The 142995-nt window shown below is 42.5% G+C and overlaps 3 protein-coding genes and 1 non-coding gene across 8 annotated transcripts; all 4 read left to right on the top strand.

The window, feature by feature from the left end:
• The first annotated feature begins 33753 nt into the window (after positions 1 to 33753).
• On the top strand, positions 33754 to 92242 carry PARD6G (par-6 family cell polarity regulator gamma). Its single transcript, XM_085220643.1, has 3 exons — positions 33754 to 34076; positions 44564 to 44786; positions 89451 to 92242. The coding sequence occupies exons 1-3, from the start codon at positions 34005 to 34007 to the stop codon at positions 90308 to 90310; spliced, it is 1155 nt and encodes a 384-aa protein (XP_085076769.1). The 5' UTR covers positions 33754 to 34004; the 3' UTR covers positions 90311 to 92242.
• A 758-nt stretch (positions 92243 to 93000) lies between these two features.
• On the top strand, positions 93001 to 98997 carry BLOC1S4 (biogenesis of lysosomal organelles complex 1 subunit 4). Its single transcript, XM_010708687.2, has 5 exons — positions 93001 to 93268; positions 93378 to 93449; positions 93659 to 93760; positions 94647 to 94781; positions 98033 to 98997. Exons 1-5 carry the CDS (start codon positions 93029 to 93031, stop codon positions 98126 to 98128), a joined length of 645 nt encoding a protein of 214 aa, XP_010706989.2. The 5' UTR covers positions 93001 to 93028; the 3' UTR covers positions 98129 to 98997.
• A 129-nt stretch (positions 98998 to 99126) lies between these two features.
• Positions 99127 to 131951, top strand: GLIPR2 (GLI pathogenesis related 2). 5 transcript variants are annotated; one of them, XM_085220645.1, is made up of 5 exons: positions 99127 to 99220; positions 117409 to 117517; positions 121227 to 121330; positions 128961 to 129038; positions 130095 to 131951. In XM_085220645.1, the coding sequence occupies exons 1-5, from the start codon at positions 99142 to 99144 to the stop codon at positions 130253 to 130255; spliced, it is 531 nt and encodes a 176-aa protein (XP_085076771.1). In that variant the 5' UTR covers positions 99127 to 99141; the 3' UTR covers positions 130256 to 131951. The 5 variants fall into 5 exon arrangements, with proteins under 5 accessions (XP_085076771.1, XP_010706977.1, XP_085076773.1 ...); XM_010708675.4 differs by lacking the exon at positions 99127 to 99220 and adding an exon at positions 106573 to 106856; XM_085220647.1 differs by lacking the exon at positions 99127 to 99220 and adding an exon at positions 110055 to 110510.
• Positions 131952 to 137531: 5580 nt separating this feature from the next.
• On the top strand, positions 137532 to 137604 carry TRNAV-AAC (transfer RNA valine (anticodon AAC)). The gene has a single exon. It is a non-coding gene; the product is annotated as a tRNA-Val (tRNA).
• The last annotated feature ends 5391 nt before the right edge of the window (positions 137605 to 142995 follow it).

Here is a 142995-nt window from a genome sequence, read left to right as displayed (position 1 = left end):
CTTTTTCTAGTATCCTCTATGCGTATGTGTAATCTTCCACTGGATAATGACATACTAGTATGATTAAAGTATAGCAGGAGCTCATTTTCTTCGGGAGATTATCTAGTTTCCCTTCTTTTAAATCAAAGGCCAGTGGCTTCCTACCATACTGTTTATTTCTTCTGAGCTTTGGTAGGGAAGGACCACACAGCAGCCATCAGCTCCAAGCCTACGGAGGCTCCTCCACCTGCACTTTTGGTGCATCATCATTGCAAACTCATCATTTGTAGAAAAATAATAGGAATGTCTGCTTATTTTAATAGGCATAGATAGGCTTCTCAATCTCCAGGACATAAAAGACTTCTTACAAATAATTGGTGGTGAATAATTTATGAGATTAAAATAGATACTTTTTCCACCCATGGGAGCAGATCATTTGTTCTGATTGCTTCAGTATTTCCCTTGGGATCTTTGGTCAGCTTTGTAAAGCATATTGTACATTTCCATTTTCTGCTTCAGATAAGGTATGTCATTGGGCAGAGGGCTTACAGAATTAATTTAGCCCATGGGCCTGTCAAGGTTAGATTTCAGTTTAGGAAGAAATGGAAATTTTTAAAATGTCAAAAGCCTTTCCTCCAGGGGCTGTGCAAGCCATGGGCACCCACATTTAGAAAAATGTGTGTGATATAAAATGCAGTGCATGGGAGCAGAGCTAACATTTCATTACCTCCTGTCAAATTCATATAGCTACCAAAGACCACCATGGATATCACTGCACCATTCATTAGTTCCTTCTCAGCTAAATGCTCTTCTTTGAGACTTTTGAACCCAATCACTAAATAAAAAGTGTTGCATACATGTGTTCTTAGGAAGGATTGTTACAGTAAATCGAGTTCTTTGAAAGAAGGAAATTTGTGACTTGTCTTAAATTACTGCACCTTTCATTTTACAGTTGTGTTAAGGGTACTTGAAGCATCCAGATCTCAGTTCTGCTGACATTGTAAATGACAACATTACATGCATTTCCAATGTATAGTACCAGTTTTGAAAAACCTGACTGCATCTTTACATGATTTGAGTCCTTTGGGCAGTTTTCCAGGGTGGACTATTTCACAGTCTCAACACTCACCTCAAGCAAGTGTTAAAAGTAGACTTCAGTCAGCTGTAACTGTAACATGAAAAGAAACAGCTGAGACCCCTGGCTGAAGCCCTTCTGTATTTCAGCCAGGACTCGTGGAAATATTTTCACATCTTCATTTCTGCATAAAATTGTACATGGGCCAATGTTAGAGGAAATTACAGCTTTGCCTGATATATGTAGACACCATTTCCTTTCCTTCTTGTCAGCAGAGAACCTACATGTCTTGCAACTGTACATTGAGCCACAGTGCAAACGTCTGCTACAGCTCATCCCCTCACCAAGCCCTTCTCCTGGGAACAATTAGCTCTGCTGTGGTGTGGGGTGATGGAGTTTGGTAATTGAGATAATTGACTGCCAGGAAAAGCAGCTAAAGTTCACAGGTTATATTTCTGCAACAGATGGGAGCTAATTAAAATTAACATTAAATGAAATGATCTACGTTATATCTGAGAATCAACAAAATTAAATGACTCCCTATTTCCTTCCCTTTACGCTTTCTACCAGTTGTGCTATCACTTAATGATCATGCTGTTTCTCTCAAGCTTCATGTTCTCTCAGAATGCTTTGTGTAGTTGTTGCTTTCCCAATGCCTTCCAGTTCTGGGTCCCACAGCAGCCTCTGCGTGCTTGTCTGAGCTCCCTTGCCCCCACAGTTCTTCATGCAGGCAAGTGTTAGAAACCACAGATCAGGAAACTGGATGTGATTGCCTCACAGCGGTCAAGGAAATATTCATTTCATGCACAAATGGGAGATTTTGCACAGGTGCCAAATTAAGCTTTTGTTAGCCTCTGCCTCACCAGTAATGCACTTGCTGCTAAGAGCAGACTGGGAAGATTTCTCTGCAATGTGGCATTGCCAGGAGTGAAGTTTGCATGAGTCTGACTACAGTACAATCTGCCAGCTGTGCTTTCACCTACAGCATGGAGCAGAAGAGTGACACCTCATGTGGGTCAGCCTGACACGCAGGTGGGGATTGACACACGCTCTCCTAAGCCTCATTTGGCCAAAGGTGACTGGTTCCTGTGCATCCATCTTGTTTTTGCTTTGTGTTCCTCTCCTGTAAGAACAGGCAGTTAGGTTCCTTTCTTATTTGTAAATTATGCTGAGGGGTAATGAAGCACAGCTTGTATTTGTGACAGCTCTACTGGGCAGCCGTAAAAAAGAAGCTGCTTTTGTTGTAAGTGGAGATACAGGAGCAGTGAAAGCCAGAAGACTAGTTTGGGCAATTACAATGGATGAGGAAGGCGTTTGGTTCTCAATAAACAGCATGTTCATTGCTTGCCTCTCACCTCGCAGGGGCACTGTGAACTGGTGCTGAGCTGCAGGAGAGCTTGTGTAGAGCTAGTAAGGCTTATCTGGGTACTCAGATGTCCAGCCTTTCTCCAAGCGCTCCCAAATGCTGATGGCAGAGCAGGGAACACAGGAGGTGGTGAGTGACAAGGATGCAGCTCAGCACTATGGCACTGTTTCTGCTGCTTGGACACCGTTTGGCAGAACAGAAGTAATAATCCTTTTAATACTGCAGGCCAGGGAGCACAGCTCAGTGGCACTGGCTTGAAATTATTTTATTGGCTGGGAGCTATGTTCACTTAATGATACAGATGTCGCACTAATAACTTCCAGTTTTTCAGAACTAATCAAACTAGAGCAACTGTTTTGCTGAAAACATTTGAGGGTGACGGCAAGTGAGGTGTAGTCTAGAATCGTACCTGCAGAAGTCAGGACAGAGATACTTAAAGACCGATGGTTAGGAGGAATGAAAGATATACTTTACTCCCACCCTGACACCAAAATAAATTGTATTCCTGATTTTCTTCTGTTTTTTGATCTATCTTAGTTAGCCCGTTTTGCTAATACATATTCATCCTCCTGCTTACATTTGCATGAGGAGGAAGCCATAGTCTGCAGGCCTGCAGTGAGTGCAGTCTAGGCTACAAGACCTGCCTCTGGCCCTTGAAGTCCCACATATGAGTGAGCCAATAGAGATGCTCACTCTATTGGTGTGCAGCAGGGCTTCATGGGTAGGAATCAAAAGTTCAGCCTTAACGTGAAGTAGGTAGCTCCAGGGGCTACTTTACTTTAGCCCCACGTTGCTGCATATATGCACTTAGTGTGTCTGTGGCTATGCCACTATATATATCCATAGCATGTGGATATTAACACATGCACAGGTTAAAAACCAAAATTTGTGTGTGTGTACTGTATCTAAGCATGTGCATATTTAATTTATTTTGAGGTTGCGTGTACCCTTCAATTAAACTGAAAACAAGAGGGATGGGGAGAACTATTACAGCTGCATGCCCGGGATGCCAGAGACACAGTAAAATTACTCCTTAAGCAATTCAAGTCCCACAGAGGTTTGTTCTACACTGTAATTTAGCATTCCTGGTGTAAGCAGCTCAGTCAGACCAACACTTAATACCAATGGTTTGGAGCTGCTGTGGGGTTGGGAAAAGCTGGCTGCCAGCATGTCTGGCCAGCCCGGCTCTCTGACATTGCTTCCCCAGCTGTAGGATGGGCAGCACACAGATGTCCACGTGGCTGGGAGCTTTCAGCTGGATTTTGGAAGAAGGGAAGAGTCCTCTGGCAAACAGTGCCTGGCATTCACTGCGTCTTTTGGGCTGGACGGCAGTTGAAGTTATTGCACTTATTAGTGCACAGGTGATAAATATTAGTAGCAAGTAATTATGAAATTAGGCTTGAGAACCTCATTGTTCTATCTCCTGAGCAAACACAGAGGAGGAAGGGTGTGTCCTTGCTCCAGGTTCCTTGACTGCTCACAAAGTGCAGTGTAGCTCCCATAGGTGAGCTAGTGGAGGGGGAAATGAGCAAAAAGCTTTGTGAACAGATTCAGGGAGAGCACTGTGCCCAGAGGACTTCATTTTATCCCAGCTCTGGGCTGCTGCTTGCTCTCGCCAGCCAGCAGGTTGCATTACTGTCCTTGCAGAAGAATGAGCACATCCAGTGTTTTGAAACAAAGCAATAAATAATGGCAAAACACAATGAGGATATGTGGTGATGTATAAGTGAAAAACATCCTCTTCGGACAGTCTGGAATCCTTTCTGAGAAAGTGGATTAAGGACAGATCCTTAGAATACGGACCTACGGCACCTTTTCTGGATTTCATAGCATGGTGGTCCCAGGGGACTTCTTGCTCAAAGCTATCTCCTCATAGTCATCAAGTGTTCACAGTAAAACAAACAAGCAAACAAACAAAAAAAACAATTGCAATCTGCTTCTGCCTAGAAATGCTTTCTAATTGCAGAAACCACAATTAGAACTGGTGCTCAGGAGACAGCCCTGACCTTAACAGGTCCTCTCCATGGCTGGCACAAGGGACATCAGCAGAGGCCCCTCCCCTTGGAGATCAGCATCTGCTTTGGCTTTGAGTCCCGTATCTCCTTGTAGCTGCTTTTTGTGGATATCACAAAAAGGAAGATCCTCATCATGTGTGTGTTTGATGGTCAACTGTGACAGCCCTCCTGAGCAGAAGCCAACCAGATGTGTGGCATCCCCACGCGAATCCTAGAAATGTGTCACTGTAGGGTCGTTTTTCAGGGCTACTTGGAAGAAAATCCATTTACTCTCTGCTCTGACCCTGACCCTCTGGTTGGAACAGTTGTGTCTGCCTTGTTTCTTTAAAGCTTGGGCTTATGAACCCTATTGTGTGATTTCACCTGGGATTATTTGTCCATTAAACATCAGCATCATTATTCTCATAGTAACGGCGTTTAAAAGGCATTGCTATAGGGATGCCAAATTAGATTGTGATGACTGCAGTTTCAAGCACTGTATATGCACAGAAACATCTGCCTGTTGGGGGTGATTTCAGGCTCTTTTTCCCTTAACCTCTTTCTACCACACCTCCAGACTGTTGGTGGAGTGGCTGTGGTAGGTATTATCAGCAAGTGCACACAGGGGGAAAAATCATAAGCAGCTGTGAGGAGGTAGAAGCTCCTTCACAGCCATGGACAGCCCTTTATATGCTGTTTTAACACCCACCCTCAGCCAGACCAGACAGCAGCTGAGATCAAGCAAGCTAGGGCAAAAATGCAGAGGTTTCTCAAACACTATGAGGTAAGGGGACAGTGCTGGGGTAAAACGCTAAAGCTGTGTTTTCCAGCTGCTCCAGATATAGCATAAACACAGAGGAAACAATGGGTGGAAATGCCGTGCCTGGAAGGCAGCAGGGTGGGCCTGTATGACTGTGCTGCGCAGAATGAAACACCAGATGCTGGAGCAGGCCCAGCCTAGATGTATCACACCACTGCCCACGAGGTTCAGATGGCATATGCTTCTTGTACTTCTCATTTCTCAAGTCGTGGCATTTGTCTGAAATCTGACTCGCTCGGATACAGCTGTGCTGTGTAAAATATCAGAGAGACGTAACCAGCAAGGAACACAAAAGCCAACATGCAAATTGTGTCACTTTGTCTGGGACCTCCTTATGCTTAGAGGTTTCCCAAGACCACAGACTGACCACCAGCTTTGCATATCCTTCGGCTCCTATTAGGGTAGCAGTAGGGAATCATCACTGATGGCACACAGCTGTGAAGTTAAATCCCCACAGAGGGAGGTTTGGAGGAGCAGCCACAATGCCCCACCTCCTGCAGACCATAAAGAGCCAGGCTAGCAAAGCTGCTGTACCTCAGTATGGTTCCTAAAAGTCGTCTCAGGCTGAGATGTATTACAGGAAGTGAGTTAGAGCTCTGAAGGATGAAGTTTAATTGACAAAATATGTTTTATCCCTTCAAATAAATGGTACTGAGCAGAAAGCTCAGAGGAGGAATGTGTGTCAGATGTTAATGGTAATTACAGTTTTTCCAGTTTACAGTGCTTGCTTTTCCCCTGATCCTAAGCCAGGCTTTTTTTAGATGATGTGAGCTAGTCTTGCATAGCATTTGATTATACTAGTACCTTATCTTAAATACCAAATTTTGGTAATTCTATGGAGTAATTAATTACTTGTTTCTGTTCTGTTACTTTTAATTAATTTAGAGATTTGTGAATGTATATTTTCTACACCCTTAAGAGAAGCTGAAGTATTCTTGCTGATACGTGGTGTTGGCTAAGATCTACATATCTCTGTGTTGTGAAATTGTTGTGCTGTTGATAACTTCAGGTGCACAAAAGCAGAGATGAAGGTGTATGGAGAAACTTGAGCTCCCTCAAATTCCTTGGCTGTTGCCTTTCGCAGCTTGGTCAGTATCAGGTGCCCTGCTATAGCTAAGGGAGAGCTAAGCTGTGCAGAGGTCTGCTCTCTGACTACTATGCCAAGGCTACTTCTAGTGTTGACAGCAAGAAGTTGGCATGCTGATAAGATGAGAACCTGAGTAGAGGGTGTTAGTACTGCCTGTAGCTTCACACTGAAGTGCTCACATTTACATGGACCTCAGCAGGGCAGAGCATAAAGTCACTGAACATTCATTAGCTCTGAATGCATACTAGGCTAGGCAAGCACTGTTATTCTAGTTGTGCTCTTCACCTCGGCAAAAAGACACTTAAGGCAAATGTCTCTTAGCTACATTATCACAAACCGAATGTGCTAGTTCAGTTAGTTGAGAACTCTTAAGGCAGGGCAACAAGAATGACCTTTAAATGCCATGATTTGCCTTTGGAGCTGTTTAGGTGCTTCTCCACCAGATAGACATCAAGAACAGCATTCACACAGCTAAGATCACTCAGCAAAGGAGGAAAGATTATTATAGCAAATGATGTAGATGTGTTATGCAAGGCCTTTGCTTCCCCTGAGCTGTTTTTTTTGGCACTTAAGCAGAAGTAAGTGCATATTTGCTGGTAATGTAGGCTTGCTGTGTAACCTAGTTACCCTGCCCAGACTCAGTGTGGTTTCTAGACACCTCCTGTCCCTGTTCCATGTGAGCTCTAGCTGGTGGCATTAGTAATCTTCTATGTAAATAACAGCAGTATGCTCTTGGAAATAATTATTTGTTCACTTTTAATGAAGCATACCAATGAATAAGCAGATTCTATCTAGTGTTGTTGTTAATAAAATGTTGATGTGAATGTTTAACTAATACTCTTAAGTGTAATTAACTGGTGACAGCTGGGTGAAGGAACTTCCAGAACCCCTTTCAGAGACCCAGTTATGGGAACTAAAGGCAGAAATAATCTAGACTTGCTTGGCTGATTACCCATGCACAATTCGGTCATCTTCCCATTGCATGTCTGAGAGCAGCCAAAGCAAAATAGCAGTCCAGATCAGGCTACCTCTGCCACTATGATTTGGGTGTGATGGTCCTGACAGCAACTTATGTGTGCCAGAGAAGTGAAAGATGAGGTTCCTCCTGTAACAAATGCATATGAAACATGTAATTAGGCTTCAAATGGCACGTGACTTGGCTGACTGAACTCAGCTTTGCTACCTAGTATCTTAAGCTTGGGTTATCCTTTTATTGTGTCTTAGATGTCCTATTCTAACTTCAGCCTGTGTCTTTATGCTATTTTATTCTGATGTTGTGCATGCTAAATGAAGGCATTTTGCACCTGAAACTGCACTTGATATCAGTAAGAAAATCCAGTTGCTACCAGGAGACAGTAAAACAATGCACAGTAAAACAGAAGCACCTGGAGAACAGAATAAAGCCAAACTATCAAAAATGGATAACAGGATCCATGCACAAGCATAAAGAACTTGAGGAACCAGAAAATGCTCCATAAATTGGAAAAAAATGGTTACAGATGAGAGCTTATTCTACAAAAGCAGGGTTTCTAATGCCCTAGAAGGAATGTATTCAAATTGGATTGGCTAGACAACACAGACCCCTCAGGAAGTTAGGAGATCTGCTATCAGAACAAGTCTAGATGCAGCTGATTATGATTAAAGGCTGATGAACTTCAAAGTAGCAGGAGGCCATCAGGTGCTCTGAGCTATATAGCATGAAAAGTTTAGGAAGTGTTAGTGGCTATCCTCACTTGAAGCATTGATTAGATGGCAAAGTTGGGGTCGATGCCATTTGTGAGTATTCTTTTCTGTTCCTGACTTGCTGCCATCTGGAGAGCAACAATTCTACTTCTTGATTATAGCAAAAGTGCTCGTGTTCTGTTGTCTTGTGAAAGGTGTTTCTCAATTTTAGCAGACCTCTCTCAAGGTTTGATGAAGGTACTGAGGAACAAAGCTGGAAATTGTGCTGTTCATCTTTGTTTGAATTTGTTTGCCATTGTTTGAAGAGCCTGTCCTTAATTTCTGACATCACCTACTTAGCATTACCTGTATTCACTGCAGTGCTGAGAAAAAATAATTTTGTTGCAGACTACTTCCCTTTCCTTGGCTGTTAATCTTCACTCATTCAATTGAGGTGCCTGATATGCTTCTATAATCTTAAATACTTATGCACTGCTTAATAAAGTACTTAAAAAATCATTAGACCACAGTTCTAGAGCAGGAAAAAAACACCTTCTAAAAGGAAAGGTGTAGTAGTTTATAGCACTAGCTGCAGAAACTGTATTTGCACCAGAGCCTGTGCCAATCTGACAAATCCCAAATACAGGAAATGTCCCTATGCAAAGTGAATCTATTTTATTTTTTTCCCCTGTAAGTTTTCTCATGGTCCTTCTGCCTATCTTTTAGGTTGTTTATACTGGGAAAGTGTCCTGATCAAACAGTGCTTGGGACGATTCCTTCTGCCCTCACATGCAATACTTTCTGCAGGGACTGGGACAGATACAGGCAGTGGAGCAGGAGTATATGGAGGTCAGAATAAATCCAAATCACAATGAAAGATCTAACAGGGACCTCTGCACCTGACACACAGAAAATGATCCAAAAGGGAAAGAATGATTTCCACTTTTTTGAAGGAAAATGTCTTCACTTTATCAATATTCTCTTGTTTGCACAGACACCTTCACTCTAATTGAGCTGTCAATGTGCTTGCTGTACAAGGTGACTGGAAATGCAGTTGATCCCAATCTGATAAGATCACTGTGGTCTTTACTGTTTTCCTAGTTGGTTCTGTGTGATAATGGCTTGTCTCACTGTGCAAAAACTTCATCTTGTATTGAACTGTTGCTCAATTCTGTCTGGCTTGCACCTCCCTTCCTCCAGGTGCACAGTTGTGAACTACTGATGACTTTACCTTTACACCTGCAGCATCATGGGGCACACAGGTGCTTCAGTCCCAGCTGCTGGTAGGAGAAGGATCAAGATCTTGCTTCTGGCTTAGAGCCTTTCAGAATGATTGTCTGCAGAAGAGCAAGGAAGCAAAGGCCACCAAAATGACTTTCGGCATGATTTCAGTGGGGGTGAACAGAAGGCTATTGACAGTTGGGGTGTCCCTATGCATATCTGAATTGAATTGTGAAGGACATGACCTGGCCCTGGTATCTACAGTGTTGGAGGTTAAGGTTCTGGGATAAACCTGGAGTCAGCTTTAATTCCTCAAGGGAGGCTGGCAGGTTCCTTTGGGAAAACACCCAGCCAGAATATGGGCTCCCAGGTCATAAGGATCCTTCATAAAAGACAGAAGTTTCTTCAAGAAACTTAATCCCCAACGTAACCGACCTTAATATATTTTTTTAACCATTTAAAGAGCAGCTAGTCCATAATCTTAGCTTTTTTAAAAAATAAGTTGTTGCTTTGTAACGGAGACATTAATGAAACATTTTCTATTATAGCGTATTTTAAGCAAGTTACTTACACATAGCTCTCTGCCACAGTCTATTAGATTTCATTTTGTCTTCGTTAGAGCAAAGATGGAATTAGGAGGTGGAATGACAAACTAATTTACGAGGTTTTGTGACAATGGCCTGACAGACCCAAACTCTACACTTCTAATTTCATTTGCAATAGCTGTTTTTTTCTGGTCATTTAAAGAGATGCTTTAAATCTCTAGAATGCTACTAGAACAGTATAGGAGAATCTGGTACCAAACGTGTGTGCAAATAAAAAAATGGACCCGAGAGCTCAATAAAAATTATTGGCACAGCGCATCTATTTGGTTTGGCCTTTCTGTGCAGGTTTACTCCACTTCTTCCAACGGTGTTGTTGTATCATCAGAATCCAAATACCGTGGCAGTAAACTACCTTGAGAGGAACATGGACTTGGGACAAAGTCCCAGGATGCTACAGCAAGGGCATGGTGGGCACTACCAGCTGATGTAAATGCAAAAGCATGGTGTGCCTGAGGAGCTCCTATCTGACCTTGCATCCAGAGCTGTGAGGGGAGAGCAACCAGCTGCTGAGCTCCAAGGTGAGTGCAGGGTCTGGCTTCAGAAATTTTCTCCTGCACTTCAGCTCACTTTTATCTCTTTAATCTTTTACTCTTCTGCCTGTTGAGAAGGAATGAAACCCCAGAGAACAAAGCATTTCTTATTTTTGTGAGGAGCTGATAAGGAATGGTCTTAATTACAAACATCCTCCTGAGAGGGAGACAGCTCACCTACTTAGCCTCACCTTGGCAATGATGTACCAGCTCTCCTCCAATCATCTTGCTCCCAACATAACTGCGTTCAGCTGTGTTGTCTTCTGTTTTCCTTTTAAGGTGAAGAAGACACAAAAATATTCATTTCAATGCTGAGAGAGTTGAGGCTGTTTCTTCTGGAGAAGAGAAGGCTCTGGAGAGGCTTCATAGTAGAGCACCTTGGTACCTCCATAGACTTGAGACTGGGCTCTGCTATTAGCTTCTTAAAGGGGGAGATGTGTACAATTGTAGGCATTGTGGGCCATCAGATCCAAGTCTCTGCCATAACAGGTTAAAGTGCAATGCTGTTGTGGGTTTTTTTGTTTTTGTTTTTTAGTTTTAAAAAATTAGATTGACGTAAGAAGAAAATTCAAATTTTGAAGTAAAATTAAATAGGACAAAATATTTCTAGTGCTAAATCTTTTAAAAGACAACTTTTTAAGGCTCCTAGCTCACCTTCTTGTTTATTTTAAGACTATATCTAAAGGTGAGTGACAGGCGGCGGCCCCATGCTGGTGGTTCAGTAAGCCCACTCTTTGTATCCTATCATATTTAATTAAGATCTGAAAAGCTTGTGGCCAACGACACTTGTCATGGCATGTTCATTTGTAATTAGCATGTCAATCCTTTCTCCTTAACTGGCTGCCAGTCCGAAGGTCTACAGAAAACCACCATCCAAAACATAGATTTTGGATGCTGTTGGCTGTTGAGTCTTTTATGCCTCTGCTGAAAGAACAGGTGCCCTTCCCAGTGTTCTCCATAAATGTTTCTGACTCTTTGTGCCTCTGCTATTGTGTCTTGCTTGAGGAGGATTTGTTTACTCCTTTCTGAAAGCAATTTTAAAACATCTGGATGCAATTACCTTACTTTCAGGGCTCTTTATACCTAATTTTTTCTTTTTCTTTTTTTTTTTTTTTTGCATTTCAATTTCATTCAGACACTGGCACCTGAAGGACTCTTCACTGCATATACTCCAAATGATTGAAATAAAACACTGGACTTGCCACCATAAAGCAGGCTTTATTTCAGCTCAAACTGAGCTCTGCAGTTGTAGCCCTTCTCATAACTCCTTGCTATCGACTGTGTCCTTCTTCAATCTTTCTCTTGTGTGAGCCCAGATTGGCCACAAGGGATGGCCTGGAAGGGATGGTCCTTTGCAATTCCTTGAAATACCAGGACTGGAGAGGTAGCAGTACATTATGCTTGAGCCCCAAGTGCTGCAGGGAGCATTTTGGACACCTGTATGTGCCCTTGGTAACTACTCTCATTCTTATGTTTCTTTGTCTTTATTTAATCAACTTATTAAATGAATTAATATTAAAAAAAATGCAGATAGGCAAGAGGTTAATACTGAAGAATGTCCTTTCTTCATATTGAACAGACCAGGCCACAGAAATGGAGAAGTTTTTTCATTTAAAATACTGCGAATATTTCTAAATTTCAACCATACAAATGGTAGAAAATGACCGTACAGTACACAGTTTATTCTCTGAAAGATCCAGAATGGCAGCCTACATTTCTGCACGGACTTAATGGCAATGCTGACATCACAGGCTTTCCAATGTGGGTTTGGATCCAGTGCTGGTACCAAGCAATCTGTACCACCCTGTCCCTTTTTGAATGCTTCCCTGATTTAATGGCTTGGAAGGATCATCTCTGTTATTAGAAATAAATATTTGAACAAATACTGTTAACTGACACTGCTGGTGTCTTTGTCTTGCATTTACTACCATTGCGGTGTATCAAAAATAGATAACTTTCTCATTTGCTTGTCATGTTAATTGGACACTCTCATACAACGTATTAAATATCTCTAGGCAGCAGAGCAAAAATCCCCAGACTGAGGGTAACATGGGGTGCTTTAGGAAATGTGTGAGTTCAGAAGTAATGTGGAAAAGTAATACTGTGTACCCAAGAGTATAACTGTAGCTCTGGCTGCTTTTTTCTCCTTTCTTAGATGGAAAAAGTTTTGGAGGGGGCTGTTTGAAATGTTTTTGCTACACATCTTAACTCCTGAGAGGGTTCTGTGTGAAAGCTAATGGGATACAGGAGAGTTTTCCTTCCTCGCTGTTTTTTGAGAGGCTTCAGCATCGTGCCTGTGGAATGCAGGGTACATCTGCTCCACATCAAAGCTGATTAGGCATTTCTCTACCCTTTGTTATTCCATATTTTCAGTACATTCCCTGCTCTTTCCATAATTTTCCTTTCCTTTCTTCCCATTCTTGGCAAGCTTCAAGGACACTGAAAAATTCACCACTGCATGCAAAAACAAAGAAGTATAACGCTTTGTTCTTTGCGCATCATCAGAATGATTACTGGTGAATTCTCAGCACTCCTGCATGTGGCCTGTTTTACTAATACTGTTATTGGTATAATTTCCAATATAAATTCTCTTCATCTACTGTTTATTTTATTAGCTTTTGGTGAGCTTTGCTGCAGATCTCCAGATGGATAGCAGTTTAGATTATGAAGGTACCTTTAACCCTGTGACAGCAAACTTTGGCCTGAAAAAAGCAATTTTTTCTTTTGTTTACAGTGTAGAAGATGCCAAAATCCACAAAAAAGTGTGATAATCCTCAACAAAAGTTGACTCATCAGCATACCACAAGGTTACTAAAATGGCACACTGTTGAGTTCTCCTCTAACACGGCATCTTGGAAGTGTATAGGCTGATTTCTACTGTTTTTCCTTCAAGGATGGAGCCAAAGGGTTACTCAGACTCTAGGCTAACTGGCCTATGAAGCAGCAAGTACACATTACACTTAAAATGTTGGATACATTTATCTCCTGATCTGCTCCTGGGTGGCAGCCCTCTGACCATCTGCCCTCTGTGCCTCTCTGTCTGGGCATCAAGGATGGGATCCTGCTGTAGGTGATGCTGGGGATGTGCACAGGTCTACTTAGGAAAGCTGAAAACTGTCCCACCAGAAATGCCAACCAGCATTAGTTCTTCCTATGGCACAGAAAAATACATAACAGCTTTGGGCATTGATTTTGCTGAGCTCAGAGTGATTTCTGGCTTCTGCATCTGGCACATAAGCAATCAGAAAAGCTGTGAGCATACTCCCTTATATGTTATCCTTGCTGAAGGCTGCAGTGTGTTGGCTTATTTTGTTCCTTGTGTTTTTCCATGAGCCTTTCAGTACCAGAATGCAGCACTGAAGCTTCAGCAGATTGGTCTGCTTATAAACTGTTCTGAGAGCATAAGGTCATCTTCATGCAAACTAGTTTGCTCATTCTTAAAGTCTTAAAGGACTTTGCTACTTGTCCCCAGATCCCTTACCTTAGATTCTGACTTTCCATGCTGGTTTATGCAGTTGTGAATAGTTTCTATTGATCAAGGGCCAGATCTTGCATGCATTGTTATTTTGCTGTGCTCAGAAGATGAGAGTGGAAGGTGATGACATCAGCAAATATCTGGAAGAAGCGGAAGAGGAAAATACAAGTTTAGTTTTTTGCAACATCTTGGATTGGACTTCGTCATAGGAGGACAAAATGCCCAGAAGGCTTTGTCTCTCCTATCCAGGCCTCCTGACTGCTACTTTTTCATGAAACAGACTTAAACCCTTCCTGTCTATTGCCTTTCTTGTATGGGGAGGCCACTCACCAGCATAACAGTGGATCAGCCTTCAAAAGCTGAACCATCGTGTGTACGATTGCAGCACTGTACAGCTACCATGGAAGAGTATTTTGTGTTTCTTCCAGGATTCATCTGCAGTGTGCTTTTTGGTAATTCTCATCTGTATTATATTTTGTTTCATTTTCCAGACTGCTTTTGTTTTCAAGAAAATATAAACACTCTGTGCCATCACATCTCCTTTCTCAGCAGTACTGGTGGGATTCCACCATGGGCATCTGCCACGTCTCTTCTGTACTCCTCACTGCTGTCCTCTGACCTTGGAGAAAGTAAGCCCTCCTGGTATTCTTTGCCAATGAAAAAAAATAATTTCAGTTTTAATTTGCCTTTTAAGCTGTTCTGCTCTCCATCCCAGTGCTGGTTTTACAGAGCACAAATTGTTAGAATGTGCCATCTATGGGCCTGAGAAAGGCTTGCAAGCTTTAATGATTGATAATATAAGGTAGTTCTGCTATTTAAAGAGGGAGTCGAGCTATATATTTCATTAAAGGAGTAATGGTAACTATTTGAAGGCAACTCCCAGCCCTCATCTCAAAACACTCCCATACCAAACTGCATCACCCCACAACTGCTTCCTGATAAGAAGCAGGTATTGATTGTGTCCTATTCAATAGCACTTTATAGGAGGAAAAGAATGATTGAACCGGAGGAATAAGGAAATAAAGCTCACCTGAAGCTTTTCTTTTTTCTTTTTTTCTTGGATGAACCTCAGTGTATCATCCATAGGGATTAGTAGCTGACTTCACACAGCTGCCTCTGATGTCCTGGCTGGTAGGCAGGCCTAGGTTAATCTCAGACCAGAGATTAACCTAGGCTGTCCTCCCTGTTACTCTTCTCAGTGTCATGTTCAGAAATAAATAAGGCTCATTTCGCTGGTAGAACCTCTTTAAGCTGAAGAACAATTTGGTAATAGGGAACTGGAAGAAGTTAGATTCAGCTAGAAGCTGGTCTGCACAAGCAGAACTTTTCCCAAAAGTGCCCTGCAGAATGAGCAGTGAGAAATCTCAGTAACAATATATATCCAAATCTGGGTGGCAGTGAAAGATCTAGGGGGGGATGTGACTAGATTCATGGTGTTTCATGCTAATGATTCCCAAGAATCAGGAGAGCAGGATCCAGCCTGGAGTCAAGACACACACTAGGCGAAAGGCAATCTGTGAGCCAGCGAAGTGCGGTGGCTTCCGGGCATGTCAGCAAATCAGTGCTCCACGTGGTTCATGGTTTGCTATCCATATGTGTGCTCTTAGCCCAAGGGACTGGAGTTAGTCCTCCATGAGGAATGGTTAGCTCATCAACTCAAATTACTTGAAATTTGTCTTGGGCTTCAACAGGCAGGGGAAGGCTGGCTCTGCAGGAGCAGGAGCTGTGGTGAGCTGGCGTTGCCCTCAGGCTGGCCATTTCCCACACGGCCTGGTGGCAAAGCCCTGCTCTCAGCCACAAGCGTCCGTCAGCAGGGACGTCACATGGATCAACAGAAAGTGGATTGTGTCCCTGTTTGTGTAATGACCACCAGGAACGGACCCAGTGAGACAGCAATTCTATCAGCCAAAATGGAGCTCTTGGTGTCACATGTGATTTATATTTAGCGTCTTCTGATAAACAAAGGGACATTTTCTGTCCAGCACCTCTCAGAGGAAACAACTTACTTAGATTTTTGAGCATCCTAGGCATTTAAATCAAAGGGAACAACTGTTGTGGCCTCCTCAGAGGTTGTCTATCAACAGCATGTCAAACAAAGCGTTTCCAAGAACAGGCACATTTCTTTGCTTTACAGCTTGCCCTAAGCCTTGCAGTTTTGTTCACCAATGCCAGAAAAGTCATTCCCGGAATAAAAACAGGCATAGAAGTCTCCAGATCCTCGTGTGGAGCGATAATGCTGAAAATATATATCCTAAAAAGTTTTACACCGCCACACAGTAGAAAATGCAACCAAGTCATGAAATAACCACTGGCGGGCACCTCATAGTGGATACAAGACACCCAGAATAAGCAAGAGAATAGGCAACAGACCGGAGACACTCAACCTGTCCATTCCACAGGCATGAGTGTCCTCTGAATTAAATCTGCTGTGACCACCTTGACTAAGGCTCATTCTCTGTGACCTGCTGGTGTGGCTCACTGGGTGCTTTCTCACAGCAGAAGCAGTGCAAAGCCCAGATGTCCTTCAAAAGGTTCTCAGTGATCCTTCTTAGTCACACTCTCTTTGGGTTAGTGGCCCAGAGAAATACTAAGTCAGTTACAGACACTAAGGAGAAGAACAAGGCTGAAAGGAGGATGTTTTAATGTATGCAAGAGGTTTCTATAAAGAACGAGCTAGTCTGCAGGGTGCAACCACTCTATACTCTCATTTAATCATTTCTGAATAAATATGTTCCTCAGCAAAGCGTGATACTGATTCTCCTGAAGTCACGCTTGGTACTTGCTCCCTAGTTTACTATGGATGCAGATGTCATTCAGCTCATCCCGTATGCTTATATTTTATCCATCACCTTTTGACCTGCTGTTCCCTTTCTTCACATCCCCAGATGCTGGCTGTGTCTAAATCGTACTGCCTTTTTGCACCACCTTTCACTCAGCTCATATGCATACCAAATAGTCAGCTTGCTTTAATCTCCTGGACAACTAGAAGTTCTCCTCTTGGCTCATACTACTCTCACTGCATCCCTACCAGGGCTTCTACTTCTCAATGGTGTCAAATACATACATTTTCAAAGCCCTTTCATAAATAAATGAAGGAGCTAATCTCCCTCTCTGGATCTTGAAGATCCTCAGTGCTGGGCTCTGCAGCCTTTTGCAGAGCCACTGAGAGGAATACAGGCATCCACTGCTTGCAAATAAAAAAGACTAAAATGATAGTATCCATACTAAAATCAGCACCAGCGCTGGCCCACCAGCCTACTCCTTACAGCACTGCTGCAAAGGCTACTAGCATCACACCAAAGTGTGTGCACTTTGAGCACACTACAGCACCTTGAAGAGTTGCAGGGGTAACCACAGGAGCTGTACATGTTCTGCCCTCTTCTCCTTCCCCAGTGATAACTTACAAAAGGAGGAAAGATGATCCAAGGAAGATCTCAGGACTTATCACAGCAGTTGCTTGTGACTGTTTTCTAAGACCTGTGACTAACAAGCCATGCATTTGGCTTGAAACAATACTGAAACTCCCTAAGCAGAAGAACTGTGAGGGATGTATATCATGCTGATGCTGTGCTATTTGATTTGTGCTCCAGCTTAGAACCAGCCTGTGCTCCCGCAGATGTCAGAAGCTAACTAGCTAAAAGGGTTCCCCACATGCTAGCTCCAACTTCTTGGTTTTTGTTTCACATTTGTTAGGTTGGGTAGTTTGGGTAGTTTGCTGCAGAGTTCTGCTTTTTAAATCTGTGCAGTTGCATGAAGCGATGGCTACAATATTCCTGTTCTTTTCTATTATTCCAGGTGCACAGCGGCACAGAATCATAGAATCTTCTGAGTTGGAATGAATATTTAAAGGTCATCTAGTCTAACTCCCCTGCAAATGTTAGTACTTGGATTTTATTCACAGAGAAACTTATTTCTGGCACACACATCTGAAATAACCATCCCAGAATTAAGGTTTCATTATGCTTAATTCCAGTATTTTTTCTATGGGTTATTTTAAGAACACCAAGGAGATCAGGGTGATAGTTAACTAGTAACTGTAATCTTTGCAGAGGCAGAAATTAGATATGATGCTACGCATGTGCTTTTAAATAGGGCACAGAAAGGGAAAAAAAAAAAAAAAAAAGCTAAGGTTTGAGACACTAAAGATTTTTTTTCCAGTGGTCCACCTGTATTCATTCTGTATGCATCCTCCCTGACGTATGCCCTAAGTCTGATATGTGTAAAACATAAATCGAAACCATATGCTGCAAGCCGTTGGACTTGACAGCCTAAAATATCCAAGAGACCACAGGATAGAAATCTCATTACAGCCTCACGGCTGTTGTGCAAATGTTTCAAGTTCATATTTTATCCTGACTCTAATGATCAGGGACGTCAGACTGGGAGCAGAGTGCTCGTGTTTCATCCACTTGGCAAAAGATGGCTGTGCATAGCAGCGCATTCAGTGCTCACGTGTTTTGCTGCTTGATTTGTAGCTCACTCTGTTCTCCCATTGCACTGTGGCAAATGCAAGAGGATTCCAGCATTTCCAGCTGGCCAAGCACACAGCTGATAAAACTGCAGTTGATTAAAAGAGCAGTCCTTGGGTGTGCAAAGCAATTAGCGCATTTGTGAGAGCGATGGAAGGAATAACAGTGACTGAGATGGAGTCCCCAAGGTGATGGCTGGGCAGGGCAATACTGCCCATGACTCCTTCCCTCCTGCACTGGCTCTGTCTGGGACATGGAAAGGAAAATGGGGGCTTAGGGACACTATTGCAAATGATGATTTATTTTAATCTGAACATGTGACCTGTCTTAGTTTACAGTTAAGAAATGTGGTCAGATGGTACTTGCCACCTAACTCCAGGCAACCTCTGACGCCTTTTGTTATTTCTAAATGAATACAACAGTGGAAATACTGGCATATGTGAAGGTATTATGCATAACTTGAGACTTCAAAAGAGCTATGTCTTCATCCATTCTTTAATGAGGAGAAAATTTGCCGTTGTGGAACCCTTAGGATATGTTTTTCTCAAGAATCAGTGGATACAGGTGGTACTCAGGGTCTCCCTCCATCTCTGTGCTGGATTCTCCATCTGCTAAGTAAGTTTTACCAGGTGCCACAAGCTCCAAAACTATCATGTACTCTTACTCATGAGGCAGGCATTGCCTACAGCAAATGCACCTCCTCCCGAATAGAAAACACTCAGTTTTGCCAGGTTTCTGCCCCCCCCTTTCTTCCTCTGCTGCCCAGCAGAGCCCATTTTAAGAGCTTACACTGCACTCAGTGATGGACACCTGGAAGCTCCTTCAACATATTGCTTCAAGTCCATCTTAGAGCAAAGGATGAAGGTATGCAATTAAAGCTCTGCTTAGCAGAGGCTGTATGTCCTAACGAAGTCAAGGGGAGACACTAAGAGTTATTTAGGTACTTGCATTTGTTTACAGAGGAAAACACCAGTCTTAACCAACAGGTAACAAAGCGCAGTAGGTATTTCACAGACAAGGCTTCAATGAGAACATGTATAGAAAGTACCAGAGTGAGTAAAATAGTGTAATGTCAGTCCCAGAGGAAAAATACTATGCTAAGTGCTTACTTGAAATTAATAATATTGGACAAAAAGTCTCTTTAAGTCTCCTGAAGTCAGCAGAAAAGAGGGTCTGGCATTGAAATGTCTGCCAGATCAGATTTCACCTCTGAATAAGAAGATTGTTTGGGATTTAAAAGGATGGCCCATACCAAAACAGGGCAACTCAAATATGCTTTTGAAACATACAACTATTTTTGCCTTTGCTCCGACTCTTGTCAAGACTGGCAGCTGGGGAAAATTGTGCAACACATGCCTGGTGCTCTCTTCCCTCAGGCATGGATGCGCAGGGTTGGTGGAGGCAGGAATTCCTCTGGCACATCTGCTGACGTGAGGCTCCTGGAATCTGCATCCTCCCTGAGCCTGCTTTAGCTCACTGTCCTGGTGTCTCAGCACCCGCCTCTTGTTCAGGAGATAAGAGTGCCTTCACAGAACCAGTTTTGCAATTACCCACCTTCTAGGTTTTCTTTCCCTGACCTTTAAAGGGATGAACTGCTTACATGCTTTTGTGCAAGAGCCAGGCTTTTGGAGAGGTGGCTGTTTCAAAGGAATAAGTACAGTCTTTTCGTAAATACCATGTCAGGCCCACGTAACTCACATCTTATTTATAGCAGTCTTAATGCACACCGTGGAGACCAGGGCTGCTGTTGCACGAGAATATTAATCTGAAGCATTTCAGAACTGTGAGTGAGGTAGATAGCTGCATTTTTTGAGCAAGCTGCATAGCAGTTGTTGACTTTAGCTTTGTCTCAAGTTTCATGAAGCACTTTAAACTATTCGGTGCTCTGAAGAAAATGATAAACTATTACAGATGAGCATCCAGCCTGTGAATTATTTGTTAAGTGTTTGGTTTTGGCACTCAAAACCCAAACTGGATACCTAAGCATGAGGACAGAAAACTGTTTTGTGATGTTAAGTATATAATTTTGTCTCTGTATGCACTTAGGTAAATATTTGAAGCCTCTTTCAAAGCCTCTTCAGCTCACATGTCCCCACAGGACTCACCTGGACTGAACAGAAAACAATTTCTGTAAGGAAACCTGAGGACATAGCTTGCATTAATAAATTAGGGCTGTATATTTTGTGCTTGGTAAAAGCAAAGAAAACAGCTGAACTTTTTTCAACCTCATGGGCATTTTTACAGGCTTGAATGCTTCTTGAAAATCTGGACCTAAGACTCTTGATGAAAGCAACAGATATTCCTGCTTTATGTGCTTATGACAAGAAAATGATCAGGGTCCTTTTGTCTGCAGTAGACTGAACATAAAATTGATAATATTTGCTATATCCTGAGGCAAAAGCTGGTATACTGATACCAAATGCAGGAGGAAAAAACAGCATACTGCGTAGTACTTGCTTCACTCTGCACTTTCTGGAAAAGTGCACATAGCCAGGTTTTAGTCCAAAAAGCTCTGATGTAGTACACATTGCTCTTAGAAACATAGAACATCACAGCTTGGAAGGGATGCATAAAGTTGGACCAAGTCCAACTCCTGGCTCCACACAGGACCACCCAAAAATCAGATCACATGATTGAGGGCATTATCCAGATGCTCCATGAACTCTGGCACTCAGGGCCGTGCCCACAGCCCTGTGCAGCCCGTTCCATGCCCACCGCCCTGTGGTGCAGACCTTTTCCCTGACCCCCAGCTGCCCCTCCCCTCACACAGCTCCATGCCGTTCCCTCGGGCCCTGTCGCTGTCACACAGAGCAGAGCTCAGCGCTGCCCCTCCGCTCCCTGTGAGGAGCTGCAGCCGCCATCAGGCCTCCCCTCAGCTCCTCTGCTCTGCGCTGCCAACACAGGGACCTCCGCTGCTGCAGTGCTGTATCGACCCTCCCGCTGATTATCCAGAAAGCTTCACTATCTGCTGAGCCTGGGGGTAGATTCATTAGTACTCACCACATCTTATTTGAATTACGCATACGGCTGGGTGTGTAAATTGCAGGAAGACTCCGTGTTTAAGAGTTTCCGCATCATGCTGAGGCTTGGGAAAAAAAAAGTAAGGTTTGACACATAATAAGGATTGATGTGCTACTTCAAATGGTAGTGTTACTGGAAAGGAAGGAACTTCCACAGGAAGAGCAAGGGAAATTATACAGGAATCAATAAAGGTTGCTAAAAATAGTATTTGACTTATCTTCCGTACGAGTTAAAATGGCCTGTGTAAGGCATGCACATGCTATATCTTGGCTGGCTCCTACTGGTGTACAGGTTGTCAGGATTTCCTCAAAGGTCACTGGGTAGAGGGAAGCACCTCTAGAGGATGAGTGAGGTTCATCCCACCTACCTAAGGAACTGCCAACAAAGAAAAGGAGAGTGCTGTAAAGCCTACTGTTTTCCTAATTACCATTAGCTTCACATGCTTAAAGTCAAACATGTGCTTAATTACTTTCCTGGAGAGAGCATAGAGAGCTGAGCACCCAGGGAGACTGAACTACTAGCTGGGAGGAAAGCAAAGAACTGAGCAAATATTCTGGATGAACCTGGCAAGCAAAACAAGGAATAGGGAGAGCTTGCCTGCAAGGATGACTAAGTTGTAAGCTCGGAAACGTAATAGGTCCAAGGTGAGAGAACATGATTAGTCAGTCAATTTACAGGTAATATGCTTTCATCATTTTCTAGTTAGCATTAATTTTCTAAAACATTGGGCAGGAGCTTGCTCAGAGGGGAGGAAAAAGGCAGCAGATGGAGCTGAGGCAACATGGAGCAGGGAGCTGTGACCCCCAGCTCCCTCTTGCTCCAGCATCATTACTGTTAGTGAAGGCACTAACAAGTGGAGCGAATGTCAGGGACAGAGATGGGTGTATGGCTGCTGTCTGATGGGGAAGGCTGTCATTCTGCTTTCTTCATGTTTGGGAGGTACTTAGAATTTCAGCACCGTGGCTGCTGTTCATGTTCTTTGTTCTATGCGAACTCCAGCTATCATTTAGTTCTGATTTAAGCCTCTATTTACATGAACACTATTAAAGAACAATAAATGATATGGTTGGGGAATACATTAGTACCAAAGATTGTTCTGCAAAATGTGAGAAAAGATTGTTTGGGCAAAATTAAATAGGTTTTTATTTCTAAGACATTTTTTAAGCCTATTACACAAACTCTCCTCAAGGCTTTCTGTGCTCCTTAGTGGGGCTTGTGTGGATAGATTGAGAGCAGTACAAGGCCCTAAATTTGAAGATTATAGCCTGTAACAAGTCACAGAAAGTTTTTAGCATTGCCCTTGTTAATCGGCATCAGAAAAACATGTGCAAGAAATAATACCCTCCCTGCATGCCCCCACCTCCAGCCTCCCCATCTTACAAACAAAAAACTACAAGAGCCAACAGATCTGTTCTGGCTTGCTTTATTTCACTTTATGTTTATTAAAATGCTGTGTTTGCAGTTTATATTTCTTGGCACATTTATTTCAATGACATTTAAACAAGAACAGCAGATTGGCTGACAGGGTAGATGGTTTCACTTGAAGTTTTGGAATGAGCCTCTGTCTTATAATCATCGACTGCATTATCTATACTCTTCATTTGCTTTTGTTTAAGGTTGGACAGTGAGAACATGCTCAGCTGTTTCCCTTTGTTCTCTACTTGTTTCCGCTTTCAGTTTCTCAAGTACCAGAGGGAGAAATGCAGCAACATCCAAATCAGTCTACCAGAAGCAAATGTTTACAACCCAAAAGAATCGTCAATGTAGATGTTTTTACTGAACAGCAAAAAAATCTTTATTTTTATTGAGAACAGTGCTTGTGATGTGTGATTTTACTTGCTTCTTTGCCCAAAAAACAGCACTCAGTATCAAAATTCCCTGGCGCTGATGAGCAACCCTTTGGAGGCTGGCCAGCTCCTGAGCGATCAGCTGCTCTCCTGCTCCCAAAGGTTTTTGAAGGGCAGCAGGGGGTAACACCTGGAGTCGTTTATAGTTTGGGATCATCTGGAGCATTGCTGAAGGCAATTGTTTTGGCTTGGTAAAGCCCCCTGTTAAAGTCACTGCTAGTTTCCAACCAGGTTGCTCAGGAGCAAAGAATCAAGCTCTGATATCTTTTCCCCTGTGCAAGTTTTAGCGGCTTGTTTGAGTAAATTCATTGTGCCCAGAGCCATTTCTGGTGCTAAGCACCCTTATTCTATATAATTAACCTCTCCCACTCACAAAGAGTGTGCTCCATACCCAAACCACCTTCTGGGACTGGTCCCTCTAGGACCTCTCAGGAAGATTCTCTTTGGCCCCAACAAAACTATGCCAAAGGCAATGTGAATAGTTTAGTAATGCTTTGCAATCTGAACAAGATTGTTTAACAATAGAACAATCAAGCTCTGTCTACCAAGAATTGTCCCTGGCATCATTAACTGTTGTGTGCCTATATTAGCAAATTAGCATCCACATGTGACTCTTCTTCCTATAGCTTGATGAAGCTTAGTCTGTGTGTCCTGTCCAGAGACTGGCCTCATGCTCTTTGGCCCTGGAACTGGATTTTCACAGCCAGACAGCACAGATTTGATGTTGTCCATGAATGGCATAAGCTTCATCCTCATGCTCTGTCTTTCAAATAATCTGACCAAAACACTGACTACCATCAGCCCACTATGGGCCTCCACTAACTTTGGGCATTCTTAATGAAAGAGCCCTTTTTCAGGAAGAGCTGAGCATACATAATTCCCGAGTTGTTTCTAAAACCTTGTTCTGAACTCAGGAACCAAAGCTCAATTGACTTCAGTGGTGCACAGCTGGGATCACAGCTCTGTGGCTGCTCTGCATCCCTGAATACAGGGATGCCTTCCTCTGGTCGTGAAGGCTCCAGTTAGAAAATATCAGGTTTAGCACAGGCAAATTCATTCTCTGTAAGCCAAGCAAGGCAGCTTCAGCTCTATCTACTGAAAGCAAGCTAAGACAAGAAGGCAGGAAGTTTCCCATAGTTCAGCAGTGATAACATTTCATATCGGGTTCTTTTAGGAAAACTACACCATTCTTTCCAGAATTTTTTCAGACTTCTTTCTTTACTTGTCAGCTTGTCTCTCTTTTTTTTTTTTTTTTTTAATAAGGTCTGAGAAATGAAGAGTTCTTCCTTCTTTATCATCAGAAAGAGATGTTTCACATGATCTTGTGTTTCATGAAGCAAAACTAAATCAAACTTTCCCTACACACTGAATATTGAATATTGGATATCCTGAATGCAGCAGTGCTTCTTCTCTTCTGTCAAGGGTGGAACCAGCAGTCAAATATCTGAAAAATGTCAATGAAATTTTTAATCCTGTTCTATGTTCACAGGCTTGCTCTGAAATTTGAGGAGGTGAGTACTATCTGGGCTGATATCCTAGCACTGATGCTGAGTGTGACGTGAAAGAGCTGAACAACAGGCTGCAGTTAGTCACAAACAAAATATCAGCACAGATATGCTACTAGGAACAGAAAAGTTAAATTCAAAACTCGAAGTCAGATGCCATTGATCCAAAAGTAGTGAGCACATATCATGAATGAAAAGGGGAAGTATCTGTGGGTTCCTTTCCTAGGAGGCAGTGTGCTCATACCACAAAGTCAGTGGGTTATTTCCAGCAAGGGAAAGAATGAGGTGAGTTGAAATTGGCCATACTGACTGTGGAGAAGAGTGATGCTGGGGAATGCCAAGGAAAACAAGATACTGTGCTAGTGCTGTGCCAGACGGTACCTGCCCATGAAGGGCATCTGAGTGCCATCAGCAACCTTGAAAAGCGATAGTGGCTGACAAAGGAGTCGGAATGTGGAGCTCCTGGAAGTTGCAGCTGTGGAAACCTTTCATCCTCACTTGGAACAAACCTGAAGTGCTTTCAAGGTTGGGCTGATATTGGGCGAAATCTGGAAATGTCAGGAAGGAAAGTACAAAGTAGCTTCAGACAAATTCCTACAAGAAAAAAAGAACACCAAACCAACAAAACAAAAACCGAGAAGGACTTTTGGCCTGAATTTGATGTTCATTCTACATACAGGTTCATTAGCAGCCATAATTGTCCTGCAGGCAGTGGAGGCTCTTCTGCTTCACAATACTTTTCCAGCTTCTCTGACAGGAGATAATGACTCAACAGTTGTGTTAGGCTTGTTAGCAGTGTAATTTCATGCATTTTAACTTTGCTGTTACTGTGTCTGAGGCCCAAATCCTGGCTTACCAGCCTATGTGAACTAACTCTTCCTTTTCTAAGTAAACCCTTGACAGGATATTAAAGGGAAGAGGTACCTTTGGAGATTTTTTTACTTGTGTGTGATTTTTTTTTTTTTTTTTCCAGGAACATTCTTCAGTCATCTGCCTGGAAGCTGACTTAAGCTGGGAGACCTATTCCCACAGTTTGGTGGCTGGCTTAAGAATGAATAGGTTGTAAGGCACTGCTTGTTTTTTCAGGAGTGTTCAAGACACACATGACAAACTCACTGACACAGAGTTCATTGTTCTTGTTTTATGTTTATGCCTCTCACCTACTTCTTCATTTAATCTATTTCCAGAACACCTACAATTGGTAGGACATTTTCTGAAAATAATTTGAAATTGCAAAACCAGACATTTCCCACAAGGTTCCCAAAGGAGAAAAATGTAGGTTTTATCATTATTAATTCTTAGCTGGCACATTTTTCTGAGAATTACTGGTCACCTAATAAATGGTTTTGAGGCAACTTTATAGTATAACTCAAAATATGCTGCACATTACTCCAAATTTTATACTTTTTATGAAAAGAGAAAACTAGCATCCAACCAAAGCATATTTTGTACTTGCATTATTTATGGCTATTTTATAGACTGCAAACTTTCTTAAGTACAATCAATTACAGACTGCAGCTTTTCTTAGGAAGCACAATCAACCAAACCTATCTGGGAAGGACTGGCAATCCAAGCAGTTTTACACAATAGAAAACAAACAGTAAAAATGGATCCCTGCTGTAGCTCTTCTCCAGCCCAGAGAACCTTGTTTCAGCCTTGTTTCTTTCTGATTTTGCTCAAATGATGGACGATTCATTTCTACTGTTATTGTACTGTAAGTAGAACAGCCATACCTGAAATGTCACACAGCCTGTCATCTTTGTAACAGGTTAGGAATAAATGACAAAATATCCCGGATTACTATAGTGCTAGTCTTTCTGGTATGCTCTTTTGATTTCTAGCAGTTGGCAGCACAGGGGTTTCTTGAACCCAGAAATGTATCTGCTGCTTTGTGTTTACCAGCCCTAACATCCTTTCCTCCATGAATGTAAGTACTTTTGAATTACAGTCTTTTGCCTTCACAGCATCATGTGGCATCCCACTGTTAAATTGTGTATTATAGGAGAAAAATACTTTCTCTTCTTTCTTTAAACAAATATGCGTGATAATTCCACCTGATGCTTTCCATTCTTGTGTTATAGTAAAGTGACAGTAATTACTTCTTGTTCACCTTCTTGATTCACTTAACAAGTTTATAACTTCTCCAGCTTCTCATCTCAGCCCTCTTTTTTTTTTTCCCTCCCAAATTGCAGTACAGAAGCTATAACATATCTCCAGCCATCTTTGAAGCCCCTTTCTGCATCATTTATTCTGCCATGCCTTCTATGAGAGATGAGACTAGAATCATGCACCAGATATTCCAGATAGAATATGGAACATTATATAAACTGTGGGTTTGTATAATGGCATTGATAAAGCTTCTCTTCTTCCCTTCCTAATAAACCCGTGAGTCAGTTTGTCTTCTCAGCTCCTACTGAGTGCTGAAACAGTGTCTCAAGAGATGACTTAGAAATCAGGCATTATGTCTCTGTGGAGTGATTAACCAAATTGTCTTATGTAGTTCTTAGATCTTCACGTATTTCTCATTGTGTTGCTTTAAAAATGAAAAAAAAAAAAAAGTGTTTTTATTGTTAAATTGCAAACTTGCCAACAGGAACTCCTAATAGGAATCACCTGCTAGACACAACCAATGAACCCAGAATAGGGCAGAGACCAGGGTGGCTGTAATGGGCAGCCTGCCTTGCGTTCAGGTTTCTGGCCCTTCCAGATCTTGTCTTCACTTTCTTATGGCATTGCCAAAAGTGTTCAAGCTGAAATATTCCCCGGCTGCCTACCTCAGGCTAGTTTAGTCTTGCTGGGAGTTTATTTCATTTGTGGATTTTTGTGGTTTGGAGGGAGTTATTTGGTAATTTTTTTTCTTTTTCATTGTTTGTCTCAGGCAAAACAGCTTTACCATTGCCAAGTAGGAGGCTAGGGAATTTTCCTCCTATGCATATTTGATGGAAATAAATTGTGTCCTTTCAGTTGGAAATTACTAATGACAGTGGGACTGGAGAAAAAGATTGTACTTGGGCAGAATATATTTGTCCATTATTTTGTCGAGAAGGAGACTTCTGGCATCCCCACTGGCATGCATCTGATTTTTTTTCCAAACCCTTATCCTGTGAGGAGTCCCAGTTTGTATGAGGAGAGATAACAAGCTGATGAGGGGAGCTGTTACTTACAGGATCCTATTTCAATTCTATTCTTCAGTATGACCTGAGCTTATCAATATCTGGTTTCAGCTAAGTGAGCTTCCAGCCTTCACAGAGTGCACCCAGCTCCGGCTCTCTGCTGCCTTCTTGCCTTACCCCCTGCATCTCCTCGGATGCTAATAAACTGCTTCCTTGTTCTGCAGATAGTTGTTTTCCTGGTCACTTACAAATCTGAAATATAGAGTGGGCCAAAACTATACACCATCACTCCCCCCACCAACACAATAACGAAAACCAACAACCTAAACCAGTTGGCATTTTGCTGACTCTTCACAACCACCCTGTCTCCAGAGACTGTTTTGTTTTGGCACTCAACATCAAGAATAACGTCAGATCCTAGCCAGTCATGTGGCGCCAGTGCGAAGTGAACAAAAGCCAAGGAAGGGAGTTATGGGAAAAAAGGCCACTGTTCCAAAAAAATGTAAATGATATCACTTTTCTCCTTAACAGCCCCAGTAAACTATCCCTCCCAATGGCAAGTGCTTCTTTCTGCAGTTGCCTGCAGTAAGGGCACAAGTATGGATCGGATTAGTGTGCTTCGCAGAGGCTAGATATTTATCATAAAACAGCATGTTTCAGTAAAAATTCCTTCCCCTTCAATACCGAGCTGAGCAGCGCTGTCCCTTGAAGTTAGCACGAGATGTGAGGGCATATGGATAGCCACGAGAACTGGAGCATGCATTATCTGGAAGGAAGAGCCAGTCATGCGCCTCGTTACTGCACTTGCACTTTTCAGGAGTCATCATTTGCATTATGACATCTGCTAGAGATCTTAATTATGGGTTGTGGCCCCACTGGAGTAGGCCTGAACAGATGTAAGTGTTATGTTTCTAATTATCTTCACACCTTTCTGGCAGGGTGTCATAAATACAAGTTAATTAAGCCCTATGATGCAGAGATACAAATGTTTGGGTTTTTTTTTCATTCTGGTTTATAAATGAAAAAGCTGAGTGACTAGCTCATGCCTATTACTCATTTCTTAAATCCAAACCCTCTCCGGGTCCTTTTTCTCAACCACTAGGTGCCTCCCACCTTGTAGAAAATCAGCACATTTTTGCCTGTTGCTGATAAAATTAACAAAGCACATCCCATTCTCCTGCCAAATCCTAGGAAACTTTTCTTACAAAGATAAAAAACATGAGGCATTTCAACTTCATGGAAGACCTCCCTTCCAGCCCTCTTGCAACCCACCCATAGACTGGGTCCTTCAAGAGACATAAATATTCCCTGGCTGCTCTAACTGCAGAGAAAAGACTGGAAAGGAGCTGGGGCAAAACAGGTTGGGTGGGCACTTCCTCCCTGCCTGCAGGTACAGCATGTGCACCAGCAAGGCCAGCAAAACATACATCCACTTTCCAGTCGAATAATGATCTCTTTGCACTGGAAAGCATCCGCTGAAATCACATTTTGTTTTGCAGATCAGTTTCTGAAGGGAAAAGCACAAGAATTAAACTTTAGATTTTCCAGAGCTATTGAGGGAAGCTTGAGCAGTCAGGTGGAGAGATCATTAAAAGGTCTTGAACATGACCCAAGACAGACACTTAGAAGTTTAGATAAGCAGAATTAAGCAATTAGAATGCCCTCAACTTGAGTTTCCAGAAGTCTTTTATAACACTTGGTATGTGAAACTTGCTGATGTTCATAGTTATGACAAAAATCCCAGGCACCAGACCTCAGCTGGAATAATCTCATAAATTATATTATCTTTCATTTATTTCATAGTTGTTTTGTTGCAAAATCTCTGTGGTAGACTGCCCTATACCTGGAGTGCTGAATTCAAGCACTCTTTGTTTTAAAGTCTTCAAGCTGTCAGGGAAAAAATAAAAACTAGGAAGTCCAGTTTTCATCTTTTGAATTTAAGGTTAATATTTTTATTGTTTATTCATTTATTGTTTATTTAGGAGAACTGGCAAAAGTGATCTGAAAGATGCCTAAATTTAGGAGGAATTGCTGTTGTACCATACTGCTCTGCAGGGCTCATACCAGTCAAAATAGTACATAAGAAGATACTCCTTGACAAATATGTGAATTATTATGAAGCTGTCCTTAGTGGTGTCTTGTATTTTGAAGAAAAACGTGTCATTGAAAACGGAGGCTGCTTTGTTGAACTGCCCAGACTCGTGAGCGAGAGGCAGCCCTGTACTTAGGGGGATTGCTGTTGAACAGATGGGATCACTGTTTTGCACATGATCGTGGAATGCAATAAAATTGTTTGGTTCTGGGAAAGAGTTTTCCTCCCATGATATTATCAAAATGGCCAGAAGGCCTGGTTCTGAAATCCACAGTCCCGCATGTAATCCTCACACATGCTTGAGGAAGACATGAATTACGAAGGAAACAAAGCATAGAAACACCAATTTTGCAGAGAAATATTCTTATTTCTTGACATTAAGAAGGTGCAAAGGGAAGAAAACAGATATACAAGGAGCTTTTTTCTGCTAACAGCAGAAACGGGGGAGGACACCGTGTTACTGCCTCATAGCTGACAGCCTGCAGTGTCTTCAGCACACTGGGATGCAGAAATACTTTCAGGAGTGTTTGTCAAAATGTCTCTCCAGCACCTTGACACAGCAGTCCTTAATGTCTCACTTCCCATTTCAAGTCACCAAGGACGGCAGCACGGGATGGAGGCTAGGCCAGAGGTTACAAATGTAGGCTCCTCATCCATAGAGGCCAGGGAATTCACTCCGCTGACAGGCTTAGGGCCCCCAAAGAGCTGCAGCGAGGCTCTGTTGCTTTGCACCCGCTGAGCATCTGGCCCTGAGCCTGTGGGAAGGAGGATTTAATGTGTCTCATGCTCCGTGCAGTTCTGAGCAGCTGCTTTGAAGGACTCTGGGAACGTGTGCCCTAGCTGAAAGCTCTGGAAAGGATCGATTGTGCACAAGCATTCCAAAACTTCAGTGTTTTACAGGGCGTGAATGCAGGCTGGAAGAAATATGTAATGTAGTAAGCAGCTTCTTGGCAAATCTCTTTGCAGATCAGGTGGGTGAGGAAGAGATTATGTTCATTCCTACTGATTAAGAGCTGCATGGTGCCTGTCCATGGACTAGCTCTGATGGGATCAGGTGACCCCCGCCTGGTACAGCTATGTGCAGTGGCCTGGCTAACATGGGAGGGATTTTGCTGCATGAGTAAGTGTGAGCTCTCCCTCTGACTGGTTTTTATCATTATTATTAATCAGGAGCTACATCTTTCAGTCTATCTTTATCTTAATACGGTAACTGCTTTAGAAGGTCTGCCAAAGAAATCCTGCAAAGAACAGACTTAAAAAGTCATCTGATAACTTTTTTTTTTTTTTTTTGCTAAGAAGCTTTCAGCTTCTGTGTGTTACATTTTTTGAGATTCTGAACAGTAAGTCAAGATTTATATTCTGTAGGATTGATTACCTTTGCTACAGCAGTTCCTTGTTACTTTTCCTTAATAGAAGGTGATGCCCCTAACCATCTCTGAGAGGGCTTGAGAGGGCTCTGAGAGGGCTAGATAGGGGGTTCAGCCTTTTATCCCTGGGAATACTGATAGGATGAGAGGGAATGGCCTCTGGTTGTACCAGTAGAGATTCTGGTTGGATATTAGGAAAAATTTCTTCTCAGAAACTGTGGCGAGGCAGTGGCACAGGCTGGGCACAGGCTGCCCAGGATGGTGGTTGTATCACCATCCCTGGAGGAGTTCAAGAACCGTGTGGATGTGGCACTGAGGGACATGGATTAGTGGGCAATATTGTTGGTAGGAGGATGACTGGACTGGATGATAGTGACCTTTCCAACCTTAATGATTCTATGATTCTATACAGTACATTACAAACTCCTTAAATTCAGGAATATTGAGGTAATTTATTTATTTGTTGCTTTACCTTTCCAAATAGAAGTTTTCAATAACTCACACTTTCATTAAGATTTTGTAGTTCATTCCAGTTAACTGCATCCCATGCCAGGCTGAAAACCTCTTGAGTGTTTATATGAGAAAATGATACCAAGCAAAAGTTGTACTATTTTATCTTGTTACCAAAATCCATGTTTCAGCTTCCAGCTCTTCTTGCTGTGTGTTAAATGGTTACCCAAGAGAGAACAGACACAACTTGTGATTGAGAAGAATTGCAGAAGGTTGTTGTAGAACAGTTCTTCTATTCACTAAGCAAGTCAGGTAAGTACTTGGACCATAAACAGAAGGAATTACATCTGTAGTGGCTTTCTCATATTGACATTATGTATTAAAATTAGCAGTATTACTTTTCATAGAATCATAAAATTACAGGATGGCTTGGGTTGGAAGGGACCTCAACAATCACCTAGTGTCAAACCCCTTGCTATGGCGAGTTTTGCAAACCACTAAATTAGGTATTTTTCTTTCAATTTCTTTAATTTAATGGAGATCTGATCATCTTAAACTCTTTAGAGAAATTGATAATTACCATAGAGAAGTTACTCTCCTACCATGGTGTGTGTTTTTACAGCCCATTCTAACTTAAATCACAGTTTCACATGGCAAAGATGCCTGGGAAGATAATGTCAACTATACAAATTATTTGATATTACAGGGATAATTAGAAGATGTATCCTGAACTTGCCAACTTACAACTATGCTTCAATTTACTCAGCAATAGGACCAACTAAAATGAGACACGGGGAAGAGAGGCAGGCAGACGCCTCTGCACACTGGAACTATGAGCAGTAGTATCTTTAAATTTCAACTGTATTTTTAAAGTGTTTACAGTCATCATCCTAACTTCCTAAGTAGCTGTTCTCTGTACAGCAACTTCCATCTAGAGACCTAAAGAGCTTTCTGAAAATCTACTCAGTGTTTCTTGTATAGGATGGCCTGAACCCATACAACTATTAGTGAAACCCCATCTCCTTTCCTCTGCTTTCACTGTTTCTCTTCTTTTCACTATTTCTCTTGTTGAAGCTTTCTTCTTTTTCACTATTTCTCTTCTTCTTTTCTTCCTTTTCTTTTTTTTTTTTTTTAAAGTCAATCTATTACTCTTAGTATCAAGCCATAAATCATACAATGGCAAGGGAAACTCTGCTCTACTATTTGAGGTATAGGAACTTGAAAGTTGTGTTAATTTCAGTGGTCTGCGGCAGTGAATCAGGCAAGACCTAAGAGCAGCCTTTTACTATCTAAGGGAGGGCAGTGAGAAAGAAGGGGACAGATTCTCTGGCAGGGTGTATTGTGATAGGACAGGGGAAATGGTTCCAAACTAAGAGAGGGGAGATATAGATTGCATGTATGGAAGAATATCCAACTTTACAAGGTGATGAAGCACTGGAACAGGTTGCCTGGAGTGTGGTTGGACTTAATGATCTTGAAGGTCTTTTCCAACCTGAGCAATTCTATGATTCTAGGATTCTATGTGTGGTGGAGGATGCTGCATCCTTGGAGGCACTCAAGGTCAGGCTGGACAGGGCTCTGAGCCACCTGATGTAGCTGTAGGTGTCCCTGCTCATTGCAGGGGAGATGGACTAGGTGACATTTAGGGGTCCCTTCTGACTCAAATGATTCTATGATTCTATGAATCACAGTGCAAACACAATTTTTATCGCACGTGGAGGTAGAAGACGCTTCTTCTGAACAGACGGTGGAGAGCGAGTTCTGTTTTTCTGCTGAAATGAAGGACACTGGGAGACATTGTTACTAGCTTTTCCCTTTAGTCAAGAATGGAAAACCAACAATCAAAGCAATAACAAGAGAGAAAGGGATTAAAAAAAAAAAGAGAGTGAATATTCTGCACTCTCAAAAGCACAAAATTAAAAATCCTATCACTGCAGTAGGTACCAATATTATCAACCAGTGGAGGCCCATCAGCTTACGCCAGACTCGGGGCAGGAACCGCGGGGCTGCGGACACCCGCAGGGTTCGGGGCGGAGGCAGAACGAGCGGGCGTGGTTAAGCGCGTAGGGGCGTGGCTACGCGGTTCGGGGGCGTGGGCCGCCGTCCCCCCGCGGCGGAGCGGGGGCGCGCGGCTGTCGGCTGCTGGAGCGCGAGCGCGGTGGAGCGGCCGCTCTCATTGGCGCGCTGGGACAAAGTGGCCGGAGCGGCGGGGAGCTGAGCGGAGCTGGGCGCCGCGTGCCGCCGGCCGCGCGCGGGGCGGCGGGGGGAGGAGGAGGAGGAGAAGGAGGAGGGGAAGAGTGGGGGGGGCGGCAGTGGCGCCGAGAAGATGAACCGGAGCTTCAACAAATCTCAGACTCTGCGGTATCTGGAATGCAGCGCAGTGGAAGTGAAGAGTAAGGTGAGCGCGGCCTCGCCGCCGGCCGTACGGCCCGGGGCGCTGAGGGCGGGCAGGCGAGGTCTCCGCTCCCGGCGGTGCGGGCGGGCGCGAGGGGCCCCGTGCCCGTCACCGCCGCTCGATCTTTTGTTTCGCCGCCGGCGCTCGCTCGGCGGGGCAGCGCGGGGAGCGCCGCCGGCCCGATACCGTTCCGTCTCGCTTCGCCACCGGCCGGCTGGCCGGCCGCGTCTCGGTGTCCCCGGCCGCTCACTGGGTGCTGCGGCTACCGAGGCTTCAGCCGGTACGCCTCCGCTTGGGGAAGCGCGCGTGGAAGTGCAGGAAAGCTGCCCGGCTCTCGTCACCTGCCCGACGGCGGGATGGCTGCTGCCCGAGGGGCGCCCGACTGCCTCGGTCCTCGCTGCCACCGAAATGCTGCGGGGTTACGGGTGTCTGTCGTGCTCCCACGGTCGGGCAGTTTGTAATGCTCCCGAGGTGGGACGTGGCCTCTGCACTCATGGCGAGTTGTGGTCCCGTTCTGTGAGTGCTGAGTGGTGCCCTAAACACATAAACTCCAGTCTGAAGCACTGGCCGTAGGTGCGAATTGACGTCTGCATTCTCTTCCTTTAGCTTAACGTATCCATAGCGTGAGCTCGTTCCCTTAATAACAGCTTTAAGAGAGTCCTATAACAAAGGCTCAGAGCCCTGGTTACAGCCGCAGCGGTCCCATAAGCGAGCCCTGCGTAGGTGCAGGGTGGTAGGGGGCTGTGAGCACACACTGTTGTGGATGGTGAGAAGGAGCTACTTGGTACTCATTGAGTGGTGTCCTGCTCTGCATAAAGCCCACGGGGTCCCTCTTACGGCATTGTCCTGTGGTAAGGATGGAGCCAGCAAAAAGCTCTGGTCGGTAGTGCCACACGAGGGGCTGTGCAGGACTGGATAAAGCTGCTGTTGGTAGCTCCTAAGCGCTCAGTTGCCTCTGTTTTGCAAGCACGAGGCCTGCCCCAGCCTGCCAGAAAACCAGAAAGTTGAGTCTGTGTGCTGTTGGTTGGTGCCTGACGGGCAGCAGCACTGGGTCCTGGCTGGGTGCTCCTGGGCACCGTGTTGCAGCCACAAGCTGGGAGGCTTGAGTGGCTTCGAAGGGCTGGGGTGGGCTCTGTGGTGAAGGGGCCCAGTGGGAGCGTTGCCTTGGCACGTGGCACGGGGCATTCCTCCCCTTGTGGGTTGAGTCAGACCTGGAGGAGCTGTGGGGAGTCATATAGGCTGCAAACTTGACTTCTAAATTTTATTTATTTATTTATTTAGCCTATGGTGTGATAGCCAGGTAATTTCCTGCCTACGCCCAGCTGGTGTGTTGTGTTAGGCCGCTGCGTGGAAATGGCTCCTGTGAAAACGAACAGAACGCTTTCTGGATTAGTTGAGAATTGTCTATACCTGAATGTTATTTCTGTTCTCCAAAAGAAAGACCCTGGAAATTAGTTTGTGCCTGTACTTATTGGAATGGGAGAGTTTATCAGATCCTTGGTACTGTGCTGGATGAAAGAGTTGTTTAGCAGTCACCAATTACCTGTAAATTTTAAGATTTCTGATGTGTGTCAGAGGATTATTTAAAAAAAAAATCGTTAAAAAAGGAAAGGAGCATCATGGTGGCTAAGCTCACTCTGATTCATAAATGCCTTTCTTACATACAGTAAGTATGTGAGCTCTGTGGTGAGGGGATTGTAGCTGTTCTGAACCTGGACCGAGCCAGACCTGCAGCCATAGCTGCGGACATGGCTGTGTCCACGGTTATTCTGATGCCTTGCAGTTTTTGCAGGAGGAGATTTGGGAGTGATGTACACTCTGCCTACTGGTCTTTAACCCTAGCTTTGTGGCACAGCGTAACGTGTCCTGGTGTACATCAGGCCAGCTTTTTTCTCTGGGCAAATGGAAGGTGCTTTAGAAGTCTCCTGGTCACTGACTTGCAGTAGGTTCCGAAGGGGAAGAGGGAGTATGAGCCCTCTGCGTGCATCTGTTCACAAACATGGCAGTTACAGTAATTGCAATTGCAGAGTCTTGTGCTTTAGGGAGCCGTCTTCCTTCAGGCCCTGTCCTGCCCCCATCTCCGCCCCTGAAGCCAGCCTTATAATCAAAGCACTTATGAGCTTATGCTGGATGGGAGAGGAAGGAGAAGGAGAAACCTGCTTAGAAATTGGCACATGTCAAAGGAAAATAATAATTGAATTGTAATTATATCTTCTCCCTTTTCTCTACTTCAGTGTTTCTCAACAGAGTAAATTAGAAGCTCAGTTGTTATCTAGGTGTTGTCCCTGCTGCTCAAAATAAATGTTTCAGCCCTTTTAGACGGGATCTGAAGCCACTTTATCTTGCAGGCCTGAAAGAGCTGTGTATTCTCCTGTGTCTCGTACTCGCCCAGTCTGGTGACAAGTGGTGTAGCTGCTCCCTTTGAAGAAATTACCTCTAATCTCTAAAAAAAGGTTTCCAGATGACTCTTTCTTTCCCGTTTACCAAGATTTCCAGAGCAAACAACGTGTGGGGATTCTTGTTTTATTAAGAATCCTTCCTGTTGGCACTCGATCACAAACCTATTCTTCATTTCTCTCTCTCCCTAGCTTTACCAAGAGGTTGAAGGCCCCTCTCTTTGTGAATGTAAGCCTACAGAAGTACCAGAACTTATAAAATAGGAATTCCTGCATTAATACTGAGACTGCCTCTTTAATTATAGCTCTGTATAGTCCATCTTCTTTTACTCTCCTTCAACTGAGTGAAAAACTGCATTTTCTGTAAGCTGTATATATCTGTAAGAATTCTTTTTCAGGTTTTCAAAATAGTTGCCTGAAAAAAATAATCCTTTCCAAAAGCCACCTTGTTTAGCTGCTGTTGAAGAGTGAAAACTGGAGCAATAATTGAGGACTATGAAAGTACAGCTGCCTGACTCAGGTGCTGTTTTAGATGCTTGGTGGTAGACCTTGACTCTGCAGCCATGTTAATAGTGTCAATACTACAAACTGATATACAAATTAACAATGTGACTATCATCCTTCTACTGTAAACAAGCCCATTAAGATAAATATACCAGTTAGCCATAACTGTATTTCCTTTGCTCTCTCCTCTCACCTACTTTCTGCTTTGTTCCACTGAATGTTGATGTTTGTCTGAATGCCACAACTGGATTTTTAATAAACTTTCAGCTATATTCTGTTGCATCCACAGTATGAGCGTGAGATTGATGTGGGCCTTGAGGACAGGACATGCTTGTGGTCAACTGTGCTCTGGGTTTTTACCTAGTAACTAGCAGGGAGAATAGTGGCTTCAAGTCTTGGGCATGTGCATGAGCTTGATAGTGCTTCAGCAACTCTCCTCCCAGTTGCTGTTTGGGTGTAACAGCCTAACGCCTCTGGGGTGCCTCGTCCTGCCTACGTGTCATCTCCTTTTGTGGGAAATGTACATGTACCCGTTATATAAAAATATCTGGTTTAACCTTCAGCATCCTTTCTTTTTCCTTTGAAAGTTGCTGGTACAGTTCAGGTACCTTAGCAATCTGTATCAATACAGATAAGAACAAACTTATGCCATTTCTCTGCAAAGAGATTGTTAAGTTCTGCTGCTTATCTCTCAAGTTAGCTTAGTGAGAGAGATCTACAGATTGTGTTTCCCAGCCTTGTGCACTTTTACTGATCTCATGCTAACTCTGAAAGTTGTACAGGCCTTTTGGAGTTCAAAGGATGTTTTCTATGTGTTGCATGCTTCTAAAATGATGAAAAAGCTGAAAATCCTGTAGGTTTAAAAAGTCTTCAAGCCTGCTTTGTGTTTTTAAGTAGTACTTTAGTTTCTTCCAAGTTAGGATTATATTTATCATACCTAGAACTCAATGAAAATAAGAGCAGTGAAAAACCCTATGAACAGATGTTTGAACTGCTGGTTTTGAGCTTCAAAATATTTGCTTACATGCAAAACAAATGTGGCATGGTCTCAGAAAACCACGGAGCTTCCCCTTTCAAATGAAGACATTATGCCACAGCAACATCAGCTCAAGTCAGTCTGGATTTTTATAAAATGTATCAAAAGTAGGTTCTTATCCTTTGAACATCAGTCTTTTAAGAGGTCTTTCCCTTGTTCCTTTCCCTCCCAGCTTGCAGGGCTTTTGACTGTAGGTACAGTGGTTATTGCAATGTACTAAGCAGCATTTGCTAACCTGCTGGTTCCTCTGTTATTACAACTCCTCGTTTTCCATAGCAGGATAATTCTCTGAAGTGGTCATACTTGATAAACTGAGGTCTGTCTTTGAATGTTAGGTCATTTGAGAGAAAGTGACTGCAGCTTAACAAGCTACCATCCATCAGCTGAGCCCTGTGCTTGCTCAGTGCCTTTCACAGGTGAGAAGCCAAACTTCCCAGCTGCAAAGAGAACTGTTCTGCAGTGGTTCTGCTACCTTGTGTACTGGCATTTCCCATACTCTCCTGTGCTTGATCCACCTCCAGGTTCTCAACCTTGCTTTTGTGGTCACTTTTATGCTAGTGACTTGGGAATTCCTGATCTGCTTGAAATTCCATCTAACAAGTCTGTCTTATGGAGTCTTCTAGATTTCCGTCTCGCCACACTGAAACTGTCCTGAAGGCCACAGAACAACGGACCTTTAATTTGCTGGAGTGCTCTTTAAAGTTGAAAAGCTGTTTACAGCTGGAGTCAGAAAGGAATGTCTTCTGTTGCAGGCTAAAATACCTGTGGAGGCTCTGTCTGGCAGCCTGCAGGACCAGCCACCTCTGAGGAGTTCTTCAGGGCTGCAATTAATAGCGCTTTCCTCAGTAGTGCCTTATCATGCCTTTGTGTGTGCTTTTACTAACCGAGAAACACTCTCCCAAAGACTGATTGCTTGCCCCTAATTACATTTACAATGCAGCCAGAAGTTAAGGATGAAATGTACCTTCTGAGACATTCCCTCCCTGGAAGTGAAGGCAAGGTCTCCCAGCACAGTTAGTGCTGTTCCCATTGGAAATTCCTGCAGTTAATTGAGGCAGGGATGTCTGGGGCAGGCTGCGTTGTACCAGCCCCAGGCCACCCAGCCTGGGGCCATCCTCCTGCTTCCCTGTCAGGTCTGGTAAGGTGTGCCTGTGCGTCAAGTTGCTTCTCTGCAGCTGCTGGTGGCTGTGGAGAGCTCTGGCAGAAACTAAAAGGGTCTTAAATGAGTTTGCTACCAGCCAGAGCCCTTACTGGTTACGTCACTTAGAAAATGGTGGGAAAGTGGTTTGCTCTGGCTGGAGACCTGTACTAGTGCAGGGCTGCCTGTCTGCCCGCAGGCTTGTGTGCTGCTGGCAGTGTGTAATACCAGGTCTCCTGACTCAGTGCTGCTTTGTCCTATGGGTGGCAAGGGGCCAGCTGCTTCTTTTTGCCTTGTGCTGATGGTGGCATGCCATGGATGCTTGCTTCCTGCACTGTAATTGTGCTAAGGCTTGGTGGTGCATGGGGTGCATGTTGAGCAGTATCTTGAAAATACAGGACCAGTTTGCTCCACATCCTTTGCAAGCAGGCTTTGGTTCTTCCCTGAAATTAGGAGAGGGAGAACAGCCATGTAAGGCAAATATTTCTTTCTTTTAAAGGCTTTGTTGTGAACAACAGCTGCATGAAGCAGGACAGCACTGTGGATTTGAAGATGTTTATCATGAGCTGAAGCAGAGAGGGCAGTTATGCTGGTGACCCTAATTGAGAAAGTTACTGGGGGGGGAAGGAGTGACAAAGAGGGTGTCTTCAAAGGAACAGGCTGGAAAAAAGTATCTTTTGTTAGATGGTGGTGTGGCAAAATGGTGCTTAGGAAGGCCACTGAAAAGCGCAGACCAGTAGTCAAGCAGGAGTTTGATGGTGTGTGAGTGTTTGTGGGTTTCAGACACTGGGCAGAAAAGGTCTGAAGGTAGCTAATGTAGATCTGTGGTTCCTCCATGAAGGGGGGTACAGAAGTTGCAGGTGCTAGGGGAAGCTGTGTAAGGTTCTTGTGTTGAAGAATTTAGGTGAGGAAGGGAAAAGAGTGCGCAAAATGTGGCTCAATTTACCCTTGTGCTGATGGTTGAGATTCTCTGAAGAGGAAATCTGTAAGAGATGGCAAGGGTGGCACATCTCATGGAGAGGTGTTGGTCTGAGAGATGTGGTCAGGCAGGAGGTAAACTTGTCTTCCAAGCTATGGAGGGAGAAAGATCGTCAGGGACTGGAGAGGGTTGGAGGGGTGAATACTGCCTTGCAAATGAAAGTCAGAGAGGCAGAAATTGTTGTGTTGAAGTACTGTGAAAGTGAAGGGGAACCATTGGGGATGGGGGAGGATAACAACTGAAGATAGTAGAGCATGGCTGTGATTTATTGGGGAGTGACAGGGGAGGCTATAAGGGAGAGAAGAGTAACAGCATAATGCCTACCAGGAAAAAACTTTGAGGTTGAAGTAGTAAAAAATGTCTGTAATGGAGTTCACGGGAGGATCAAATACAAGGGGCAGTTTTGTTCTCCTGGCCACCTCTGTGAAGAAATAGTAAATGGTGAGCAGGGGACTGAGCGGGATGCAAAATGCCCAGTTTCCCACCAGCTTGATGGTTGGAATGGAGCAGAGCTGCTTTGGGGCAGGTGGCAGAAGGCAAGACGAGAACTTGTTGCAGAGAGCATCTGCTTGGTTGGTGACATCTTGCTGTTAGAGATGACCGTGGTGAGATTGGAGAGCAGTGTGAAAGAGTGCTGAGTGAGTCGGGGAAGACATGTCATGAGAAACGGGAAGGCAGAAGGATGACAGCTGAGCTCAAGCCCCAGTTGAAACCACCTGGTACAAAATCATTTACCTTTTGTCTTCCCTCCTTCTTACTGATAAAGTTACCCTGGTCAGGTAGTCTTCATTTTGGAAATCTCATGGGTAAGCCAAAAATACAGTCTGTGCATGGATGGGAGTGTTTGTTTTTCTTTCTGTCCCTGATACTTTGTGGGAGAAGTAAGTGGTTAATGTAATTCATGTTTATTGCTAAATGTTCTCTGTTGTTCTCTTATTACAATAGCTTAAACTCAAAGCTAGCAATAAGCCAGAGGGAGAGCATCTCATAAACATAGCACTTTTTCTTAAAACCCCATAAATTTCTTGAAATTACCTTTTCTAAAAAACGAAAAGGTCACTTTGGCTTGCAGAAAACTCCTCTGTTTTGTTTCACAAAATAGCGGCACTCTGAGGAAACAGACCTCAAAATCCTGCTCCTTTCTGCCCTCGCTGCTGCACCCCACCATTTTTTAGAAAAGTTTTTTAAAAAGAACTTGATTGCTGTCGTGGAGCCCATGTAAGTTTTTTGGTCAGCTGGCTGTGACTTTCTTCTTTTTCGTAACTTTCATCAGAACACTTTTTTTCCTTTTCTTGTAATTATTTTTCTTGGCCTCTGGTTTTGCTCAGGGCTCCTGCATACTGCATGGCATTTGTTTTGGATGCTTTTGGTCGTGTAGTTGCAGACAGCAAGTACAGTGGCTGGCAGATACTTCGGAGGAACTTGGGACAGAGCGTATTCTTTGTGAAGCCAAATTGACAATTCTTTCTAGTTTTTTCTTCTCCCTTCCCCCCCCTCCACAACATAATTAGCTCTGTTAGACTAAATTCATTTAAGTTCCCTTGGGCTTTCCTGCCCTCTGACTTTTGCAATAGTAGATGCAGTATTTGCATTAGATAAAAAGGTCAGAATCATTTACTTCACTATAGAAAACTAATCTGCTTGTTAAAACTGTTAGTTTGTCAAGCAGTGTAATACAGTATTGTTCTGGCAGAGACTGTGCTAGCAAACACCAGTCCTTGTGTCTCTTTCATTGGAGTGGTAGACTAAAGATGAACTTTGTAGCTTAGAAAAGCAGATAGCCATTGTGAGTCTTTGAAAAGCCCTCAGAATTTGAAGTTTCTGGAAGATACACGGTGGGTGTTATCTTGAAATCCTGGCTGAATACAATGCGGAGCACCCGGTCTCCAAGCTGTGTGGTACTGCAAAACCTATTATTACTGCGATACTCTCTATCAGCCTCATTAGGGATGATGAATGAGCGGTCACTGCTGAAGCATTTTTTACCCTCCTCTGAAAGGACCCGCTGACAATGGTTGCTGCCTGTGCATGTGCCTAGGGTATATTAATCAGCTAAGCTACAACTACAGCAGTGCTAGACTTTAAACAACAAAACGTCATCTGCATTTCCGCTTAAATCCCTTTTGAAGGGACTTCCTTCCCCTCTGTGGAGTCGCCTTCCAGCTCCCTTGCCTTGAAGGGCTGCTTCATGCAGGGACATGTGAAATCTCATATGCTAGTTTATTGCTGTCATTCTCCTACACAAAAGAGGTTGACTCTTGTCTCTCCCAAGGCTGAACAAGTTGATCTGGCTATGCAGTGTTATTATCAGCCCTCAGTACCCCAGTCTGCAGTAGGATCCCTATGGTGTGCCAATACTCCGTGCTGCCTTCCACAGATACCTGATGTGCCTCAGAACATGCTTCCTGCAGGGCCTAGGCTAGGAGGCCTGGTCTCCTCATTGATGCCCACCACTTCTGTAGCAGCCTCAGCTCAGCCTGGGGTTGTAATAGTTGTCCTTGCTTCTTTTCTCCTCTCCTTTCCCATATCACTTTTCCCCTGACCACGATGTTCCTAGCGCTGGGCGCATCAGGACCCAGAGGCTCACCAAGGCAGACATCAAGGTGTTTTGTAGGCTGGGGTAAATGAGCGCCATGCTTGTTTGTGGGGCTAAGCAAGTGGCCTGCCCAATAACTGAGTGTTTGCTGGGACTGGTACCCAAGGGATGTTGCTTTGGTTAAAGGGGTGCTGTGTTCAGATGTGCTGAGGAGTGTAGCTGTGACAAGACCTACAAGAGATCTCATTGCTGCCTCTTGAGCTTGCTCCATAAGTGCTCAACTTGTCAGGTGAACGTGACTTCTTTTCTTTCGTACCTAAAGAAAAACTTTTAGATACTGTTCAAACGAAGATGTCGACTTTCCTATTGACATATTTTAAACTGAAAGAGTAAGTTGTCACTTGGATATTTCTTTGAAGAGGAGTGGGGGTTGAGGACAAAGACTTTTTTCTTCCATTGGAACCAGCTGTGGTTTGTTTGGCTTTTGTGCATTATGATGGGCACTCTGAATTGAAATCCAAACTGGAACTAACAGTTAATATTACAAACAAGCAGCTTAATTTGACTAAATGAGCTTTCAGATGATCACAACTAGGCTTTGATGCTGAAGAGTGGGATTTTCATAGCTGTGGAAGTAATTTGAGAACATGCTTGCACCCAAAAGCTAGCAGGGCTTTTTTTTTTCCCTTTGAATAAATATGATTCTGGTGATGATTCATACTTTTGTTAGCCTCAGCAGAAGAGTGGCTTGCATGTATAAGTTGATTTAACAACTGAGAGCCTCTGCTTTGAGAAAGAAGTTACAAAAAGTTCTCAATTTTCTTTGATCTTTTTGTTTGGATGTTTTTGTTTTTTTTTTCTTTTGCCTGTGGTCTCTTGCCTGGCATTGACTGACTTTGCAAATGAGAACTTCCATGAGATGCCAGTCACTGCCTTATTCCTGGATTTATACTTAAGTGTTTTCAGAAATGAGTGTGATGAAGAGGTTCAGTTGATAAACAGTAGTACTAAATGACCTAAGTTAGGGAAAGAAACATACCAGCCAGTTGTCGTATTGGTTTAGCTAGATGCCTGATTTTTCACGCCATTCATTTCTAAGATTGGAGAATCTGATAGTTTCCTCCTGTTCTTAATAGCATACTTGCTTTCTGATATCAGAAGTAAGGCTAATTAAAGTCTTTAATACAATCACTTTTTGACTTATTTAACTTCATGTATTTAAAACACATTAAATTGTTCTGTGCCAAACCATCTCTCCTGGATTTTTAATTTTTTTTTAAGTCACTTGTGAAGCTTCAAAACTAGAAACTGATGGAGTGACAGAAAAATTAAACCTGTAGAAACACACTTGAAGGACTTTGCTCATTCTGTATGGATGCCAGGAAATTTTGGGGGCATGTAGAGTGAGTGTAACTTCCTAATAGCAGGCTGTGCGCTTGCATACCACGCTAAGAAGTATCGTGGTTGGGATCCCAGTGGTATTGATGGAAAGCATGTAAAGAATTTTTATTAAGGTTGTTTGAATAGCTGAGGAACTTCTTTTGAAAGCAGTGGAGTGAGCACTTCTGCTTCAGAGAAGACTAGTTCTGTGGACGTCTGAGATCATGATGATAATGATGGCACTTCAGAATTGAATCCTACCAATGTAATCCTCTGGATGAAAACTTAGTGTGTATTTTCAGATACTAAGGTGGCATGTGAAAGCATACCTATTGTCAAGTAGGGTGGTGTCTTGGTAGCTGTGGTTATATTCTAATAGGGGGCTTACTAGGGTGTTTGTAGACCTGACAGCACTGATACGTATAGAAAGGAGAAGTGGTGGACACCGTGTTTAAGTGCCAAGCTAAAACGTTGTGCTTTGGTGATGTCTGAAAGCAGATATTCTTTGTTTTCTCTTGCAGTTTGGGGCAGAGTTCAGAAGATTCTCCCTGGACCGCTACAAACCAGGAAAGTTTGAAGACTTCTATAAACTAATTCTTCATATTCATCACATAGCCAACCTGGAAGTGATGATTGGATATGCTGATGTGCATGGAGACCTTCTCCCTATTAATAACGATGACAACTTTTTCAAGGCTGTTTCAAGTGCTCATCCGCTGCTCAGGGTTTTTATACAAAGACAAGGTAAGATGTGATTCTCATTTCAGTGTATTGAAAAGTGCTGGTACAAGGTGACCCTCATTTAAAGGCCAGGGTGATGTAAGAGGAGCTTAGGTTCTCCTCACAGGGTCGCAGGCTGTTCCTTCAAGCACTTCTTTATTATGTGCAGAAGTGGTGTGGTGTCAGGGGAAGTAGAAGTATGGTATCTGGGTATCACCGCAAGACCCTTCTTTTCCCAGGGGAATGTGCCTCGTGCTGCCTGCGCTCTATTATCACTGCAGCATGCCAACAGTGCTGCTCTGCCTGATTGTGGGAGGGGATTATGGTACTGTACTACTGCAATGCATTTAGAAATCCCTGGTCTAGTGGTTACCGACCCTGCACATTGCAGGGGGTTTGAAAATAGATTATCGTTACGGTCCTTTTCATCCCAGACCATTCTATGATCCATCATGATAGTAACATCATACTCAAGTATTCATGCCTGTATAGTGTATAAACTGAAAGATATATAGGTATTTAAGAGGGGAAAAAAAAAGTTATGTTGCAAATGAAGTCTTGTTTGACTCTGATCTGCAGACAAACAGATGATCTTCCCTCTGTCCTTATGTAAATGACTGTTGATTTTTTTTTTCCTTATTTTTAAGTCAAGTGTTGGGCAGAATAGCCCGAATGTCAAAGTGACTTCAAGTTTAAGCGGCTGTGTGTTATTCTTGTAAAGCTTTTATTGCAGATAACTGAAACTATTCCCTACCTTCCCCCCAGAGACTGTGTTGACAGTTGCTTCAGACAAGGTGTCTTCCCACAGAACTCATTAAATCCCACAGGAACCTGATGCCATGTTAACATTGCTTCCACAGTGTTTTCAGACACGTAGTGATTTCTAGCGCAGGATTAGGAATTAAACTCACATCAGTAGCAGAGTCAGAAATGGGACCTCATCTGTGACTTGGAACACTCTTTCTGGAGCTGGACTCTGCTGCTTGGGTTTTGTACCGATTAGGATTTGGCAAGAGGCTCCAGCCTGCTCACTGGTAGGAGCTAATTTAGTGTGTGGTTTAATTTGGTGTCGTCAGATACAGAGATCTCTGTGGCCCTCCCCATTCAGAGTGTGTTATCTGCCTTTTTTTTTTTTTTTTTTTTTTAGATCTAAACCTAGACAAGTTTTGTTTGTGTGTCTGTTGTATGAGTGGGAATGTTTATGAGAGAGGACTTGAGTTGCTGTCTCTCCTTTCTCATGCAGGAAATACCAAGTCAGATGATAAACCCTCCTTCCTGCAATGCCTGTTAGGGCTTGAATGTTCATGGTGGGTCAGGTCATAAGAAGTTGCTTGCATGATTTTGTCATGCCTGCTTCAGTTCAAGTTTATTCATGTGTCTGGATCAATCCCGTTCAAAATGTGGCTGTTCTCTCTCTGTGCAGACCACTGGAAGTTGAGTATCCGTAGCTGTGCTGAGAGAGGAGTTGAAACAGAACTGCTGGTCACACAAGGAGGCAAAGGAAAGAAAACTTAGCTAGGTGTGGGAAAAGTGCTCTCTCCCGTTATTCAGTGAGAGATAGTATGCTATTGGTAAAGGTTTTTAACTTTTAACCTTGGTGGAAAAATGCAGCGTTTCTTTTTTTTTTTTTTTTTTAATTTTTTAAAACTTGTTATTCTGTGGAAAGAATTACGCTGACTCAAAAAGGAAGCTTATATAAGAGGAAAGACAAGTCAGTGCCTCTCTGCATGCGGCAGTGCCTGAAAGCCTTCCCAAGTGCGCATTCTCCTGTGCTCCCTCTAAAGCCAGAATGAATTCTGGTCTGTCCCTTTGATTAATGGCACCTTTTAATATGGGACTCCTGCGGTTAACACTTGAGATGCATACTTGTCCAAGGTGGTGTGGAAGCGTCCGTGTTTTCTTATGTGGGAAACAACCTTGAGAAATCGTTCCCTTCAAAATTAGCATGGATTCCTGGAATCTTGTTTCTCTTCCTCCTTTTCTCCATCAGACCTCTTGCCCCCTGCTTTCCCCAAAGCAGTGCTGGTCCTGCTGGAGAGCTGTGCTGGGGAACAATGTGCTAGGCACCTTTCCCAGAGAGCAGGAAACCATTGTGCCATCCAGGGGAATGTGGTGTGTCTGCAGTGCTTCAGCTCACACCCTAAACTCTGGCTGCGGAGGTGGGAAATTAAGTTGACAAGGATGCCAGTAAAATATGAAGCCAGTCCTCTTCTGTGACTTTGAAGGAAACTGCAGAGCACACTCTTAAGCCTGTTGGGTCATGGATTGCTGTCCACCGATGGGAGAAATCCCAGGAGGTGGTTGCCAAAGGTTGTTCCTGCAGTGTTACAGAGTGGAGGGGTTTGGGGCACAGAAGTACGTAGACATGGAACGAGTGAATAGTTGAGCTTCAGACCTTTCTGTAGTAGAGTGGACTGTTTATCAACTACTTGATGAGTCATTCTATCTATTTTCCCAGATGATAGCTGGGTTATTCTTTCTCTTGTCAAGTAGGTTAAGTAATCACATTAAATGAGTTTAACTGTTTGTTAGCAGAGTGACAGAGCAGATGGCTTACTCTTTGCATAAAAATAATTTGCTAGGTTTTTTTTGTTTGCCTTGTTGTTTGTTTTTCTTTTAAATCTGAGCTTTGTCTTGCACTCCTTTAATTCAAAAGTACTTTCCCAACCTGTCCCCAGAGGCGAGCCACATAGATTGATTCTCACATGCCAGATTGATGTCTAGGTGTGAGATAGCTGTTTTATTCTGTCCTCATTCTTGTTCGTGTCTCCAGAGCCTCAGAATTTTCAGGATCATAGCAACTGTTCCCTTTTCTAGGCAGCGGATGTCAGTGCTTATTAGCCAGCCTTTTTATTGAGAACTGGATTGCTACTCCCAGTGTGCCTGCAACAATTACTCTGGATGCTTTTGGGGGTCTTTAAGCCGTGAGGACATCTGCTGGTTAGATCTGAGTGAACTCAGCTCAGAGTGATCCATCTGCTGAAAGTATGTGTTGCTCTTCCCTCCAAATTGCAGTGCAGATAAAAATCCTAATTAGACAACCAGACTATAAAAAGAAAAGCCAGTTTTTCTTTGACTTGCTTTCCCAGGCTACAGTATGGGCTGTGTCCTCAGTTGCTGTAAGCTGATGTGCTCTTGACTTCATTAGCACAATAGCAGTTGATATCAGCTGATGCTTCCAGCCCAAGAATTTATTTACTTGGCTGTGATTGATATCAGACATATCCAGAACTCCATGGAAGATGCCTGCTGTTGGGGGAAAGGATGGATATACCAAGGACTCTAGAACAGTGCAAAGAATTATGGATCTGTTTGACTTAGTCCACAATAACTGAACTCTTGTACTCTAGCTGAAACCTGTGTGAATGAAGAGCTTTTCTGAAGACACAGTTGTTCACTGTTTTTTCAAGAGTTCATTTGTTCTGTGTCTGATTTAAACTACAGCTCTGGAGAGGTGCAGTCTTCTGAATACAGCAAAAATGTTTAAGCTGTGAGTTCAAACAGAAACAAAGACCTGAAAAACTGAAAGGGATCAGTATTACATACTGCAAATGCATTTCATTTCTCCTTGCATGATTAAATGGAATGACATGACTGTCAAATCTTGTTTGTAATACCTGTCTCCCAGAGTCAGTGTGTGTGCAAACTAGGCTGTTTTGGAGGCTTTTAAATAGGATGGAATAATCAGAAATACAGTGACTCTCATTATAAACCTGCCTTGAAGCAGCTCCTTGAATTCTGTGAGTGAGACACAAGGATATTAGTGAAGGTCTGTGAGATAAGAGACTCCAGGATTTGCCCTATTTTGCTTGGATATATCAATGTGGCATGCTTAACATAGTAAGATTAGAAACAGGTGAGAAGTATTGCAGGATGAAGATGCTGATCACCCTGCAAGTACTCTGCAGCATTTTTTTCCCCAAGCAATGGAGGTAGGTCCCAGTTTGTGATGAAGAACAACAGGCATAGTGAATGGAGAGAGGGTTCTAATTCTGGTTGGGCATGCTGTTGTAAATCCAGGCTGGGTTGTGGGAGAAGTGAGCGAGACTGATGATGATCAGACTTTCACTTCCTACTAGTCTGTAGGATTGCATGGGCAGTAACATAAGAACTGCTGCAGTTAAAGTAGCAAAGCAGATGAGAAAGCTTGTGAGCAGCTTGTCCTCATCTTGATCCCAGGCTGAGGTCACTTTAACTATTCCTTATTGGGATTGTTTGGTTTGTCCCTATCACTGATGGAAGTGCATCCTGACGATGGTTTGAGGTTTTAGACCTCTGCTTTCTTTGCTAAGTTTCTGTTAGCATCACTGTTTTTCTGAGTTGGTAGTACAGGTGTAGAAGTATCTCTCTTGGCAGAGCAGTTCTGAAAGAATACCTGAAGGAGTTGGGGTTTGGAGAAAAAAAACTTGTTTAAATATTCAGGCAGTCTAGAGGAGATGTGTAGAGTGTCAGCAGGAACTGAAATTGTGGCTGTTGTGTGAGTACAGCTGTTGATTGTATGAGTCAGCAAGTGTATTGCTACAGCTCTTAAGCAACTTCCATAAAAATAACAGCGAACTAATGAATGTTGGGAACCTTTATCAAGCCTAAAGCACGCTACAGATCAAATTTACAGTCTTTCCATTCATGGAGTTAATTTTAAGACTTTCCAAAGGTTTGAATGGTTTCCTACAGATTGAAGACAGCTGAAATTCTGACCTGTCAGATGCTGGTTCGGCATTTCTGTATGTTATACCAAGTATAAGACTTCCTACAGGCACATAAAACAAACAGCAAAAACCTTAAGAAGCTGAAGAACTTTCTAACAGAGCAGCTAACCCTAAGACACTATAAAGCTGACCAGAACAGAGCATAATATAATAGTTAATGCCACAAATAAACTGCAGCTGTTAATTGAGGTGGCCTGAAGCTAGTGAAGGCTGATGTCTTGTAGTACCTTTGTTTTGTACTTTGCAGTTACCAAAACTGCAAAAAGCTGTTAAGTATCACCTTCAGAAACTCACAGTTCAGAGTATGTTCTTCTGTACTTGTATTTAATAGTCTGTTATGGTAACAGTAAACCAGTACATTGAACACCAGACCTTGATTTTTCTATAAGAATGGCTAGCGCTGCAGTCTACCCCCAGTTCTCACTTAATCCAAAATCAGCAGCAAGAAATGTGCATTTACCAGGCAGGCTTTTGGATCTGGTGTTGAACATGGCTTGTTTTAACCAATTTGGAAGATGCTATTTTTCCTCAGCAGTGTGCAGTGACTAATGTGTTTGAACTGCTGTGCCAGGCAGTGCGAAGTCTCTTTTTTATGTGCAGATGCAGTTCATAGCTCTACAGTTTATTTACCTGGCGAAGTTCTGCTTTGCTTAAAGTACCAACATGTGTGTTTAGCTTTCTTGTTTCATAAAATCATAGCAATCACAGTTCTAAAATAAAAAATGTGCTAATGGGAATCATGCCCAGGTCTGGCTGAAAAACTGATGGTGAGTTGTTTTATTGTCTTTCATACTCTAAGCAGATAATCCTCAGGAATGGTGGTTGGCTGTCTAACCACATGTGTTAAACATGAGAACTGGCTTTGAGGCAGCAACTAAAACCTATTTTCAGCTAAAACATTCAACCCTCTGCTGAGACTTCTAGAGGAAAAGTTCAAGAGTTAAAGTCTTAAGCAAATTTTGGTTCTTTAGTAACCTTCCTGTTTATTTTACAATGCAGGCGTTGACTTTATCATCTCAAAATGTTGTCCTTTGGAAAAAGAGTGATACGATTTTTCTACTCTTGTTAAAGGCATCTGGTATATTAAATATTAAAGCAGGTGGCAGTGCATGTTGAGGCCCTGAACTGCTTCTGGTCTTGGTTGAGCTGTGCAGATTTTCAGATAACCTTTCTATGAGTCTGAGGCATTAGAATTAAAGTTTGGGTTGCAGAGATGACAACTTGAGGGTTGTATGCTCTTGTAGAAGATGAGAGAGGAGAAGCAACTGTTCTGGCACAGGCTCTAGTTGGTTCAGCAGGAGATGGCACCCCTTCTGCTATCCACGCCATTCCAGGGCTGCTACTGGGTCTCTTCTGCCTTGGTACTGGTGTGACTCAGTGGCTGAGCCCTCCCAGACAGTTCTTTGGCAGAAAACTAGTTGCTCTTCTGAGGCACTAGTGTGGACCGGGCAGGACCATGGCAGTTTTCACTATGACTTATGTTGCTGTGAAACATCTTCATAGGAGGAAGCATTAGTCTGCTTGTAGCCTTTGGAAATGGACAACACTGCTGTATTGAAAAAGGAGGAAAAGCATCTTGCTTGAGCTTTTGACAAGATTAGGGGATGGTGGTAGTTCATGCTAATATAATAGGAATTGCTGCTAGGCTTAAATTAAGTCCTTTCAAGATTTTCTTTAGAAACATCTCTCTGTTTGAGCTGGAGGGGTCTTTGAATGCTTGTCAAACCAAGTGATCTTTGTCCCACTCAAGTTCTTTGATATCTGAAGATAAGTAAAAATGCAGCTGTTTGTTCCAGTGAAGTCTGGCAACGAATTACTGTAGCTTTTTTGCTCCACCTTTCATGTGCAAATGATGAGACTGGGTAATCTTTCAGCTGCTTTATTAAGCACCCTTGAAAACATTGTTTTATCTGGCTCATCAGACATAAACACAAAACAGCCTTGGATTTTGTTGTTAGCATGGTTAATGATACCTGTTGGCTAAGCAGAGTGAGCAAGGCTGCTTTTCTCCTTGGAAACTCCGCATTTAGAATATGAAGGTATTTTTTCATCTCCAGTTAATTAAATTGCAGCTAGAATAGCTGGTAAGCAAGAATTTCAAGTGTTAGGAAAGTGCCTGGAAATAGTACTACTACTAGTAGTGCCTACAAATTGGGTTTCTGGAGTAAATCTGAAACTGGTGTTTCTACAACACTGTGTGCTGCATAAATATTAGTGTTCTACTGTATGCTAGGGATGGAGCAAAAGCCTTGTGAAAATGCTGCTGCTTTATAATTGGCCAAAAAAACTTGTGCTTTTGTGTTAAAGCTATGTACAATTTGCTTTTGGTTTCAAAGTACAGAAACTTTTGAAGAAAATTATTAACAACTGAAGTTTAACTGATTAAATTTTTAAACTGAAGCTTAACTGCTACAGGTAATGCTTCTTAAACTACTTCTAGCTGACACTGGCACCACTGGTTCAGCTGAATTTAGATTAAAGGAGCTTATTTGCAGTGGAAGCTCATGCAACCTTTAGTGGGAACCTCTCTTGAGCTCCTTGCTTGGCTTTCACTGATGAGCCATATGTCACAAAGTAAAGTAACTGTAATCCTTTTATATTCCACACTCATGTTCGTTGTCTTAGAATTGCAATTTGCTGCTGTGATGTTACTTTTAAAGAAAAAAAAAAACTCCCCCAGTTATGCCAAATCATGTCCACAAAAAGACGGTCTCTGTTGAAAATTATTTCTTGTTTTCTTCCTTGATCTGACCACCATAACAGGTGGCCCAACTGTATTAATAAAGCTGGAGAGGAAGGCTTGTCAGATGATGTTGAAGTCTGTATGAGGGAATTTTCCACTATTTATATTTCCTTACCTTAGCAGTCAAAACATGAGATTCTGTTTCCTGTGCATGGCTCAGGTTTTTTCCTGTTCTGCAGAGCTGTCATTTCCTTTCTTGATGGAAAGAAATACAATGTGCAGATAATGAAATGCACCTGATGATCTCTTCTTGACACATGTTCTGGATTTTTACCTCAAGAGACCTTGCAAGCTCAAAGCGGCTTTCATGTGGTGAGGGAGGATAGGTACCCAATACAAATGCACACATTAACTCAGTGTTCAGGCCTTTGGGAATAGACTTTCTTCTGATTCTCTTAAGTACTTTAAAGGGCTTATGACAACTTAATGAGTGCACTCATGCATGAAAGCAAGTGAGCGTTGCTTGATGCTTCTGCTAGCTGGAGTAGGCACTGAAAAAGTAGCTCAAATGACTGAAGATATAACTCAAACAGCCAGAACACAGGCAATATTTGTTTTTCAAAGTGAAAGCTCCTCCTTTGTCTTAGGATTGCCTGCATTGTTGGGATTGCACATTCCAAATTTAAATGTGAGCTTCAGCTATAATAATGCATAAGCACTCATATTTTCCAATTCCAAGAGTGAAAGTGGTCTGGGGGCAACTGAAAGCCGCCTTCTTGATCCTGCCCCTAATGATGATCTGCTCAAGTCTTGTTTTTTCCTCTGTGCTATGTTTAGAGTAACCAAGAACCCTCTGGGAATATTAAGGAAACTATTAACCTAGAAAAATTCACTGTTTTTGCTCTTCAGTCCCCTGAGATATACTGACACTAAATAACTTCTAGAAACTTCATATGAAGAACTTTCAGACCACTCACCTCCTTCCTTCTCTTCCCTTTATTTTCCCATATTTTTCTGTCTTGCTGAGTTCTCCCGTATATGGCTTTTTATTTCTTTTGGCTTGCTGCTCCTTCTGATAGATTTTGAATTGTTCTGCAAGGCTGTTACTGGGAGAGAGTTTGTAAAGTACACAGGTGCTGGTGCCTACTTGATTCCAAGTGTTGGAAGGAAGCTTAGGGAGCATTAAATAGAGGTGAAGTAGCAGTGACAGTGCAGGTAAGGAAATAATTAGTGAGGGAAAAAATACAAGTAATTAATATAATCACAGAGTCATTAGAGTTGGAAAGGACCACTACGATCATGCAGTCCAGTCAACCATCAGCCCACCCCCAACCATGCCCACTGACTGCGTCCCTCAGTGCCACATCAGCACAGTTCCTGAACACCTCAAGGAACAGTGACTCCACCCTTCCCTCAGCAGCTTGTTCCAGGGATCCAGTTAACTTTATTCTCTGCTTACGTCTGCAAGTTTGAAGGAGAACAATTGCTTAAGTTGATTTTACCAATGAGTAAGAAATTCTGTAGTGCCTGGCTTCTGTGGTAGCTGGGGAGCTACTATCTTGCTGAGCTGGTGGAACACAGTGCCTGGGCAGGGAGCAACACAGGTGTGTCCCGGCCTCTGGCAGCAGTGGGCTCAGTGCCTCAGCCACTGCAGATGACCACTGCTGATTCTTTTAAAGATGAGGTACCAGCTGAAGATTTGAAAAGCTTTTAAGCTCTTTTACTCATCCATGGATCCCACAGGCCTATCAGTTCTGACACCTTACCGATGACAGCTGGTTTGTTCACTTTGTTAGCCTGGTTGGTGTCTTACTGCTTTGTTTTTGTTCTGTCAGGCAATTTACTATGAGCAGATGCAGTGGCTTTATTTACAAAATGATGCCATCTTCAAGTCTTTGTTTTTGTGACTGCAGTCAAATTTTAAGTGCAGCTGGCATGAGTAAAGGGACAAAAACATAATGTGTTAAACTAGAAATCCGTAAGGTTTCAGAAAGAGAAACTCTAAGAGTCTGAATAGGTGCTTTAGAATAGATCCCACAAGTGAGTCCAGAGTAGTGTCTTTGTCACTAGCAACAAAGGAAAAACTGAGTTGTCAAAGCTGCTTCTTCATCTGTTGGGTTGCTTCATGTAGGAGTTACTTTTCCATGTGGATAACCACGTCTTCTTTCACCAGGCTGCCGTACCTGAAAGGTTGTGTCCTAAGGGTTCCCCCTGAGCCACAAACAGCACTGATGATCTGCTAGTGAGCTTTATGTTTGCAAAGGCAATTGAGCTAATTCTGATCTTGGTTTCTGCTAGGTCTGGCTAACACCTCTACTTGGGCAAATAGGCCAAGCCCACAGCCACGTCAGATTTTATTTTAGTTGAAGGTATCTTTGTGACCTCTTCATGGTATATGACCCTGTGCTGGGCAATGGCTATCAAAACCAGGAAACGTTCACGTCTCTTGCCTTCTGCTGGTGAAAGCAAAGGTGCAGGTGAAGTGTTGCAGAATCTTCCCTTCCTGATTTTTGCAGATTTCAGAAAACAAAGAGGGTTTCAAAGGCTGTGTGGCAGCATTACCCTGCAGCTCTCGTTACACTGTGGAGCTTGGAGCCTTAACTCTTTTTGTATAAGTACTATCTTTGGGTTGTCCTGAGGGTTGCCAGCCTGCCCCCTTTAAAAAAAAGTGCTGGCCTATGCTGTAATTTGCTCTACTCAGGATTTACTTTCTCCTTCTCTGATCTATTTGCCTACTTTCCACTGGCTATAGGGAACATATAGACAACTTGCTAGCTTAGGCAAAAAAAACCCCAACAACACAAACCACCCCAAACTTGCCCTCTTGTTCTTTCCTACTGTGCCATAGCATGCTTCCCCTTCTGCACACTTGTTTTTCACTTTATGGGGGATGTACAATGTAATGAAGAAGTGTGATAACAGGGGCTTAATACAGATTGTGTTTTGGAGGCTAAAGCCATGCATTACTTACAGTGATCTGTTGTATGTGTGCTGTTGAGCACTCAGAGGTGAGAAAGCTGCTGTGGGCATGGTGTTCAAGCTTATCTCAAGCATGCCATGTCCAGAGGGGGCAGAGTGGAGATGGGAAGCTCTGAGAGAAGCTGCTGGATGGATATCCGTTGTGGCTTTACATCTGCTGCTGTGGGCAGACTGGTTTGGCAGCACCTCAAAACCCACCTCCCCTCCCTGAATTATTCCCAGAAGCATCTGGCTAAGGAGCCAACTTATGGGTTGCAGATCACAGGAAACAGATTGCTGCAACAAACGTGTCTTCCTTTGCTCCGATGACCCTCAGTAAAGGTACACCTGCATCATTTCTGGGAAGTGTAGTAGTGTTGGCAAGCAAGAGAGGGGATGTTGCTGGTGTGTGCTTCCACCAGCGTCAAACCCCAAGCAATGTGGAGAGGTAGTGTTTAAGCACCTCTGCAGCTAACTTGCAAGTCCTGCCTCTGGATGCCTGGAGTAAAGCTAAATATTTCCTCAAGTGTGTGGGTTGTTTTTTGTTGTCGCTGTTCTTATTTTTTTTCATTGCTGTACCTCAGCTGGTGAGTGGTGTCTGTGTCCCACACCCTTCCTCTCACCAGTTGCATCCTGAGTTCCCAGGGCCGTGTTGCCTAACAAGGAAATACTACAGCATGCTGTGGGTACCTTTCTACCCTGATGAGTGTCTTTCGATGTGTAGGTAGCATGCTTGAGTCCTGTTGGTCAGGTTTATGGGTGTGTGTGCTTATCTTGGAAGATCAGAGTCACTAGCTCCATCTGTCTTAGGAGATGTTATTGCCTGTTTCAGCCTTTCCGTCAGTTCCATCCAAATGAGAGAGCTGAAAGAGACATGAAGATGGTGCTTCTGTATCAGCAGCAGCTCAGAGGAAATGCTTCCCTACTAGCGTAAACCCGGTTAGCTGGCTTGTTCACCAGCAGTCGCTGAATAGAACCCTTCCACAGTTGCTTTCTTGTAGGTGGTGTGGACAGATTAGTTCCAGCAAACCAGATCACCCTTGCTTACAGACCTCCTCGCACTGTAAGGGCTGTCTGTGTTGGCAATGCATGCTGCTGGAAAGCTGCTTGCACATAGAAATAACAAGGGGGAAATGACATCCTGGCTTAGGAAGGATGCTCAGTGCTGCAAGAATTGCTGTCAGAGGTATTTCTGGAGGTGTGCTGACTCCTAGGTCCACAGGTCCATACAAACAGCTTCCTGCGGTCTCACATCTGTGTGGTGCACAGCAGCTATGTAATGGTCTCACATCCCTTTTGTGTCGCGAGGCTGTGTCAGCTCATGCGGACTTACTTACAGGCTTGTGGAGATGAGCATATTCATGTTTTGTGCTGGGTGGTTGCAAAGTCTGTTAGTGAGGTTTTGGTTCCTGCCTTCTCATGGGGACATGGCGTCTGACTGATAGCATATGTGATGGTTAGGGCAAACATAAGCAAACCTTGTGTTTTTTAGCTTTCACACTGCCTAAAATGTCAGGAGTAGTTGCTGTTTGATGTGGTGAAGGAATCTGTCTCCTCTTGAAGTTGCTTATCAGTTACAGTGCATACATGTCGGCTCTGAGAGGGCTGATCCAGTGTAGTGTTGGAAAAGACCTTAGAGGTCATCTAGTCCAACTCCCAGCCCAACCCCACCATGCCCAATAGACCATGTATCTCAGTGCCACATCAACCCTCTTCATGAGAAAGGACGGTGACTCTACCACCTCCCTGGGCAACCAGTGCATTACTGCTCTTTCTGAGGAGAAATATTTTTCCTAATACCCAACCTGAACTTTCCCTGACACAATTTGAGGCCTTTACATCTTGTTATCACTTGATAACTTCGTCTGGCTAGAACTGGTTCTGGAGACCTTACCAAGGAGGTTATCCCAAGGAAGCTGGATGTACAGAATTCAGTTCAAACTTTCTATCTGTGTCAGTAGCATGAAGAATACTGGCACTTGGAAGGAGCAGAATGACTGTGTGTGGTATCTACCTACACATGCAATGTTTATCTGAGTCTGGGCATCAATACTTAGCAGCTTGGATCTTAGTAAAATATGACAAGTTCTGAAGTAGGGTGTGGAAGAATAGAGCTACCCTGAATTTGCTTGCTTGGTAAAGCAGCTGTGGGGGAGTTTTTTTATCTAATCAAAATGATATTTCAGAAATGGAAGGTGGGAAGCTGATGATTACCAAATTTCTAGTTTACACAAGTGCTGCATCTGGTGGCACGGTCACTACCACCAGCCAGTGTGGTTGTGTGCCTTTTCAAGGAAAAAGGTATCTAAAGAGAAATAACGTATCTAGCTGTCTGTCTTATAGGAAGGAAAGTTATTTCATTTTGGCTCTTTTGAAATTGTGTGTCTTCCCATCTTCTTTAATAATGAAATACTTAGATGAAATCTAGTGCAGTTGTGTTACTCTCTGCTGCTCTCTGTGTGGTAGAACTGATCACCATATCACTGCCCAGAGTCATTCAGTTAAGTTTTTCAGCCAGGCCCTCTTTGAGATGAAGAACTTTCATTCTAAATGATTTTCTTTTTTTATACAGAACAGAACTCAAACTGTTCACTAACTTAGGAAAGTGCTGTGATGTGTTGCATGTCTAGCTTTATTATCTTAGCAGAAGATGTGTGGACAACTCCTGTACTACCCTGACACATTTAAAACAGTCAAAGAAAAGCTGCTTTGAACAATATCACTGTTTAGTTGAAGAATGGAGCTGAGTTCTGGGTGTTGTCTTAGTACCTTCATTATCTTTGTGAAGCAGGTGAGATACCAGCTCTTTAAGTAACAACTCTGGTCTTAAGCAAGTGTTTCACAACAGTTACTTGACTCACAAGCAGTTGAGAATAGCAGCCTAGATCCATTTTACTCGTGTGGAAAGGGCTCCCTAGATGAGGCCTTATAAAGGTTTAACACAGTTTGCTTGATTGTCATTAGCCTGTATTTTCTCTGGTGGCTGGGATGTAGTGGGATGGTAAATTGGTTAAGCTCGGGGTTTTGGGGTTCTCTCCTAAACTGCCCTGCGGTCCTTCTTCAGAAAGAGGATAAAGAGATCTTATATTGGAGTGATGCCACTGTGTCTGCTGAATCTTGACCATGAAAACTGCTGAGGGGTGGGGGGGGTCTGAGCTAAATAACAAGTGTTGTATGCCAATGGTTATTTTTGGTGGTTTCAATTACAATCCTTCTTTCTTTGACGACTGCACTGATGTTTGTGTAAATGGATGCTGAGTTGCGACAGCAAAGCCACCGAGTGCCTAAGCCAAATCTGAAGAATAGTGGACACGTTTGCAGCAATGAGCCTGCTCTTCTCCACTCTTCCAGCCTGTGACCCCAAGAGCCACTTCCTTGTGTAAACATGGATGTAAGTAGTCAGGATATTTTTGTTCAGGAGCAATATCAGGAGAATTAGCTGGGAAGAGGCTGCGCGGAAGATGGAGCAGTGGTTAGGCTTTTGAGTCTTTGTCTCAGTGGGAAAGTATGAATGCATTTAATAGTGTGTTTGACTGGCTGGGACCCAGCCCTGACCGCAGCGCCTGCTGATGCTGCAGGGATTGCTTTGGCTTTTAGCATATGGATGAAGGAAAAGCACTTTTAGGAGTTTATTAGTAGGCTGAGAAGAGCAACTCTTTTTCTGCCCTTCACCCTTATCCTTTTTTTTTTCTGTCCTCTTTCAGCAAGACTCAGTGTTTAGACATCTTGTGAATGAATGGCGGAAAGTCTTTGACTTCTGTTTTGAGGGGAAGCCAGGAGTGACTAACATTCTTTAATCTGATTTTATTGCACATTCTTGTTTTGGATATGTTTTCTCTTTTGCCCAATCAAAAGAAGAAAACAATCCCTGGTGCAAGTGGCTTCTAATCTCTGTCTTCCTGTAGCTCCGCATGTGGCTCTCTGTATCCACTTGGGAACTGAATTTGTGCATTGTTTTGTTTTTATGCGAAAACTCTGTCTCCAGATTGTGGCTTGAATAAAAGCAGGAGGGAGTTCAGATGCTTGAGTCAGTGATGCCGGCTGTGGCAGACGGCAGATAATGGCTGTTCTGCTTTTTGCATTCATTAGCATTCTAGAAATACTTGGCTTGGCTGTTTCCTGATTAGGAGGTCTTTAGGCAAATGCTTGGTTTGCTGGTTTTATGTATTTATTTATTTATTTCCACAGGAAACAAAGTATTCAGAACTTCTCTGGAAAAAATTAGGATTGCCTTTCTGTGTGCATAACTGTGGCATTCTTTTGTTTGCACGTGTTACTGGCCTTTGTTTGCTGGGGACCTCTCTGCGTGCCGGTAGAATGTTTAGCACAGAAACTCAGTGCCCATGGTCCCTATCTGCAGCTCCGTTCACTCCCAATTCTGCCTCTTCCTTTAACTGACAGATGCAGGAGATGGCTTTGACAGGAGTTGAAAACGTTGAAAATGGTTCCAAGGAGACGACAGCCTTACGAAACGTGATCAAAGCATGCTGGTGTCACTGAAATATGAGCGTTGTTCTTGATGCTTGTTTGTAGCTTGTTAAGTAAGTCTTGTGTGCGTGTACAGTTTCATTTCATAGGCAGATGGCTTTTAAGTAAAATAACAACTTCTCGGTGTGCTCTCCTAAAGTAAAACACTGCTTCCTTCCTTCCCCCCACCTCCCAAAGAGAAGTTTGAAGTCTTCAGCTACTGCTAGTGCTCAATCCCATCCTGTTTGTTTAATAAATAATCAGCTGGCTTTGATTTTCTTTATATTTTTGCTTAATTTAGTCCGAGTGCTTGGGGGTGCATAGATGGGAATGCAGCCTCAGGAGTGGGGACTTTCAAGGAAAAATTCAAGGGAGTAGTAAATGGAAGTAGCAGGGGATATATCCTTCAGCTAGGCTCTGGGAGACAGCACTGTGGCACATGTTTCTTGCAGCTTCAAAGAACGAAGCAGTGATTCCCAGAAAAGTATGCTGTAGTTAGCTGTAGTTAGCAGTTAGGTAAACTTCAGCTGCTTTTTTTAGCTTTGGCATTGCTGGCCACTTTTTATTGCAAAGCCCTTGTTTCTAGAGCCTGTGGTTGGCTGCTGAGGTGCTCCTGCACGTCTTCTCATAGTTCATAGTTGCTGAGGAAAATCCTTGACCTGAAAACACGGGTGAAGTGTCTGCAGGCCTAGCTACACTGATACTGGTCCAGGCAATTGCCTTTTGGCTCCCTTGTGTCTCTTGGCAGGACATGAATCACTTTTGCTCCAGAAGCCACATAGTTGGGTTAGTGTAGTGCCAAGCTTGAATTCCTGTGCCTGGTGTCTGGAGCAGGGTGGGTGCATCTGCAAAAGATGGAGCCCTTGGCATTGGTGCTCCACGGGTAGCCCAACAGAACTGTGTGTGTAAATATATATTCTTAATTTTTCTCTTCCCATGCTGTGTCCTTTTTAGGACGAGGAAGTGGGCATACACATGTGGCTAGCATCAGATATTCACTATACTGTAAGCAAATACTCCTCTGCACAACACCTAGATTTCTCTAGCATATATTCTGTGAACAGTTCTTTACTGGTATTAATACAGGTATCCTTGGACTATAAGGGGTTGCAAGGTGACAGCTAGCAAACACATGCCTTCCAGGGTCATGTTTTCCTTTAAAACTTCACATTGACTTTACCACCTAACCTTACAGGAAGGAAGAAAACGGTGGTTTCCAGAGGCTAACCTCAGGCCTTCAGTGGTGAGTCATGACTGGGGACTAGAAAGAAGGATGGACTTTCTAGAAATTCAGTGCCTTTGTGGGAGGAGGGAGGCTGAAGGAGGATTCTGCATGAGGGCAGGGAAACACTCTCTTGGAAGCAACTCTTGGTTAGCAGTGTTTTCTTAGCTTGAGTTTAGTCCCCCTCTGTATGCATGTAGCTTCCTGAACCACCTGGGGACTGTGATGTCGTAGTTCAGGAGAGCTTCAGGGATTGGGTTGATGGAGGGGAGAAGGGGAGAAAGTGAAATGCCGGTATGTTGAGGTAAAAAAAACAAAAACAAATCTTCTGAAAAGTGAAAGGTTTTTTTTTGTTGTTTTCTTTTTTTTTTTTTTGGAGGGGGGGAGAGAGCTTTTCTACTAATACTCCAGCTTTCTGCAACAGAGCGGTTCTTTGCCTGGCAAAGTCTTTCAAATCATTGTTACATTAAGGCTCATAAGGCTGAATTACAGCATGCGTGCTAATAAGAATTTATTGTTTTTGTGCCCTTGAAACGAACAAAAACACTCCCACTCGGTATTTTCAATCTGGAGGAAAGCACACAGTTCCCCTTGTACATTGCACTGCTCTCCCCTTTCCCAGCAACTCTTCTGTGCCATGAGGAGTACTGCTCGTGCTGTAATATGTGTAGCCTGTGCCTATCTTCATATTGGCAAAGGTGGATCTTGGGAAAACTGGGGAGGGCATGCACTTGGGAGGGAAGAGGTGTATGGTCCTGTATTAAGCTGAGACAGCAGCTGGAAAAGTTGGGAGTGTTTTGATTAATCCTCCCAGCTCTTAGAGGCATATAAAAGGGAGAGGAGGAGGAGGAATTTACGTTCTCTGCCAAAACTTCCCACAAGTTGCAATCCCTTTTTAAAAGGGAGTTTACCATAAAGGGACAAACTGTACTTCGAGACACAGCGAAGCATCCAGCTTTTGTCCTGTGGCCCCACAGAGCAGCGTCCCCATGGCCACGTAGAAGCTGGCAGAAAGATCTACTTTCTGGGGGAAGCTTCAGATTTTGGGAGCAGCCTTATTCCCTCATGTTTGTCTGGGAAGCAGCCTCAGCTGAACCCCTGGTGTCAGCATCCTCACCTTGGTTCCTGCTTCCCAGCCACCCATTCCCTTGCTCCACGTCCTCTCTACGGTGATGGACTTCTCCATGCAGGGCCTTCCTCCTCTTCTCACAGGCTGGCCTCTGCATAAACCTTTTACACACAGGGAGGCCACTTCAAAAGCAGCTCTAGAAGTTGACGTTCAAGTCAGGAGTTTTGTCCAGTGTTGTCAGTGATAGAGAACAGCTTAAAAAAAAAAAAAAAAAAGAAAAAAAGATTTTTCTGGATTTAAATGGTTAGGAAGATGTGTAAAAGAAAATTGAATGTAGTATGGGAGGAGGTTTGCTTTTTAATAGAAATGGATAAGAAAAGGTAGAATGAGAGGACTTAGACCCATGAGAAGTGCTAACTTTCCTTGTGGGCAATGCTATGTTGGTGAGGTACAGGAGGAAGGTGTGAGATGTCCTGTGTGTTCTGCCGTTTGCCTGCAGCCACTTCTGATTGAGCAAACTTCTTACCTGTGCATGAACAGGCGGAGCAAGTAGCAAGGCATCTTCTTGGTTCCACTGGCAGTTTATACTTATAAATAATATTGTTCAGATATACACCAGAGGTCTGCTGGTGAAATCTGTTATATTCTTAGAGACCAACTGCCCAACTCTTTGCCCTCCAGAAGTCTGGGTTGCTTCTTTTTCAAACATGCTTGATCTAAATGTTGTTATTCTGTCCTTCTGAAACCCAAATCATCTGCTTGCCTCATGTGACACATGATTGGCAAATTGGAAAATGTAAGGAAACTTGTGCAGTGCTGTTGCTCTTGGATTATGATGTTTCAGATGCAGTTTCCTGTGCCATCCGTGTAACTATTTGCTTACTGCTAAAATTGCAACCTCAGCATTGTAAATGCTTGGATTTTTTTTTTAATTGGAAGGAAGGAGAGCATATTATTACTTCTCCTTCCACCCACTCTTGTTTGAAACTGAGGAAGCATTTTTGACCTTTGTGAATAATCAATATTTAAAAGCTAACCAGAATTAAGGCTGCTGCGTCCTAAGTGGCTTGCATCTCACACATGCTCATCATACATATTATGTGCTTTCCCTTCTTGGCCAGCTTGGGAAGCAATTCAATTAACCAGTCACTAATTGTCTGTGTCCATGTGGTTTGGGATGCACAGGCATTCCTGACGTAGCAGAGAGCAATGCATTCAAGGCTTGCTCGTCATCTTGTTCGGCAGCTCCAAGGTAGATGGATGTGTGACTATGCTCCTTCAACCCTTGGCAGTGTTGGTGACATGGTGCAGTCTCCCCCAGGGCTCTCTGCTGCTGAATTCTTCATTTCTGTTATTTTTCTCCTCCTGGAGGTCTTGCTGCTTGGAGAGGTTGTTGGCCATGCTCTGATTTGTTCAGGACCTGTGGAATAGCTGAGTTGGAGAAAAGCGTCTGTGGTGGCTAGACTGGTTTTTGCACTGCTGATGACTTAATCTTCTGACTATGTGATGTGTCTGAGACTAGGTCTGCTGGAGACACACCTGAGTAACTTTGGTTGAGGAGATTATTAAAGAAAAATGCTCCCCCTCTAGTTATAATAAAACTTCTGTCATCCATTTCCTGAGTCCGAGCATAAAGGTAATCTGACTGAACTATCATGTTACACTTCTTTTTAATTTTCATTTCTCCCTTGCTGTTTGACCAACAGTCTGTGCCAGCGTTGCTGGATCAGGTTAAGTTCAGAAGACCTCATTTTGCTGCCCTTATTTCTGGGAAGGAAACAGTATACTGCTCTGTCCTAAAAGAGGAAATCCTCTCTGGATCGAAGCGTAAAGACTTCATTCCATTAAATGTGGCACATTAAAGTAGGAAAGGGCCCTGGTGCCTTGAACCTGCTTGGTTTTGGACTCTAAGTTGTCTGACTCACATAATATTAACTTCTTAAAATGCTCTCTTCTAGACATGGGAAGCTGCAGTTCCCCTTCCTGGTCTTCATCTCTAAATCAGTGATCATAAGGCTTAAGGAATTTGCAGCAGACTCGCAACTTCAGTAAGCAGAAGAGACTCCACCAATATATTGTGAATCTCTAGGTTTAGGATTAATTTAATCAGAAATTCAGGTTGCTTTTCAGTATGCTTTGCATTACAACCTTGCAGCCATCTGCATTGGGTTATACCTAATTTTATAGCATATGCTTCTAAAACCCTACTTTTAAAGAAGCATTTCCTGGTTGTTGCTTACATCTTCAAGCCTGTGGGATCTGGCATTGGACCTTATTTGTGTTCATTTGTGGGGATGGGAAAGGAAAGGTGTGCAGCTCATCCTGCTTAACAGCATCCCTTGCTGCTCCTGAGCCAGAGGTTTTTGCATGTGGCCTTGGGTGCAAAATCGTGTTGCAGCAGGTTGGATGGAAGGATTAGAGATAGCCAGCTGTTAGCACAAAGGCTGCTGTCTGTGATGCGGTGTGAAATCAATAGGATAAGTACAGCTCTTGCATCTTACCAGGAACTTTTTTTTTTCTTAGCCCTCTTAATCACTGTGGGAAATCCAGTATCAAACTTTTTTTTTTTAATTCTTTTTTTGAAACTGAGACTAAAATTCTGGGATTCTTTGTTTTGTTTTTGGTGGGGATATCTGTGGGATAGGTGAAGATGCTACCTTGACAGATGCAGTGAGTGAGCTTCTCTCCTGATGTGTCTTGACTGGGGCTACCCAAAGTTTGCTCACAAAGACTCTGAAATGAAGTTGCAATCATGCTGCCAAGAAATAAAAAATATAAAAAATCAGGCACCTCATGTACAGTGTAATTTTCAGGAGTCTGAGAGAGTTCTCCAGGGAACTGCTTAAGTTTAGAACACCTATCTTTCTTGTTCACAAACTTGGTATTCGCCAGCTGTTACCTGGGTAACCCCCTGCTGGAGGGTGTGGCTGCTGGCCCACATGAGGAGAAATGCAGATGTATTTCTTGGGTCCACTAAAAAAAGAAGAACAAAAAAAAATATGGCAACATGGAACTCTTGACCTTAGCTAACAGGCAACGTATCTATGATTCATCCTGTCAGGTTCTCTAGAATAAAGAGATTAAAGCACTTTCAAGATCACTCTTCAGATAGTATTTCAGTAGAGTAGGTAGCAGTTGTGTAGTCCAGAAGCATCCAGACAGACATCTAGTATCATGTTTTTCAGGTCAATTTGTTCTTAAGTTGTGTATGCTCTATAAGCAAAGTATTTTTACATCTTCCATATGAATAAAATGAGCTCAAGTGGGCTGGTGCCAAGGTATGACTATGGTAGAGGCAGTGACTAAGGTGGAAAAGGAATGGGTCATTAGTGTGTGGGCCGTCTTTAAAAGAGCATATTGTTTTAAAAGTTCGTGTGTTGTGCAAACAGTGGTGTTTGTCTTGGTTAGCAGTTATCAGTGATTTTGTTCTGAGATAAGTGGCCACTAGCTGGGCTGTCAGGCAGATGACTTCATGGCTACACAGCCCAGGCTGAACACCTAGCAGAGAACTGCCTCCACAAACCCAGGGCTGACTGTTTTGTAGCTGCTGTGTTTCAAAACTGCCATAGAACAATCACAGCAGGGCTTTTCCTTTCCAAAAAGTCAAGACAATAGACAGCGTCTTCTAAAGAAAAAAAGAAATGGAGGAGGAAGGCACTAATTGCCCTTTAGAAACAAAATCCCTATCTTGCTGGGCTGTTTCTGGTCTAAACTTAAAACATTAGATGGATCTTTGAAGCGGTGCAAGAATCTCCAGGTGGTTTTCCTCTCTCCACCCAGCACGTGCCTGGGTTTCCCACTCACTTCGGGAACAAAACCTGTCTCAGGGATGAGCTAAAAACTTTGTTCATTGTTGCCAAGAGCAATGAGATGGATTCAAAAGTGGAGAGGCAAGGGGAGTGGAGCAGCTCACAAATCTGCCTTGTCCTCCTCCAAAACAAATAGGGGTTGGATTTTTATTGAAGTCATGACCAAGTTTTATTTTTTTAAATGAAAACATAAGCTTTATTGACTTTTTAATGGGATCTAGGAAGGCCCTTCCTGTTATGTTCTAAGTGTGTCCTTCTACCAGCCTATCAGAAATCTCTTGCAAGTAGAGTTTAATAATGCATTTTTGGTTTTGTAGCAAAGGGGGGAGGTCAGGCTCTAGTTGCTCTGGAAATGAGATCCCTCAAGCAGACTATCACCAGTGTTCATTTTTGCCCCATGGCAGAGGAGGCAGCTGCTTTGTCAACTGGCAGGAGTCAACCAGTTCATCCTGGTGTTTGCGTGCTGGTTGTGGCAGTAATGATCCTTCCACCTTGAACAACCCTCTGCCTTCCTAAGGAGAGCAACTTTCTCTCGTCCTCACACATGGTGTAAGATAAGTGAAATCTTTCTTTTTCTTACTTCTGACTGCGCTGAAAGTGCTTCTGCAGCCTGAACAGATTTGGGTACTTGAAGTATCCCACATGAATGGACTCCTGTCCTTGCTGTAGGACTTGGTTATGTCCTGGATGCTCCTTTGAGCAGCTGTTTGCTGGAACCTTGCTTGCAGGTCTTAGAGCAGCAGATATTGCCACTGCTTTCCCTCTGACAATGCTACTTGAGTTTGCTGGCTTTGGCTACCACTTCCCTGCGTTCCATAGGTCTCCTCAACGCGTGCAGTCAGGCTGTGACTTCCATAGGTTGTGCACAGCCACATAGCGGTCTTCTCAAGCAACTATAATTTCTTTGTTGGCAAGATGCAAGCTGACTGTGGCAGCTGTTTCATTGGGAGCCAGACTTATATGGGAAAGCTGAGTTCTTCCTCCCTTCCCCATGGAGTAAGGGCTTCCTGTGAGCCTCCAGAGAACCATCCCCTCTGACCTGCTGATATGTGTAGCTGGGTATTACGTTCCCCTTGTGCTTGGAGTAGCAGCAGATCCTTTGCTGCTGGGGATCCACAGGAGAGTGGATGGGAACTGTTGCAGACTTCTGAAAACTGAGGGTTGCATGAGCCCTACTCCTTTACCAGGTGGTGTTTATACAGTATTTTAACTTGGAGGGCAGACTGGGTGAAGGGTGGTATTGCTGACCTTGGTGTACTTGGAACTGCTTAAGCAATGTGTTGGAGTTTTCATGACTGGGTCTGGCATGCCAAGGGAATATCAGGAGAGCCAGAGGGAGGGAACAGATGATAAAGCCTGGCTGTTTTTGTTTACTCCCCTTTCCCATTTCCATCTCCAGGAAAGGTTGTAAGCAGACACAGTAAAGGACTTAATTACCTTCTGTTAAGTCCTGCAAGAATAAAAGATGAAGTTGTAAATATAACTGAGACTTCTTCTGTACTGTTCTTCTTTATCTATTTGCCACTGCCTTCTGCTCACTCATTTTCAAGCTCCAACTTGCCAAGACACACATGCCCATTCTTATTCTTCTTGTAAACTCCAGACTGAAATAATGGGATTGCACCTCCAAAACGCATCTTCTTGCAGGCAGATGCATTGAGATCTTTTGTTCTGCATGGTTTTCTTATGCAGAAACTCAAAAATAGAAGCTAGGACTTGTAAGATGGCAAAGGCCTGGCTGTACCAGTCTGAAGATCTGGCTCCTGCTGAGAGAGCAGTGTAATGATGAGTTGTACAGGGGTGGTGTGTGTGTGTGTGTGTGTTATCATACATATATATGTGTACACACACACAGACATATGTATGTATATATGAGGCACTGATGGGTGAAACTGAGAAAAGGGAAGGAAGCAACTATGCTGAAGACTTGTTTTTGGCACGAGAATGAATGTCTGTGAATTGACCAGAATTGGTAGTAGGGGACTGGACACACAAACACAGTGGCATTCCTTCCAAATCTGAAGGCTTGCAAATACCTTACTCTATGCTTTCTGTGCTATACTGATATATGTGCTATACTGATATAAAGCACATCTTTAGAGACATGCGAGCACTGGTGTTTTAAGTTGCAGGAAATGGAGCTTTGAGGGCAGAGCAGTATGGGCCAAAAATAAAAGCTGGAGTGTGTATCCATGGAGCAACATGGCTGGGATTGGACAGGCGTGCTGCAGGAGGTGGGCCAGTCTGGTGGTGCTGACTCAGGAAATGCCTGCTGGGAATCCTAAGTCATCACCATATTTGTTGTGTGACAACATTTTAAAAATTGAGAGACTTTTGTAGCAAGTGCTTTTAGCCCCTGGCTGCAAGGATGGTGGGGGAGGAGTAAAATGGCTGGTTTATGCTAATCAGCCAGCTGTTAATGAAGTGTATATTCAATTTTTGAAATGATACAGAAGAATTTTTAAGTGGGTTGAAGCCAGACTTGAATGGGCATGTTTTGAGGCTTAGTGTTGGGTACATTTGTGCTAGAATACCTTATAGAGAAGGAAGGGTGGAAGATCTTCAGTCTTAATTACCTAAACAAGCTTAGGCTGGAATATGTTTTTGTAAGGAGGTGTTGTTTTTTTTTGCAGGATTAAATCTGTAACCTAGTGTTAGTGGGCTTGCTTTCTTCCCTAGAAAGTAAGTTAGTCTCTTACTCTGGACTGTTACAGTTGTTGATAAAGGAAAATCTAAATGTGCATGGTAAAATAATGTGGTAATTCAGTGTATCTGTATGCTTCTAATTCTTGGTCTCCTATCCACAGAATGGCACTGTGAATTTTTCAATTTGGGTTAAGTTGCAGGACTTGTAAACCTACTGAAGGCTCAGTGCGTCCTTCTTTTGGCAACTGTTTGTTTTGTAGGTTGTAGCCCAGAGGTCAGCACTGCTGAAGGAAAAGAGATACGTTGGGAGATTCTGATGAAAGTGGGAATATAAAGGAAGTCAGCAACATGGCAATGGCTATCCAAAGGGAAGGGAAATAAGAATCATTCCAGGCACCAGTGTGGCATGTGGGCATTTTACAACGTCTTGTCTTTTCCCAAACATAGCGTTAGCACTCTTTGCTGTGTTGTCTTCTATGCATATCGGTTCTTCTGAATCAGAGCCTGTTTGAATCATCCATTTGAGTCTTGTCTTCTAGATCTTTTTCTTCAGGGGCTCAGTAATGTGCATGAGCAATTGATAAGTCAAATGTCTCTAGTTGCAGAACTGCTTCTACCTCCTCTGCTCTCGAGACTGCGGTGTGGTTTTGGGCTAGCCCTGTTCATGTTCAGACACCTCTGAACGTGTCTGTCAGGTGTGCTGTCATTCCTCTCCCTCCCTCCTGTTTTGCTTGGTAACTGCATGAGATCATCTTCTACCAGCACCACCCCCCTTATGCCTCCTCCCGACACCTAGCGTTACTGTGTAGGCTTTTAAAGTTTTTTTTTTTTTTTGCTCTGTGGTTTCAGTTTTTGCTGCCTTTGAAAGACCTCTGCTTAGTGCAGCACTGATTCTGAGCCAGTCTCCTGTCTCTATGGAGTCAGTGGATTATATACCTACATGTCTATGGACCCCTGAGGTACTTTACCTAAAAGTAAAAAGGAAAATATATTGAAGAATTTGGGCCATCCTGGTTACCTCAACTCATCCTCATGGAACAGGGATACTTGAATTAAGTGTTTCTTGAAAGAAAATGCCTCTAATGTTTAAGAAGTTGGTAGTGGGAATAGGAATTGTAAAGTCCAACGAGATACATTACACTGTGGGGTCTCACCAGTTATTGGGCTCAAACTGCAGCCTAATGCAATTCTGCTGTGAATCCAAATGCTGTATTAATCTAAGTCCTGCAACTTGCTGAATTAATTTGACAAAATATCACAAAAGATGAGGCTCTGACATTGGAGACTTGACCACAAATGTCATAATTCACTGTTTTGAAAAAAAAAAAATCTATAAATCTCTGAAATACAAGATTTATTTTTCTGCAGCTTTACAGTGCATCAGACTTATCTTTAAACTGTGAAACTTGTGAAGCACATCTGGGTGCAGCTCTGCTGGCTTCAGTGCACTGTGATGTGTGACAGCTGATGCTGTGGCCCTGTAACTTTAGCAGCAGACAAATGCCTTCGAACTAGTTTTGTATTTGAAGGTGAAAACTGAAGCTGTTTTTTTTTTTTTTTTTTTTTCCCCCCAAGGGAGAAAGATAAGGTTTTGGTGACGGATAATGGTCAGAAAATCCTAGTCCAACCTATCCTTGGCAGAAAGAAAGAAGATACAAATCAAATAGCAGTTTGTGTCCAGGTGCTGGGAATTGCGAACTTCATCTGCTTCCAGGAATCCGCACCAAGAAAAGCACTTCTCAACTTGACATAGGATGACTGAGAGATCTTAACCAACCTTTTTAGAAAAGTTCTCTCAGTTTTTAGCAATGGTTTCAACTCCTTACTTCCTGAAAAAGTGAATTTCAGCTTCTTTCAGTGCAGGTCACAGTGCACCTCTACTAGACTGTGATCTGCCATTCTTCTTTTTTTCTTTCCCAGGCCAACTTTCTAGGACTATGCAGACTTCAACTCTTAAATACTTCTAGTGCTTCTTTTTAGTAAATGTAGCCATTAGCCTAGCTCTAAGAATTTTTTCCCTCTTTTTCCTGTGCATTTTGATTCTTTTTCCCCTTTGTACTACTCTGACTCAGTGTCCATGACAGTCTTTGGTTTTGTTTGTATACATTGGGCAGCATTCTGCATGTCTGTTGTGAAGTCCATATTTGAGTGGAGATCTTTGTGTCTGACAGTCTAAGAGAAAGCTGTTCTTGCATCTGGTTTTCTGGAAAACTTTTATTTAAGTAGCCACAGGTTTAGTGGGATCAGCAGATGCTTTTTGCTCCCTGCACAGGAGCACTTAACATTGCTTTTATCTGCTGGCATGTCACCATGGCTCTGCTGGCCTCTGTCAGTGATGCTGACCAGGACAGTGCTTTAAGCTCCTGTCAGAACCTCCTAGGACAAACAACACTGTTCTTTATCTGTTCTCATTCCAAATATCACAATGGCAGATGTGAACCTTTCCTTTCTTTAGGAGGAAACGTGACTGGGTTGTCCAAGCAAGCTGTGGTACTGTCCCCTCTCTAGGTCCCTCTGCTCATGTTGAGGTAACTGGCTTTCAGATCTCTGCAGATGGGGCTGGGAGTGTCTACCACAGTTAGAGCAGAGCCTGTGCTGTGTCTGTGTGGGTACTTGAGATTACATCTGTGAGTGCTAAATCCACAGACCTGCTTCTCTTTCACCCTAAACTAGAAGGCTATGAGCAGTTTTACAGACAGCAGATATCCTGAAGCACGTTGCTGTTCAGCAGTGAAGCATTGCACATCATGCAGTCAGCAGTTTTACTGTTAAAGCATTTTTCTGTGCAGATGTGCTCATGTGGCTTACCATTCTTCTGATGTTAGCCATATGGCCTGGCTTCAAGTCTTTGCAGAGCTTTTCATTGTCTGTGCCATATTATATGTGTATGTGTATGTACATGTATGTTTCTTTCCCTAGAAGGAGCTTGATGAGAGCAGAGATTCTTCACTGTTCTTTTGATCCTGTGCTCCTCTGGGATTGCAGAAGTTTAAAAGGTTTATTCTGAAGTCAGGGCAGACAGGCAGGTTTTTTGTTAATGATCCTTCAAGTGTTTCTTCTTGGCTCCCTTATCTCCAAAACAGAAGTTGTGACTTTATTTCCTGTTTGCTTTCCTCAGTAGGTGCTTTAGATGTAGTGCCCATATTGTCAGATGATAACATCCACAAGATTGTTGATTACTGCAAGGGTATACAAAAAACTAATAGTTGATATAGAGTGATCCCGTGTTTGACTTTATTCAGCAGGCCTCACTTGACTTGAACAGAACCTCTTCCAATGTCGCATCTGTAGAACTGGGCTCTCAAGCAGAAGCTCAGACTGTTGAACTAAGACAACGTGCAAAATATTTACCTCTAAGGACCAGTATCTTCAACTTGTGCCAGAACTTGCTAGTCTAGAATTGGTACCCTTCTGCTATAAACTTGAACCCAGACTATCCGATCACATAACGTGTGGGTCTGTTTTTTTAACTCCCAGAAATTTCTTAGAAAGGAAGTGAGATGGCAGTGAACTGGGAGCTTTAAAATAGTATTAGTAATTTTGAGACAGAACTGGCTGGGCATGGCCTTGAAACTTCTTGTTTAGCACAGAGAACAGAAAAAGAAGCGCCTCTTAGTGTGTTTGATATCCCGCAATTAAAGCTTAAGATTAAAATAATTTTGTTAATATTGGTCTGTGGATCTGCTGGTAGCCTTACCATTATTTTGTTAACCTGATGAATCCCAAACCTGTAAACTACCACAAGGTGAGGCACAAAGCTGTAGACAGTGACCTGCAGGAATGAGCAGTGACTTCCAGTTGCTCAGAGGCTCTCAATGAGGATTTGAATTGGCCACAAAAACCACAAGCCTCACTGGGGAAAGATAAAGCAGTCGGTTTAAATTGCTGTAGCAGTCCGGAGATTAAACTAGGGTCATGCAGTGGCATGGCTCACTGTAGCCTGAGTAGCTGGTGTCAGGGACTGAGTTTAGCCACAAAGGCTAGCTGGAAGAATTGTTAAGAAGTCTACCCAAATTCAAGCTTCAGTACATCAGGTAACTTAATGTGTAAAGCTGTCAGGTTTGGTTTTTTTTTTTTTTTTTTTTTTTTTTTTTTTTTTTTTTGCATTTTCACAAGGCTTTTGAAAGCCAAAGTTGTAGCACATAGCATGGAGATGCATGCCTGAATTTCTCATGGGTAGAACCTCTCCTTCAACAAAGCTACCAACATCTGGATGTGGTCCTTGTAATTCATGTTTCTTTTGCAGCCCTTTCTTTGAGCTTAAGAATATCAGTAGTTCTTTACTACTGTGTTTCAAGTGTGTTTTCTGTCATGCTTTTCTGCCCATGAAAAGAGTTGGAACACCTTCCCTGCAAGGACAGACAGAGAGCTGGGGCTGTTCAGCCTGGAGAAGAGAAAGTTCTGGAGAGACCTGAGAGCAAACTTTCAGTATCTAAAGAGGGGCTGTAGGAAAGAAGAGGGCAGACTCTTTAGCAGAGTCTGTTGTGACAGGACAAGGGGAAATAGTTTCAAACTAAAAAAGGGGAGATTTAGACTGGACATAAGGAATAAGTTTTTTACAAGAAGAGTGGTGACACAGGTTTCCCAGAGAGGCGGTGGATCCCTGTCTCTGTAGGCATCCACGGTCAGGCTGGATCAGGCACTGAGAAACTTGATGTAGCTGTAGTGTCCCTGTTCACTGCAGGGAAGTTGGGCTAGGTGACCTTTAAAGGGCCCTTCCAACTCAAATGGCTCTGTGATTCTATGAAATTTAATCACCTGTTTGTGTTTGGTTTTTTTGAAAAGGGCACCAAAGAGATTCTTCTCTTTATTTTTGCTGAATGTCTTTAAAAAGGTGTTTTATCCTGAATCTGATTTGTATCCTAGCCTTTGAAAATTGTGAGATGTGTACTGTGTGTTTGTGTACATATCTACATATATAAATATACAAATCTATACGTACACATACCAGTTCTTTGCAGGCATTCTCCCTTCCGCAGACTTGAATGATCGCTTTTGTGTTTAGAATTTGAAGACAGTGTACAAAAAAAACCAACTGGATGAAAGAGGATGTCTGTGGGATGAGACAGAACAGCAAGGGTTGCTGTATTATCAGTGTGAATCAGATCAGTAGCTGACCAGGTATCTGGTTCCCCAGGTGGTTCACCCCATCCATAGTCTTTCTTTTTATTGGTGTTTTATTTTTTCCCTTAACCTTTCTGTGTTGTGTGGAGCCAGCTTCTGAAGTGCTGCTTGTATTGGTATTATCAGCAGTAATGCAGTGGTCTAGGCCGATAAACTTCTTTTGGACAAGTTAGTCTCTTGTCAGATGAAGGGCTGGAGTTCAGATGGCAAAGATCAGGTAAGGCCCACTTAGGAGCTGTGTTGTTAAATGGCTCAGACTGAGCCTGTTGGGTGGGTTTGTCAAAACTTTGTTATCTGGATGAAATGACAGCTGATGAGCAAACAGAATTCAAATCTGGTGTGTGTGTGTGTTACAGCTCTCTAATGAACCAATTACTATTCTGAGGACTTTACAGTCCTTGCTCGTGAGAGGTGTGGTGGCAGTCTGAGTAGGTACGCTGATCTCTCTTCTCTGTATCAGAACCTGCATAGCAGTTGGAGCCCCAGCATGACATTTGTGAGTGCAGTAGCATACATGTTTCTGCATGGGTGTCCTCTGAGAGGACTGGACCACATCTTTCTTCTAGTCTCAATTCCTACCCTGAACAAATGTTGAGCAACATCTTCCTGCCTGCCCCATTCCTCTCCCATTAGTTGCTGCTCAGCTGCTGCAGTGGTTCTTAATGAACAAACTTTAGGTTGGCCTTCTAGATAAATGTGTGTTAGTGACTCAAAAGTTGGTGTGGTGTTTCAGGTGTTAGCTTTTAATTGGAAGTTGCCTCCCAAGTAAGTTGTCAAGTCTCAAAGTAAACAGGAATTTGTCCATTTTCTCCACCCTGCTGACAACATTACTTCCTCTGAAAATAATCTGAAGGGTACAATCCAGCATGTTTTGTTTTTTTTTGTTTTGTTTTCCACATCAGAGATGCTGACAGATTCTGGCATAGCTTGTAAATTTTAGAGCTGGATTCTCATGACCATGTTGCTTGCACAGTGTGCCACCACATGGGATGCAGCAAGTTTTTATGGTCCACTAGAGATGTGAAGAGGGAAAACTAAAAAGTTGGAGGAAGGAAGGCGCCTGATACACACTTTTTCTTTTATTTTACGTGATCAGTAGCATTTCCTACTGCAGCAATTGATTAAATCACAGAATCATAGAATCATTTGAGTTGGAGGAGACCTTTAAAGATCATCTACTCCAACTCTCCTGCAATGAACAGGGACACCTACATCAAGTTGGCCAAGGCCTGATCCAGCCTTGCCTTGGATGTCTACAGAGATGGGGATCCACCACCCCTCTGGGCAACCTGTGCCAGTGCCTCACCACAAATATAGATATATATAAATGTTCCACTTAAGTAAGTCAGTAGAATAAAGAGAAACTTTCCTCCTTTGTTCTGAATCGTGCTCTGCAAAATGTGAAATCTGAACTCACTGTGCAAAAGTTATCCAACTTGAAAGTTGCTTCTGGAAATGCTTTTTAGGGAGATGTTCCATTAAATTTGTTTGTCTCTGTTGTAATAAAAGTGATTTCTTGAAATAGATATAGTGACAGCACTGTCATGTAAGGACAGGCTTTTTTGAGAAGTCTGCTAATAATTGTGGTTCGTGATGTGTGTGCTGACGGCTGTAATATCTGCATGGGAAATGATACAATCTGCAGTAACTGGAAATGCCAGTAGGGATAGTATCTGTGTGCTGCCCTGTGCACTGAAAGCTTAAAAATGAGAATTTTAAAGCACAGTTGAGATAACTGTTGGGATGGAAACAAACACATAATGATGTCTTGTGATTCCAAGGATGCATTTTCTGTCTGCTAAGAAAAATGCCATTTTCAGTGACTGACAATGTAGACAGCAGACACCTGTCATTTTATTAAAAGTAAATTAGATTCTTGCAAGGCTTTTATTTTGTATTTTGGGATTTTGCAATGTTAAAAATATAAGCCATTTTTATTTCTGCCATTTAACCATCATCAGCTGATAGGGCACAGACTGTATGCTGTGAAGGAGAAGGATAAAACATGAGGATTAGGACAAGTGTCTTAATGAAAATGTTCTACTTTATTTTAATGGATACCTGAGATCTGTAAATTCCAGGGGAGAAAGGGAGTATTATCTGCTGATGGTTATCTTCTTCCAGTTGAGGCCCAAATGAAAGCATCCCAGAAACTTTGAATAATAGAATTAAAAAGGCTTGAAAGGATGCTTATGTAGTTTTAAAACTGTCTGCAGACAGTTTAAGACGGAGAGAAAGTGAGAAGCTGTGTCTCCTCCTTTCTGAATGAATATAGTAGAAAGGTTTTGCGTCCTCATTTTTTGTAGGGCACATGCTTGAAAGAATTGCAGTTGTTGCATGTGATCCTTGCTCATACAAATGTCCAGCTTTTATCCTTTTTGAAGTCTTTTTGGTAATGAAGGTAGTTTGCATAACTCTGGAAAGTATAAATTCGCTGGGAATAATAGATCTGTTAGAAGCAGAGAGAGGGAAAGCAGCTTCAGGACTTCGCTCAATTATTATGCTTTTTCTCAAGTGGCTGGTGTTCTTGGTATTGTTCCCAGTGCTTCTTAGCCAGCCTTTTGTCCTAACTGTGCTGTTCCCTAAGTCTGGTTCTGTGCTGCTTCCATTAGTGTCTGTTTCAGGGGTGGAGTTAATGCGCTCCATTAGCCATTCTGGAAAGTAAACTTCTAGCTCAAAACGTGAGTAAGGCATATTAGGGTTTTTCTTTGAAGTGGAGTAAGGAAAGCTTCCTTAAGTGCACTGTACTCTTTTAGCACTTCTCATCAGACAGGCAGCAAATAAGCCAATTGCTTAGAGGCTGTGCGTTAAAGGGATATGTTGAAAGCCCTTAGCTTTCTGTTCTTAGCTTTAGCTGGTGAGGAGTTGTCATCTGGTACAGCGTTAAGCATCTTGCTTGACACACAAGCCGTTCTCTTTTGTTATTCACTGTCTCACTTACCGATATCACCCTCAAAACTTAGTTGGTTTGGGTTTTGACCTGTACACAGAAGGAGTTGGGGCGTTCCTCTTGTGTGAGGTTCCTATCCCACATGTGGCCCATACCACCATACGTTGCTCCTGTTTGTGAAGGATCCCTCAGGCCAGCTCTTCCCCACTTCCCTCCTGATGCACAGAGTCCGAGGTGGCAGCCACCTTGCCTAGTCCCCGAATGCATATCTGTTGTCTGAGTCTTTCTCTGCCAGAGACCTTACTCTTCTTTAGCAGTTGGGGCAGCTTTTGAAGATGTCTTCAGGTATATTAAGCTGTAAATGGCTTCTGAATTGGAGGCTTTGACTTCTGAATTGGGGATTTGCTGTTGGCCATACTTAACTAGAAGTACCAAGACACAAACTTGTTTAAGCTGGTAAATATAGCTGCTGCCTCACCGGTTGGTGACATTATTTCCTTCTGGATATTCCCTGTTGCCTTGCAAACTACTGCCAAGGTATATAGAGTGACTCACTTCTTGCAGTGCTTCCAGGATGGAAGTTCTTAAATCTGAGCTTGGAGATGACGATAGCCATGTTTTTGCCTGCTTGCTAGGTTCAGCAGTTGTCTGTGTTGAAATGAGACCAAAGGTGACACACCCGTCCCTTGTAACACCTCGACTAGCAGCTGCCATTTGTTGATGGAATCATTTCTGCGGGGCTGCCTCTTGGTCAGGGCATTTCACTCGGAGGGTTCAGCACTTTTGGGCAAGTCTTTGTTGCACTCCTACAGAAAGCTCCCATTGTGAAGGAGCTCAGGCTGGCGCTGCACAATGTGACGAGTCTCCTACGCAGCGTCCTCCCACAGCCTTCCAAGCCAGCTATGCCGTGCTTGCACCCTGCAAGGCAGTGGTGAGAGTGCTGGGAGCTGTTGACTGACATTATTACATAGTTCGGCATCTCCTCCTCACTTCCTGTGGGCTGTGTAGCACAAGAGCAGGACTTTTTAATTAACACAATGATCTGAAGCTAGCTAAAGAGCAGAGCTCAGCTAAAACAGCTTCCTCAGTTGTTTGGGCAAGCAACTGATGTGAAATCTGGCATGTTTACTTTATGTTGGCCTTTGACTGATCTGACTTGAGAGGCATAAAAACAAATAGCACAGTCGTGCTTTTCTAGGGGAAATGTATGCTACAAGCCAGACTCCCGCTTTCATGGACTGGCTTTTTGATATCCATAATGCCCGACTGCTCTTCAGTGCCTTACTCTTTCAGTGCATTTTGATTACTGTAAGGATCAGGATTTTCCAGATTTCTTTCTTGCCCAGACAAGCAGGTGATTCATAGCCACAGTCTTGTTCTTTTTCCCCATTTTCTTTCTTAAACTTCCAGTACTGCATCTGTATATTGAAAGATGGAGACTAAAGGATCAGGGTTATTCCTTTCAGCTTAACCTATCATTTGACTTGCTGTGGCTAAGGGCCTGACTCCTGTAAAATGATACAGACGAAGCCAGATGAGTTCCCTCATGAAGTTTGTGTGTTGATCTGGATGTTAAATTACATCCACCTGAAAGAAAACCTGGACCTGTGCAGATGATAAACATGATCTGGATGGGTAAAAGTAAAGTTATCTCTTTCCTACTTCTGATATGTGCCCCGCCCCCCATCCCCCATTGCATGTGCAGCACTCTGTATTAAAATGGTGTTATCTGCTGAGCCAAGGGTAGGTGTCATTAACTTTGAAACCTGTTAAACCTGTCTCCTGGTACTCTATCTGCTTAGAATGGGAGGAAGCACTCAGATGTTTTTGGTTTGTGCAGAAGGTGTGCTGTGTCTGAGAGTCATGTACAAAATGCCATGGTTCTGCATTACACATTTTTGGCTGTTGTTTTTCCAGCATTTGTTGGGCTGAACATTTGCCCAGCGCAAATACTGGTTCCTAATGCTGATCTCCACAGTGCAGCCACAAAACTCTGCAGAGCTGGTAGGCTTCAAATAAGCTGCTTCATTAGCTAACGTGCTAACGAATGCAGGTGAAATACAACACAACTCAGTGTTGAGTGTTCGTATTTCTTCCCTGCTGCCTACCCCAGAGCAAAAACGTACAGTGATGGCATCAACCTGTGAACCAGTGTTTTTGTTCTATGTAACTCTTTGTCTTTATGTAACTATTAGTCTCCAATTTCTTTGTCCTTGGAACTGTTTCTTCCTGAAGATGGGATACATCATCAAATAAAAATTGTCTTGGTCACCATTTGGCTCGTGCTGTGGGAATTCAGTATGAATTTAGTAATAACTGCCTGATCTTACTATTAAAGAGCTTGCCAATTCCTGATGCTGTCTAGCAATTTAAGAGAATGAGGCAAGGAAAGGCTTGAAAAGGAACACTGGGCTCTTGTCAAAAGAAAATAGAGGGGTTGTAGTCATTATTGTTCTATTTAGGGGGTGATGATGTGAGCTGTGTGTCTGTGGCTGTAACCCAGGAGGCTGAAGGCAGAGGAAGTTGTCAGGATAAGAGGTGAGAAGTCGTGAGCTGAAGTTAATAGGAGCAGTTCAGTGTCTCTGGGCAAGGACACAGCTCGTATTGAAGCCTGTCCGAGTCAGTTTGTTGTATTGGGGAATAGTTCTGTTGAAAGCATTCTTGGAAGCAAGCTATGCAGTGTAATGAAACTAAGATCTAACATACTGCATCTGTTCTTTTCTGCATTTGAACAGTACAAATCCCTCCTCCTTCCTTAGAGCTGCTGGGCTTTGCGTAACCTCTGATGTATTCTCCAGGTTTTTAGCTTAACCAGTGGGATGGGAGCAGTGTCTCTTGTGAACAGCACACTTTTATTTTTAGCCCTTCAGGATTCACCAATTAGAAGTGCTTCTTGTAATTTGACTTCTCATGCAGGATGCCTTTACTAAAAGGTGACTCTTCTGGAATTTACAGTGCTCTAAATCACTTTGCGTGTGCTGAAGAGCTGCATGTCTGGTCTGGCCACAGCTCAGTTTTTTCAGGCATGGGAAAAGGCAGCATAGCCTGTGCCCTTCACCTGAAGGAGGGCTCAGGCTGTGAATGCTGTCTCCTCTTTTAGGTACGCAACTGCACCCCCACCCTAATGATATAATTTAGCAAGTAAGCTTGGCAATGACTCAGTGTTATCGCCTGTGTAACAGGAAAACTGAGGTTGTGAAGGGAATTCCCAGTGTCAGGAATAACGGGTGCTGTACCCAAGAGTGGCACTGGCAAACTGCTCTGTTTGTAGCAACAGGATAGCATTGCTAGCACAGAGTGGTGTTGGAGCCTCCGTGCCAGGCAAATCGTGAGAAACTTGCTGCTGCTGGCATGGCTGCATTCCCATTCAGAAAACTGGCTTGGCTAGAAGCAGGCGGTCTGTGCTGCAGTGTGTGGTATGGCATTGCTGATGGAATGTAAGGAATAACCTGTGCTCCTTGGGAGGTGTATTGATGCTAGCAGCTGCCAGCATTGATGTTTGTTAAGGAGACAGAGTACTTGCAGGAGGCCAAGGGCTTGGTTTGGTAACCAGATAATGTGCTTTCACAGAATCACAGAATTGTAGGGGTTGGAAGGGACCTCTAGAGATCATCGAGACCAACCCCCCTGCCAAAGCAGGTTCCCTACACCAGGTCGCACAGGTAGGCATCCAGGCGAGACTTGAATATCTCCAGAGAAGGAGACTCCACAACCTCCCTGGGCAGCCTGTTCCAGTGCTCCGTCACCCTCACCGTGAAGAAGTTCTTACGCACATTCGTGCGAAACTTCCTGTGCTGCAGCTTATGTCCGTTTCCCCTCGTCCTGTCTCCACGTACCACTGAAAAGAGACTGGCCTCACCACTATGGCCGCCACACCTCAGATATTTATAAACCTGGATCAGGTCCCCTCTCAGTCATCTTTTCTCAAGTTCACTTAGCCTTTCTTCATAGGGGAGATGCTACAGACCCAGTTCACTTAGCCTTTCTTCATAGGGGAGATGTTCCAGGCCCTTCACCATCTTTGTGGCCCTCTGCTGGACTCTTTCCAAGAGATCCCTGTACTGGGGAGCCCAGAACTGGACACAGTACTCCAGATGAGGCCTTACCAGGGCAGAGTAGAGGGGGAGGATCACCTCCATCGACCTGCTGGACACGCTCTTCTTAATGCACCCCAAAATGCCATTGGCATTTCTTACATCTGAACCAGTAAATGTCAGCTTCGCTTGCTGTGTTTCATGTTGTGTTCTGATATCATGGAGCCTGATCTAATCCTTTAATTTCTGAACAATCACTTCCTGTCTGCCACTCCCTTGTTTATATCATGTGCTCATAGGGAGAAACCCTGTTTTAAGGAAAAAAGTACAAGAGCCACTAGTTTACCACACCTAAATAATGATGGGGCGTCTCAAAAAGTGCTTAAAGGAAGAAGCCAAATTTGCACCACTTATGAAACATTAGTTCATTTGTGTTGTTTTTTCTTCCTTGCTTCGGTGTTAACAAACAGTGCTTGATATTCTAGAAGAAAAGCTTTGCAGTTGGAATAGTGGTGGCCTGAGGGCCATACATACCCCTCAAGCATACTAGTTCTGCTAATACCACTGACGCTGGGCAATTGAACAATACTCTCTGTTCTGCCTTGCTTGCAAGAGCCCTCTCTGGTGTGAATTTGCCCAAGCTGCAGCCTTTAGTTAGTTTGTCTCACAGTTGGGCTTGGAGCCCTAGCCTGTCACAGAGGAAGGAATACAGTGTTGTAAAAATAATACTGGAGCAATCACTTGGTCAAGAACTCCACACAGCTGGTCCTTCTGCTGGGATTTCCCTCATCCTTTAAGCTGACAGTTGGTAAAACTTTAAAAGTAACGCACTGATTTTGCCTTCGGCTGTAGAAGACATGCAGGCTATATATTGTTGTTGGCAATCTTGCCCACTGCAAGGGGAGTTGTAGCTCTGGGTACCTCTGGACTCTCCTAGAAGCTGGCTGGTCAGCTTCACCAGTGGTACCCAGTAAAGAGGGCAGCCTTTATCTGCAGCTCTTTGCTTCATACCACCAGTGCTTCGAGATGCCCCAGAGGCAAAGCTGGGAGGGCATTGCTGCGGAGGCCCAAGCTGGGCAGGCAGGGAGCACGCAGCCTTCTGGCTGGCCTGCAGGGTGTTTAGAGGTCGTGATAGGCAAGTGCTCTAATAAATGTCTTGTGCCATGCTTGCTTTGAAATCTTTTTAATTCCATGATAAGAGGCAGAATCTGGATTGTGTTTACGGTCTGATGATTTGGAGGCAGGAACCAGCAAAGTGCTTTGTAAAGCAATGTACGTGCTTTTTCTGCCTCCCCTCCAGTGCAGGGTGTATGTGGTTTTAATGCATCTTGACAGTTAAGCTATAAAAATATGATGTGTCCTTTTATTTCTTTTTTTAGGGAGAGAAAATGAGTCCTAGAAGAATTTAAACTGTGTGAAAACTTACTCTTCCCTAATAAAGTGAGGTAGCGACTTTTTAGGATCGTCCAGAACAATGAGTGTAGAAGAGAGTGCCATTTATTCCTTCGAGTCTTAAATCTTCATTAAATATGAGTTTCTCTCCACAGTTTGGGTAGTGTTTTGTTTTTTATTTCCAGTTATTTTTATGGAAATTTATAAGTATAAGAAGGTGCTTCCTAGCCTGCCTGTCTGAACTAGCTTGGGATGAATAAGGTGTTAGTCAGCAAAAGAATGCATGAGAAAGAGATTGTTTTCTATACTGCAGTAATTCTTCTTGATAGTACCCTTGTATTTCATGGATCTGATGCTTGCAACAATTGAATGACCCCATTGCTGTGGTTGTGAGCTGTTTCAATCTTTTAAAAAGGTCTTGTCCTGGCAATATTGTGGTTTTTTGTCTTTTCTTTTTAACTAGAAAAAAAATCTTAGGTAGGCAAGAATCGTAGTGGGGCAGGAAAGGAGATAAAACCCAGTGAATTTAGTAGCTGAGCCACAGACACCAGGGAGGTCGGTAGGTACACTGCCTCCAAAGCTGGTGTTCCCAGCTCTGGGGATGTCTTTTCCTTCCAAACAGGAAAACAAGTTATATATGCTGCAAAAATGTGATTAGCAGTTACCTGCATACAGTGTAATAAACAATTCTTGTCTGTTGTCAGTTTTGCCTGGAGCCATGGAAGGAGGATGACTGTGGAATGAATAGAGCACTGTGGCAGAAAGCAGCAGGAGGGAGAGCCTAACAGCATGCTGAATTTGGTTTCCCTTGGGCAAGCTGCAGGCTGCATTAGCGGGGTGACTAAGGTCCTGCCTGCCCAGTGTCCCTCCTCTGCTGCCTGTTCCGCAGAGCTTAGGGGTGGTCTTCACTACTGATTATGCTATTCCTGAAATTAGGAAAAGGTTCTGTTTTAGGGTCTGTACCTTCAGGGTTGTGTTCTGACCAGGTGCAGTACTGCAGCTCCTCCAAAGCTTTTCATTGGACCTATGGACTACCTTTATTTTATGCTCCCTATCATGGTGCCTTTCCAAGCTTTTTTTGCAGTTTCTTCAGAGACTCCTGTGAGACTTTTATCTTTCTTGTCGAATGTATAAAGATTGTATTTTGAATGAATGTGATCCTTAGGTGATTTTCTTTCATTACTTTGTGTTTTTTCAAATATCATAGCTATGGAAAAAGTAGAATGATATTTTCCCAAATCTGCTCTGTGTTTCAATCTGTTTACCTTTCTTATCTTCCAAATGTGTGCAAAAGTAACTATTTTTTCTGGTACTGTGTGGGAAACAGTCACATTTGGTACTCACAGGCAGTAAGAATCTTATTAAAGCAGTAGATACTGTTATTTTTTTTTAGTTTAGTAGGAGTTACTTTAGCTTGGCCTCTTCGTTTTTGTTTAGTTGTTTTTTGCTTTGCACTGGGTGTAGCTGTTTTGTTTTGGAAGTAAAATATTTCCTTTGCCAATGTATAGGGAGCAAGTAGTAAACAGCAACTGCCTGGTCTTCTGATGGAATTGAAGAGGTCCCACATCTTTGTTGCAGGTCAAAAAATGAGCTAAATGATTAAGCCAAAACTCAAAACCTGCAACTGTCTATTGCTTCAGTGCTGTATCTTTGGCATAATGTGGTTTGTGCAAGGAAGCAAGAGGAAAGGGGTCATTGCACATGAAAATTAAATAGGAAGAGGACCCTGATAATCTTTTTCCTTTAAATTAAGATTGTCTTGGCAACGTTGTCCCAGGGAGAAAAAGAAACCCAAACAAAGACCATTCTGGTAGAGATAAATGTGTTATCTAAGGAGAGTGTACCTCAGATATAATAACAGTGGACTTGGCAAAACAACTGAAAAGCCTCCCAAGCAAGCAAGAGGCCACAACTTCACCTATAAAACAAGGAATCTGAGAGTTGCTTTTTGGCTTACTAAAGGTGGGCTGTGTGAGGGCTTGTAGGAGGTGACGAACACTTAGAGAGGTACAGGCCTGACCACTTACATTTGTTAGCATCCTCTTCCTCCTAAAACCTCTCTTATTAAGGGCAAACTTGCAGGTTGAGCAACAGCTTCTGATCCTTTGGAGCAGCACTGCTATTGCAACATAAAGAGTCTTCTGCCAAGGGAAGAGGTTCAGCAAGGGAACAGTGGCCTCTGATGACAAGTAGAGAGAAGTGCAGTAGGCTGCATATTAAATTCCAGAGTGATTGTCCCCATCCTTGATACAAGTGGCTTTGAAATATCTCCTGTGTGTGTCTCCCACTGCAAAGAGAGCCTGCACCTCATGCAATTATACTTTTGCTTGCTGTAACATGTGAGACTAAGGAACAAAATAATGCTCACTGTTGTGAATGAGAGCAGAATATTTTGAGTTGATAAACGTGTCGAGTGTAGAGATGTGCATACGTATTCCTTTGATTTTAATCCTAATCAGATAATGAATGCTGACTAGATAGGGAAGTATCTAAGTGGGAATTTACCTTTTTAATACTGAATCACTGTAGGAGGTTGCTTCTCACAGAACAGCAGTTTAATAGGGGTTAGGCTAGAGTAGGGTGGTGATCTCAAATTTTATTTCTAGCTCAGTTATTTGGTGATATTTGTTTTCAAAAATGTCACTGTGTTTACAAGAAGTGGGAAAAAAATCATTTTAAAAGCAAATGAATTGAGATTTAAGATAGTGAGAATAATACGCCCTTGTATTAGTTTGAACTTGTCCCATTTGATCTTGGTGCTTCCAAAGCCCCACTGAATGTCATATGTAAGCTATAATGTTCAGGTGGTCATCCAAAGGCTGCTGAGGGTGTATCTAAAGGAACTGACACAGCAATGTGATGGAAGAGAGTAGTTAAGCATGTGTGTGTGCATGCACACCTGAGTGTGTTACTTGACCTTCTAATGGAATAGCTTCTACAGCTGCTCTACCTGCAGTGTTTTTTGGATTGGTATTCCAGAGATTGCTGGCAGCATACAGATGATTTTAATATTCCTGTAACGTGGAATGCTATGTTAGCATTTAGATAACCTTATTTTTTCCCCATTAAATGCTCCTTGATGAGTGATACTGGCACAGGACTCATGCCTCCCTGAGCCATAGTTCACTTCATATCTGTTTCCTCTTTAAATCCCTTCACATGCGGTCAGCTTGCAAGTCGCTAGTGAGAGCCTGCCAGCTTATATGTTGTCTAATTGCTTTCACAAATGTGGCTGACTTTGATCTTTCTGAGAAAATAGACACTGAATACAACTCGTATAAAGCACAGACGGTGTCTGTAGAGGGGATGTGGAAAGGTAGAAGGGTTAACCGTGACATGTTCCCTTGAAATGGTTTTATGACTGCTGCGAATTTGAATGTTCTGTAATAGAGATCTGCTGGATTGAGGGGTTACCCTTCGCTATTAATGACTCATTGGCCTCCTTCCCAAGCTGCCTGAAGTGCTGCTCTCCCTAGTGGAAGTAATTTTGTCTTTGAAGTAGTTTCCAGAGCTGTCAACTAATGTTCCACAGTTCCCAGAGGAAATAATGAGCCATGAGTGTATGTACACTGAAAAAATGGACTCTGAAATGAACTGTTCCTATAGGAGCCTGGCAGTCTGCTTCTCTGTGGAATTCAGCTTGTTTATACAATCTTATCTGGCTAAGCTTTGGTATTTCATCTGGCAGGCAGCTCCTATGAAAAGCAGCTGTCCAAGCAGTGGGAGTGGTGCTCCTGGTGGCTTTTTCAGAAGGTCTATAATTTCTTCCTTCATGTAAATTAAAGAAATACAATACTCTTTTGGCTACAACCAGATGCTCTAAGCAGTTTTCTTACCCTTATAAATAGCTCTTTAAGTATGCTGTGCTGTGATGTACTCTGTGACTTAAGAATAGGGTTCATGACGGCAACCAGGAAGAAGGTATAATGTATTTTGTAAGTCATGGGTTGATAACAAAATTGTTGGAGGAGCAAATACCTCAAAGATGTGGGCATCTGTAACTTTGTAGATATGTTTTAAAAGAAATTTGTTTAGTAAAATATCCATACTTGAAAGCAAAAACCTCCTTTATTGGCTTTACTGCTGCTGGACAAGTGGAACTAGTTCCACCAATTGAGGTGAGAAAACACCGGTATAAAGAAAACTTACCACAAGTATATTTCTATGTGAAGAGAGCTGTAGCATATGTACTCCCACCAGAAAGGTTCTGATGGGTAAATAGGTAGTGACAACTATTTCAAAGAAAGGAGACAGGCAAAAATAAAATAAAATAAAATAAAAAAGGCACAAACATTAAACAGGAAGGATGCAGCCATCCAAAGCACTTAAAGTTTTACATAAGTCATTGCCAGATAGCAGAATGTTCTGAAAAAATGTAGTTTCTGTGGAGAATTGGTGCAGTAACATTCAGTGCCTACAGGGAGGAAAAAAAAAAAGAGGAGGGTTTTTTGGTCTGTAGGACAGAACTGGAGAGCAGATGATTCCTTCTCCAGCTGTGGTAAATGTTTTTTTTTTTTCTGTAGCAAAAAGTGAACAAGATGATTTGCTTCCTATTGAAGATAATGGGCCCAAATATAATTCAAATCTAAGTCTTTCAAAATTCAGTGGTTATCCATGATTATACAGTTCACAACATATCTGTGTCTGGAATTGCACTGTATTTTGTACAGGAGGCTGTTTGGCGCAGTCTGCCACGTTGTAAAGAATGGAGGCTGTACTCAGCACCTAAAAGTTAATTCTCCTTCTGTCATCTGTGCATCACATTTCACTCTGACCACATTCTGGACATAGAAAAACACGACACCCTGTAAAATACGAGACATTAAGTACTGCTTAGATGTGCCACTTGATGGCACTTGTCCTGCCAGCGTGCATACAGATTTATGTAGCCTTCATTCTGCAAAAGGAGGACTTGATATTGTAACAGGAGAAACATGAAATACAAGCTTTGTCTGGTTTATATACTGCGTACTTGCCTTCCTTGGGATCAGGATTCAGGCACAGTCGGTTTTGTTAGCTAAAACGGCATTCTTGTTTGGAATCCTGCATGGTGAAGAAATTTAAATCCTAGTAACTGACCTTCATTCAAAGCGTATTGTTGTAAATCATGCAATGGTAGGTAGTTTTCATTTTGGTCTGATGCATGCCATCTGAACAGTTCCTAACGGGAAGGAGGTAACAGGCCACTGTTTGACCACCTGTAGCTGCTAAAAGGCGGTGATATTTGGCTGACTTCTCCCAGTTCTGATGAGGAAGGAAATTTTTCTTGAGATTGACTTTCTGCTCCCCCAGCAACAGCTGATGTTAAACTTTAGTATGGATACTTGGCTTTATTCCTGCTGCAGAAGTAGAAGCTTGGAACAGCACGACAAGCTGTTTTGTTCTAGCAGGTCATCTTGAATACAAGCAATGCAATAATCCCTGTATTGTCGGGGAATGTGTATTTCATACTTGAATTTCTTCTAGAAAATAGTTAATTGTGTGTTATTGTTTTTTCTTTAAAAGCTCTCCAAATTGAGTCCCTTTCTCCATCCTGCAATAGGTTTTAACAGTTTTACCTTTTAAAGTTGGGTCTTCATCTTTCTCAGTAGTAGTCCCATTGAGAAGCAGAATCAAAAACTGATGCCTGATGCTGTCTTAAAAACAGATCCAGTCAACAGTGCACTGACTTCATTTTTTAGCCTTTTTCAGCCCTGAAATACTTGAATTTAAAAAATGGTCAGTAATCCAGCACAACATAACTTCTCATCTCTCCTTCTGCCTGGTTCATGTTTAGAGGAAAATGAGCATTTTTGTGGCAAACTGGGCTCTTTATTATTAGTGGTGGTGGTTATTTTGATGTTGCCCAGAGGTCAGGAATGCTGGCAGTCATCTAGGGAGACAGATTAGTGGGCTCAGCACAGGTGAGGAGGTCATAAAAGCAAAATAAGGACTTTTTTTTGTCATTGCTTTCATTGCTCAGCCAAAAGAAGCAACTTCAGACGTGTCCCACCTGTACGTGTCAGATGGACCGTTGTGCTTCTCTGGTTTACCTGTGACATTAATACTCAATTACGACAAGCTTGAATGTTGTGAGAATTAACTCTAGGTTGTTTTTGTTATTTTAAGGAGAAGAAAACTCTTGTCAAGAAATCATCTGATCTGATAAAATGCTTGCAGGCCAGTCTTACTCATTCAGTCTTAATAATCATACACAGAGGTGCAGAGAACAGCTACGTGGGTATTGTCAGCAGAGAGAGGGATGACTGGGGCATGCTTCATTTTACCTGCAGTGCAATGAACTGCAGTCACCAGACTGATGTTCTGAGTCTTAATGACATGCAGCTTTTAGTTTGAGTTTAGTTTTCCAGTGGTGCAAGACAGTTTCAAACATAAACTTGCATGTAATTTTAACTTTACCATCTTAAAATGAAAGCCTGGGGTAAAGTTTGCCTCGGTAGCATGCTTTTTTCAACCTTTATTGGCTAGAGATATTATTTTACTTTCTCAAGTGTTGTTATGCAGGATTAATTTACATGAGCACAAGCTTCACCACACTTCTGTAAACTAATCGTACTTCTGTATTTTACTGCTTGTCTTCAACAGTAAACTTGAAGTCTGTTAGTTTTTATCTGAATAGTGTTAGCATGTTTAAGCCCCTGGTGAAATGCTTTTCCAGCTAGTGCTTGTGCTTCATGTTCAAAATATGCACAGTATTTTTAATGTGAACTGCAGTGGCACATTTTTTTTATACTAGATAATTCATGAATATTTAGGTATTGTTTGCGAAGCACAAAATGAGTTTCTTATATGGAATAACGTGTCAGTGGGCATTTGCATATTGTTCAGCTGGTTTAAAGTAGATCACTTTGCACATGCCCTGGAGATACATTGAATACATTGACAGAGACCAAAGTATTCGAACTTCTGCAATAGATCTGACAAAGGCTGCTTCCCTCTGGATTTTTCTCAAGGGTGGGAGGGTTTGTGCAAGCCCGCATCTGTTCTGTGCTCCTCAGCATATGGACTATGCAACAGGGCAATTTCTCTCTCCCCTCATCTATTTTGCTTGGTGCCTTACTTCCACAAAATCTTTTTTTTTTTTGGAATTTGACACTTTAGCACTGTTTCTTCAGAAATTAAAGTATTCCAAAGAGAAGAGTGCAGCATTGATAGATGGATATTAACATAAATCCCTTAGTGAAAAAGGCTAGGCTAAAAATACATAACCAGCTACTCTCTCATACCCTGCTTTTGTGTTTGTGCATGAGGTCTGCTATCAGTTAATGCTGTGGTGGATATTAAAATATTCTTTCGTTCAGACTTCTACATTAGGAATTGTGTACACATTTTTCCCCATTTGACATATATGTATAAAATTGCTATGTAACTCTGAAAATATGGTGTCATATAAGATGATGTTTCAGGCTTGCAGCTGCAAGTAATTGCATTCCATACAAGAGTATGGAATCGGAAGTCTCCTTCCTCAAAATGTGGAAGAAATATGGATAAGGCATTGGAAACAGCTAATTCATTCTGAATGATGTGTCGATGGACTTAAACTGAAACAAAGGTTAGGGTAAGCAGAAGAATTTGATTTCTTCCATGTTTTTAGGAGTACAGCTTCACTGAACCAGAGTTAGGAGGGAAAAGTCCTTGCAGTTTGAATAATTCTGTTTGATGCAGTGGTACGTTTTATCTTTCAGATGAAGTGGACTACAGTAATTTTGGGACCAACACGCTGTCAAGGAAGAAGAAGGCTCTGGTGACGCTCCGCAACGACAACCTCCGCCGGCGTCCTCACATTAATATTGGCTTGCCTCACGATTTTAGGCCCGTGTCTTCCATAATCGATGTGGACATTCTTCCTGAAACACACAGGAGAGTGAGGCTGTACCGACACGGGTGTGAGAAACCTTTAGGATTTTACATACGCGATGGCACCAGCGTAAGGGTTACTCCTCACGGACTGGAAAAAGTACCTGGTATCTTCATCTCTCGTATGGTTCCTGGAGGCTTAGCGGAGAGCACAGGCTTGTTGGCTGTAAATGATGAAGTCCTGGAAGTTAACGGCATTGAAGTAGCAGGAAAGACTCTCGACCAAGTCACAGACATGATGATTGCTAACAGCCATAACCTTATTATCACGGTCAAGCCAGCGAACCAGAGGAACAATATTATTCGGAGCAGTAGGATGTCTGGTAGCTCTGGGCAGTCTACAGACAGCACCGCCAGTCACCACAGCTTGCCTACATCCCACGTACTGCAGAACTTCCACCCTGATGAAATGGAGAGTGACGAAGAGGCTGACATTGTCATCGAGGGCGGTCTGGAGCCACAGCACATTCCCAAACTGCACAGCCTTACTTCCAGTAGCCTCTCTAGAATCAATGGCAGCAGCCTTAGCCACAGACTTCAAAGGGACCTGGTGCTCAACAGCAACTCCGGCCGAGAAAGCAATGGCAGCATCCACAAATTACTCAGTTCCTTAAAAACTGATCCCAGACACAGTCTGGTTATTCCCCGAGGTGGAATTGAGGAGGATGGGACGGTCATTACGCTTTAGTAGCAATTCCTGCAGCTCTTTTCAGTCTTAAGTGCCAATGGGGACAATTGACTCTTAGAACTTGTTATGCACAAAACAGCTGATACTCTCATAGACCTCACAGGTGCAGAACATTGTTGCTGTCTAGGAAACATGGCGTTTGCAGTTAGGCAGAAGACTGTCATGCACTGCAAAATTGATCAGGAGTATGCCGGAGTGTAAAAGCTGGTTTATATCTCAGTCCTAAAGTGAGAAGGCAAATTAGTTGTAGTTTGTATAAATCTAAGCAGTTTTACAAGCTACCACTGGCAGTGCTACGTGCTTGGGTTTGAATGCATGGGTGGATGTATTTATACACGCATGTATATGAGTTAGGTTTTAATAGTAATAACAAGTGTCTATTTGAAGTGGAATCTGTTTTTCCTCTGAGTTTTAAAAGAGCTCTTCTCAATAGCGTTACATACAGACCTTCTGCTAATTTGTTTATACCACATTTGCAGTGTTATGTCTAAACCAGACAAGCTCTGCAAAAGTAGTTTCCTGCCACAGTGGTAACAATGGTAGGGAGATGCTGCAAATGCATTTCCCAAGTGAAAAAATGTATATATGTTTTAAAGTGTAGGGAGAGGAGGTTAGAGGATGATGTTATTGCTTTGAGATCAGCACCACCTGCTGGTCAGAGGCAGATCTGCCTGCAACACAGATTTATACTATATGAGAAAACAAAATCATGACAGTGAGAGCTTAAAACTGTTCATTATGTGTCAAATGTATTATTTTTGATATTTATTAGATAATACCTCTTTTCCAAATTTTCTCACCATCTCTGTTTTTTCAGTATCAAGTTCATGTGAATTCTAGGGATACATTACACGCAAGAAGGTGAAAAGAAATGGAAGAGTACTAGGACTGTCTCCTTCCCCACCAAGATAGGCTCTTGCTGTATGCGTAGGGCAGCCTAAATCCTCAAGATCCTTCCTTACAAAAGTTTGGTCAATTGCTGTACAAAGGAGGGATGCTGACTATCTTTCAAACCTAACTTAGAATAGTTCTATTGTTTTTGAACTCTTCTAGTAATCATAAAGCTTTATGTCTACACTTGATTTCTAGAAACTTAAAATAATCTTGGATGTTGGCGATGGCCAGACATCCCTACTGGATGCTAGTTACGGGGTAATCAGTGACTGCTGAGTGGATAACTGTTCACATCTGAAATGCCATGAATTTATTAAAATGATCAAATCTAAAATATTTTGTTACATCTCAATCAGTGTAAGGAGCAAAATATAAATGTTTTACAATGTATTTTTCTACTTTTAGCTTGTCATTTTCTTTTTGTTTTTAACTTTGTAGTACATTAAAGGTTTTTTTTTATATGGTGGAATAGACATTTCTTAAATATTGTATGAATATGAAAATTCAGAAGTCTTGGTTGAAAAAAAAAAAATTACATTCCATTTTGGAATATGTAATGGGTGGACAAAGGATACATGGACTAATTGATTATTGCTAATTTAGAATGCCTGTGGAACAACCGGTCTTCTGCTCATTGTTAAGTATGTTTGGGACATTGAACTTAGTATGTTTCTTTTAGATTTACTTTAAAAGTTTATTTTAAAACTCTTTAACTAAACCTCTTCTAGGTTTCACAGCAGTTATAGAGCTTTACTTATTTTTCCCAGCACAGTAAGAATAGCACATTGATCCTATGTCTTAAATACACGTTTGTACTTTACCAAAGGTTTTCATTAAAAAAAAAAATAATTCCGATTATATTAGTGCAGTAAAAAGCTGAATAGCTGGATATGCTTCAGTCAGTCAGACTATCTTATCAGGAGGGTTTTGTTACACCTTCTTTAAATAAGTTGTTTTGCCTGGCTGAGGGTTACTCATTTTGCCTTATTTAATTGATGAAATTGTGACCTGTCTGCAATAAAACATGCACTAAGCTTACTTTTGTGCTATATCCTTTCCCTTGTCCTGAAGGGCAGGAGTACGGTATTTCTGTAGGAGTATCACACTTCCTTGGTATGTTTTTTGGGTATGTTTTTGACAACTTCAGTGACATAACCATTTCAGGATTGCCTCTTGCTGTAACAGCGCAGACAGTACAGGTGAAAAAACAAAAGTTTTTCCTGCCTTTATTAATCAGTACTGTTGCACTGATCCCTACGGGGGCCAGGTAGCTTGCTCTGCTGTTTGTAGCAAGGCTTTCTGTGAGACTCAAGTCTTCCTTCAGGCCTTCACCTAGTTCTGTCTCCTCAGAAAAAGCTTAAGGCACCTTTCTCATGGTGTGGTGCAGCAGCTCTGCTGGGAGGAGGCTGGGTGTCTCTCCAGCTCATGGACTGTTAGAAAATACCCAAATCCTCAGCTGGTTCTGCCTGTGGAGTGGGAGGCAGTGCTGAGGTGGGAAATGCAGCTTAGTGGAGAGGAGTGGCAGAATTAACTTCGGACCTGACGCTTTGCAGTGTCACTTTCAAGACTTGCAAACATTGTTTTTCTAGTTGATGCAAATGAAGACAAAAACACCCTGCTTCTGTTGAGTCTGTTTTTGCATGCACCATCCTCCAAACGTAAGTCCTATGTGTAGATATCGATGATCTCCGCGCAGGTTAGCTCTCGGTAGCAGGAGCCGCCTGAGGGAGCGGGTGGAGCTATGAGGAGCGGGGCCGCCCCCGGCGGCCATGGGGCGGGGCGCGAGGCGGCGTCTCCGCGCATGCGCCGGCGGCCGTTCACGTGATGGAGGCGCCGCCTGACGGGCGGCCGGGCGGCGGTATGGCGGCTGCGGGGGTAGGGGCCGAGGCGGCGGGGGACTGCTCCAGCGGGGACAGCGGGAACGTCTCGCAGAGCCACAGCAACGCCTCCGGGCTGGGCGGGCAGGAGGACGAGGACGGGGACGCGCTGGACGCGTCGCTCAGCGCAACCGCCGCCGCCTATAGCGCGTACCTGCTGGTCGAGCGTAGCGCCTTCAGCGAGCAGGTGGGCGGGCGGGCGCGGTGCCCCTGCTTTGTGCTCGGCGCTCTGCGGTTCGCCTGGTGCCCGCCCTTGGAGGTTGTGCACCCTGAAAGCGTATAAATGCGTTTTGCAGGTGGAAAGCTTAGAGAAGAGCCTGGAAGAGCTGCTGACCAGAGTAGACGAGTTTGTGGGGATGCTGGACATGGTACGTGGGAGGCGCCGGTCTTTTATCCAACTTACTGCTTTTAATCTTGGCGTTGGTTTGGGTTTTTTTTCCCCCTAATATTTTTAACCCATTTGTTTTAATCCGCTCATTGGGAGCACAGTTGTAGTTTCATAAATGAAATCTAATATTTAACGCTTTGCTCTGTTCATCAATTTATGTATAATCTCATCAACTCATCCTCTTTGTAGATTCGAAGTGATTCATCCCAAGTTGTCAATGAGAGCATACCTGAAATTTACACCAAAGCTACTGAGATGAGGCAGATATACAGGAGGATCGACAAGCTGGAGGTATGTGTTTGGCATCCTCTGGCTGTGTTCCCTTTCTCAGGAGGTCCCGCCTGTGTCAGTCGTTGATAGAATGGTGTGTGCATGCATGAATGTGCGGTGAGTTCGCTGTTCTTTCGTATCCACTCCTGATTCAGTGCTTGACAATAAAAGAATGCAACTGCTGAAGAATTTCTGACATTCTAGAACAAAACACCTTCTGGTTTTTAAATGGACTGCTTGAAGCAAGGCAGCCATCCTTCTATTTTCAGAAAGCCGATAGTATTGCTTTTTTTCCTTTTTTTTTTTTTTTATATATCATCTTTCAAAGTTGCTGTCTTGAGAACTGTCCTGAGATTAAGGAAATAGGAGAACTGTCAGTGTCTGGTAAAGCTTCAACGCTTCAAGTGATTCACCTTCTTGATCCCACTTTCCATAGAAAAACATATAGGCGTCTAAATTCTAAGAAATTGCCCAAGGAGGTTGTGGATGCCCCATCCCTGGAGGCATTCAAGGCCAGGCTGGATGTGGCTCTTGGCAGCCTGGTCTGGTGGTTGGCAACCCTGCATGTAGCAGGGGGGTTGAACCTGGGTGATCATTGTGGTCCTTTTCAACCCAGGCCATTCTATGATTCAATGAAATCTACATTAGTTTCTTGAAAAGTAGTTAGGAAGTGTCAGACTAATTGTTTCATTAGATGTGACCTGTTTTTGCAGTCTGACTATCTCATAAAAGATTTGTGGCAATAAACTGGACTTGCAGATGCAAGGGAAATAGAATATAAGTGGTTTTCTACTTTTTTGTTTTATTAGTGATACTTTCTTTCACTGCTTTTTTGTAATATAAATCCTGTTTTAACATATTAGTGAAAATATTGTGCTGCTTTGTTCTTCTTCTTCTCCTCACGTAGGCTTTTGTGAAGATGATTGCAAACCATGTGGCTGGAATGGAAGAACGGGTTGTAAAGGCAGAAACAGACCTTGGGGCTTTTCCAAGCACATTCAAGAAAATCTTGCACACAATCAGCATACCATCCTTCCGTAACGTAAGTAAGCTTTAGTTCTAATGAGTCCAGCTGAGTTTCTCCGCTTACCAGTGGTTAACTAGAATAATAAATAGGAAGTTTGTTACACACGTAAATGAATTTCAACGTCAAACTCGTGTGCTTTTTTAACACATTTGCAAAGTTCTCAGGTTTATCCAAAAAAACCAACAAAATAAAAACCTCACAAGTTCTGACAAGGTTTTGAGTTATGCTCCAGCGTAAGTTTGAATATATGAAGAAGGGAACGTGAAGGGCCCAATAAGAACATGTAATAAGCAAGCCTCTATTGAAGCATCCCTGATCTCTGTGAGTATGCAAAACAGGTAGGAGGAGCCTACACAGGTGATACCATTGAAGCACTATGATGCATTAATGCAGTCACTGCCATAATGTTAGCAGAATAGGAAATAAAAACAGTACTACACAATATACTTAATATAAAGGTTCTATTTATCACACAATTTGGTAATGTTATTAGCATCTTGTCAAACTGTCTAAAAGGGATGTGTTTTTTTCTACCCTCCCTCATGACTACATGTGGTCTGTTTTTCTGCAGAAGACGTGAAGTACCCTCTGTAGAATGTTTCAAGGTGATGCCACACCAAGCCTTAAAAAACTGACACTGTGCACTACTTTTTGAAATAACCTTTGAATTTAAAAAAAAAATAATAATTTTCTGGCCCTAATAGGAACACCTTATACTTCTTGTCATCGTCTGCTGTAATGTACCGTATACCATATCTAAGTGTGTCTCTCTGCATCTTGTCAGCACCCAGTCTTTCCTTTATCCTTTCCTATGTGCATCCCATACTAGCTCAGGTGTCTATCTTATATTAGTGAAAATGGTGAAATAAAGTCGGTTTGTGGAGGGGGAGAGGAAGATGTGATTGCTAAAGTATTATTTGCTACATATTGTAAGTATGTGTGGCAGCAAAAAAAAAAAAAAAATCTAAAAAGAATATTGTCTTGATAAGACTTGGTTCAGGAGCACTATTCTTTGCTGCTAGTCATTAACTTCCAGGTCCCTCATTTTCTTTGGTGTTTAAATTCGGTGATGCTCCTTCTTTCTAAAATAAATAAGAAAATAAATGAACAACGTGCAAAACAAACAACATCACAACAGCTACTTATGGGCTAATTAAAAAGGCAAACAACAACTCTGGCAGCTGTGGATAGGAGCATTGTAACTTTAAACTTCAGCCTTGGAAAAAAATTCAACTTTTTACAGAGTCTTCAATTTTAAAGTTTGAAAGTTCTAATAAAATAGTTTTTCATGTTGCATGGGAACATTTTGTCAGCAGTTTTTCAGCAATTAATGGAGTGGAAAGTCTTCAAAACAGTCAGCAAATTGAACCTGTTACTTGGTTTGAGAATGGGTAGCAATATGATAAATGCTCAGAACTTAATGGTTGTAATTGATTAAATTAACAAAAGCTGCATGACTGTTCCACAGTGAAACTGCATATTGCGTAGTAAAATATGCACTTTCATTAATCACACTTATGAATGAATGAAAATGCATGCAGAGGTTTCTCCCCACGCCTGTTATTTAACTAACTCACGCTATATATCAGCCCTTTGGGAAGGGATGCTGTACCAATGTCATGATTTTCACTGTACTTCTTGGTACACGTTTTCCTGCAAAAAAACTGAAGTCAGGTCCCCTCACTCTCTTCCCGTGTCATTTTCATAAGCTGTGTATCTGTGATCTCACTTTCAGATTTTGCCCCAAGTTCTTCCCTCGTGAATACCAGGCAATGTAAAGTACACTACTGTAAGACTTCTAATATCACTAAGGATGTAGACACTCTCAAAAGGTAAAGATGCCTGCTAAGCAGTTGCAAAAGTAATTCTTCGTAAACGTATCCTTAGGCAACTGTGGGTACTGTGCCTGCCTGTGAATTTCTCCACCTGAATGAAATTATCCCCTTCCTGCACATACTCAAATATAGTGCATCTTCAGTCAGTGTCACGAGCTGCAGTGTTTTCTTGTAGGCCATTACACGATAGGAAATCTTTGATTTAAAAAATTGCTTTGACTTTTGGCAAAATTCTGAGGCAGAAAATTTTGGTAACTATAGATTTACCCTTAGTTTATATATTTTATTTCTGTTTTTCCTAGTGACATGAATGGCAAAACAAAATTAATTTCAGAGAAATTGGTGGCATTGTAAACTTAAAAACAAATACAATTTAAGTATCCTAAAACAACAATTTGTAACATTGATACTTCCTGTTTTGAATAGATTTTTATAAACAGGATAATGAGAACCTCTTGCATTCAGTTTGAAAAAAAAATACACAGCTTAACTGTATGCTGGAAAAAAAATCCATTCGTCTGTTTTGTGGGCGTACTCTTAAGCTTCAAGTATGCTGCTGTTAACTATTACTGACAAAGACTCTTCATCTCTTTGCTCCAGACAGGCAAAAAAGTAGCTGAAAATCTTTAAGTACAAACTGATCGAGAGCTCTGCAAAACTGTTTATCGATTCTGTCATGGGTAATGAATCAAAACATGATTTTAAGCCTTTTCTTTAAGGCTTTAATGTTGAAAATATACCCTGGCTCTGTGTTGCCATGCAGTGTTATTTACATACAGGAGGGCTGACAGAACAGTCAGTAGTGGTCCTTGCTGTTGTCTACTTGAGCTGTTTGTTATAGCTAAACAACACAGAATTATAATAATTATGTGACACAAGTGTCACTATTTAAAATGAATGTGTACACTTTTCCTGAAAAGCAGCGTTAACAACTCTTTCCCAGTGCACTACCATATTAACAGTAGTTCATAGTCTGTATAGTCTAATATATGCTTGATGAAGAAGCTCAGCAGGAGCAGCAAACCTGAAAGAAACATCTGCTAGGTTTGTTTTCATAAGAGGACTGTTTTAAGTAAATAAGGGATAATACAGGCTAGGGTTAATTAGAAGGAAGCAGCTGAGGAGAACTCAGAAGGCTGGAGCTGGAAAGGTAAAGGTTTGTGGAGCAAAAGGAAGAAGGTTACTATGACTTGACTGTTTCCCACTTGGCTTCTGCAAAGGCTGGCATGTTTTACACTTTTCAAGACTGAGTTTATTTAGGTGATAAAAGGGCAAAAATCAAAGTAACATGAAGAATAAGTGAGATCCATCTGAGCTGCAATTTAAAGTTCGCCTGAGTGAGGGAATCTTTTGTTTTGCATTTCAGTTCTGTAGGTTTTCTGAAACTTGATTTTTTTACGAAAGTAAAAAATAAACTTTATCTATTTGCAGAAATCGTCTTCCTCACGACAGCAGACCGCCTATGAGCCTCCTGTCCTCTTCAAGACTGAAGACTATTTTCCGTGTCCTAATGAAGCACCTCATTGACGATTTTGGTTTTGGAGTTGTGGTATGAATCAGCCAGAATAGAACAAGCCAAGTGAACAAAAGAAATAACAGCCTCAAAATAGCTGCATTTCTGAGTATTATTAGTGGCTTATTGCCATTCTGATTCTCATTGTCTTCCTACAGGCAGCATTTTCAGGTAATCTTTTTTTGGGTATATTATTTGAAAAGTCTTCCAAAAACACAGTGTATATTTTCAGTTTATGAGGAAGGAACTTAAAAATACTTCCATGGTAGGGTTTGGGGCTTTTTTTTTTGTCCTCTTTTTTTTTTTTTTAACAGAAATAATAGGAAACATACTTTTATACGACATCTCTTTTAACAAATCAGGGCTGCTGCAAATGTAAATAACTACCACAAAGCAGTTGTTTTTGTTTGTTTTTTTTTTTATTTAAACATACCGGGGTGAAAGAAAAGCTCTATGCATAAAATCATGGTAAGTTTTGGAACTTGGTCCCTGCAGTCGGTGTGGAGAATTGCACCACCTCAGGATGTGCAGGTGGCGAGGAGAGGACTGGGAAGATTGGTGAGGAGTCAGGGACGTGACTTGGCTTGGGCAGTGAGTCTAAGTTCATGATGTGAACATCCTGCCCCTACTGATGGTCGTCAGGTCACTGTGACCACGGTTTCTGACCGTTGCAACGTGTTATCATGTGATGTGTAACCAGGTGGGCATGATACGTATAATCTACCGTCAGAAAGAAAAGGAATGTAAGTTGAGGCAGGGCCATCTTTGGACTGAGCCTCACCTGACCAGATGCTATTCCCTTTCACACCTCTGTGCAGTGACTGGGACTGTATGTGCTGCCTGGAATGTGAGTAAATTGTCAATAAATGAGTGGCTTATGCAACACCTGATGTATTGTGTTTCACCTAACAGTATTGAACCGCACGGTTCCTATAATATCCAGCAGTTGTTAATCATTAATCTCTATATTCCTGTTGAAAACCAATTTTACTACTGCTTTATTGCCGTAAGAACTCACTGCAGATACATGAAATTCAGAGGAATAAGACACGCATCAGGGAAACAGCATCGTGTTTACTGGTTTTATGTTGCAAGCAAAGAAAAAGGTAAGCAGTTGTGGAGTGAGGGTTATATGTCAATACATACAGCTTTTCAAAAAAACAAAGCAGCAGCAGAGACCAGATTCCGAGTCTGAATATTTGAGGTGACGTTTCCTTAAAGTTTTAAAGATTGTGAAGTCAAAATCATTAGGCTCCAAAAATAGTTTTAATACAAAACTATTACTTGAAATTAAACAGAGTGAGTCTCAAACATATAATCCTGTATCACAGGCATTTAACTCTTTGAAGAGGAGCCCCCCTACTTCTGTTCCCACACCCTCCTTGCTTTTGTCAGTACCTCAGCATTAAACTGTTTAGATGTTCCACTGTAGCAACAGTTGCATTTCCAAGAAGTACTGTATGCTTGAGCTAATGCCTAAATAATGAAGTCTAATCAGTTCTTCTGAGTGAAATCTAATGAAAAGACATGCCCATGTATGTTCTGTAATGTTGTAAGGCTACAGCCAGATATATGATGAATGGTCTTGATCATTGACCATATGGTTGATCTTGACCATAGTTTAGAAAGTTTATAAAGTTAAGGAGTTCTCATAATACTAACTAGAACCACATGTTGACTCTGCTGGAGTGGGCTGATAAGTGCTACTGTGGCTGCCTCCTTGTTCCCATGGAGTCTCACCAAGCGGGAATAGCATAAGAAAAAAAAAAAACCAACAGGATTATATTTGCATAATGCAAGATACATGTTTATATATAATAAGAGCTGTATTTACATGATAGGAAGGATGGACTCAATCTTAGATCTCCTTACTTTTCCTAGCTCTTGGAGAAAAACACAAACTGTCTTAGCTAAATATGTACTTAACTGATAAGCTATATCTGAAATAGGCAGATGGGCTGATATTTGTAATTTGTTACCTTTGGACCCACACATGTTGTTCCAATTGCTAGTCTACTACAGGTGCCATAAAAACTAGGGAAATTCTAGAATGATATGGATTACTGACGTGAAAAGAGACAGGTTTGATGATTTATCCAACCAAATGATAAACTGCATTTTAAGATTAGAAGATTCGTTAGATTGCACTGATGTTACCTGAGCTGACAGCAGTTCATTACTTCTGCTGACAAGAACCTTCAGTCTTAAGTAGTTTAAGTGCAAAGAAGTGAGTAGCAAACTTAATTTGGATTCTGTCACTTAAAGGAACTGTTCCCAAAGACTTTGATCTTGAGATTTAGAGAGTGATCATGTGTGAAAACACTTCAGAATTAGAAGGATGATCCAGATAACTACATCTGAGAAGAAAACTTTACATCTGAAAATAGTGAATGCATGCAGGCTAACTTTCAAGAAAAAAAAAAATTGACACTTATAAATTTTCATATTTTTTGTGGGGGGGGGAAAAAGTGCATTCTTGAGCCAGCTACCAAGGATTTCTCATACTCCCTGACAGAAGCTCTGTAAAACAAAAATTCCTGCTGGGTTTGGCTATGGTTGAAAATAATGCTTCCATAGCTGGTGATCTCTTCAGCCGGCAGCTGAACATCAGGCATGAGAAGCCTCCAGCTGCTGGCATCCACAGGCTGATAGAAATACAGAGAGGAATGGGAAGTTGGGTGAAAGTAGGCTGTGCTGCGGCAGCCGAGCGCAGGCGATGTCAGTGCTGCAGCTGATTCAGCCTGAAGCCGGTGGGTGGTTGTACAGCCTAGGGGTGGTGGCACAGCCTCCAGCCCAGCTGGAAGGTATGAGGCGTTTTCTTCTTACTTGAGGATATCTACTCACAAACTTACTGCTAGTAATTATTATGATTTTGCAATAAAAAACTGTAAGTACTATTCAAATGAAGCATTATCACCAATATATTAAAATGAGTAAATAACAAGCGTAGTAGAAGAAAAGGAAGGAGGGTACTGCTTATGGAGCAGCATTGTCCCATTTCACAAAAGAGAAGGAAAGAAAGAAGTTTCCACTGATTTATTATTTGCTCTTCAGGAGGTGGAGGTTTCTTGGGAATAGCTGGATGCCTACAGTATTTAAAAATAAATTTATTGCCATCTGTTTCTTAGAGGTGAAACTGTCAGGATTTTCTTTGCAAGCAAGAGGTCTGGAAAGCAAACTTTTCAAAGAAAAAAAAAGCAGAAGCTGGAATCCCTGCAACACTACAACTGTAAATCAGCTTGCAGGAGCAGTAACAGGCATCTGAAATCCTCTGAATGTGAGTCAATATGAAAGAGAGGGAGCGATAGATGGAGGGAAAGTACAGCTCGTGTTGGGTTTTTCTTCTGGAGTCATTAGCTTGGCTTTTCCTGGTCTTAGTTGTGTTGCTGTAGTCTAGGGAAGGAGAGCACAGGAATGCCTTGGGAAAATGGGCTGTAATGAGGGAGCAGTGCAGCTGCGAACTCAGTAGAGCTCTTTTGAATGAATGGGGCGACATTAGGAGAAGGAGACGCAGTCGGCAGCAGACAGAGGCTGGGGGAAGTAGGACTAGATGGTGGTCCAGTTTGGCACTCCTTTCATGGAACCTTTGCTGGGCATTAAATGGATTGGGTTTGGATCAGATTTAGACAGAAAGCCACTCCAGAGCTTTATCCAGCCTGCAACAACTGCTGTTGGGTGTTTCTTCCGTGTACCGGCCTCAAGCCAGGCTTAGTTCAAGGTGAAACTCACTGAAGCATGTAGCATGAGCGTCAGGTTTCTCACTGCAAATCCGGCTCTGCTGTGCTTAACTACTTGCTGGTGCAGCCCTAGTCCCACGTGGGTGATGGGCACTGCTGTGGAGAAGGACTGAACCGAAGCTGCATGGCGAGTGAAGATTTGGTAGTGCTGGAACATTTGAGGAACTTACATTTGAGGAACTGAATGAATGATTAATAAGGAAATGAAATTCCTGCAGGGAAACTGAAGAGGCCGATGTAAAGGAAAGCTGCTGGGGAGGAGGAGGTGGAGGAGTGACAGGAAGGAACAGATGCAAGACCTTCAGTGTGAGCTCAAACGTCAATGTATGGTGGAAGCAGGGGCAGCTGACAAGGGAGTTGTATGGGATACTGCTTGATCTTGCAGGGATAGGCTGATAAGGGACTGGAGCATTTCAGGAGGAGACGGTGAGGCAGCTGAAGCTGTTCAGATGGGAGAAGAGAAGAATCGGAATCAGAGGGATCTTACGGTGTATAAATACCTTAAAAGAAGTGAGTAAAGGAGATGGAGCAAAACACTCTTCAGCAATGTCTGCTGGTAGGACAAGAAGCAGTGAGCACAAAAAAGTATATATCTGAACATCAGAAAATACTTTTTTTTCATTGAGAATGATCAAATACTGACAAAGCGGTTGTGGAGTCTCCTGTCTGTGGAGGCAACGAATCACAGCTTGGCTGAAGTTGGCAAATCCATCAGGTCTCAACCCTGCTCCAGGAGGGTCAGCCAGAGCAGGGTGCCCAGGCCCATGGCCAGGCAGCATCTGAAGGTCTCCATGGAGGACACTCCAAGCCTCTGAGCAGCCTGTGCCAGTGCTTGCTCACCCTCACAGGGAAAATGTGCTTTCTGCCATGGTCCTGAGCAATCTGCTCCAGCTCCCCCTGCTTGAAGGTGATAACTTTTGGTAATAGTACTAGTTTTCAACTACTTGCAGCTCAGGGATTTCCTAAACCAAGTGTGATTTCTGTGTATTCAGTAATTTTCAGTGACTTTCTTATCCATGTTTGTTTCCTAAGACCTTTGTAGGCTTTTGGCGTCTGTGGTTGAAGTCCTACCCAAAGCACCTTATATGTTGCATCCCATATAGATCTATATCTACTTCTTTCAATATCCTCCTACCCTGTAGCGGAGGACACAGTCAACAGTCAGCGCCCATCTACGTTCTTGATCTCATAGATGTCTAACTTCTCTTTTCATTATCTCTTCCCTTAGCTGAAGAAATCTAATTTGGTGGCGTTGTGTATGGAGCTTTCATGCCCTTTGCTGCCCTTCTCTGATCTTTTTCACTTCTGCTCTATCCTTTTAGCGATGAGGAAATACTGTATGTGCTTTCTCATCTGCTTCTGAGCATTTAAACTGAGATTTTCAGGACCCATCATAATTGTGTGATCTCATTCACGAGTAACTAGCTATATTTGCTAAGGGAGGCCAGCAGCTGGCCTAGCCATCTGATTCCTATGTGTATTTGTGCTCACCTGGGATGTCACTGGACTTTCCTCATCACAGACACGGAGCAGTTGTCCTAAAAATTTGTTCAGTTTAATGCAGCTCAAAGCACAGTGATGAAGCAGAAAGCCCATAAAGCATCCTTCAGTCACTATGACCTCAGCCTTGGAGAAGAGAGTTATAACACTTTGTAGCACTGACAAGAAACCCTCTTCCTTCTGAATGTCCTTAGAACTTCTTTGTGCCAAAAACTCTTCCAGGGTACCATCTCCACCCCCTTTTCACTTTAACCCCTCTGTATCTCCCTCCCCAAGGATGGGCTCCGCCCTTAGAGAGCAGCAGGGCTCTACATCTTTCTGCATGGCAGTTTACAGTGGAAGGACCCTCAGCATCCCCTGAGATAGGAAGTGACTGTTCTCACAGAGGTTGTGCCGTGTCAATCTTTTTCTCCTTCTTGGAGCCACTTGAAAACACCTACGGGTGAGTGTTCTCCTCAGGCTGAAGTGGTGATGGTGGTGGTGGTTTTTATTTCCTGAAGTTAGAGCAATTTGTAATTCTATAATTCTCTGAGGCTGAAGTGGGCATTTCACTGCCTTGATCTGATGGGATTTGTACTTGTGCTGGGGAGGGTGCCGGGCCTCTAAAGAAAGCAGCAGTGCCTGTGCTGCACTCCCTTATGCACAACAGTATTTCCACATTTTGTCTCCAAGTTTCCCTAGTAGTAGCTTTTATTTAGTCCTCGTCTTTATTTCCAAATGCTTGATTGTATTCTTAGTTACAGACTTCCTCCAAATTGCTATCTGATAAGGTCAGCAATACTTTTTAGTCTGGAAATTTCACCAGTTCACATTAAAATGCTAAAAAAGTTCCACTCCCCACTTCCTTTTTTTTTTTTTTTTTCCCTCTTGTATCTGAACTTACACTGCTTTCTAGTCTCTAATGAGTCATTGCACTTAATCTGTACTCATCCTTTTCACATTTCACCTCCAGGCTGCGATTTTGATTTCTGTGTTTTGTGATCAGAAAAAGCATAAGTTTTTCCTCTAGGTAATCCTGGATTGTTCCAGATTGGAGACACCCTCTTTTCCAAGATACGAAAATCTGAAAGAGTGGATACCAGGAAAAGGTTCTTTGCCAGCAACTTGGCTGGGCACCATAACACGCTCCACAAGGAAGTGGTTATGGCATGAGTCCTGCTGGAATTCACAAAGTGTGTGGACAACGCTTTCAGATGTAAGGCCTGCTTTTTGGATAGTGCCATACAGAGCCAGAAGTTTGGACTCGACGGTCCTTATGGGTATGATGATCCTCAGGATATTCTGTGATTCTATGAGAATCACATGCAGGTATCTCTGCCAACTTTGAAGATCTTTATGCAGCTGTGTTAACAACAGTCAAGGTCATAAGGGGGTGTTGCTTCTACTAGCTGAATATTATGAAGATCTAAAACACAAGTGGAATAAAATATAACAATCAACTATGAGGAAATGAAAATTTTAAATACCAGCAATGCCCAGCTATGCAAAATTGAATTTTATTCTACTGTTTGTCAAAGTTGTAGAGTGGTACAGGATATTAGTGAGTGTTGATGTAAATTCTAGAGATAGAACTACCCAGCATTTCAGATGTAGCAGAGCTTTTCAAGAAGCTAGGTTTCATGTGGGCCCAGAGTTTGCTAACTACTACAAATAAAACAGCTGCTATCACCTCATTAACAAAGAACACTGTTAGTACCTCATCCAGCTCTCCACCCTGCGTAGCCAGTGACTGCCAGCTCTCATGGTGGAGGAAGTGAACGAGTTTCTTATCTTCACCTTCTCTGACCTCTTCATCCTGCCCAGGCTTGCTAGCAGCTATGGGAAGTGTCATGCAGTTGTGAGGCTGTTTGATCTCACACCCTATGGTTTCCTCTCCACCTGGTGATCACTTACCCTGCTCTTCTTCTTAGTGATCCGATCAGCTATCAGATAACGGTATGAACTCAGCATGTGTTGCACTGCTGCCAGTGAAGCAATCTCAAGAGTAGTATGTTGGTGAAGGGATGTTGTCCTCCTTACCTGCTCCTGCTACTTGTATTTTTTTAGAAGTAAATCAGCAGAAGTAAAAAAAAAAATTCTTTTTTTCTTGTCATGGAACTCAGCCTCCAGAGATTGGCTGTGGATAGTTAAAACTTGCCCTTCTCATTCCCTGTCCCCTGCTTTGGTGAACAGCCTGGAAGAGCACAAGATGCCTGGATTCCTAATAGGAGTCTTGTTCCTTTTAAGACGAGAGGCAATGGCCTCAAGTTGTGCCAGAAGAGATTCAGGTTGGATATTAGGAAAACTTTCTTCTCATAAAGAGCAGTGAGGCAGTGGCATGGGCTGCCCAGGGAGGTGGTGGAGTCACCATCCCTGGAGGTGTTCGGGAACCGTGTGGATGTAGCACTGAGGGATGTGGTCAGTGGGCGTGGGGGGGTGGGGTAATGGTTGAACCAGATGGTCTGAATGATTCTGTTCTACAATTCTAATGCCTCCTGGCATGTTAGTAGATGAGGGAGCTTCAGTGGTTGCTGCATATGCATCCCATGAGTAGAGCTGTACATGTGCCAAGGGAGAGGCTGAGCCAGTGGACTTGGCACAAAACCACGTACAACCTTTGGTCCTTGAAGAGTATTATAAAAAAGAATGGGAATTATTAAACCCAGATGATTTTTTGTGATGAAGAAAAGAAGGAAGTAGGAGGTAACTGAGTAATTTGGAGATCTCTGAAGTTAAAAACTTGAAATTGTCGTGTCCACGCCTAGCAGCTGAAGTACCAGTTAATTTTTGTCACGTTAGTGTAGGATATTCGGGTATAACATGAAGGCAGCCTAATCAGCCTTCGCAGATTGAAGTAAGGTATACGCACACAAAACTCTTCACAGAAATAAACCATCAGCGCAGATCCCGTTTAACCTGAAGAATCCTATGCTGCATGTTACTAATACCTTCTGCAGGTCATTTTAACTATGGAGAAAGTCTTTTTGGACTCACGAAACGCAGTTCAACTATCTTATCACTTGTCTGTTTTAACTGTCCATACAGCAATTCAGTAAAACTTTAACGTGTACGTAGCTGTATGAATTAACCCCATGGGTTATCCCTGCTGTGGCAGCATAGCTATTTGTCAGCACAATTTTTTTCACAGCATACTCTTATCAGGAAATAGTTGCAATTACGGAACGAAATTGGTATGTAAAAACACGCGGTGGTTTTGAGCTGCTTGGTTACTGTGGAGGCTACATAGCTCTTGACCCCAAACAGAATCTTTTCAAGAAAAAAAAGCAGTGCCCCTATTCCTTATAAGGCATGGGCAGGCTTCCCTGAGCACTAGAAAGGGGCGGTAACGGGTTATTTCAGCCGAGTTTCTCCAGCAGCCGTCGCGGCAGAGTGAAGAAGTTGCACTGAAATTACAAAGCCCTTCGTCTGAGCAGAGGAATTCAGGCAAGAGAGCGGGAATCAGGTGAAACTGAAAAAAAAAATAAAAAAAAATAAAAAAATCACGACGTGATCATGGGAAAATCAGGTGAGCAAATGCGTTTGTGCAGTTGGCTGTATATCCTTGCAATGGCACCACTCGGTTTTGTGTTCCAAAGCCTCAGTGGCTTTGCTATGAGCAGGCTGCTTTCATTTGCGCATGTTGTTGGCTGGGAGGAGCATTCTCTCAGACACAGTGAAAATGAGTCTGTTTGATTTGAAAAGCCAGGAAAAAAAAAAAAAAAAGAATCCCCCCCAAACCTGGTCTGTGTAGAGGTACTTGTATTTTCCTGTATGGTTTTCATTTTGTAGCTGGTAACGAATGCGTTCTGCTGCATGAAAGAGTTTTATGGCATTCAGAGAAAGGATTGTTTTAAATCTAGTAGCTTTAAAGTTACACTGTGCATAACTGTCTGGCAAAGCTTCTTTACATTGCAAATCATCAACAAACTGCTTGGAGAGGGAAGATTTTTTATTGCCCTAGCTTTTAGAAGGATTTAGATTCAAAATCTGGTTACAGTTGCAGTTTAACCAAGTGCTGTCTGACTAAGCTCATAAGTTTTTCCCCAGCTGTGCAGATTTTTGTCAAGCCTCTTGTTCCTGCCGGCTGCGGGCTGCCTTGTTGTGCTCTGTTCGTTGCCTGTGTGCTTGGGTTTGATGTTCTGAGTAGAAGAAAACCCCACTGAGGCTGCCTGGAAGTTGGAGACTTTAAAAAGAGAGATCGCCATGGGATCGGTCCATCTTTGACCCATCTCTGAGCCACAAGGAATTTCCTGCAGACAGATATGTGTCTGGGGTCTGAAAATCCACGCTCATCTTTTGAAACTGCAATGAAACCAAATAGCTTGTTCTTGTGGTTGGGATGTTATTTCTGTAACTAATCAGGGCTTGGTAGCATATAATCTGTCAGTCCTATCCATCAATAGCACATATAGGATGTGCTCAGTGCAATCTGGTCCTTTGTTCACTTAAAAACATGAAGAAACTCATGGCTAACACTTGAATGGGCCTCAGCATGCAAATGTGCTCCCTTTTTTTTTTTTTTTTTTTTTTTTTTTTTAAATCAGCATCCCAGTTGAGGTCTGAGGATCTGAGCCCTCTGAGAACGCGGTTAAGGGCTTGCTCTGACTCCATGGTATGTGGCAGCAGGCCGATACCCAGCCCAGGCTTAGCACCATCTAGCTGCCAGTGCGTGGACTTGTCCCATTTCCTGGAAGCTGTGTGCTTTCAGATAGGTTAGGATTTAGTAAGTGATCTGACAACGACTTAAATAACTGTAATTGCTAGGAAGTAGCCAGTTCAGCAGTTCCTTGCTTCAGCATAAGAAGTATGAGTGCCAGATGAGCCTTGCATCTGTGTGTTACATTGGCATAGCTAACTGGGCAAAAGCAGCAGAGGTTTCACTCTGCCACTCCCAACCCCAAACTGATATAAATCTCTTGTTTTAATACATGCACAATCTCTGTTTGCAGATTGCTGATGCAGTCATAAGGCAATTACTGTCTTTAGCTGTTATTTCCTGCACATTTGTTAGAGCACATCGGTTCTTTGTTCCAAAATTAGGAGCAGGGGCAGACCCAAAATTCCTTTCACTAAGGTTTGAGTATTGTTAGCTCCACTGAGAAGTTATACAAATAGAGCTTCTAAGTACACGTTTATAATTTTTTGTAACCTGTATCATACTTTTCAAGTTAATAGTGAACTAGGCCCTGGTTGCTGCTTTTGTGCTGTTTGAGCTATTTAAGCTGTACATTAAGCTGAGATCCTGTCCTAACAATCAATTCATTGACTAAATCCCATCTGCCCTTTCCACCAAACTGAAATCTCTAAATTCCTTTCTGAGATTGATGTTTGCCTTTGCATGGGTGAGAGTAGCTATTCTGAAGAGCACAGCTCTGCGTTTTGTGTGAGATTTCCCGCTCTTGAGGACACAGCAGGCACAGGAGATGCGCAGATTTGTCTTTCCTGGGACATGTAGCAGAAATGTAGGGATCTGCCCGACCTCTCCGTGACATCCAGTGCTCCTTTCCTGGATCAGAAGAATGAAGAGATTGCCTGAAGGCGTACATGTAGGCTTGTTTAGCTTGGAAAAAAGGAGGCTCCAAGGAGACCTCATTGTGGCCTTTCAATACTTGAAGGGAGCGTATAAACAGGATGGGGAATGGCTGTTTACGACAGTGATAGGACAAGGGGGAATGGTTTTAAACTGAAACAGGGGAGGTTTAGGTTAGATATTAGGAGGAAATTTTTCACTCAGAAGATGATGACACACTGGAACAGGTTGCCCAGGGAGGCTGTGGATGCCCCATCCCTGGAGGCATTCAAGGCCAGGCTGGATGTGGCTCTGGGCAGCCTGGTCTGGCGATTGGAGACCCTGCACATAGCAGGGGGGTTGAAACTAGATATCATTGTGGTCCTTTTCAACCCAGGCCATTCTGTGATTTATTCATTCTATGGTTCATGTAGGGATACTCTAATTCATGTAAACTGGGCGCGCTCTATTTTAGAACAAATGTCTTCAAAGCTGTATCTTTCATGAATTTATCTTGAGGTATAAGTATCCCCTTGGAAAACCAGCTCCGCTGTTTAAAATCTCAGTTCTTCACAGGCATTTTGATTGGAGCTCCCTAATAATGTGTTGGATTATACTTGCAAAGAATACAGCTTTAAGTATTATGACTAATGACTTTGCATTGGTTTTGCTTCACTTAGTAGAACTGAGCATAATAAGACTTTGGTACCGCTGACAGCCTTTTTCCTTGGATGCTGCAGTCTGCTAAAACAAACACATGCTGAAACTACCCCGTCAAACATAGAGAAATGCTCCCCTGGCTGTAACTGCTGCAGACACTGCAGCCAAATGTGGGGACCTCCTGTATCCTCCCACTAGCCTTCTCCTTTTGAACAGCATGTGGATTAGCAGGTAATGCAACCTCCTTTTCCCCAGAGAGCCCAAAGCAAAAAAAAAACAAAAAACAAAAAACAAAAACAAAAACAACAAAAACCATCAGGGAGTATTTCAGCAGGAAATGAGCTGATGGTGAGCTGGCTGCTCTTTGTTGCTGTGTTGCTAAGGCTCCCGTCACTGCACGGCTCTGACCCCATGCAGCTGGGCGAGGAGGCCAGGGTCCAGAGCAGCGTCAACCCAGAGGGGATATCCACAGCAGCAGCTGCCTGGGGGCTGGGAAGGTGGCAGAGAAAGGAAAGTGTCATTTCTTCCAATCCCCTTCCAACCCTGTGTGTTGGGGAAGGGATCTTGCCCTCCTTGCTTTCTAAAAACTAAGTGGAGGAGGTGGGGAGGGAATAATTTGCTCTTTGACTTCTGGATGGTGAGTGCAGAATGCTCTCTGACAGAGAAGAATGAGCTCAGTAAATACTGAGAATCTTTTTACAGTGCTTGCTTTCCTTATTTTCTTTCTTCCCACCATCTCTGCCCCCTGCAAGTATGGGTGGGACTCCAAAGAAGTGAGTGGGAGTTACCCACTGCTGCCTGTTGAGTCTGTGCAAAAATAAATAGGGGCCAAGAAAGGGCTTTAACAAAGAGAAAAGAGATAGAAACCAAACTCAGTGCTGTTTTCCTTATTGCTTTTAATCTCCCTTAAAACTACATGCTGCTTTTAACTTTGAGGGTGCGTCCTTGGAGCATGGCATAAAGGACTATTGTGCTTTCTTCAGAATGAGCTGCATCTCCAGCTGATGAGAGGTGAGAGTTTGTACTGCAGCATCTCAGGAGGAGGCAGCTGTAGCAGCTCCTAACAAAAGTGCAGGTATACAAGAAAAATGACCTGTCTGCTTTCTGAGAAATGTGACACAAGCTGCCAAACTGACAGCGCATTTTGTGTTGTCTGGTTTTACAGGACCTAGGGAATAGAGAAAATGAATGAATTTAAGCTGCTGGTAATAACCAGGCATTCATGTTTGGTAACAGTGGGGCCTGTGCAGAACTTAATACAAGTTATTTGCTATTTCTTTCTACAGCAGAACTGAATCTGAGCAGTAGTAGAAAAAGAACCTTTAAAAAATGTAACTAATTTAATTAAAAACACTGCACTTCTCCAGCTTTTGTGTGTAGATGATGCTAATTATTCAGTTCAAGTTCAATAAATGAGAAATAATGGAAAATCCTCCAGAAAGACATCGGGTTTTGGCAAACAATATTTGATGCCTAATCTTTACTTGTCTGTTGAAAAAAATCATGCTTTGGGCAGAGTGGAGTGGAGGAGAATGCGGAAGCCATCATCCTTTGTAACAGTGGTTGCTCCTGTTTGTTGTTAGATTAAGGAGCGTTAGTTTCTAATGTTCAAGGCAGACAAGTACCAGAAGTGGCTCGCAAAGAATGAGATACAACGTGATGGTCTGTACTAACCAAGATACCTAGCAAGGTTTCTCATGCCATATAGTTGCATGTCCAAAAACATCAGCTCTCCTTTCTGGATCCCCTAGGAAATCATTCTGAAAAAAAATAATTAAGCATGATGAAAACTTATTTCTGAAAGTGAGTGAAAACATTCAACAAAGCTTTGTTTTCTGTTAGTATAATTGATACATTTGGTAGTTTCTATCTTGTTTGGATTTGAATTTGTCTTCGTTGCTGCTCTTTGTGCAGGAATGGAAAGTATGAGAAAAGTAAGTCACTTGGCTGTAAGTACAGAGTTGTTCGTTACATATCTCCACAGGCCAGAAGAATATTTCAGATAGCTGTTTTGGTAAAGGCCACTCTGTTCTCCAAAAGATTAGCTGAAGTTTATCTACATTATGTTCTTACAGGCAAATATGAGCATGTTCTGCCCAGTCTTTGACGGTCTGAACAGAAACTGTCTCTGAGTCAGAGTGTGTGGCCTTGCTGAGGAGGAGGAAGCAAGGCCAAACTGTGGCTAATAATTCTACTCTAGAACTGGCTTGTGTACTGTAGGTTTGAGCCTGTAAGAGACAGCAAAGTCTTGGGTGTTTTGGAGGAAGACAGTATGGGCCTATTAAAGACCACTGCAAACATTAATATTTTTCTGTGTTGACTGAGCTGAAGTTAGCAGGGGGAATCCAGGCTTTGAATAGAAATCATGTGGACTTTGCCTGCTCTCAGCTGTAAGTATGCTTGTTAAATAGCTGCAGGAAATGATGACATTAGCTGTCTTTCTGAAGGTTTGCAATGCCTCCAGAGTAGCAGCAGGATTTGCAAGTCATTCTTCTAATTTTGATTGTAAAGACTGTCCCTGCATATCATAGAATTGGAGAAACCCAGGACATCTGGAGTTGGAAGAGACCCACGAAGATCATGGAATCCAATCCCTGGCTCCACGCAGAACCATCCAAAATTCAAATTCTGTGTCGGAGAGCAATGTCTAAATGCTGCTTGAACTCTGGTGGCTTGAGGCCGTGCCCACTGCCCTGAAGAGCCTGTTCCATGATTCCACACCTTCTGGTGAAGGACCTCGGTAAATACAGCATCAGGGAGGGAAGAAGAGAAGAAAAGGAAAATGTTGCTTCACTTTCTCCTCCTGTGTAGTGTGGTCACTAGGTCACCTGGGACTTTGCTTTTCAAATCATATGTACCCTAGGAATTATGTCCAATTATGTCTAAGAATGTAAGGCCTTACTAATGAGGGGGTTTCCTTTTTAAAAAGGTTATCAGCTTCCTCACTGTCTATCAAGAGTGTGCATATGTGCGTCATCATTACTGTACTGGGTTGTCCTCCTTAGCAGAATAGTGATAAAAATAACACTTTTTGATCATCTCTTATATGCAAAGTCAACACTGACTTCTCTAGATTTGATGAGCAGTCATTTCCAGTCTTCTGCGTGATGACCACTCCATGATAGCAACTATCTGTTGAAAGGTTTGCTCTCACTGTTTGGAGGGGAGAAGGGCTCCAAGCAAAGCTCTTCTTTCTCTCACACACCCTTTTTCCTCCAAAAATGAAAGCGAGAACTTTGTCAGTAACTTCTGATTAGCTTCTCTTTCTTTCTTTTTTTCTTCCAAGCTTATACATCAGAAGGCTCTGCTGCTTTTCTGAGCTGTGCAGTTTCCAGGTTAGCAGGTGTTCCTTTTTAATCAGGGGAGTCAATTGCCTAACAGTTTATAAAAGGCCTTAAGTGAGGAAGTAATCAACACTGTCTGTTATGGCAAGAATAGAATTTGCAATCAAACAGTGTCATGAGTAATATCATTGAAACATTATTACACCAGTAGTTCTATATTCTCAGGCAGTATGCTTCAAATTGAAAATGGGAGGGGAATAGTGTGCTATTACACGAAACAGGTAATGCAAGGTTATTAAGCTGGAAGTTTCCTGTAGAGGAAACTTGGGTAATAAAATGAGTAGGGAGTGTGTCCATCTGATTCAATTAACTTAAGCATCTTAGTGTTGTCCTGCAACTCATCCTAGTAGTAGTAAGTGAAGGAAAAGTTAGGCATAACTGAAGAACATCAGAGAATCTTCTTCCTGAAGAGAGATCTCCTGAACTGAAGGGAAAATTATTCTATTTCTGCTTAAAAACAAGACAGTTCCAGGAAATTTCTCCCACTCAAGCTTGTATCTAACTCTATTCCCCAATTCCTTTAATACTTTTTAGCAATACTTTCTGCTAAGTAAGAAAATTCAGATTGGAAATGAAGTAGTCTAGCAACAGCTATGCTGAGCACAGGGGGTTTGGCTCTGAAGGAGATCAGGTTTTGTGTTTGGAAGTGATACATGAACTGGAATGCCTAATCCTGCTCCCAAATGACGTGTCTAGAAATCACATTAAGGGCCAGTCTTTGAAGAAATTTTTATCCCAGATGAGGAGCAGAAAGGAGCAGTTAAGTACATGGAATAAGAAAAAAAAAAGTAATCTTTGTGGCCTTGCAGAGGCCACCCAGAACAAGATCATGTATATGGAGTGTTTATGTCCTCAAACCAAAACGCAGAGTCAAAATGTAACAGAAGTGTACCTACCTTCATTTAAGCTTTCTCTGCAAGCTAAATATCCAGCATTTCTCCACTGAAGAAACTGTATTCTCACAGTGTGAAATATTCAGCTGTAGCTAGTTTCAAGTGAAAATAAAAGTTCCTGATAATATATATATGCCAAGCATCTTTGGTCTTAGTGAGAACGTGGTCATTAGCTGAAGTTGCTTTTACTTAAGAATTTTGTTTGTTTCCAATCTGTTAATAAACTTGAGAAGCTTGTCAAAATATGAGTATCCTTAGTTATCTGGGAAGGTAATAAAGGACTTTTTGACATATTTTCTTTGCAGTTCCTAAAGCTTCCAATGAATTTTCTCATGAAGTTGTTGGGCATATTAAGAACTGTATTTGCTACATCATCTTTCCATACTCCTTTACTACTGCCAGAATAGAAGAGTTTTGCACAGTCAAAGGAGACTGTAAAGATTTTAGTATTAAAAGTAGAGCTGCACTTGATCTTCAAACAGTTACCTTAATATGTGTTTTCTATACAGTTTGCATTTGTGTCTGCTTTGTGCATTCTAATATTTGGCTTCTTTCTGCCTGGAGAGTGAATGTTCCTCCCTCTGTTCTGGGCAGAAAAGAGTGTAGAAATAATGTGCAGTATCCTGGGTAAAAATGAGTCACATTACCAGAGTTGTTGGTATCAGTTTTCGGCACTCATTTCTTCCCAAGTTGGTGGGTTCTTTGAAACATACTTAGCATCTGTCTTCAGAAATGTGATTCTAGCTGTTACGTGAGTACATCTCTTATTTATTTTGGGTAATGCACACGCAGAGTGGAAAGGTGAGGTCTGTGTCATGGTTTAAGATGAATTTGGGCAGTCATAATGGTATTTTTCTGTGTCGGATTCTATGTGAGGTCCAGTTCTTGTTGCATCATCTTGCAACGTTCAGCTGGTAACTGCAAAGGTGACACAGAGCAGCTGGTATTATAGAGAACGTGTTGGGTAACTCACTTCGGTTGTGATGGCCAGTGTAAGGGAATAAGAGAGTAAGAGAAAATCTGACAGGAAAAGTCAGATTTTTTGCTTACTTTTCCATGCTCACACGAGCTAAACAAAACTGGAAAAGTCTGAAGAAAGGTGTGCTCTGTACCACATCATGGGCTGTAAATTCATTGTTGCTTGCTGTCATATCTTAAGACAGTGTTCCAGAAGAATCCACAACAGAGGTAAATATTTGAATAATGAGAAACAGGCAACTGTAGATAATAGTATTAATTGTTTCATGTAATGTGTAGTGATACGTGTCCAAAACCAACTTCCTTGCAGTAGGAAACATTTTTTTCTAGAAGCTTAAGCAGTCTATTTTAAGGGGAAAAAACGTACGTCTCCAAAGCTTTTCGGGAAGCTGTTCTCATTTGAGTGGGAGCCTGAGAACTCCGGGTAACTCTCACTTTTAATATCTGGCTTCTTGGACTATGGAACGTTGATTAAAATGGAAAAACTTAATAGGTATTCTAAAACAAATCTGTAATGTCTTTGGCAGTTGGGCGTCCCTCTCCACGCTTCTGAGTGCAGAGGAGAACGAGTGGAGAGAGGGTGGTGTTTAGCACATGAGTTTGAGTCACTGTAGAGAAGTGGTTCTGTAGCAGACACCTTGGGAAAGGAAAGGAGAAGGATGGGAGGGATCTCTAAGCACAGTAGAGAGGTGTCTCCATGGCTAGAAGAAGCCATGTCCATGTTTTGTTGATCTTTATAATTCAAGTTGTTAGTACAGAGCTGGATTGTGCTACATGTCTGTTAGTGGATGGATTGACAAAGCCTGCATTTCAGTCCAGTTCAAGCTTTTGTTTCCTAGAAATTTAATTTGTTATCGTAAGTAAGAACAAATTATTTAAATTAAAACTTTCACATTTGCAGATGAGATTGTATATGTACTCTTTAATGCTAAGCTGATGAGAAATGAAGTCTAGGTGATAACAGTCACAAACTCCTATGCAGAAAAATGCAGCCTGGAGTATGTGACACAACTTCTAAAGCTGTGCATTTCAACTTTTTTGATTAGCAAACTATCTTAAAATGTCTCTGCTGGAATCTTGGACCCCCATATCAACAAAGTTAAGTCAGCTGGCTATAGGCTTGCCTTCCTCAGTAACCTGTGATAAGCGCCTTAGAAATAGGCCATGACCTACAGGCCTCGCAGTAGATGAGAGTTTTAAGATCCTGGCTCAATGGAATCAATTAATGATAATAAGAAGGATGAAACTGTTTTGTTAGCAAAGAGTGAGTGGGTGCTTAAACACTGAAGTAGAAATGCCTGGTTTCTTTGATAGTATGCAACATGTGGCACAAAGTTGAAGGAAAACCTACCAGCGGGAATGTGATGAGCAGATACTGTTTCAGCAGGATTTCTGTTGGTGAATTCTCAACTGTCTTATGACAACAGTTTTATACAAAATAAATAAATAAATATAGCCTGAAAGGATGTTGTTGGGGAATACATTAGGTACATGTCCACAAAAACACAGTGGTGTTGGTGGAAGTGAGAACTGAACTAACTCAACTCCGTATTCTATTCAAAGTTATGAAGTACTGAGTGAAACGATAATGACTTTTTATGTGCATTTGGACACTGAGATTATTTTAGGTCACCGTATTATCTTAAGGCTGTTGTTAGAACCAGAGAAAACTCTGACAACAGCTAAAAGCACAAGTGTGGGTTGGGTAATTACCTTAGAAAAAAGTTGCAAGAACAATATATGCAAACTGACAGCTATACTGTGGGAGAATGCATCATTACAAACAGCAGAAGAGTGTATGTGCTAATAAAGGAGGAGATGAGTGATTATAGTTGTTAAAATCAAGAAATGAGAGCAACTTGAGAAATCTAAGATTAACAACAGGAAAAACTTTCTAGTCATGAGATCTACTTGGGCTTTGAAAGAATCTTAAATGGAAAATAGTGGGAGTCTTTCTAATTAGAATATTCAGAGTTATAGAATAGAATATAGAATTATAATGCTGATATATGTCATAAATTATGTCACAAATTGCATTAATAAATGTAAATCTGTGTCACTGTAATGGAGTAAATACTAAAGTATGCCTTGGCCTGTCCAGAAGCTTCTGCAGTACAGAGAAAGTGAAAACTGTCTTTCTGTTTTAAAGACACCATCCATGCTTCTCTAACTGTCCCAATACCCAATTTCAGATTCCAGATTTCTCTAGAAGCAGGAAATTCCATTAGGTAGCCAACTGCAGGGACGAGTTGGGTTGTTTTTTTTTTGTTTTGCTTTGTTTTTTTTTCCTTCCCCTTTTGAAGCTTTATCAAGGCAAAGAAGAGAGAATATTGAAGAGGACCTAATTCTCACTTATTTCAATTTCTTTGCAGTGGTCATGTGGTATATAGAAATCTCGAAATGAGAGTCAGTCAAACTAACCTTAAATCACCTCCTTATTGAGAAAGGGAATGAAGTTCACTTTTCTCTTCAATCTTTAGTAAGACTGTACCATCCCACTGGAATTGCCTCTTAGAGTTCCTGGACAGAAAGCATCAATGGTTCATATAATCCTACTTGTAAGTAGTGAGAGTGGCATACTCCTGTTTTTCAGTCTCATCTTCTCCAGCATCTTAGTTTTCAGGGTATGTTTTTCTGTCTTCACTGATGTCTGTATTTGACAGACTTTTCTGATTTTTTTTGATGTGATTTCAGCTTCCAAACAATTTGCTGAAGAGGTCTTGAAAGCACACAATGACTACAGGAAGAAACACGGAGTCCCCCCATTAAAACTCTGCAAGAAGTTAAACAGAGGAGCCCAACAGTGAGTTCAGTTCTTTTTTGCTCTGATAAGATTTTTGTCACTTTTATTGGCTAGATTTGACTGTGCACACTGCAAAAATACTTTTCTTTTTGACATGCTGGTATTCAGTGAAGGCTTACTGGATGGAAAGTGATGCACTCTACTTTTTTTGTCTCCTCAGCCAATTCTTTTCTTCCTTTCTTTCTCCATCAAATAGCACCACCTAATCATATGTGCATTTCTCTGGTCACAAGAGTGTAAATCTTTCTTGCATTTTCTTTGAGACGTGGGCTGCATCTGTCTACGCTTGTGTATCTCCTTTACAGAAGGTAATTGCCTAAAGCATACTTCGCTCCCAACTCCATCAAATGATGTATTGTCAGCTGCATGAGAACATCTGCTGCTGTTGAAACAGGGAAGAAAATAACTTTTTCATGGTAGGAAGTGATGACTGGTCTTCCTACTGCCTGATTTAAGTCTTTCTTACAGTAAGTTTAGACCACTATTGCTTTTCCTCTTTGCTGAATATATATGACAACCAGATTGTTTTCTTTCTCTCTGTAGTAGACTTTCTCAAAGTGGTTTTCACAAAATCATAGAATCATAGGATGATTGAGGTTGGAAGGGACCTCTGGAGATCATTTAGTGTTCCATTTATTTTCAGGCTGAGGAATAGATCTTTGCAATATGAAGGAAATACTTGAAGGAAAAAATGCTGACTAAACTCTTCCAAAAATAAATGTTTTCCCATAACAGCTGAATAGTGGTCAGTTTGATCCCAGCAAACATGAGATCTCACCTCCTATTACACTTTCTACCGTAACCATGCAGGGTTTTCCATGCCAGCTGGCTCAGAACCAGGGAGGCTGTGGTGTTTCCAGAACCCAGTTTATTCTCAGCATCATGCACTCTGCCATAAAGATGGTTCAGTTCAGCCTAGAACAGAGATCTCTATAAGGTGTTGTGCCATACAACACACCATGTACATGGCATGTAGATGTGCCCTCTGGCAGCAATCCATGTTAATTTTGTCTGCCTTCTTTCCTCCTCTTTTTTGAGACACCATAATAACTAGATACAGTATTTCTGTGATGCCAGTGACACATCTGCATACCTGTGCAATCTTGGTCTTCTTCCTGTTCTTCAAAGGTTTGAGGTTTTTCTGCTTTATCTGATGCCTCACAGTGAGGAGGAGATTTCATTGACTTGTCCCTTCTTTTCTCTTCCAACTTTTACAGTTGGGTTGAACAAATCAATTTGTATGAATAGTTGAGATTATTCTGTCAAATAGACATTGCTCCAAATTTATCTTTAAGTGCTCTATTGCCCTTCCTGGGTATATTTAGGTCCTTCTGGAGTTCCTCACAGTTCTCTCTGGTCTCAGCTGACTTTCTTCACTGTGGTGAATAGCAGTTGGAAGCCTTTGATAACTTAATTTATAAGCATTAAAGTTGTGTTTAGAAACTGGTGCAATTGTTCAGTAGCAAGAACCAGAAATGTTTTGTTCCGAATAGCAGACATGAAATTTGAGAAATCTTATTTTTGTCAAGTTAGATGATGCATAATCTAAAATTCAAGAGCTTCAAAGAGCTTCACTTTTTCTTTTCAGTGTATCTGGTGTCTTTGTTGAAATGTGTCTGATCTATCTCTTCTCCTCTGTCTCTGTTGAAAATGGTGTGCTTTCTACTATTTTCAGTCCCAAGAATGGAGACAGGCTAACTGAATTGACTATTGGATCCCTGTTTTAGGATGAGTGAGTCACCCTCAGCAGTTGTCTGTTTATATTTGACTGTAATGAAGCATAGGGTGATGATTTCAGATACAAATCTCAGCTGCCTGAGCAGGAGGGAATTAATCACCCTTTGTCTCAAATCCTTGGCAACTTTGTCCTAGTCTTATCTCTTTCTTGGAATGTGCAAATTCTTGAAGAGAAGCAGTGCAGGACCATGGGGATAGAGGACATGAAGGAGTGTCAAGAGATCCTTAAGTTCAGGATCTAGCAGATTCACAATTGGCAAGCTTTCATTATTTCTAATCTACTGGAGGTAGCTCAATGTGCTATTTTTGTTTGATTTCTTTTCTTAGAGGGATAGGACAAAAGGAAAGCAGGACCTAATGACTAAAGTACTAGCTTGGCCCAAAACATTCAGCTAAGCAATCCTGTGTCTGACAGATGCCAGTAAGTCAAGCTTTGGGAAGTAGCAGCAGAACGAGACATACATAGTGATCCTTGCTCTGTTATCTTCTCCTGGAAATTACAAAATTATCTAGGAAATTGTGGTTTTCCTAAATATTAGGTAGTATCTTTTTTTGTTGTTGTTGTTGTTATAGGTGTCTAATAGCCCCTGAATACACACTCTGTAATTTTCTCTAGCTCCTTTCAGATCCCCGTGTGCTTTGGTGTCTGCCTCATTGGTGATAAGTTTTGTAGCACACTATGGAACAATTGTTGTGTCTTACTTGACTTCTAAATCTACCTGATGATTTCTGATGCTGTGGGAAATAACAAATGGTCTTTTGAATTTAAATGTCTCTGTACTGAAGCCTTTCCAATGCTGGCTAAAGAGAATAATCCTTTTACACTTGAAGTTATTTTTAATCCCATTGTAATAAGACAATCGAAGTACCTCCCACACTCTCATGTGTTAACTTCTATAGAAACAGTGCTTCTTATCCCTGTGCTGGTACACACACTTGTTTCAAATTCTCCCTGTGATTTCTCTCTCTCTTCACTCACTTTGACTGAATCCCAGCTTCAGTCTATTTTTCTGTTTCATATAGAAATCAAGTTAATGCTGCAGAGTTTTTGGAACTGTTCTCTACTTATCAATTAAAACTGGTTTAAGTACACTTTTTATTTTTTAATAGTAAAACACTAGCAAAACATTGAAGAAACCCCAGGACTACTGCAAATATATGCTGGAAATCTCCATCTAGTGTTACAGTGAGTCATTGGCCGTCCCCTGTTTGAGAAGGGCTTCGATTTTACTCCCTTTCCCATATGTACACCTAATTTATGAATTATCTGTGTGCTGATTTTTGAAACTACATTATTTCTTGTGCAGGTTACTCCAGTGAAGGGGTTTGGAAATGTTGAGAGTTTACATTTGTAGCAATGCTTACGAATGCTTCTCTTTCCCCATTAAAGTTGCAGCGGTGGATTTCCAGGTGCTGGATAGACAGGATGAAGGGAGATCTACATTCTGTTTCTTTTAGACCTTTCTCACCCATGGCACAAGCGCTCATGAAAGACATGCAAAATGCTCTCTGGACTTTCCTTTCTCCTGAGTCCTAGATATACATAGGCTTAAAGCATCCCTGGCATCAGAGATTTGCAACTGAATAACTTCACTTAAACTGCCATCTTCTAACAGAACAAGGGGAAATGGTTTAAAACTAAAAGAGGGGAGATTTAGATTGGGTATAAGAGAAAAGTTTTTTACAGTGAGAGTGGGGAGGCGCTGGCACAGGTTACCCAAAGATGCGGTGAATGCGCCATCCCTGAGGACATTCAAAGACAGGCTGGATGGGACTCTGAGCAACCTGATGTAGCTATAGGTGTCCCTGCTCGTTGTGGAGGAGCTGGACGAGATGACCTTTAAAGGTCTCTTCCAACTCAAACGATTCCATGATTCTAACATTCCTTGTTTGCATTCCCTCTTTCTCTTCCTTCACCTCTCCATCCTCTTTAGCTGCAGTCTGTAACACAATGTGTGCATCCCTTTGCTAGGTATGCAGAAGAACTGGCGGCCTCAAGGGTCCTCAAACACAGCTCTGAGTCTGCTAATGGAAAATGTGGAGAGAACTTGGCTTGGGCATCCTACGATCAACCAGGTAAACTTTCTTCTCTTGCTGTCTCACAGACACCATATAAATAGCCTGTTTCATTTTCCTTGGGCTGAAAGCATGAGTGAGCTGGATGTCGCAGCTGGTTGCAAGAGTACTGCCATTGCCTTTACTTCCAAAAAGTGGCCACTGCAACTTAACCCACGTTCCGTGGGCACAGGCTTCTGGTATGCAGACACCTACATATGCTGAAAGCAGGAAACACAGATATTCGCTGAAGGGGTAATGCATTGTGGCAGCAGGTTATGTCCCTTTAAAGATAGGATTTGGTGGCCAGGCTGTTCTGTATGTCCCAGCTGTGCACCTACTTTGAATTCTGTTTCATGGGAGGAGAGAAGGAAGCTGTCAATGCCCTGTTCTTCACCTTTATCCATAGTTTGCCCTAGCCTGAGTAAGGGCTGACCACAGGCCAACTGTGGTGAGGAAGGTGGAAAAATGGCAATTGCATGCTACACAGCAGTTCCTGTTTTGGAGGTCAAAAAGACAGTGGGAAACCAAAGTGACAATGGCAAGTGTGTTAGGCAACATCTGATCTCTTCTGCTCTGTCAGTAAACAGAAGCTTTGAGTCCTTTTCCCTGCCTTCATTTCTGAAGATAAAAGTTCTCCGTATATTTTCTGATCATAAACGTGGCACATAATTGGCAGCCTTCTGTTTGGATACCCAAGGAGCTGAATTTTGGCCATGCTGACAGCCTGCGGTGAGCACTCAGAGCTGTGCTCAGCAGGCTTTTCTCTCCTTCCTCCTCCAGCATGCAGAGTTAATGCCTCCGCCTGCTGAGAGAGCAGGTGGTGTGTATTATAAGTGACCACTTGCTTTCTTTATTTCCATCCACCCCTGGAATTCCCAGTGCAGTCCAGAGGAGATAGGAGCTCATTTATGTGGACTGTAGGTCCTGTTTTAAGGACCTGGAAATTTTAGTAACTGAGTTTTAGGCCCAGGGGCACTGCTGGATTCCTTCACAAGTGCTAGCTGTAGCCCTGCGTGGGTACTTTCTTATACTGAAAAAGAAACCCGGGGTGGAAAAATCTAATTGGATCTACTAATACTTGGCGTTCTGTCCACTGCAAGAGTCTGAGGTAAGACTTCAGAGCAGCATGGGAACACACAGATGTATGGCAAAATTTGCACAGTGCCTATGACTCAGTGAGCTTACTTCTTCCTTCTTGTTTGTGCTGATGGCCTGTGCTCTTCCCTTGAGGTTAAAGAAACAGGATTCTCATTCAGAGAGCTGGAAATAACACACATGGATCCTTCCATAAATTATATAATGCGAGTCCTTTTTTGGATCACACTTGTTTTCTTCTATGCACTGTTTCCATGCACAACTTGCCAGTTTTGAGCAGTTTTTTATTGCTATTTTTTATTCATAGAATTGACTGCCTTCCTGAGAAAAATAAGCGACATCTTTTGTTCTGTGCTACATTTCCTATGTGTCAGGATGAGTCAGGATATCAGAGTAAGAAAACTCCTTGTTCAGAGAAAGCTGTTCTGTCCAGGCTTAGTTTTCATCTCTGTGGAGCTGGTTACTTCTTCCTCTTTTTCTCATACAGTTCCCTCTGGATAGTTGATTTGTAGCCTGCTCAATGAGGCTGAAATTTGTATTAGGCAACTATTCAAGGGCTTAATAAAGGGAGACTGTCTTCCTCCCCAGATAAAGCAAAACTCAATAAACCTCCAGTTTAATGTGTTTTCTCTCTAAAAAAAGTGATGCTATTGTTTGTTTTGACTCTTATGGAGTTCTGTGATAATGCCAGAAGATAAATTTCTTGTTTCAGAGATGATTTAAGCTTTAAATTATAAGAGCCTTTTAGTTTCACCCCTCTCCTGGCTCAGGAATCTCTTACATTGTATTCAGGATTTTGGAGTTACACAGCCTAAAGCTGTAGCTAGAAATACATTTATCCCTGTAATCCAAGAAATAGCCGACAGCTGCTTCCTCCCTCCAGTCCTTCAGGAACTGCTCTGTGGCAGACTTTTCTTTGTCTCTGTTCACGTAAGTCAGCTGTCATCTGCCACTACTACAACAGAGACCACAGCCTGCCTGGGCAGCTGCACTATGTCAGGCTTCTTAGGACACCTCATGTCATTTCTCATTACGGGGAGGCTTAAGGCAAGCACTGAATGATTCAGTTCTGGTTGGGATGAATGCTGTCATGAAGAGTGTGTGTGTAGTCCCTGAAAACACTGCAGCTGATGAAGTTTGGGGAGTTTGTTATTACCTGCATGTTATTATCTAAATCTATTATGAGAGGAACCCAGGTTTGGCTACAAAATCTGGTCTAGTGTGCAGAGCAGCACAGGCACATTCTGCCCCAGCCCTGAAGGAGCACGCTCTGGCTCACAAATATGGTTCCTTGAGGCATCTGTGGCTCTCTATCCCTCTCCAGTACTAGATTTTCACAGTACTGGTAAAAATTCCCCCATCCCTGAGGATGCTCAAGGCCAGGTTGGATGGGGCCTTGGGCAGCTGAGCTGGTGGGGGGCAGCCCTGCCCACGGCACGGGGTGGGGATGGGTGGGTTTTGAGGGCCCTTCCAAACCAAACCATTCTGTGATTCCATGATTCTGTGAAAATGGACCTTCATGAGAAATGCCGAAAGTAGAGAATTACACCCTCTGAGATAACTTCTGATGGAAACTTAAATTCACCTCTCCTGCTTTCCCCTAAGAAAGTGGAAGGGAAATTGGTAACAAAAGCTAGGAAACATTAAAAGGAAAGATATAAGGTTTAGGGTACCTGGTTTGTAGATTTCTGTGGTGCTTCCCATCCTCACACAGAGATGTAATCTGTGTGCTGTAATCTTATTAGAATGCTGTTAATAATTTTCTCAGTGAGATGGCTTGAAAATTTAATATTTCTTAGGTATAAGGAGAGACAGTAAGAGTGGCCACAGAGAAATTCAACATTAGGTGAGCAGAATACAGTTGGGCTGACACAGCCTTGCGCTCCTGGGTCCAAGCAGTCGGTGAGGCAAGAGAATATTCCCAGGTGTGCATAGAATCACAGAATGGCCAGAGTTGGAAGGGACCTCAAGGATCATGAAGCTCCAACCCCTCTGCCACATGCAGGGCCGCCAACCTCCACATGTAATACTAGACCAGGCTGCCCAGGGCCCCATCCAGTCTGGCCTTGAACACCTTCAGGGACGGGGCATCCACAACCTCTCTGGGCAGCCTGTTCCAGCACCTCACCACTCTCTCTGTAAAGAACTTCCCCCTGACATCCAATCTAAATCTTCCCTTCTTCAACTTAAAATCATTTCCCCTTGTCCTGCTGTTATTTATCCTTTCAAAGAGTTGACTTCGCTCCTGTTTGTAGGCTCCCTTTAAGCACTGAAAGGCTGCACACACTCCACAGCCTTCTCCAGGCTGAACAAGCCCAATTCCCACAGCCTGTCTTCATATGGGAGTTGATCATCTTGGTGGCTCTCCTCTGGACCCTCTCCAATAGCTCCCTATCTTTCTTGTATTGGGGGCCCCAGACATGGATGCAGTACTCCAGATGGGGCCTCATGAGAGCAGAGTAGAGAGGGACAATCACCTCCTTGTCCCTGCTGGCTATACCCCTCTTCTGATGGAGCCCAGGATGCATGTACATGCATGCATAGACAGTGTGTACATATATATATGTATGTGCAGGTGGCCACACAGATCAACACGGGCAGGTACAGACAATATTTACATGAACAGCATCAACGGCCTTATCCTGTGGCTCTTTCTGACCCATCAGGGCAAACATCTATTGTTGGAATATGTATAAATGATATGTATGCATTTATTTCCAACAGTGGATTCTTAAAAATATATATAATAAAATATCGTTGGCAATATAAAATAATGTATATAAAATATATTCTTTTCCCAGTAATGGGAATTTGAGTGCCTTCAGCTGTTGGGCTCAGACACCTGGTCTGTCCATTAGCTGCCTCCGTATCCCAGTCTTCCCAGTTGCTGGCAGCTGGATGTACAAACCCGTGGAGCTGCAGTTCCAATCCAGCTGCTGGTACAGACCCTCTCATCCATGCACACCCAGTTCTCTGGGCTCCCCTTCTTCCTTAGTCCTGATGCAGCCTATGAGAGTGAGATTCAGCCTGATGGGAAGTGAACCAAGCAGGTCATCAGTTGTTGTTAGTAGGGTGGAGCTGAACTACGTTTCCATAGAAAAAGTGTCGAAACTGTAAATGTGGTTTACAACAATGCAAACAGGAAGGATGTTTAAAAAAAAAAAAAAAGTAATATAGTAACTGGCTCTGCCACCAGAAGAGGAACTGCAGCACTAGTAGTAGGACAGATCTGCATGGTTTTGATAGAACTAAACTTCCATCATTTCTGCCAGAATCTGCAGTGATGGATGGGAGTGCCATCTCTTTGCTCTTTTTCCTTCTGCTTGAAATGCATTTTGAACAATAATCAAACCTTGTTATGGAGGAGACTTTTTGGGGAGTGAGCACTGTTTCTAATGAAAAATTCCAGTGCAAGGATAATGGGCTCTGAGTATAACTGCATCACACATCTTGTAATAACTTGAAATGGAAATACTGTGGTCAGTTCTCTGAACCAGCACATCTGAGGGTGCAAGTTGCTATTGAAGGGGCTGCACTCAGTGCTCTGCTGACTGCTGTGCTGGCCTCTTTCTATTTATTTCCTCCAGCCCCTGGGAAGCCCAGGGGTCACTGGGCTAACGGCAGTTTTCCCATAGTTGCATGTGTACCAGTTATTATACTGAACAGTTCTTTCTTGTTCGCCTGCAATAAGTTGTAGGCTTTTGGGCACCGTGGCTGGGAATTAACACGTGGTAAATTGTGTTACAAACCTATGCTTGTTGTCCTTCTTGAGCAGGACTGGATTATTCTTTTACCTGATGCCATTGCCATCTTCTCTGAATTAAAGTGTTATCAGATTTTCACATTATAGCATTCTTTAAATTATGTATGTATGTATCTATCTTTGTAAAAACTTCTATGCCTCTTGCAATCTTTCCATTATGTTGAACTTAAGTTTTGCTCACACAGAGTCTAGATGCATTTTTTTAGAGCTACAGTAGACAGCGTGGTATTGACTTTCTCTTGGACTACTCTTCATGCTATGTCATACTGCAGGAGAGAGTAAAGTGCTAGTAGCACTGAAAGTGCAGTCCTATATTTGTAAAAGTTCATTTGCATAGTGTATTCACTTAAGCACTTGTATATACAAAGTGCATATGCTCTATAAGGTCTGACATATCTGCTGAAGCACTTTGTGCTTCTATTCAACAATGATTTGTTTAGCTTTTGTACTGTATGTTTTTTGTTTTTCCTTTGACTTACACACAGATTGCTCTTGGCATGTTTTTTAGTCTTTTAGCTTTACTTAGAGTAGCAAATGAGCAGGTGTTGTATTTGCTTTACAGACTCTAGCCATTAAGCAGGTCTTCTGGGGTTGGTTGTTATTTGGCACTGGGCAAGCAGAGAATGAAGGAACCTGTTGTTACTCTCAGAACATTTACTTCAGGAATCAAAACATGTTTGCTATGTCTTTATGCAGAAAATATAAACTAACTCACTAAGTGAGCCTCATTCCTAACAAGCAGTGTGCTATGGATCAGTTCCTAGAACTTCCAGTTCGCAAACCTCTCAGCGATGGCAATTCACTCAGTATTTTCTTTCAAGTGACAGCTCTGACAGCCAGGCTGCCAGGCTAACAACGCCATCAATTGAGCAGATTGCACTCATAAGTCTAAAGAGGTTAACAGCTCAGCGTCTGACTTGAGGAACAGCGCAAGTTTGAGACTTTTTGCTGTGAAATAGCAAACTGTGAGTCATTGTGGTTCTGCAGCCAACGGTCCACCAGGGACCGGCGTTCTTCATGACGGTAGTCTTGACAGCTTTGGCAGCTTGCTCTGGGATCAACTGGCCTTGCGTTATACTTCCTGGAATGCTAAGCAGAAACTTCATTACTGATGTAGCACAGGGAAAAGCCTGCTCCCTCCTCCCCCCTCCCTGTCTGAGACAAGAATTTCCTAAGAAACAGTAATGGAAAAGACGTGATACTTGACTTTTGAGTGCATCTGCAAGTTCTGCTCTGAGCTTCTGCCCTCTGTGCTGTCTGTTCAGTCAGATTCATTGCAGACTGTCAGAATCTGCTCGCGTCTATCACGTTCCTAAACAGCTCAACAAAAGCAGATAGGGTTGTTTCTTTGGTAGATGTTACTGTTAGAAACCTACAGACATGTAGCACTATGCCACTGGCTGTAGTTGTGATCCTTGTATAGCTGTGATCAATGAACACCTCTGATGAAATGAGCCAGTGCTGGGCACAGATCTCCATACAGTACCAGTTCCTGGAGATGTAGTACCCTGAGCTAGAGAGCTCAGAGTGGAAATTCACAATGGCTCAGGTGCTGTGTAAAGCCATTAAGAAGAATAAATCCAGTCAGAAATTTGAAGTATGAAATGCTGATGGGAATGTATAAAACTACAGGATGTAAGGAGTGTCATTTTATTTTGGTTTGCTGGGAGTTGTGAAGGAACATCTTCATACATCTGGATCGACAGATGGGAGGGCTCACTGTAGTAAAGGCCCTTATGCTCTTTTGCCAGAAAACCTGGCATGGCTCCCTGAAGTCTTTTCAAACTTGTTCCAAGATGGAGGAGCTGCTGAAAGTGGTGTGTAGAAACCTAATGACAGGAACACTCATCCAAGATGGGGGAGATGCATCTTCAGCTACCTTCCAGGCTTACAATTATAGAAGATTCTGGGCAGACACAAACCATGGACTCCATGTGTTAAATTGCCAGGCGGTTAAACATTTTGTTAAGGACTGCATGGATCTATGCTCATCCAAGTCCAAATGCTGTGCCACACTGACCAATTTTGCCTGAGAGCTTTTCTACCTTCAGCCCTATTTAGTTATAAGTACATCTGAGAATTGGCTTGTGGGTCCTGTTTACTGAGCTGTTGGTGTCAGAATTCTGCTCCTCTTCAGGTCCATCTTATCCAAAGAGCACCTCTCCACAGAGGTCCTATTTCTGTACCTGTTCATTGCATTGCTGCCCTAGATCTCAGCCAGCCTGTGCCAACCATGGCTATGTCCCTTGCACCTCAGTGAAGAAACTGATAGATTGTGGTTGTATCAGGGAGCTGAGAACTCCAGAAACTGATGGCATGAGATGGTTAACAAAAAACAGACTGATTAGTAACTGTGTAGCAACAGTTGTTGCAAAACAATAAATATTTGGTATGTAAGCTGCTATATCGTGTTACCTACATTTCAAAAACTCTCATTCAGTAAGTGTGCCTGGAAGTTGTGCCTGGGGTTGTACAGGTCTTGCCAGCTGTTAACTGAAGATCATACAATCACCAAGGTTAGAAAAGACCTCCAGGATCATCTAGTCCAATCGTCCATATATCATTAATATTTCCCCTCTAAACCATGTTTCTAAGTGCAACATTTAAACATTTCTTGAATGCCTTCAGCGAGGATGACTCAGCTACGTTCCTGAGCATCCCTCTCCCTGACCACTCTTTCAGAGAAGAAATCTGTCCAAACATCTGACCTGAAAATTGTCAGACTATAAGTGAATTATGTTCTTGTGTTTGTGTTACCTGTCCTGATTCCACATTTCTTCTGTGTTTCAGGGAAGGATGTTGCTGACAGATGGTACAGTGAAATAAAGAATTACAGCTTTCAACACCCAGGGTTTTCTTCAGGGACAGGTAAGTTCAGATTGATCACCTCCTCTTCACAACCAGGCTTTTCTTTTAAGAAATTGCCTGCTGTGCTTGTTTTGATAGTTTTCGAAAATCTACCTTGTTCTTAGGACAACAATATTAGAATTTCCCCAAAACTTTTAAGTTAGAAACTGATAGAAAGGTAGAAGAATCTGTGAGAAATGAGGAAGGTTTGGAATTTGTATGGTTTTTCTTTTTAATATATTGTGTTTTTTTTTCTGAAACTCCAAAATTTTTGGAAGGCACCTTGTTTTTAAGGCAAATCAATCTGTAAAAAGCACTGAATTGAAATGATATATGTGTGTCACTAAATACAGTGCATCGTTCTTTACACTGGCATGTGTCTTCTGCCAAGATGTATCACTACAGTTGCAGAGATTACTTCAGCTGTAATTTGGAGATCAGCCACGGGTCATTGACTGCGTGTTATCAGCCCAGTGCTCAGTGAACGTAAGAACATTGTTCCTTGAATAATAATAGAGCAAGAGATACAACGAAGCTTGTTTGAGATGAAGAAAATCTTGCTTTTCTCCCATGGTGCTTGTTTGTGCATAGGGGGAACAACTGATAACACAGCTTAGGGATGGCCATTAGAGGTAAGCAGAAGCAGCCACAAAAAAAAAAAAAACAAAAACCCAGCAACAAAGAGAATTATCTTGAATTGTTCTCCATGCAGACATGATAGGGAAGGATGAAATGGTAGAACTGCTATTCTTACTGCAGGAGGTAAGCACCATAATGTCTTTGTGGAATTTTATATCAATTATTCATCAAAGTCCTTCTTTCATGATTCTCTTACTATATATTCTTACTTGGGAATAGCACATGGAGCCGAGAACACTAATACGGAACCAGGTCAGAGCAGGCTTGTTCAAGACAAAATGCCAGATATAGGTTTTTTCCCATACCTTTAGTGAGCTCTCCTGGTAGAGAAAAAAACAGTTTTGTATGCCTCTTTCTCCCCATCCTCCTCAATATGTTTGAAGGAATAATATAGATTTAGTACCTAAAACATCTGCATATGTTTCTCTCTCTCTTCAGGTCATTTCACAGCAATGGTTTGGAAGAGCACAAAGAAAATGGGAGTTGGAAAAGCGTCTGCTAGTGATGGTTCTACATTTGTGGTAGCTAGGTACGATCCACCTGGAAACGTAGTAAATCCAGGCTACTATGAAGAAAATGTCCTTCCTCCAAGAAAATAACCTTTCTTTAGACGTAGTCTTATTGCTTTGTAACAAATGAACCTAGGTTTGGACTTAACACTGTTTGAAGTGAAGTACAATTCAATGAAATTTCCTGTTGGGTACTGCTGCTCACTTCTCTTTGCAGAAGAAGCAATTACATGTTGCTTGAGTCAATCTGCACATTAGGTCCTGTTGTTTCTGAGGAGACTTCAGTTTATCTGAGGATGAAGTATATGCAGCATTTCTGAGGGGTAAAAGTTTCTAACTTGTTCTTTTTTGTGATAGCTTGCATGAACTCTGTGTCAGCATGTGAGAATACACATGTTGGATGTCCTTTTCTAAACAAGCAAATTCGTAGCTCTATGTAAACTGAAGATACCAGCTTGTAACTATATTACGTATTCCAGGTTTTCTATTTTTTGCTCTTAAGTGCAACCTCTTTGCTCTGTCTGTACCTTTTTCTACTGTGAGGTCTCATTCCTACAGCTTGAACATATGCAAAGCCTTCTGTATGGAAGTTACACATACATATAAAATGTAGTGGAATCCAGACATATATACTTTCATTAAAATGACCTCATAGGACACTAAGACTACACTGGCAAAGTTGTATCAGTCAAGCAAGCTATAACTCACGCATGACCAAAAAATTACTAGAGATATTTAAATCTTAGATTTACATTTCAGGTGCTAATTATTTAAAAATACAACACTATCTTACAGTTTACAGAATATACATTGTCTTATAATCAAATTGATTACTTCCCTTCCGGAAAAGCAAGGTACTGCCATTGCTCTTTGATATTTACACCCAAAGTAAATTTCTCTGGGAAATCATCATTGATTTCATTTCATGATAACTTATTTTTATTTCCTAGTGAATATCTTCTGCAGACATTAACATTCCCAAATCGTAATTAAGAGATGTTTACTCTTAGTTCATACAATTCAAAAAGTTCATGTACTGCGCTTCAGTTTGGGATTTTCTTTTCTATGTAAGAGTTCCTTTTGGCTTCTGCTGAGATTTGGCTCATGAAGAGTGCCATTGCAGAAATACTTACTTTTGTTTACACAGTTGTAATAAACTGCACTGTAACAGCTTGATGATATGTCACTGTGATGCTATATATTACAATCCTTTTGCTGTAACCAAGAATTTAATACATATTATGAGCATCTGAAAATTATATATTTTTGAATATGAATCACTGAAGTCTTTGCTGTTACCTGAATCTTTGTCGAACAATCTTTAAATTTTATTTCCAAGACATTAACATAGGACAATAGTACTTAAGTAATGAAGTGCAAACAAAAACAAAAACAAAAAAACAACAAAAAACAAACAAAAGAAAGAAACAAAAAAACAAGAAACAAACAAACAAAAACAAAACAAAAACAAAAAACAGCGAGTAATCTAGCCCAGGAAAGACAGGAGACCCAAGAAATGATAAATCATAACATAGACAAGAGATGACCATCACCTCTTTATATAAACTTTGAACAAGGCCTTGGATTCAATGGTGAACAGACATGTCTTTCTCTGCTGAACTCCTGCTTTGTGTTTTAATTTCTCCCTCTCTTGGTTGACATGTTCTTGGTAAAGAACAACCACTTCACTCCCACTCAGACTTATCTGTTTAGTAACTGCAGTTTTGAGGCCTTCCCATTTTCAACTTTCATTTAAGAAATGTCAAATAAATCAATGGTATTCAAATACTCTTCTTTTTTTTTTTTCTTTTTTCTTTTTTTTTTTTTTGCAATTACTTGCTACTTTTGGCCCTATAACTCTGAATTGTTGGTGTATATGTTCAATTTAGTGAATGAAGTCAGAGTGTTTCACTGCTGCCACCTAATATGTTTTTTATGTCAGAACTGGGAGGATCTTGGTGAAGAGAGGACAAAACAAAACCAACCTGGTCATTACCTTTATTTAGAATGATAGTGGCAAGTGAACTTCCAGAGCTTTTTAGAAGGAACATTTTGAGGTGGTGTCTGATCATCTGACATGGAAGGAATTCAAAGCCACTCAGATAGACCCAATGCAAGCTTTGTACATCCTACAGAATTTCTATGCAGGTAAGTAGCAATTTAAAAACAAAACAAAACAACCCAGTCAATCTAATTCTTAATGACCCAAACTCACAATGTTGATGCCTTCTGCAAATGAAATATCTGTGCAATAAACCATGGTGTAGGTAAAAGGCCAAATGCATAGAGAAGGGTAATGTTTTTATGGCTCACCCAGAAGCCATAGGATCTGGGGAAATGCACATTGAAATCTGACTTCCCAGACCTCTGTGTTGCTCTATCACCTCCACCACATCTTGGTGAATTGTGATGACCAAGAAGAGGCAAAGAAAGGTTATCTCCTGTAGATGTAAGGGCAGAACATGATGTTCAAGCACATACAAGAAGACACTTCTGCTCTGGAAATAAAGAGATGGCCTGATCTGACAGCTATGATTCTAGTGAAAAATACTTGGCTTGAAAGGCCTGGAGATGGTTTCTAAGTTCTTTTTGCAGAAGGAAAAGGAGGAAGAGTAGTTCTACCTTGTCTGAGGCTTTATTTCTAGTCTGCTGGTTTAAATAATAACAAAGCATGTAGATAAGAATTGGGAATGGTCTTTAAAAACTGCAAAGGGGGACCCCTGTTTGACATATTTTAATTTGCTATCTTCACTCCTTCATCTTCCCCAGACCTCACTAAAATCTTGAAGTTGACATTGTGAAGTTGGAGAAATACAGATATGTTTTTACCTGAAGCCAGCATTGGGTTTTTGGTACAAAATAGTTCCTCAGAAGATCACTTCTGCAAGCATGAGTAACAAGGATAATGTAAACATCTCAAAGGAAGGGGAGAAAGAGGACTTGAAACTGAAACAGTAGATTTTGTGGGTGAGCAAGCAGTGCAAGAGGAGCAGGCCCTGCAGTGCTGGTAGCAGCAGGGCTCTGGAACAGCACCAGGCACAGGCAGAGGCTTTTGGGGAAGGTTTGGGTGGCATGTTCTTGTTTGCATCACACTCCGAAAGGCCTTGCAGGCTGCTGGAAGCAGTGAAGCCTGCCTTGCTCGTAGTGCGTGTTCCTATAAACTTCTTTGTAATCTGGCTTTGGCTCTGCAAGGATGTAACCATTGTTTAACCATCTGAAGCAGGCAAAGTGATGTCATTTCATAGCTGAAGAAGCCAAGCAATCAGCAGAGGTTTCAAATCTCCTCCAGAGTAGGAGCTGGAACCATGCATGACAATTACACTTTGTGAGTGCATTTTATTGCCTTAGAATTGTCTGAAGAATTTTAAGTTCTGAACCATTTAATAGCTTTTCTGTTCAAAACTTGATTTGAATTCTAGGCATAATGCAATTAATTATTTCATAGTAGACGTACATATAGGGTGTTCTGTGTTTTGTGGTTGCGACATATGACAGTGCTATAATCCATAGGCTTGCTGAGGGAAGGGCCTTGTGGGATGGCACCTGAGGGTTTTTTTACTCCAGACAGAGTGGAGAAGGAATAAGAAGAAATGGTAAGAAAGCCGCTTCCTTCCCTTTTCAAACCTAACACCAGAAGCCTCAGAAAGCTACACTGCTAGGGAGAACATAGGAGAAAGTCAGGGATTAGGCTGCTGTGGTTATTGTGTGGTAGGAAAGTGAAATGTGAAAATGACTTATTTATTTCTGTCTCCTTCATACAGGAGGATACATACATATCAGGACCAGAATAACTGTCTACACTTCTGATTCTGCCATGAGTTGTTGCATTATTGTACCACATTTTCCAGCCATAATGGAGGTGGGAGGTCTGAGTTTTAGTGCCATTCATCTCTCTTTTTGCTTCTTTGGAGGAGATTCTGGGTTAATGCCTGCTCCTCCAAGCCTTGCTCACTGGACTGTGGGATTTTATTTCTTGCATTGGGGAAAAAAAAAAAAAAGAAAAAGATTTGCAGTATGCTTGGCCATTCCTATATGAGCAGCCTTAAGCAAGTCACAGTCCAGAAGGTAATCTACCACCAGTAAGATCATCATTCTCATAGGAAGAAAATTAGAAAGCCAGTGCCCAGCTTGAATTAAACTTGGCCACTGAAGTAAAAAGAGAACAAAAAGCTTTTTTACAAATATATTACCAGTATGAGGTGGGCTAAGGAGAATCTCTATCCTTTTTCTGGATATGATGGGGAACTGAGGATAAGGAAAAGGCTGAGGTTCTTAAATGTGTATTTTTTTTACATCTGTCTTTAAAAGTCAGACAAGTTACCCTCTGGGTGCTCTACCCTCTGACTTGGAAGTCTCAAACAGGGAGCAGAATAAGTCCCTGTGTTTCAGGTGAAAAGAGTTAGAGACCTACTACATCACCTGGACTGTCACAAGTCCATGGGGATAGATGGGATCCACCTGAGGGTGCTGAGGGAGCTGGCAGAGGTGATAGCCAAGCAGCTTTCCATCATCTATCAGTGTTACTAATCAGCCAGAGAGGTCCCAGAGGAGTGGAGGCCTGTGAATATGACTCTCATCTGCAAGAAGGGCTGTATCTGGGATCTGGGGGACTACAGGCCTGTCAGCTTGACCTTGGTGGTAGGTAAGGTTATGGAGCAGATAATCTTGAGGGAGATTACACAGTATGTGTGGGACAACTGCGGGATCAGGCCTAGCCACTATGGGTTTGTGAAAGGCAGGTCCTTCGTGACAAACCTGATCTCCTTCTATGATCTAGTGATCTGCCTGTTGGATGAGGGAAAGATTGTTGAGTCAGTCCACTGAGGCTTCAGCAAAACCTTCAACAGCATCTCCCACAGTATTCTCCTGGAGGAGCTGGCAGTCCATGTCTTGGACAGATACAATATTTGCTGGTGGAAGAATTGGCTGGATGGCCAGGCCCAGAGAGCGATGATGAATGGAGTTAAAGCCAGTTGGTGACCAGTCATGAGTAGTGCTTCGCAGTGGTCAGTATCGGGGCTGTCCTGTTCAATATTTTGAGATGACTTGGATGAGGGCATTGAGTGCACCCTCGGTAAGTTTGCAGATGACACCAAATTGGCAGGAAATGTCAATCTGCCTGGAAGGCCCTATAGAGCAATCTGCATAGTCTGGCTAGCTGGACTGAGGCCAATGGGATGAAGTTCAACAAGACCAAGTGCTGAGTCCTGCGCTTTGGCCACAACAACCCCAAGCAGTACTACAGGCTAAGGGCAGAGTGGCTGGAAGATGATGTTGGTCAGTGCTCAGCTGAACATGAGCCAGCAGTGTGCCCAGGTGGCCAAGAAGCCAGCATCCTGGCTTGTATCAGAAGTAGCGTTGTCAGAAGGATCAGGGAAATAATTGTCCCTCTGTACTCAGCACTGGTGAGGCTGCACCTCAGTACTGCATTCAGTGTTGGGCCCCTCACTACAAGAAACACATTGAGGCGCTGAAGTGTGATCAGAGCAGGGCAACAAAGCTGTGAGGGGTCTGGAGCACAAGTCTTATGGGAAGTGGCTGAAGGAACTGGGACTGTTTAGTATGAAGGAGAGGAGGTTTAGGAGTCAACTTATTGCTCTCCATATCTACATGAATTGTGATTGTGGTGAGGTGGGAGTCAGCCTCTTCTCCCATGTAACTAGCAATAGGACAAGAGGGAATGGCCTCTAGTTGTGCCAGGGGAGATTCAGTTTGGATGTTAGGAAATACTCCTTCTACGAGAAAGTGGTGAGCACTGAAACAGGGTGCTCAGGGAGGTGGAGGAGTCACCGACCCTGGAGGTGTTCAAGGAGCATTTAGATGTTGTATTCAGGGACATGGTTTAGTGGGAAATATTGGTGATATATGGATGGTTGGGCTGGATGATATTACAAGTCTTTTTCAACCTTGAAGATTTTATGATTCTGTGATAGAATCATAGAATATCCTGAGTTGGAAAGGAACCGTAAGGATCACTGAATCCAATTCCAGCTTTCTAGATGAATGAAACACTGAAAGCCAAAAGGAGGCTGAGAACATCACACAGTGCCTGGGTTTGGCCTCTCCTCTCCATCTTTGTGGAGAATGTGGAACAGGCTGCCCAGAGAGGTTGTGGATGCCCTGTCCCTTGAGGTGTTCAAGGCCAGACTGGATGGGGCCCTGGGCAGTCTGGTCTAGTATTAAATGGGGAGGTTGGTGGTCCTGCATGTGGCAGAGGGGTTGGAGATTCATGATCCTTGAGGTCCCTTCCAACCCTGGTCATTCTGTGATTCTGTGATGTGACAATGGGTGTCTGACACAGCCCAAAGAGTGGCCTGGAAGCTGAGAAACATCCCCTCTACCAGCTTAATGTATGGGGAACATAAAACAACAAAACTCTTACAGAGTTCCTCTTACGAGCTGTTTACCTTTACCTACCACATCCTCTAAATCTTAAGTTCCCTTTTGCTTAAAAATTACCACCTCAGAATTACAGCCCTACTCCCTGCCATGGGCAGGGCTGCCCCCCACCAGCTCAGCTGCCCAGGGCCCCACCCAACCTGGCCTTGAGCACCTCCAGGGACGGGGAACCACAGCTTCTCTGGGCAGCTGTGCCAGCGCCTCACTGCTCTCTCAGTAAAGAATTTCTTCTTAACATCTCACATAAATCCCCCCTTATTTTTTACACTGTGGACATTTTGTCAGTCTCTCCAAGTTTGTCTTTTGACGAACTGCAAATTTTGGAAGGACAAATGCTTACAGACTTTGGCCCTTCTAACACGAATGGGACAAGCTGCCTTCTCCGGATGGTGCCAGTTTTGCCCTCTGAAAGAATTTGCTCCATATCCGGGCACAGAGCAGTGTTTGCGGGCTGTTAGCCAGGCGGGCGTGCGGCAGGGGGCGGCGTTGCTCTTTGATTCGCAGCTGTCTTTGATCCTGGATGCGGGCTGAGGAGCGCAGGCAGCAGCAGAGCACCTTTCTGGGGCTGGGCTGCGGGGTGATGTGATTTATGCGGCACAAGCTTTTCCTCTAAGCATAATTTTTAATATTCTAAAGCCCATGGTTCCATTATTGAGTATATTAAAAATACCGCATCGAGTGGAATAAAGATGGGCTTTTTTTTTTTTTTTTTTTTTAGTTGCATGATTTTGACTGAAAATGTAATTTGGAAAGGATTTAACTGAGCCTGTATAACTTTTAATATGAGTGGGGTAAAGTGAGCAGGCTTCTATTCTGTGCTGTCTTTTCTCAGTGGTCCCAGAATTTACACCCCACGTTCCTCAAACAGAGCAGCTCTGGGGCTGCTGCTTTAACCATACCTGCACCCAAAGTCACTACCTGGTCACTCAAGAAAACCAAATAATAACAAGGAATAACAACAACAAGAGTTTCTGTAGTGTAGTGGTTATCACGTTCGCCTAACACGCGAAAGGTCCCTGGTTCGAAACCAGGCAGAAACATCACCTCTTTTTGGGGTTGGACTACGGGAGCTCCAATTAACCTTTCCAACCCCTGCCAGTCTCTGCAGTTTCACACATGAAAATCTTGCATTTATTCAAGTGTATCTCTTGCTGCACTTCTCAAGGTACCATCTCACCAAGTACATACCCTGACTGCCCTTAGGGACGGAGTGAGGGGTACCTGTCAATGTGCCATATGCTGGGCATAAAGATGGGAAGAATGGGAAAAGGGAGAGGAGGAGACCCATGGCCGCCTCACTGAGGCAGTGGGACTGGAGGCTGGTTGGAGGGCCTTGGCAATGTCCGCTTGGGATCTGTAATGTCTGTGCTGTCCTACCTGGCCACACAGGCTTGTAGAGGGCCTCCCAGTTCCTTCTGACTCCATTTTTCTCCACTCACAAGCATATACTTTGGCTTTGGGGAAAGTAGAGAGGGGAAAAATGCCCTGCAGGAGTTAGCTGGCTGGTGGTGGGATAAGGCCAAGAGGTTCATGCCTGTGGCAAATCACTGCATAGGGCAATCTGTCACATATATTTCTCCTGTATAGGATCATAGATTATCCCTAGTTGGAAGGGACTCCCTGGGATCATCGAGTCCAACTCCTGGCCCCTCACAGGACAATCCAAAATTCAAACCTTGTGTCTGGGAGCTCTGTCCAGACGCTCCATGAACTTCAGCACTCGGGGTCGTGCCCACAGCCTTTTGCAGCCCCTTCCATGCCCACTGCCCTCTGATGCAGACCCTTTCTCTGACCCCCAGCTGCCCCTCCCCTCACACAGCTCCATGCCGTTCCCTCGGGCCCTGTCGCTGTCACACAGAGCAGAGCTCAGCGCTGCCCCTCCGCTCCCTGTGAGGAGCTGCAGCCGCCATCAGGCCTCCCCTCAGCTCCTCTGCTCTGCGCTGAGCCAACACAGGGTCCTCAGCTGTTCCTCATACATCTTTCCCTCTAGATCCTTCCCCATCTTTGTAGCCCTATAAAAAAGTAGTTATTTAAAGTACCTTGCGTTCTTTGTGTCCTGTTGTGCACATGCTGATTCTCAGAAGTGTCAGCAGAAAAGGCACTCAAGTGCAAGAAGCATAGAGAGGATTTCCCCTTTCCTCCATCCTAAGTGCATTACCAAGTGCCTCACTCTGGTCAGTTACAGTTAAAAATGTATTTTTGCCGAACAGTGTCCATGTCAGCAGTACATACTCTAGAAAGTACAGACAAAGCTTTTCATGTAATGTTTAACCAACAAGAAAGCTATTTCTCTCCTATACTTGATAATTAGTGCCATATCGCGTCCCTTTGGCTGCTTGCCCACTTTCCTTGGAAAGTGCAGAGCTTACATATAAAGCTCAAAGAGTTTTATTCAATTATTTTGGTTTGTCCTCCATCTCCCTTTCTTGGTTGCAAATTGCCAGTGAACAAAGTGCCTTCAGGCTGTAATTTCCTGTTGCATATTTTCTGAAACAGTGTGACGGGTTGTTCTTGATGAGCTTTCCAGGAGCCTGCTACAAGTGAATTTGTGTCATTATCAGACAGATATCCCCTTCAGCTTTTTTCACAGTCCTGGATTGTTTTATTTCCTATTCCTGGGATTTAAATTCTAAAGTGGGTCACGGCATCTCAAAAAGTAGGTGGACCTGGACCAACTCTGTGTGGCTGAAGGGCTGTTTCCAGGAACTTCTGTCTTAGTGAATCTGCTGCTCATCCTCTCGCCCTCCCAGTGTGGTGCTTCAGACACCTGTGACCTGTTTTTACACAGTGTAAAAAGACTGAAGTGGACTACCAGAGTGTTAAAATCTCTTCCTCTGACAGCTGAGGGATTCTCTCTCCAAAACAGCAATAGACACTGTAGTTTTAGCAGGGTCTGAGTCAGTCCAGGTATGAAGAACTGTCATGAATTATCGCAAGCACTGGGGTCTCTCAGATGCTCTCAGGGAGACTTTGGCAATTACAGTTGTGGCAGACCAGAGGTGGCCTGAAACCTCATCATTCTTTCCTTCAGCCCTTGGACTGCAAGCCTTGTGCTGTTGCAAAGCACAGCTTAATATGAAATTTGTGAAATTATGCCTTTATGAAATAAAATACATTTTAGGATGTAATCTCTGTTCCTCTCCTTTTAAAAATAATAGGATTAATGAACAGAAGTGAGTATTGTATTTACGCATAAAATCTCCCATGCACTTATCAGGGATGTGTCCAAATGCTTTTTAAAAAGAACACCAAAGCAAACCAAGCCAAACAAAACCCTTGCCTTTCTCTGTCTTGTAAACTTCCATATAATTGAATACAAGAACAAACCAGTGATTGTTTCTCTCTAACCATAATTTGCATTTCGGTATGCTTTTGTACTCAGTGAAACACATTATAAATGTTAGCAATTGTTTCTCTGTGCCCATCACAATAGTTGAAGAGTTAAAATTGCTAATGATCTGTCCAGCAGCCCAGCCATTTTTCAGCTGCTCACTGGGGCCATTAATCAACGTAACCAAGATGCTTGAGGAACATTTACTAGCAATTAACTACGGTTATGGGAATATTTTTCCCTATTAAATTTCTATTCTAGCCTCCACATCAATGAAAGGTGTATCCTAGCACTGTTTTTGCTAATTGAAAAGGCTATGAGACAAAAGTTCTTGGACCTACATGGACCAGTTTGATAGCAGAAAAGAGGGCACCCAACACACTAAAAACATTACACTGAGTCCTTTCTGAGACTGCTGAGTATTAACTGAGCTCTTCCTTTCCACTTGCTCTTCCTGAAGTAATTTGGAAGAAAGAACAGACACTGGAGGTGTGTTGCAGTTGATTAATGTTCATTTTAAAGGATGTATCAAAAGATTTCCTTGTAAAGAACTGTAAACACATATGTGTTCTCTAATCTTCACATTACCCTACTTTTTCTCTATTCTGACTCTTCAAACACTGAGTAATTTTATGACCTCAATTTTCTCTAGCAAGATGCAGAACTGAAGTATTTCTTATGTCAGCAATGTTACACCTGGAGTAATCTCTACCTCTGATGTTTTCTCTTGCCTGCAAAGTTGATTTGACTGGTCAGTATTCCTGTGCCCTCTGTGAGAGTTCTCCACATGTCACAGAGGAAAAGAAACAGGAAAGTTTGTGTTTTTTTGGTATTGGAGATAGGAAGATGTTAACAAACATACTGCTGAAGTATCAACAGCGATATTCTTTCTTTTCTTGTGTCCCCAAAGTTTCATGTTTGTCGTCCACTTTCCTTCACCTCAAAAGGAATGTTGTGAGTGCTTTCGCACTCTCAGATTGGACTGAAATTCAGCATTGCTAATTTTTGAAGCATTCATCATTCAGCTGTGTAATTCTAATACACAGGAATGTAAGAGAAGCCTAAATATAGATGTAATCTTGGCCCTCGCTTCTGTAAGAGACAATGCCAGTTTCCAGCCCACATGCTTGTGGGGGAAGGAGACTTCAGCGTGTGACACAAAAGCAAACAAGAAAGATGTCTCCAAACACACTAAACAAAACTCTTGTGCTTCTGGAGTATGACTCACGATTTCTAAGTATTTAGCAGAGCCATAGCTTTGTTGCTACTCCGATTCAAATAGTCCTTTTAGCTCTGATGAGAGAGGAGAATCAGGATTACAGAACCAGAAGCTGGCACTGGGCCTGAATGTATTGCAACCTAATTAAAATTAGGAACGGTTGAAAATGTGCTTGGTTAGATTCTGTAGACAATGAAAGGCTATTTTCCTAAAAATGCTATCTTGATGATTTCCTCCACTTATATTCTTGTCTTTTCATTTATTAGTTACCTAAACCTTATAAAACAGAGCTTTCTCCATCCTCATGAGGCAGGTGTGTATACAAATGGCAGGTACTGATGAAATGTTTACTGAAAAGATTAGCTTGTCAATGAGGCAAAGAATGGATATTGATCCTCCTTCTATGTTTGTCAACCCGTAACCTGTTTAAGAAATGGCCTACAGCAACGAAATCCAATCAAGCACTCTCTGCAGCTCCAGTTTTCTTGTAATATAGGGAGGGGATTCAATCACAATAAAGGAAATGAACCACTTATCATATAAATGAGGATAAGGCAATTAGCAGGTTACAGGTTCCAACTCCTGGGGAGTTCAGACTGCAATACAGGATTACAGGATGGATATTCTGGGCAGCTGAACCTTTCTGCAGTCCTTGTTACACAGCACAAGACACTGCAGTGCCAGGTTAACAGAGTTAATAGCAGCACGTCTGTAGGTGTGTATCCTAGCCACCCCCTGCCTGATGACTTTGTAACTGAAAGATCCTCAGAGAAGCGGCCAAAACAACTTTCTAAGTGATTAATACCACTGATGCCTGTCCTAGGGCTACCTGAAAAACAATTTTTCAGTTTGATGAGAGAATGCATTATTTTGATTTGAATCACCATTGGAAGAAATTTTAGCCCTTTCTATTTTTAATTCCCCCCACAACAATAACGTGAGGCCCAGGTTTGGTCCTCACATTTGAGATGAGTGCTGTAGCTGCCAGGCTGCAGATACAGCCTTTAGTAGTCTGTTCTGAAGCTGGTTGTGCTTGCATGCGTGAGGAAGAGAGACTTGTAGACCAGCTGATGCTCACCCTCTCTTCTCAGAGTGGGCTTGCAGGTTCGGATCCCTGCCCTAGAACAGATGAAACAGCATGGGACACTGAATCATTTGCCATCTGAGAGGAGTGATCTATACCTTTGCTTTTTTAAGGTACTGGTTTTCTTCTCCAGAAATACAATTCTGGACACTGATGGGAAAATAAGAAATCAAATATTTTTTCCATTAAAATTGATATGTCTTGGTGTACCAGTACTTTCTGTCTAATTAAAAAAAAAAAAAAAAAAAAAGGAAAAAAAAAAAGAAGCATCTGAGCAATGTTTAAGCATCACCAAACTTGCATCTTTAGTGCATTTTTTTACCCTTTTCTGAAGATTATTCTGCCTAATGGATGCTTGTATTGCTTCAAATGTTCACTGAAATAGACTTCATTAGATAAGCAGCCTTCAGAGCAGATCTTGTGGGAGATTATGTGTGCCACTGAAGAAAAAGTGAGAATTTGATGAAATAACTTATTTAGGGTAGGCAGAGAGATAGTCAGACCTCAGCTGCTACTCCTTGTGTGAGCTGGACCTCTAGAGAAAGCAGCAGTCTGTCCTACCTGGTGTCTGGCTCCGAGTGCCAGAGTTCAAGGAGCGTTTGGATACCGCTCTCTGACATAGGATCTGATTTTCGTGTGGTACTATGTAGAGCCAAGAGTTAGACTCGATAATCCTAATGGGTTCCTTCCAACTTGGGATATTCTATTATTCTATACAGGAGAAATATATGTGACAGATTGCCCTATGCAGTGATTTGCCACAGGCACGAACTCCTTCTTGGCTATATCTAAACACA

The sequence above is a fragment of the Meleagris gallopavo genome, chromosome 3 (assembly GCF_905368555.1).
Source record: "Meleagris gallopavo chromosome 3, MGAL_WU_HG_1.1, whole genome shotgun sequence".
Taxonomy (NCBI): Eukaryota; Metazoa; Chordata; class Aves; order Galliformes; family Phasianidae; genus Meleagris; species Meleagris gallopavo.
This window is presented reverse-complemented; position numbering and strand designations above follow the sequence as displayed.

What these genes read in the sequence shown, in the direction of transcription:
- PARD6G (XM_085220643.1), top strand. Translation starts at nt 34,005, where the DNA reads ATGAACCGGAGCTTCAACAAATCTCAGACTCTGCGGTATCTGGAATGC. An exon ending in CAGTGGAAGTGAAGAGTAAG is followed by an intron (nt 34,077 to 44,563) that starts GTGAGCGCGGCC and finishes TTTCTCTTGCAG; the next exon opens with TTTGGGGCAGAGTTCAGAAG. An exon ending in GGTTTTTATACAAAGACAAG is followed by an intron (nt 44,787 to 89,450) that starts GTAAGATGTGAT and finishes TTTATCTTTCAG; the next exon opens with ATGAAGTGGACTACAGTAAT.
- BLOC1S4 (XM_010708687.2), top strand. Translation starts at nt 93,029, where the DNA reads ATGGAGGCGCCGCCTGACGGGCGGCCGGGCGGCGGTATGGCGGCTGCG. An exon ending in GTAGCGCCTTCAGCGAGCAG is followed by an intron (nt 93,269 to 93,377) that starts GTGGGCGGGCGG and finishes TGCGTTTTGCAG; the next exon opens with GTGGAAAGCTTAGAGAAGAG. An exon ending in GGAGGATCGACAAGCTGGAG is followed by an intron (nt 93,761 to 94,646) that starts GTATGTGTTTGG and finishes CTCCTCACGTAG; the next exon opens with GCTTTTGTGAAGATGATTGC.
- GLIPR2 (XM_085220645.1), top strand. Translation starts at nt 99,142, where the DNA reads ATGAAATTCAGAGGAATAAGACACGCATCAGGGAAACAGCATCGTGTT. An exon ending in TGTTGCAAGCAAAGAAAAAG is followed by an intron (nt 99,221 to 117,408) that starts GTAAGCAGTTGT and finishes ATGTGATTTCAG; the next exon opens with CTTCCAAACAATTTGCTGAA. An exon ending in AGGGTTTTCTTCAGGGACAG is followed by an intron (nt 129,039 to 130,094) that starts GTAAGTTCAGAT and finishes CTCTCTCTTCAG; the next exon opens with GTCATTTCACAGCAATGGTT.